Source organism: Bubalus bubalis, chromosome 12, assembly GCF_019923935.1.
Source record: "Bubalus bubalis isolate 160015118507 breed Murrah chromosome 12, NDDB_SH_1, whole genome shotgun sequence".
Lineage (NCBI taxonomy): Eukaryota > Metazoa > Chordata > Mammalia > Artiodactyla > Bovidae > Bubalus > Bubalus bubalis.
In genome coordinates this window covers 13,702,772-13,846,950 of record NC_059168.1, presented here as the reverse complement: position 1 = coordinate 13,846,950, position 144,179 = coordinate 13,702,772, and the positions used below count along the sequence as shown (strand labels likewise).

The 144,179-nt window shown below is 45.3% G+C and overlaps 1 protein-coding gene across 3 annotated transcripts; it reads right to left on the bottom strand.

Annotated features, from left to right (window-relative positions):
• Positions 1–26,042: 26,042 nt before the first annotated feature.
• Positions 26,043–141,666, bottom strand: TGFA (transforming growth factor alpha). 3 transcript variants are annotated; one of them, XM_006049244.4, is made up of 6 exons: positions 141,482–141,666; positions 106,021–106,074; positions 46,940–47,060; positions 33,586–33,735; positions 32,332–32,441; positions 26,043–30,200 (listed from the first exon to the last, which is right to left on the bottom strand). In XM_006049244.4, the coding sequence occupies exons 1-6, from the start codon at positions 141,519–141,521 to the stop codon at positions 30,193–30,195; spliced, it is 483 nt and encodes a 160-aa protein (XP_006049306.1). In that variant the 5' UTR covers positions 141,522–141,666; the 3' UTR covers positions 26,043–30,192. The 3 variants fall into 3 exon arrangements, with proteins under 3 accessions (XP_006049306.1, XP_025116628.1, XP_044781729.1); XM_025260843.3 differs by having other exon boundaries at positions 46,940–47,057; XM_044925794.2 differs by lacking the exon at positions 106,021–106,074 and having other exon boundaries at positions 46,940–47,057.
• Between the last annotated feature and the right edge of the window lie 2,513 nt (positions 141,667–144,179).

The following is a 144,179-nucleotide window of genomic DNA, read 5'->3' as shown; positions in this document are numbered from 1 at the left end:
TGGTTTCCTCCTGTCACACCACTGATTCATTCGTTCACTCATCTGCCATTCTGTGAGAACTGACTGGTCTTTGTGCTATGCACATTCAATAAATGCCACAAAACTGAGTTATTAATTACAAAGAAGACATGGAGGCAATCAACCCTCTTAGTTTAAAAGAGCTGGGGTGCTTTGTGAGGTGGGGTTCGAGAGGCAGATGAACTTGAGGTGGGCCTTGAGGTATGAGTAGGTAGAAAATGCCATGAGTTGTTCATCCAGCAGTCATTCCTCATTCTTTCTTGCCACAGTGTTTCATAGTTTCATGTGCTCGGGCAAGCTACTTCTGACTCCAGCCACAGAAGGGAAATCTTGATTGGTTTATACAAGTCACGGTGATTCCCCTTTCAGCCATTAGCTCAGGCCATTAGGACCTGAGGGGAAGATGTCTGGGAAGGCTTCTGGTAAAGGTTTCCTTCCCTCATGAGAACAAATGCATGGGAAGAAAAGCTCCTCTTCCTCACAGTGGTCACCATACACGTGTGTGATTCCTGAAACCACAGCAGCCAGCTTGCAACTGTGAGGAGAGATATTGTCAACATGCTGAGGTTGGTGGAAAGGTGGAAAGCATTTGGATTCTTTAAGGTCACAAGCATGTGAATTAACTAACTCTGGAAACTACCCACCCCAAACTCCCATGTTTATTTACGTTTCCTTTAGTTGGATCCTCAGTTACTTGCAGCCCAAAGTATTATTCAGGTAAGACACAGTCCGATGGGATGACTGTTTCCTGGTTTGGGTCCTGGGGTTACCGTGGGCACTGTTCATTTTCCTGATTTCCCCAAGGTCAGGCTTGCAGACTGCAGGATATATTATTGAATACTGACTCTGTAGCCTGGCCTGATGGAGACGTGCGGGAGCAGGGGCTAGAACAGGGGTCAGAGAGACCCTCGTCTTTTTATTCTTAATATTTAAGCATTATTTATTTATTCAGCAAACATTCCTAAGCACCTAGTACCTGTCTGGCACTATTCTAGGTGCTGTGGTGACCAGAGAAAAAGGCACAGTCTTTGTTTGCAAGGAGGTGAACCCAGTACAGAGGTGACCATGTACTGATGTAATACAGGAACATCGTGATATGCTATCCAGAAGCATAAAGAAATGGCCACTGAGTGAACTATGCACACATTAGAATTTATAAGGCTTTAGTTTCTTTTTCTTGGTGTGTGTTCCTCCATTCTTTTTTAAATTGAAGTTTAGTTGGTTTACAATGTTGTGTTAATTTATGCTGTACAGCAAACTGATTCAGTTTTATATATAAATAAATATATATATTATTTTTTTAATGTATTGTTTCCTGCTATGGCTTATCATAGAATATTGAATATAATTCTCTGTGCTATACAGTAGGACCTTATTGTTTATCCATTCTGGATATAAAAGCTCGGGCTTCCCAGGTGGCACAGTGGTAAAAAATCCACCTGCCAAGCAGGAGATGCAGGTTTGATCCCTGGGTCAGGAAGATTCCCAGAAGAGGAAATGGCAACCCACTCCAGTATTCTTGCTGGGGAAATCCCATGGACAGAGGAGCCTGGTAGGCTACAGTCCATGGGGTAGCAAAGAGTCGGATATGACAGAGCACTCACGCATGCATATAAAAGCTCACAACTGCTAACCCCAACCTCTGCTCCATTCCTCTCCCAACCGCCTCCCTCTCGGCATCACCAGTCTGTTAGAGAGGCTCTCTTATACTCTTATCTTATGCCAGTGCCCAGCACACCCAGAAACCATAGTCTGGAAAGGCATCTTGGCTATCATCTGGGTCAGAGGGCAGGCAGGTGATTTAAATGAATGCACAGGCTGGTGTTTGCTTATTAAACATGTAGAAATAGCCTTTATTTCATGAAGAAAGATGCCCTCTTTAATTTTTCTTAGTGCAGATGGATCTTTTGGTTTACCTTTCATTTTTTTTATGGGAATGGAAAAATGAAGACTTGTTCTATTGAAAAGTAAACTCAGCCTCCAGGTTGGTGGGGAGACATAGTCTGGGGAAATACAGTGGACTGGAAAGAGTGCCCATCTAAAGGTGAAATGTGTGGGTGGCATCAGGTGATGGTTGCCACATGAAAATCCTGGAGCAATATGATAGGTCTGCTGACCTCTCAAGAGAAAGCTGAAATCTTCTTTAAAAATGTGTGTGTTGCGGGGGGATATATCCTGTTGTGTGGTGAGCACGTGCATTCTAGGCAGAAACATCTTGAAGCAGAACCTAGGGACAGAGGCATTTGGGGTTAAGAGTGAAAAGTTGGTGGGAGAGATAGAGACAGGAGCTTGGGCTTTTGAGGGAGAGATGCTGAATTCTTGTCTAGGTGGTAAACATGAAAATGAGCTTAAAAAGCACACTATAGGAAAGAAAAGCCTGAAGAAGAAAACCACTCACAACTCTGCTATATAAAGAAACACTACTTTTTAATCTTTTCTTTTATGGTTTTTTTTTTTCTTTTTCTCTTGCAGTCTTCTTTCCTGACTTTAGATTGTGAGCATCATTAAAGCTTTTGGCACACTTACTTTTGAATGGCAATAATTTAAATCTATTAAATGTACAATTTAAATCTATAAATAATTTAAATCTATGAATGGCAATAACTTAAATCTATGAAAAGTTATAACCAACCTAGACAGGATAATACAGAGTAGAGACATTACTTTGCTGACAAAGGTCCATCTAGTCAAAGGTATGGTTTTTCCAGTAATCATGTATGAATGTGAGAGTTGGACCATAAAGAAAGCTGAATGCCAAAGAATTGATGCTTTTGAACTGTGGTGTTGGAGAACATTTTTGTGAGTCCCTCGGACTGCGAAGAATTCAAACCAGTCAATCCTAAAGGAAATCAGTCCTGAATATTCATTGGAAGGACTGATGCTGAAGCTGAAACTCCAGTACTTTGGCCACCTGATGCAAAGAACTGACTCATTGGAAAAGACCCTCATGCTGGGAAAGATTGAAGGCAGGAGGAGAAAGGGATGACAGAGGATGACATGGTTGGATGGCATCACTGACTCGATGGACATGAGTTTCAGCAAGCTCTGGGAGTTGGTGATGGACAGGGAAGCCTGGCATGCTTCAGTCCATAGGGTCACAAAGAATTGGGCTGAACTAAACTGAATTTAAATCTAATACTAAGGCCATGTCTCATGTAACCCCAAATATTCTAATTCTGTCAGAAAAACAAAAAAAAAACTTCTTGAATCTTGGCTGGTTGCTGTGTTCACTACACGTGTCACTGGCCACGCTACTGCTGTAGGATGCCCACCTCCCACGCTTGGGAGCAAAGAAGGGGGTGATAGGAAAAAATAAAATCTGGCAGACAGAGAAATCTAAGGAGAGGACCAAGACTAAGCCAGTCACTGGAGATCTTTAAGTGGAATTTAAATGCCAAAGTGGGATTCCCTCTATGAAAGTTTAACTAAAATAAACATCCTGGTGTAAATTGCACGGGCTTCTGGGCTCCTTAGGGGCTCTGGGAGTGGGTGGGAAGTGTGTACATATTCATTCGGCTAATGTTACTCTCAGATCGCCAGGTTAAGAGTGGAAGAAAGGGTACCAGCAAATCCATTCCTGGTCAACTCAAAGTACTCACTCGCAGATGGCCAACAGGCACATGAAAAGATGCTCAATATCGTTAATGATTAGAGAAATGCAAACCAAGACTACAATGAGATAGCAACTCATACCAGTCAGAATGGCCAACATTAAAATGTCTGCAAATAATGAATGCTGGACAGGGTGTTTTCTCCACACCCTCTGCACTGTGGGTGGGAATGTAAATTGGTGCAGTCACTATGGAGAAAAATATGGAGGTTTCTTAAAAAGATAAAAGCAGAATTACCATATGATCCATAAATCCCACTCCTGGGCATATATTCAGAGAAAACTCTAATTTGAAAAGATATATGTACCCTAGTATCCCATAGTGTTCACACGACTCAGCGACTTCACTTTCACTTTTCACTTTGATGCATTGGAGAAGGAAATGGCAACCCACTCCAGTGTTCTTGCCTGGAGAATCCCAGGGACCGGGGAGCCTGGTGGGCTGCCGTCTATGGGGTCGCACAGAGTTGGACACGACTGAAGTGACTTAGCAGTAGCAGCAGTAGCAAGGCATAGAAGCAACCTAAATGTCCATCAACAGATGAATGGACAAAGAAAATATGGTACATATATACAATGGGATATTAACTCAGCCATAAAAAGAATGAAATAATGCTATTTGCAGCAATACGAATGGACCTAGAGATTATCATACTTAGTGAAATAAGTCAGAGAAAGACAAATATCACTTATAAGTGGAATCTAAAAAAATGCAGATAGATGTATTTACAAAACAGAAATAGATTCACAGACACAGAAAACAAACTTATGGATACTAAAGGGGATAGTGTGGGTAAGGACAGGGAGAGATAAATTAGAAGTCTGGGATTAACATATACACAGTACTATATAGAAAATAGATAAACAACAAGGACTTACTGTATAGCACAAGAAACTATGTTCAATATCTTCTAAAAACCTATAATGGAAAAGAATCTGGGAAAAATATATATATATAACTGAGTCACTTTGCTGTACACTTGAAACTAACACAGCATTGTGAATTAACTATACTGCAATTTTAAAAAATGGTTTAAAAAGTACTTGCTGAGCAGCAATTTCCCACAGTTAGTCAGCGAGTGAGGTCCTCTAGCTGTCCCCTCCCAGGCAGGTGCCCTGGGGCAGGCTGGAAGGGGTGTGAGCAAGGAGGGCCTACAGGAGCCCCTGAGGAATCAGGTGATTACACGGCCTCTGAGTCTCGTCTTTGTGTCTGTCACCCCTCACTGCCCTCTGGTTCAGGGGTGGGGGGCCCTGGCAGACACACTATACCTGTTTGTTATTCTGTGAGTCTCCCCGAGGGTATGTTCCTGTGCCTTGTGCAATGATGGCTGAGTGGCTGGGCACAGGTCTGCATGCATTTCCCAGGCAGCTGGCGTGATGAAACCTGGCTGGCCCAGTTCCCCAGTGAACACTTGGCTCCCCTCGTCTCTACCATGTTCCCTTGACAGACACCTGACTTGGTAGAGGGAACCAGCTTCAAAGATCCTTCACAACACACCTACACTGAGATCTTGCTTTGTGTGCATGTAACACGATTCCCAGGGATCAATGAGGGTGAAACCAACCAAACAAACTGATGTGCAGTGCAGATTGTACTGCTAATAATAATGAATACAATAGTTATTTATCGAGCATTTGCTATGTGCCAGTCTTTGGGCTAAGGCCTTTTATGTATTAACTCATTTAAGCTTCATGAAACTGCTCTGAGTTTTAATAATGAGGAAACAGAGGGCCATGAGAGTATATAACAAACAACCAAAACAAAACACTTCCAGCAGGCCAGGAGGGTTGAAGGAGAGCTTCCCAAGGAAAGGACACAAGCTGAGAGCTGAAACGTTACCAGTTTTTGTAAAGCTTATATTTGATCAACAAACTGAATTCTTTAAATTAATTGCAATAGAGTTTTTAGCTGCTTTGCTATGGTTTGCTAACGGTACAGTTTAACCACTTGTAATATTTCTTCTTTAAAAAATATTTATATTTCTAATTAAGGACAAGAAGCAACAGTTAGAACTGAACATGAAACAATGGACTGATTCAAAATTGGGAAAGGAGTGTATCAAAGCTGTATATTGTCACCCTGCTTATTTAACTTATATTTTGTACATTATGCATAATGGGGGGCTGGGTGACTCAGAAGTCATGTCCAACTCTTTTGTGATCTCATGGACTGTAGCCTTCCAGGCTCCTCTGCCCATGGGATTTCCAGGAAAGAATAATGGAGTGGGTTGTCATTTCCTTCCCCAGGAGATTTTCCCACCCCAGGGATCGAACCTGTGTCTCCTGCATTGGCACGTGTATTCTTTACTGCTGAGTCACCAGGGAAGCCCCATAGTGTGTTTCTAGCTGTCCCTTATCCTTGTAGTACTGGGATATGCTCCTTCGGGGAGGAAGACATTTTCCTCTACTCTTCCAGGTTCTGCTGACTGGTCTAAGAATTAAATTGACATGAGACAGGAGAACAAGGGAAAATCACACAAGATTTAATAGCATGTATACATGGGTGTGCTCAGTCGTGTTCAACTCTTTGTGACCCCATGGACTATAGCCCGCCAGGCTCCTATGTCCATGGAATTTTCCAGACAAAGAGTACTGGAGTGGGTTGCCGTTTCCTTGTCCAGGGGATCTTCTCAACCCAGGGTTCACACCCACATTTCTTATGTTTTCTGTATTGACAGGTGGGTTATACATGGGAGAGATCTGGAAAACTAAGCAACTCACTGAAATAGCTGAAGCTCTCACCGTCTTCAGCTAAAGACAAATGATCGTACCATCTTCAGCTAAAGACAAAGGAGGCGGTGGTCTGGGGCTTCAAAAGCAAAGGCCATTCACATGGAGATGAAAAAGCAAGTGTTTGGTAAGTAAATGGTTGATGGACCATGCAGAGACAATGGGACACAGAATTTTAATTAATAGACTTTGCTAGGTTCCTCCCTGCCTACACACCTGGTTCAAACTATAGTTTTCTATGGTGATGGCTTCCTTCCTAGAAAGCTCCTCTATCTATTTCAGGCAGTTAGAGGGAAGATCAAAGTTTCTTCTTGAGTTTTTTTGGCCTTGATTGTCTTCAGCTTGAAATAATCTGCATGACAAAGAGACATTTTGGGGTGGCAAATTTTGCTGCCCTACAACCCTATTGGTTGTGGTATTTTTTCTTTAAATGGACTTCAAGTTAAAAAATCTAAAATTTTATTTAGAATTTTTCAGTGTTCATCTATAAATGAGACTGAGCTATAGTTCTCTGTTTCTCTTTCCCTAAGTTGTTTGAACATCTTGTTATTTTTGCTTTGAATTTGAAATGAACAGTTCTCTAAGCTCTGGAATGATTCTAATTTATTGGAGAAAAGGAAGACTTTCCTAAGCAAGACAAGAAACCCAGAAGCAATTAAGGAAAAAATAGACAAAATTGACTACATACATAATATTTTTAATGCAGTATGCGTGCGTGCTCATTTGCTTTGTATCTGACTCTTTGCAACCTGTGGCCCACCAGGTTCCTCTGTCCATGGGATTCTCTAGGCAAAAATACTGGAGTGGGTTGACATGCCCTTCTCCAGGGGATCTTCTCGATCCCGTGATCAAACCTGCATCTCCTGTATTGCAGGTGGATTCTTTACCCACTGAACCACCTGGGAAACCCTACCACAGCACAATACACCATGAAGTCAAGAGATAAACATGTTGGGAAAACATTTATAATACAAATGACAGAAAAATAGTTACTATCACACAAAAAGTTTCAAATTATAAGGAAAAGAAAAACAGTTGATTAAAAATGAATAAAGAATTTGAATAATAATTCAAAGAAGAGAAAATCTAAATAGCCAATTATCATATAACAAGATGTCCAATGTCATTAATTGTCAGAAAATGTAAGTTAAAACATCACTGATACACTTTTTCACATATTATGAGGCAGGAAATAGATGGGCCCCAGGGTGAGCAGCTGGAATTCGTTCCCAGTAGACAGAAACTCCAAAATAGAAGGAGCAAGAGAGGAGGCTGGACCCTCCCCAGGTAAAAGAGAAGAGATCACATATTTCTCATTCTCAAATTCAAAGAAACCTTCCCTATGATAAAGCTCCTTGGAGGTCCAAAGTGGAGTGATGTCAAGCTAGCCATAGGTCTCTTGACTGGAATCCAGCTTGGCTAAGAGATGGGAGAGCACACACATGGGAGGTTCCTGAGATATACCAACTACAGACTCAGGACCAGGCAAAGCAAGATGATTGGCCAAAGGGACTCAAAACTCCATAAAAGCTATTCAAATTACCACAAGGCTGTGGCTCTCTCTCTGAGCCTGCCTGTGTCTATCCACATGTACTCTTTTCCCTCCTAGTAAACACTTGTTTCACTACTTTCCATTTCTTTGTGGATATTCATTTTCTGCAAAACTGTATAGGCCAAGGCCTTGTCACTGGCCACTTCTAGTGTCCAGAACTCAGCAGTCTCTCGGCTGTGGCCTGACTTCTATCCCTGGCCAGGAACTGAAATCCTGCTTCAAGCCACTGCAGGCCAAGGCCAACTTAGATCAATTAGATCAGTTAAAATGGGAAAGGCTTTTTTTTTAAAACAATATATAGAGGTTGTAAAAAATAGGCACTCAATCTAAAGATAGATATGTGAATTATTATAATTTATTTAGAACCAATCCTAGCACGTGTGCTGTATGTACCGCTAAGTTACTTCAGTTCTGTCTGACTCTGCGTGACCCTGTGGACTGTGGTCTGCCAAGTTCCTTTGGCCACCCGATGCGAAGAACTGATTCATTGGAAAAGACCCTGATGCTGGGAAAGATTGAACACAGGAGGAAAAGGGAATGACAGAGGATGAGATGGTTGGATGGCATCACCGACTCGACGGACATGAGCTTGAGCAAGCTCTGGGAGTTGGTGATGGCGTGCTGCAGTCCATGGGGTCGCAAAGAGTTGGACACGACTGAGCGACTGAACTGAACTGATGGCAGACACTGTTAGTTGCGTATCCAGCATCCACAGCTTTTTTCATGGAATGCTTTATCCTGTTTCCTCCATCCGGAATTTCCCTGAAGGCTCACTCTAGGTGGGCGACTACAGTGGGTTGCAACTTAAACCTTTGTATAACTGGATAATGAGTAACACTCTATTCTTTTTGTTCACACTAAGGATATCAGCAGAAAAACATATAAGAGCTTGGGTTTCTCAAGCAATACCTAATGTTACTTACCTCCAGACCCTTGTTATAGGAGGAAAAACAAATCCTTATTTGTTTAAGCCTTTGTTAGTAGGATTTCTGTTACTGGTAGCTAAATATACTTCTAAGCAGACACATGCAAAATTTTGACCTAGCCATTGCCATGTGAGAGTCCATCCTAAAGAAATTAGCATACCAGTATATAGAAATTTATGCATAATATTGATTTTTGGAAGCAAAGTACTGAGAACAAATGGAATGTCTATCAAAAGCCATACAGCTCAATAAAATGTATTTAGTATATTCATACAATAAAATGTTGTATAACTATTAGAATGATTTGAACTGATGTCTATTCACCTTGAGGGGTGTTCATAATGTATATTCTGTGAAAAAGAGCAAATTGAATAGTTAATACTTATAGTATAACCTATTATTTGTGAAAAAAACTGTACAAGTGTATAAATGTTTGTATATGTCTAAACAGCACAGGAAAGAGGGATAAAAATGCCTACAGGAGTGAGGGAAGTAACACAATTGAGTGAAAAAACCCAGTAGAAAAAATAATCTGCCTTAAGTTATCAAACTTTATTTTTATTGAACTGTGAAGAAAAACATCTAATGTGATATAAATATACATGAACAAATTAACAAATTTCAGATCATCACTTTTATTACTAGAAAGCTGATTTTTGTGTAGGAAAGTGAGCCATTATTTCTTTTTTTTCAAAGTTATTTCTTGTCGAATAAATTTCCCAAAGACACACTTTGTCTAGAATGAAAAAATCAAATCACACATTTGAGGAACTACAGTACTTGTGAATGCCCTTCAAAGTCGTTTTGGAGATATTATCTTGACAAAGGAAAATGCCAAGACTTAATCCAATTTTAATTAGTGAGCAGAGGTAGACACCTTCCTTCAGATGATGTGAGCAGTGCAAGTTTTCCCCCCTCACAGTTAAAAACATTCCATTCATGTTAAGACACTAGTTAGTTACATAACTTCTGTGTAGTGCTGCAGCCCGCCATATTGTGCTGCCAATTCATTGTATTGAAACGTCTGGATTAAGCCCGAGTGGGAATCTAGTATACAGAGTTAATTACTGTAGTCATCAGTAATTCTCTTTTTAATGTTTTCGCAACAAAGAGATTCCTGGTGAATGACACAATGAACTTAAATTCTCTTTCCATAGTGAATGAGGCCTCCATCAAATTGCTTCCTACAAAATGCCAGCTTAACAGCAACATCGCAACAGCACTGTTTGGAGTTATGCTGACTAATTTTGACATCTGCACATCAAACTTTTCAAGAATGTTCTCAATGCAAAATAATTTATTTCTCAATGTTGTGCTAATATGGTCATATGTCCAAAAACTCTTTGCTCATGCTAACTGCCCCCGCTCCCACCTAAAGACCAAAGCAAACGATACCTTTGGATTCCATGAATAGGTTCACTTAAATGTATGATATTAATTATATTTATGCTCTTATCAGTTACAAGAAAAAAAACCCACAAATTATCTAATTGTTTTCACCCACTTGTCCTGAATGTTTTAAACCCTATCTTCATCATGCTGAGCAATAGTATTTTCAGTAAATGTGTATTTATGTATAGTTGAGACAAAAACAGTGGAAATAGTGCATTTCTTCAGTTCGGTGATTTTTTTCATCTGTTTTTCCTTTTCTACACAATGGGGTTTTTAGTTGTCTTTTTTGTTTAGTAATAGCTTTATTGAGATGTGTTTGCTGTACCATGAATTTCCCCCCATTCTAAGTATACCATTAGCAGTTTTTAGTATACTCACAAAATCGTGCCAATGTACCTTCACTGTTGCTTTAGTGCATATCTACCTTCCTCCACAAAGAAGCCCTGTACCGGTGAGCAGACACTTTCCTCTCCCCTCCTCGGATCCTGATCACCACTAATCTACAGTTGTCTATTTTACATATTAAGCATTTTATGTATATAGAATCATACCAGCGTGGGTCTACTGTGACTGGCCTCTTAGTATTGTGTTTTTAGGATTTATTTATGTTGTAGAATATATCAGTCCTCTATTCCTTTTATGGTGGCTCAGGTGGTAAAACATCTGCCTGCAGTACAGGAGGCCCTGGGGTTGATCCCTTGGTCAGGAAATTCCCCTGGAAAAGGAAATGGCAACCCACTCCAGTATTCTTGCCTGGAGAATTCCATGCTCAGAATTCCATGAGCAGCCTGGAGGGCTACAGTCCACAGGGTTGCAAACAGTCGGACACGACTGGGCAACTGACTAATACTTTCACTTTCAGTATGAATATATCACTTTAAAAAAATCTATTCATTCGTTGATTGACATTGGGTTTTTCTACTTTTTAGCTGTTATGTATAATGCTTCTATGAATATTCATGCACATGTTTTTATGCTGACATATATTTTCAGTTCTCTGTGTTTATACTTAGGAGCCAAATTTCTGAGCCATTTAGTAATTCCATGGTTAATCATTTCAGGAATTGCTAAACTGTTTCCAGAGTGGTTGTGTCGTTGTACATTTCCACCAGCTATGTATGTAGGTTTTAATTCTTCCACATCCTCATCAACCCTTGTTATTATCTGACTTCTTATAATAAAGTTTTGATTTGCATTTCTTTTTTAATTTTTATTTTTTTAATTACAAAAGTATGATAACACATTTACAAGAGACTTGAAAAATACAGAGCAAGATTACATATAGTTCCACTATATATTACATTTTTTTAAAGTAGATAAATTAAGACTTTAGTCGGAATTTCAATATCAAACTCTTGAAAATTAATAGAATGAATATACAGAGAAGTAAAAGGATATAATAGACCTGAAAAGCTCTGTGAACCAATTCAACATAATTAAGATTTATACAATTTTCACACAACAGTAGGATACAAATTCTAATGATGAATGATGCTGAGCATATTTTCATGTGTGTTGGCCATTTGTATATCTTTGGAGTGATGTCTATGCAAATCCTTTGCCTATTTTAAAATTGGGCTATTTTTTTGTTGAGTTGTAAGTTCTTCATATGTTACAGTATATTTGAAAATTCTTTCATTCTGTGGACTGTCCTTTCACTCTCTGGATGGTGTCCTTTTAAACACAAAGATTTTAATTATGATAAAATCCAATTTATCTAATTTTTCCTGTATTGCTTGTGCTTTTGATGTCTTGTCTAAGAACTTTGCCTAGCCCAAGGTCAAAGATTTACTCCTATGTTTTCTTCTAAGAGTTTTATAGTTTTAGTTCTTATATTAGGGTCAAGAGGCAACAGTTAGAACCAGACATGGAACAACAGATTGGTTCCAAATTGGGAAAGGAGTATATTAATGCTGTATATTGTCATCCTGCTTATTTAACTTCTATACAGAGTACATAATGTAAAATGCTGGGCTGGATGAATCACAAACTGGAATCAAGATTGCCAGGAGAAATATCAACAACATTAGATATCCAGATAATACCACTCTAATGGCAGAAAGTGAAGAGGAACTAAAGAGCCTCTTTGTGAGGGTGAAAGAGGAGGGTGAAAAAGTTGGCTTACAACTCAAAATTTAAAAAAAAACTAAGATCAAGACACCCACTCCCATCACTTCATGTGAAATAGAAGGGGAAAAAAATGGAAAGAGTAACAAATTTTATTTTCTTGGGCCCCAAATCACTGTGGCTGGTGACTGCAGCTATAAAATTAAAAGATGCTTGCTCCGTTGAAGAAAAGCTATGACCAACCTAGACAACATATTAAAAAGCAGAGACATCATTTTTCTAACAAAGTCTGTATAGCCAAAGCTGTAGTTTTTCCAGTAGTCATGTATGGATGTGAGAGTTGGACTATAAAGAAGGCTGAGTGCTGAAGAATTGGTACTTTTGAACTGTTGTGCTGGAGAAGACTCTTGAGAGTCCCTTGGACTGTAAGGAGATCAAACCAGTCAATCCTAAAGGAAATCAATCCTGAATATTCATTGGGAGAACTGATGCTGAAGCTGAAGCTTCAATACTTTGGCCACCTGATGTGAAAAGTCAACTTATTGGAAAAGACCCTGATGCAGGGAAAGACCGAAGGCAAAAGAACAAGGGGGTGGCAGAGGATGAGATGGTTGGATAGCATCATCAACTCAATGGACATGAATTTGAGCAAACTCTGGGAGATACCGAAGGACAGGGAAGCCTAGCGTGTTGCAGTCCATGGGGTCACAAAGAGTCAGACATGGCTTAATGGCTGAACAACAACAACAAGCCATTGTTTTGAGTTAGTTGTCATATATGGTGTGAGATAGGGTCCAATTTCATTTTTTTGCTGGTGGACATCCATTTGTCCTAGCACCATTCGTCAAAAAGACTGTTCTTTCTTCATTGAATTGTCTTGGCACCCTTGTCAAAAATCAGTTAGCCATAGATGTATGGTTTTATTTATGGACTTTCAATTATAGTCCATTAATCTATTTTTAGGTCAATTTTGTTCACCCTTGTGCCTATGCCACACTGCCTTGATTACCATTGCTTTGTTGTAAGTTTTGAAATCAGGAACGATGAGTTCTTTTTGTTCTCCTTTGTTTTAGCTATTCTAGATCACTTGCAATTTCATATGAATTTTATTTTTTAAATTTTGGCTGTGCTGGGGGATACATTAAATACATTTCTCAGAATTTTCCCTAAATAGAGTGATCTGCCTATTTAAATTTTCTGCTGGTGACTTACGTTTTTAGCAAGAAATTGATCAATTTATGGAGGTTTAAAAGTCATTAGCATAATGATTAGCTTTCTTTGAAAATAAAATTATTCACTATCTATTATTATAATGCTTTATTACTTTGAATTTTGGAGTTATCTACCACTTTTTTCTTGTTTGAACTTGCTTGAGGTTTGTTCCAAGAAAACAGTCTTGAATTTATTCATTGAACTGAATGCTTTTTTCACTGTTGATTTATGTATTCCTGGTTTTATCTTTATTTTCTTCCATTTTATTCAGGCATTTCATCGACTCTTTTGTAAATTATTGAGGTGAGCATTTATTTTGTTTGTTCTTTGGTTAACTTAATAGAGATTATTTTACTTCTGAATCAATTAACTACAGCTTATACATTTTGATATGTAATGTTTTTCTGTTATTTTGTAGTTGGTTTTCAATTTTATATTTATCCATCTGTCTCCTGGCCAAAATTATTTGAGGTTTTTTTTTTTTTTTCTTTTTCTTTTATCTTTTGACTGCACTGCACAGCTTTGATCTTAGTTTTGACCAGGGATCAAACCTGTGCTCCCTGCATTGAAAGTGTGGAGTCTTAACAACTGGACTGCTGGGGAAGACCTTATTTGAGTCTTTTCTTAATGAAAAGAGTAAGTTGTTATTATTCTTGTAGATGTTCAAATTATATGATTAATTTATAATTTTAGCATATTGTCTTTAGAGAATGTGAATCATACACTTTCTGGGTCAATCTTAAAGTTTGCTCTAATTCAAAGTGCATGGCTTTATGAAAAAAAGATTGTTTCCAACTTGCTTTATATATGCCCTTTACCCTATGTCAGTATTTCAAATACTCAAGTAAGCACCCCAGTCACAGATTGAATGCTTTTGAGAGTGTTTATGACTTCTCAAAGTTCAACTTAAAAACCATACCATTGGCACTGGGTTCTCAGTACACTTTTACTAGAGTTACATCATCTGTACTTTCTTTTCCAGAATGAAAATAACATAGTGTTCACCTCTATAGAGTACTCATTAGTATGACTTATAGTGTGAAGCTGTTGTTACTGAATTATCTCACCTTTTGTTTGACTGCAAAACTATTTTGTCCTAATTGAAGATATTTTTAGTGGATATAGGATTTATGTGCAAATGTCCTTAAGATCAGTGAATAGACCCCTGCAATATAACAAAATAATAACTCACTATCTAGTTAATTTATCCATTCAATTTATCTGGGAATTTAGCCATCATCCACCTATTCATTCATCCTTTCAATTAATTTAGATAACTGCTATATGTCATATTAATAAGTCTGATGTTAAATATTTAGTGGTAAAGAAAACAGACATAATTCCTGGAGCTATTATCTAGTGGAGGAGACAGACATTAATCTAGTCAAAAAATACATATATAATTAAAAACCGTGATGAGTACAACTATTTTCCTAGTGAACATAATTCAATGATGAAGAATAATTGTAGTGAGAGGGCTAGCCAAGATAGATTGAGTGGAAAGTAAGGGCCTCTTTGTTGGGATGGCATTTAACTGAGAATAAGGGATGAGAAGGAGCTGGCTACAGAAGAGTTGGAATGAGAAAGCTTTCTAGGAAAGCAAGGATGGTTCAATTTTGAGAACTATTAATATAACTTATTATCTTACAAATAAAAGGAGAAAAACCGAGATAACAACCTCAAGAGATGCTAAAGAGGCATTTGATCTAGTCCAGGGTCTTTTGATTTTAGGAGATAAAAGTGTATTCAAACTGGCTCAAGTGAAAAGAGAATTATTGTAAAAGTTCAGGGGCTCAATACAGCAGAAACTGCTGTATAGCCAGGTACCATCGGAGACTAAATTAGATAGTGCTTAGGAATGGGAATGACTGTATCTCCCTCCATTAGATGTGGCATGCTTTTTTTTCTCTTCTATGAATTATTTTTGCAACCTTTTCCTCAGTTTTGTTATCAGTTTGCTCAAAACCCATCATAGATGGCCCCATTTCCCCAACCCCATTTTACCCACCATGGTCTTTCTCCTTCCTGGTAATTCATGGACTAAACAGCAACTTATCATAATTATTTGGCTTCTCAGGGTACTCAGGGCTGTCACAGTCTGGGGCAATAAGATGAGCTATCTTATAAGAAGGGATGCTCTCTGACAGGCATCTTGAAATGTGTTAGAGGCATAATAGAGTACACATTTGGCTGAATGCTAAATGGCTGTTTTTAGACTCAGTAGTGTACTAAACTGGAATATCTTCAAAAGGCAAAATGGGAACTTCTGGTTACAAGAAAAAAATCCAAATTTCATGAAAAAACTTGATTATTATTACCTCTATTAATTAAAAATATTTAATTAATTATAGCACACGCCTTTTTTTTGGTCACAGCATATGCTGTTGGACCCTGTAGTTTCAGCTGTAGCTTTGGAAGATTGTTCTGCTGTTAGCATTACACAGGTCGCTAAGATTTGTGTGTGTGTGTCTGTGTCCAGGTGGTGGAGGGTAGAAATTAATGATCCTATGGCAACTTCCAACCAGAGGATGATGGGAGTTGATAGATAAGGGCCCCAGATCTTCAGAGGCTCAATTCAGAGGTGACATTATATTGTTCCTCAGTGGTGACATTATGTGGTTCTTCAGTGGGAGCCCAGTAAGACTGAATGCCAATTTCACACAGTGGTAACTAGCTCAAGGTACCTATCATTGGCTTTTTCTCATTCTTTTCCTCACTCTTTTTGGTCCTTCACTCCTGCTTCCTGGGATTACCTCCAAAATAAATTATTTATCTTCAAGTTTTCATCTCAGACCTTGCTTTTGGGGGAATCCACATTTTAAAGTGGACAAATTTTAAAGTTTGGCATTATGGAAGGGAGATATAATTTTTTAGTGGTCAGTTGCTAGATTGCTCCTGTACTTGCTCTCCTGCCTATTTCCAACATATAAAAAATGTTTCAATTGGAATAAGAGTATAATTCACATCATTGCCTGTTTTGATTTGAGGTCTCCCTAGGAATATATAGGAATCCATAGAAATTATTACTGAATGCAAGTCTACATGCCCTACGCACAGTGAAGCAAATAATACCCAAGCATCAGAGTTTGGAGCAGAGAAAGGTTTATTGCAGGGCTCATGCCTTAAAATCCCTGAACTCCCTCAAAAACTTTCAGCAAAGCACTTTTATAGGAAAGGTTTGGGGGCGGGGCATGGTTAGTTGTTGCAAACCTCTTTGTGTCAGATCCTTTATTCTTGAGTTCAGGTCATGCTGAGGTTACAGTGGTCCTGTAAACCTCACCAAAACAAATGTTATTCTGTGTTCTGACAAAAACAGGCAAGGTTCCAAGACTCGACTTTCACCCTCTGAGGTCCATGTCTTGGCTAAGAGGAGGGGGTCCCTGCACAGGCTGGTTACCTTGCCCAAGAACATTCACCCAGCACCCAGTCTGGGTCTTCCTGCCAGTGCTGAGGCCTGGCTGAGGAGGCAGATCTCAAGGCCAGTTTCCCCAGATCCCCCCCAGCAATCTTCACTGAGGGAGCCAGGAGCCCAGGACTCTGCTGGCCCTCAGGCTCCTCAGGCAACCCAAACAGGGGCTGGGTCCTGCAAACTGCCACTCCTGGATACTATCACCACCATCAGGTCGAAGTGGTGGGGATAAGGGAGAGATTCAGCTGCTTTGAGGTCTGGGCCCAGCCAATGGACAGCCATGGCCAGGGCTCTGGAGCTCTGCTGGACACAGCCCTCAGCCTGTCCCCGGGGCCCCCAGCTCACTCACTGGCCCGAGGCCGTGCAGCCTGGAGGGCCCTGGGGAGAAGGTTGAAACCCATCTCTCACTGAACCTTCTGTCAGGACCATGGTGAGGCTGACAATTGACTGAGTGGCTAAGTGTCTCATACCATTCATTGCATGCTGCAAGCCTGCTCCATCCCTATTACAGACAAACTCAAGAATGACTAAAGCCCTAGGATAAAACCCCTCCCATCATTCTCCTCTCTATACATATCTTCTCATTTCCAGTCAGAAGATGCTCACAGGGCTCCGGGCCTAGTAGTTAATTTACTAGACTAAAGGAAGTTTACTGGATACAGACTATCAGTGAGAAAATAAATGGAGCCATGGAGAGAGTGAACATTCTCCAAAGGCTCTACTCTTTTGTATGGGACTAACCTAGAGAGTAGAATGGTACAGGATTAAAAAATTCCTGTCACATTAACTAGACACATAGACCAATGGAACAGAATTTAGAGCTCAGAACTAAAGTCTGCCTATACAGTCAACTAATATTTCACAAGGGAACCACAAATACTCAATGGAGAAAGGATAGTTTCTTCAACAAATATTTTTTAGAAAACTGGATAAAAACATGTAGAAGAAGGAAATTGGACCCCTATCTTATTACACTCACAAAAATTAACTTGAAATGGATTAACAGCTTAAATGTAAGATCTGAGACTGTAAAACTTTCAGAAGAAACCATAGGGAGAAAGGTCTTTGAATTGCTTTTGGCAATAATTTTTTGGATATGACCCGAAAGCAAAGCAACAAAACCAAAAATAAATAAGTGGGAGTATATTAAACTAAAAAGCTTCCACACAGTAAAAGAAGAATAAAATGAAAAGGCAATCCATGCAACAGGAGAAAATATCTGCAGACCATCTATCTAATAAGGGGTAGATTCCCAAAACACATAAGGAACTCATGCCACACAATGCGATCAGATTCAAAAATGGGCAGGGGATTTGAATAGATATTTTTTCCAAAGAAGACATGCAAACAGCCAATAGGTACCTGAAAAAACACTCGACATCCCTAATCATCAGGGAAATGCAAATTAAAAAAATTTTTTTTCTAAAAAAATTAAAAGCAGAACACCCATTTATTTTAGCAATCCCACTTCTTGGTCTATAACTAAAGAAAATGAAGTCTGGTTCTCTTTCTTGTGCATTGCAGCATTATTCACAATAGCCAAGCTATGGAGACAACCCAAGTGTCCACCAATGAACGAATGAATGAATAAAGAGGTACCCTTACACACAATGGAATATTGTTCAGCCATGAGAAAGAAGGGAGCCCTGCCATTTGTGACAAGATGGATAAGCCTCGAGAGCATTATGCTAAGTGAAATAAGTCAGAGAAAGACAAAGACTGTATGCTCTCACTTCTATGTGGAATCTAAAAAAGTTAAATTCAGAGAAACAGAGCAGAGTAGGGCTGCCCAGGGCTTGGGGTGGAGTAGGGGGAGAAGGGGGAGAAGTTTGTCAAAGGATACAAACTCACAGTTGTAAGATGAATGAGTTCTGGGGATACAATGTACACAGCATTGTGACTATAGTTAAAAATACTGTATTATATACTTGAAACTTGCTAAGAGATTAGATATTGAATGTCTTCACTGCACACACACAAAAATGGTATCCATGTGAGGGAGTGGAAGTGTTAATTTCTCTACTGTGGTAATCATTTTGCAATAGATACGTGTATCAAATCATTGCATGGTGTACCTTAAACTTATACAATGTCATACCTCATTTCTATCTCTATAAACCTGGGGGGAAAATATTTCTGTCAAATTCACCTGGATTGTGACAAAATTCATGGTAAGATACTGGTCAGAAAATGTATTTTTGCCTAGAATCAAAGCTCTTATGATAGATAGGAAACCAGGGAGAATCCCAAAGACCTATCTGACCTGTGAGGTGTCTAATGGTAGCATAGCATCCAGGTCTGGATAACCTAGCCCCACAGGACCCAGTGAGCCCACATGACATTGGTCTCCTGCCTCCAGAGACAGACATTGGTCCAACTAAAGCCCTGTATAGCTGAGGATCTTTCTTAACAAAAAGTTATTGCATCACCTTGCTTCAGCCATCAAGCTAAATGCTCAGGCTACAAAGATGTATAGGAAAGAGGTTGTTGACCTTGAGAATCTCATGACCTGGGACACAAGATGATCCTGGGCACAGGACTTGTGGAGAATTTGCTAACAAACAGTGGCAGCAAAGTGAGATGACTGTCTTAACATGAATATTAACATGTACAAAGTATTCTGGGTGCCTAGGGAAGGAGCTGCATGGGGGCTTCAAGAAGGATCCAGAGAGAAAGTGAGGTATGAGCTTGTTCTTGAAGGACCACAAGTTTGCTCAGGCCAAGAAGCAGAAAAAGCCGTTTCTAGCAAAGAGAACCGCGAATGAAGAGAGGTGCGAAGGGGCCTGGCAGACAAGCGAACAGCTTGAGAGTGAAGGCTGCAAACGGATGGTGACCCGCAGACAGATTTCGCTGGGGCCCCAGGGTGGTTTATGAATTTGAGCCATATTTAGAAATGGAAATATTTCATGAAAAAAACAGATTTTCTGCTTCTTTTGAAAAAAAAAAAAATAGAAAATCAGACCACCTTGCTGGATACTCATTATGGGCTGGAACTGCGACATGATCACCCCCTTCAGAAGAGGCCTGTGCACCCCAGTTTATCCCAATGTCCACCTCCCACACCAAGTTCAATCTACTCATGGGCATTTATGCTGCCACCTAGCAGTTGCCCTAATTTAGATTAACAGTGTCACTCCTGGTGGCATTTGAAGTTTTAACCTCTCGTTAAGCACTCTTAGAAATTACAGAGCAAGGTGGAGGTTGAGGAGACCAAGATTGGCAGAATTAAAACTAGCAACTGTGGGGAGCCATTACCACTCAAAGCCGAAGGGACAAGGGGAGGAAGTTGTGTAAATGAAGTGTGATGAGAGCTGGGAGGAGGAAGGACCCTGGAAGCCCAGGGCTTGGGGTGTAATTATTGGAAACACAGCCTTGGAACTGGAAGGGTGGTGGCTTAGACACTCATGTCCGACTCTTTGTGACCCCGTGGACTGTAGTCCACAGGCTCCTCTGTCCATAGGATTTCCCAGGCAAGAAGACTGGAGTGCCATTTCCTTCACCAGGGGATCTTCCCAACCCAGGGATTAAAACCGAGTCTCCTGGATTACAGGCAGATTCTTTACCAATTGAGCCACCAGGAAAGCCCTGGAAGGGAGTGGGGATAAAATACCTCAGTCTCAGATAAGCAATAAGAATATATTGTATAGCACAAGGAAATATGGCCATTATATTGTAGGAATTTTTTATAAGTTTTTTTTTTAATGTGGACCTTTTAAAGGCTTTATTGAATTTGTTACAATATTGTTTCTGTTTTATGTTTCAGTTTTGGGTGTTTTTTTTTTTCTTTTTTTTGCTGTGAGGCCTGTGGGATCTTAGCTCCCTGAGCAGGGATTAAACCCATACCCCTCTGCGTTGGAAGGCGAAGTCTCAACCACTGGACCACTGAGGAGGTCCCTGATAGTCAGTTCAGTCGCTCAGTCATGTCCAACTCTTTGTGACCCCATGGACTACAGAGCACGCCAGGTTTCCCTGGCCATCCCCAACTCCCGGAGCTTGCTCAAACTCATGTTCATCAAGTCGGTGATGCCATCCAACCATGTCATCCTCTGTCGTCCCCTTCTCCTCCTGCCTTCAATCTTTCCCAGCATCAGGGTCTTTTCCAAGAGTCAGTTGTTCACATCAGGTGGCCAAAGTATTAGAGTTTCAGCTTCAGCATCAGTCCTTCCAATGAATGTTCAGGACTGATTTCCTTCAGGATGGACTGGTTGGATCTCCTTGTAGTCCAAGGGACTTTCAAGAGTCTTCTCCAACACCACAGTTCAAAAGCATCAATTCTTCGGTGCTCAGCTTTCTTCACAGTCCAACTCTCACATCCATACATGACCGCTGGAAAAACCATAGCCTTGACTAGATGGACCTTTGTTGGCCAAGTAATGTCTCTGCTTTTTAATATGCTATCTAGATTAAATGGAATATGATGTATAAAAATATTAAATCACTATGCTGTACACCTGAAACTAGTATAATGTTGTAAATCAACTATAGGCAAATTTAATAAAACAGATAAGAATTGCACCATAAAAACAAACAAATAAACTTGATCTCTCCTTCAGAGCCTCCCACAAGCTGAACCGGAAGCCAGAGGGCAAGAGAACCCTACAAAGGCTGTCCACAGCCAGGCACAGGGAGAGAGGGGTAGAGAGTGGCTTGGGAAGGCACCAGTATATCTAGGCATGTGGGGATGGAGAAGAGCCAGGAAAGGCCCTCTCCTGTGATCCCTGCATAGGGGCCCTCCTGAATATGGTTAAGCCACAGACTCTGAAGCCAGCAGGCAGAAGGGAAGAGGGCTGGACAGGGCCTGAGATGCCCCTCCATCACCAAGAAGCTCCAGGAGGCTATAAGACACACAGCAAAACAGAGGGAAGACAGAGGCTTAGGTCTGGATTCCCAAAGACTATTCTAGAAGGGTGCTGTGGGTCAAACCTGTGTCTCTTTACCACTAGCGCCACTTGGGAAACCCAATATCTTGCGGTTTTCTAAATGTCTTTGTTACTGAGTTTTAATTTAACTCCATTGTAGTCAAAGAACATGTTTTGTTATAATTTGAATCTTTTTCAGTTAACTGGGATTTGTTCTGTTACCTGATCTATATCATTGCTAGGTCTTTTTCTATGATTCATTTTTCTCCTAACAATAAGTAATATTTTTCTCCCTCACATGCCTGGTAATATTGAACTAGAGGTCAGACATTGTAAGTTTTATTTTGTTGAGAGTGTAAGCCTTGTTCTGGGATAGAGTTATGAAGAAATGTTCCCTCTTTCCAGATCTGCAGTTCATCTTTATCAGGTGAGACCAGCACAGGCAAAAGGGTCCTTCTGAGGACCAAGGCAGTACTCTTCTGAGTGCTCAAGCCGATGGCCCTGTTATCCCAATGTTTCTCAGCTCTGGTTGTGGAAAATGGAAACTGTTCTCAGCCCTCTGTGAGGCTTGGGAATTATTCCTCCTGCTCTTTCCCAGTGTTTATTTTCCTTGCCCTCGGGAATTTTCTTCACATGCCGATTGGTAATCAACTAAGCTAACAGGGAAATTGCTGCAGCCCTCACCTCTCGGATTCTCTGCCTTGCACTTTCTTCCTACCTTGACTTCCCTAAATTCTCAACTCTCTCCTCACATCTCAAGGTGACTACTGTGCTCTGTTTAGGTTTCTCCTCCCCGAACTTCTGCCTGAAGATGCAACTGTAGATTTCCTTTATCTCCTTCTCATCTATAAGAGCATCATTCTCCTGTATCGCATTGTTGTTTAGTGTCTGAAAACCACTGTCTTATTTTTTTCTATTTTTTTTTATTGGAGTATAACTGCTTTACAAAGTTGTGTTAGTTTCTGCTGTACTATGAAGGGAATCTGGAGAAGGAAATAGCAACCCACTCCAGTATTCTTGCCTGGAGAATCCCATGGACAGAGGTGCCTGGTGGGCTTACAGTCCATGGGATTCCAAGAGTCAGACATGACTTAGCGACTAAACCACCACCACCACCTGAAGTCAGCAGGTGGGAGGGAAGGGGACTGGGCAGGGCCTGAGATGCCCCTCCATCACCAAGAAGCTCCAGGAGGCTACAAGACTCACAGAAAAACAAGGGGAAAACAGAGGCTTAGGTCTGGGTTCCCAAAGACTATTCTAGAAGGGTGCTGTGGTAGGTGAAGGTTTGGAGTGCTAGGATAACACAGGAACTCTTGGGCTGGAGATGGTGGTCAGGATGCTGGAGGAAGATGGCCCCCAGAGGTCTTCTGGCTCACGTTGTAGCTCACCAAGGCACCCCCTATGTCCCTGCTGGTCACCCAGTCTCGGCTTGATCACTTAGGTGTTAGGGAGCACAATAGTCCAGGGGATGGCTCTGACCATGAGAAAGACCCGCTGCTGAGCTGAAGTCAACCTCTTTGCCTCTGGCCCAGCAACTTGAGGGCACACTGAATACCTTCCTACGTCCAAGGACAGTCTTCCTCACTCCTCTGGGTCCTTAACCACCTCTCAAGGTGCTGTCCTGGGACCACGACCCTCTGAATGTGGCCCCTTTAGCCATCGGCTCTCTGGAAATATTTCTCCTACACTCCTCCCCTATGCCTGCTTTTACCTTGAATTGAATGTCACTAGAGAATGGAGGAGGCCTCCCTTGAGATGGACAGTTTATCAATGACATTAGTTTTATTTCAAGAATCAGGCTGAGCAAGTGGGTATTTATAAGTTTTATCTCAACAGCTCCCTGTGCTAAACAGGCAGGGACTGGAGGCTCAGAAAGACTCAACACCACCCCAGGTGACACAGCCCAGAAGTGAGGCTGTAAACACGCCCAGGTCTGCAGCTCCAGGCCTCCTTCCACCACAGGGACCCAGAGCCCCTGGGCTCTGTCTGGGGAGCTTCTTGTACAAAGGCATGGGGAGACCACGCTGCAGGGCTGGGACACCACTGTTTGCTCTGTTCTGATGGGACAAGGTTTAAATGATGCCAGCTTGTCACAGCACAGTCCTTCTGCGACGTCACATCTCTAGACCTGGGGAGAGTCCTTCCCTGGAATATGCAGGGCAGTTAAGCCCAGGAGTGGAGCTCTTCTCCTGCCCAGTTCTCAACCCCACTCCCCTGCCCCTGAGAGGGGCTCCAGTGGCAGGCTTGGACTTGCCCTAGAGGACTTTATGGCAGCGGGGCTCCTCCTGTCCTGGGGCACTTTGTGCTGCTGCACCCCAGGGCCTGAAGCTTCCATTGAGTAAATGTGCCTGGAGAGAGGTTTTGTTTTTTTTTTTTCCTTCTCCCCAATCTCCTTTTTATTTTCAGGATAAATGTCACCACATTTTAATCTCACATCTGAAATCTGGCTCCTGAAAAGCCATTGTCCAGGCTTGCATGACCTCAAGTACGCTGCAGTACTCCTCAGGGGCCCCTGTTCCCACAGGTGTTCTCTCCGTTGCTTGCTTTAGATCATCTCCCTTGAAAGGACGGCCCAGCCTCCATGTTTCCCCAGGGCTAACATCTGCTGGGTATTAAGGGATTCTTAAGCAGGGACTAGGGTGGCAAGCCCTGGGAGGATATCTCAGCTCTGGGCATCAACCCTCTCTTATGCTAAAGGCTCCCTGGGGCTTGGTGTATTCCAGAAGTCAGTAGGGATAGGATTAGAATCATGGGGAGAGATTTTAAAAGATGCTCAAGCTCCACCCCAACAGATTCTAGGATTCAATTGATCTGGGGAGAGAGATGCTAGCCTAGTAGAACAGGCATTGCTAGACCCAAAGTTGTGTGACCATGGGCATGTCATTTCCTATTTCTGAGGATAAAAGGCAGAGGTTCCTTAAGGCTCAAGACCTGGGAACCTAGTCCTGAGGAGAGCAAACTGGAAGACGGAATTTCAAGAGATGGGAAAAGAGAATTGGGTAGAATTCCAGGCTGCTGCTGGACAGGGAGCTCCAAGCTAGGGAGGGCAAGGCTAGGCCACACTTCAGCACCCAAAACTGGCCAGGCAGGAGGCAGGGCACAGAGCAACCAGGCAAAGCAGGGGTCTGAAGTGTGGGCCGACAACATCCACAAAGACCAGGCCCCAACTATGCAGAGCATGGATGCGAGTGGGCATCCACACATCACCTAGATAAATGAGGGAAGGTCTGGTTGATTCCAAGTTCAAGGGAGCTTTTTCCTGGGAGAGGTCCTTCCCCACCACCCTAGATAGTCCAGCATACCAGACACCAGAAATGGAAGAGGGAGCCTTGGCAGGAAGGCTTGGAAATTAGGGAGAAGAAAGGGGCCAACTAGAAAATTCAGTGGTTTAGAAAGCGGGCCTGGAGATGTCCCCGAAGACTGATTAAGGTCATGAGGGGGACACCAAGTTCAGGTAGAGGTTTGTCTGTCCCTCCTTCTTCTCAGAGGTGGGTAAAGGCTCTGCTGAGGGACAGATACCAGACAGGACACTCAGAACAAGGAGTTGCCTGGGTGGCTGTCTTTCTGTGAGGCCAATGCTAAGACCTTTGAGGCCTGGACAATGGGCTCCGCAGGCACCTCCTTCACTTCAGAGAGCTGGATTTGCCTTGCGACCTAGCTCTTGCTTCTCACAGCGACGGTTTCACTCTCCCCTGCTTCACCTTGCACACCAGAGGCCCATGAATGGGTTAGAAGGGCAGAGGCTTGTATGGGAATTTAAGTGCAGTGAGGCTTGTAAGAACTGGGTTGACAGTTTTAGAACAAGTCCTTACAGTCAGAAACTGAGCAGAGGGGAGTGGGGGTGGGTGTGAGCAGTGGTGTGGAAGGAGATGGACAGGCCTGTTTTTTTCTTCAACTAGGCTGAGAAGATCCAAATAAATGCAAGCCTTACCTCAAGACTGTACTACCTGATGGCCGTTAACCTTGAACGCTACAGGGTAAATTGTGTTAAGTTTCACTTCCCCTGAATATCCTCTAGAAAACCTTTCCTAAAAACTCTAGGGCCACATGAATTTGCCCTTCCTGGAATCCTATAGCACCATGGTTCTCAAACTCGAGTACGTATCAGACTCATCTGGAAGGTAGAGAGTGCATGTCATCTTGAGAGTTTAATAGGTCTGGGGTGGGTCCTGAAAATGTGCCTTTCTTAGAAGCTCCCAGGTGATGCGATGGTGCTGGTCTGGGGACCACATGTGGAGAATTACAGCTATTAACACACACACTCCTCTACATTACAATTTCAGGCTTTATTTGTATTTTGTCTGGAATGAGTCTGGAATTATTTTCTGCACGTCAATTTATCTCAGGCAGATTTGGATTCCTTGGGGCAGGGATTGTCTGTTTCATCTTCCACACTAGTTAGCGTATTGTTGGACATACAGTAAATGAAATATATATTGAGAAGAACTTCAGAGAATTTGGTTTTTACAAGCATATAGGGATCAACTAAAGTTAATTTTAGGATTCCCACATTTTGCAAAAGAGCATCTATTTTTTTTTTTCGCACCATTCACATTTGCAGAGAAAAATCTTAATGTACTTCAGCCATCTCCCAACCTCATGAAAGAAAAGCTTCAGTCTTGATTTAGGGAAAAAAAAAAAAGAGTTCATTCCTTCATCCTTCCAAACAAGGTACAGTACAACTGACAACAATACACATTACTGAAAAACACAACTGCATTTTATATTGCTCACTACTCTTTAAATAAGTATAATCCAGATATTAAAGAAAAGAACTGCTAATCACATTAATGCATTACAGAAATCAAAATTAACTTACCACACAAAATAAATTAAAACATTAAATATTAACCTTTTCAGTGCAACATATACAGAAGTCAGAGTAACAAGTTCTAAAAAAAAAGCATCGGGTTTGTTATAATAAGATAGTGAAAAGTTGAACACTTCAGTATTATTACACTGGGAAGAGGCGTTGTGTTCAGTACTCTGTGTGTGTTTACCATGAGACCTTTTAGAAAGCCTGATAAAATCAGTGGCTAGAGAACAGGTCTTCTATTGGAACATTAAGAACAAACATATGTGTTCCCCTTGTTTTTGTGATGTCCTCCTTGGTCCTGGGCTTTTGAATCACCTCCCTGCCCCCTCCTCAGCTGAGCAGGTTGGGAGAAATCAAAGCCCAGATCCCACTATGGGATCAGGATCTCCCGAACAGTGTTGGAGCCTCTTTGAACTGTTCCTGTCAAGATGGCCTGGAAGACCAGCCAGCGGTCCACGTGCACTGAAGCAGCCTGGACCCGGTGGAAGAGCAGCCAGAGGTCCATGTGCACTGAAGCAGCCTGGACCCGGGAAACCTGAAGATGCAGACACATGCTCCACCTGCATAGGCCAGGCTCCCCAAAGCTCTGGAGGTGCACCTCCTCCCTCACCAATGCGGGTGGGGGTAATGTCAATTCTACCGTCTCCTTTCATGGGAAAATAGACTCTGGGGACATTCTGCCCCTCTCCTCTGCTGGCACACAAGTCTTGCTTGTTTACCACATGTGTTCAGATGTGTCTTCCCGATCAGGATTGGCTGCTGTATATCCTTCCATCTAGAAGAAGACGTTTCCTGCCAGCATGCTTAAAGAAGTCACAGCCTGTACAGCAGTGGGAAAATCCAGGCTCCACTGAAGCTCTGGAAGCAGGCTCTCCCTTCCCCTGCCCCTTTTAAATGGGGGTTTTGCATTTCTCCTGAGACAGATATTGGAAACAGCTGTGTTCCCCATCCCCTGGTGTGCAGCTGCTCACCAGGTCAGATCTTGGGAACAAGTCCCTAATCATAATGAACTTGGCTTTGTAAAAAGCAAGAAAACACAGGGAACCTACAGAGTTGGATTAGAAGATGATTTTTAACCTGAAAAGGGGGCATTTTTAAATCTAACCAAAGAAGTACCAATGCCACAAATGGCATAGGAATCCAATGCCTAGTGGCCATTCTGATTTCTAGGAGAGAAATCACTAAAGAAGCAAGGTTCTCATAACCTGGACACGGACAAAGGTCCGCCTTGATCCCAGCCTCTGCCTCCAACTCTCCCAGGGTGGCACACGTTTGGGCCTGTGCACTGCATGGTTGTATCAGCACTGGAAGCGGGGGGCACCGGCAGCTGTGACTGGAGCATTCACAGACACTAAGTATGAAGTCCCCACAGGAAATCAAGAAGGTTCTTGGTTCTCACCTCCTCACCCTTCTGCAAAGGCCCTTAGGTGCCTACAGACTGGACACTGATCCTTCCTCAGTAGGTGAAGAAAACCCCACAAGACATTCCCAATATCAGTTCTTGCTCTTTAAAGGCAACCAGACCTCAAACAGTCTCTAAAAGACTGAGGAAAGACTGTTCTAAAGTAAATATGTGATTTCAAGTTAAAAACCAATGATGCCACTCCACTTCCATTAGTCTCTCTATACTGGAATCAGACTTTCAGGAGAGCCCGATGAAAAAAGGGGGCACAAACTGGGGTCCACAAACCAGTGTCAACTGCATCTCTGGGGGTGAAGCCCCAGCCCGCAGATCCGCTGCTATAGGACCTGTGTAAGGAATGCAAACTTAAGCGTATATTCTCTCATGACTAGACCCCAGAAGCTATGTCGCTGCTGGCGAACAGATCCCATTTCTAATCTCGGTGCTTTGGGTGCAGCGTCATTTAATACAAGTGCCAGAATTGCAACACAGGTCATATAATTTTCTCAGCTGTGAGGAACACAGAGAAAATGCATTGAAATAGACATGCTGGGCAGAAGAATTCCAGCAGGACAAAATGACCTAGTAGGAATTTCAAGCTCACTTGACATATTTTAAAAGTCCCTTTCATGAAGTGAGGAGCTAGAGGCACTGAAGGGTTAATAGGTAGAGATCTCCCATTTTTCAAATATTGGTGAATAAGAGTTCCCTCACATAAGGAGTATACAAATTATTTCATTGTTTCCCTGTTTGCAAATTTTAATAACAATTCCTAGGGATGAGCTCCACCATGAAGTTGGAGTGAACCGGGGTTTCCCACAAGCAAGCCCATTGGGTTGGAGAGTACCCAGGAGAACAACTTCTTCTCTGAGGGAAAAGCAAGACCCACGTGATGGAGGCAGCTTATTAAGAGTTTTTGTTTTAAAACAAAAAAACAAAAATCTAGCATCCTGAATGGAAAAGAAAAATACAATCACTGGAATATTTCTCCTAGTGCTTAAAAATAAATAGGAAAGTTCAATTTGTCCTTTTCAAAATAAAGCAACAAATCAACCAAGTAGCAACATGGAAAATAAGTGACTGGTCCCCTTTCATGGGTGCAACCCCAAATGCCTGTTGCTCTCTGCTAAAGCTCTATGTCTAAAGAGATTCTCGGATGGCCCACCAGAAGGTTAATAGGTTTAATAAGAGCAGTGTGGTCACTGTCGTGTTTCCTCCTTGTAGATACACACACAGACTCTCTTCCTCTTCCTCAATAAGGTGCCAGGTCTCCACTGTAAGCTCTGCTAACTTTTCAGCAGGAATGTATTGTAGGGCATTTACCAGTTTTATGTATTAAATGGCATGATCTCTGAACCGCAATCTTTGCTCCCATCAGTAACTCCTCCTCTTCTTCCATCTCCACCCATCCTGGTGCTTCCCCCACCACCGCCCCAAGTTTTAGCTGTCCCAAAGAGGCCAGGCATTTCTAATCAGTCTAGTTTTTTGGCCAGCAATACCTGGATCATTGATGTAGATGTCTGAAAGGCTTTTACGCTTTTTACACTGACTTAAGAGATTAAAATAAAATCATCATCCATCTAATAAATAAGAAATTATCTCTGAGGATGGTGACAGCTCAGGAAGGTCTTCAACGTCATGTGTCCATGGAAGACACTGGGCTGGTTGAGGGTTTCATGACAGAGGACTGGCATGGCTCCTCCTCCACTGGCGTCTTCATGTAGCAAAAAGCAGTGATGCTTTTTTTCACCATTTTCCCCAAGAAGCAGATAAGAAAAAAAACTGTAACAATTATAGGAACTCCAGCGTTGGGCACGATGGAGACTATTGTAGGGAGACAGGTCTGGTATCCGTAACTGGCAGAACACACCTACACACACCTGGATGCAGATGACGAAGCACATAGGTCATTAGGTACATAGGAGGTCCACCCCGTGCCATTCATTTCTGACCAGTCTTTAAACTGTGGTCCACTGATTTCTTCTCCAGGTCACATTGGATAACTCCAAGCAGACAGAGTTCTGGACAGAATTTTGAAGGAAGGCCCACGTAAGACAAAAAGCCTGCACAGGCGATGGCAGGCAGAGAAGGAAAGGCCTGCTGGCCCAAGCCTGGCAGCCCTTGCTGTGCCGAACTTAAGAAGTCCTTTTTCCCTCTGGCTGCTCCAGGCCACTTGGCAGAACTCCTCCTCTGGGCTCTTCAGACCACTGGAAGGAAGGAAAAACAGGTTAAGCTCTGCAGGCCACACTCCAGCCAGGCTGGGAAAACTGGCATGGGACAGAAACTTGCGGATGCACCAGCCCAAGTCACTGGGTTCTCTTGGGCAGTCAAGTCCACATTCTGCTGGTTTGACCACAGGGGCAGTAGCTCCTGAATCTGTGCTTTTAGCACCAAAGGAAAGAAGGAAACAGGGGCACACACTGTTGAAGGCCTTCATTCAACTGGAGGTGATTCAGCCCATCTGCAGCCAGTTCCCTCATCAGCAGCGGCTTAGTCCAGCTCATGAGCTAGTCAAGGGCTCTGGCAGCAGAATGGCTTCCTCTAAGGCCATGGAAGAATAGACCCCCTTATTTCTCAATGGGTGGGCCCTGAGGGTCATCCCACTCCAGTACTTTTGCCTAGAAAATCCCATGGATGGAGGAGCCTGGTAAGCTGAAGTCCATGGGGCTGCTAAGAGTCAGACATGACTGAGCGACTTCAGTTTCACTTATCACTTTCATGCATTGGAGAAGGAAATGGCAACCCACTCCAGTGTTCTTGCCTGGAGAATCCCAGGGACGGGAAGCCTGGTGGGCTGCCGTCTATGGGTCGCATGGAGTCGGACACGACTGAAGCGACTTAGCAGCAGCAGCAGCAGGGTCCTGAGGGTATCCTCTGTGCCTGTCATGGGGAAGCAGGGTGCACCCAGTCCCCAGCAGCTCCTGAGTCCAGTCCAGCCTGGACATCTTCCTGCACTGGTCTCTCCCAGGTTCCCTGGAGGTGGAGCGTACCCATCATCTTAAGAAGAGGGGCTTTAGCCTTGGCCGTCTCTGCAAGGTCAGACCCATTGCTGGGTTCAAAGCCAACATTCTCTCAAAATGTAGGTAGAGAAGAAGTGATATTAACGAGAAATTTACTCCACCCTAAATGACTCTGCCAAGGTGCACACTGAGGGTACAAAAATACTATCAATTTTCTTAAAAAGCCATACACAATTTTTTTCTATTGGTGTTAAAAGACCAAACAAAAATGTTTATCTTCATTAGCTCAATGCATGGTCCCCCGAGGTAGTGGAGGAAACGGGAGCGGGGACTTCAAAGGCCCTGGGTCTCATCCTAGCTCCCCCAGGGACTCAGACCTTCCACACAGGTCTTTGGCAGACTCAGTTTACCCACACCCTCTTCAAGACTACTGCGAGGATCAATGAATTAGCACATTCCTAAACCAAACGAACCACTCATGCACAATTACTATGGCTCTTGAAATGAAGATCAAGTAACAGCGGCCCCTTGCCTTCAGTTCCCTCCAGGTCAGACCACCAGGAGGCCTAAGGAGCGCAGTAGGCACTTCCTCCCTGCCCTCTCCACACAACCTTGAGCTGACTGTTTAGTAGACAAGCCACCCTCAGGTGGATGAGGCTGGGGTGATTGTCTCTTAACGAACCACTTCCTAAAAAGGAACGCTAAGTTTATGACAGTCTTTTTGGTCAAACAAGCATTCCAGAAACTCATTCATGTGTGACTTTTCAGAGCCTGTCTGCATTAATTTGCTATTTGACTCCAGGAGCCCGGAGCTAGGGATGCTCGGAGAAGGCTCTGGAGATGTGAGTCTGGCATCCTAGCCAGATGTCCAATCTTTTTCACGGATGTTGGAGAAAATATTCATGGAACAATGGTAAGCTGAATGAAGATCACAAGATTCTAAGAGTTCAGAGTCCTTCAAGACTTTCTAGAAGCCGCATCTCTCATTTCACTGCTGGGAAAGGGAAGATGATTTCTCAAGAGAAAGAGAAAGAACGTCTGTTGTGTGTCTCCAGTCTGTGATACACCAGGTTCTTCATCTCAGTACTTATTTAATTTGTACAACATCTTTTTAATGAGAAAACCAAGGCTCAGAGATGTTAAGTTACTTGTTAAAGGTCACACGGTCACAGATAAGGATAACAGAGCCACCTTCTGAGGAAAAGACACATTGGAATAAACTGAATCTGACTTGGTAGGATAAATGTCCTTTTCTTTTTCTCCCTTCTTTCTGCTTCACCCTCCAAGAACTTCTGCCCTGACTTGAAACAGGCAGTCCTTTTCTCTACCCAACAGTGTCTCCCGAGGGAAAAGTCCTCCCTCGAGGCAGCCTCCTTACCTGTTTCTGAGTGGCAGCAAGCAGTCCTTCCCTTCAGGAGGGCGCTGGACTTCTCATGCCGGCAGATGAGCGCCCGGCACCACTCACAGTGTTTTCGGACCTCGCAGCAGCTGCAAAGGTGCAGAGAACATGGGCTGGGTAGGAGCCTGGCAGGAGCGCCCAGCTGGGGCAGTGGCTGCCAGAGGGGCCTGCCGGGCAGCTCCGGGCTCTACCTATCCTTCCCCTGGAGCTTCCAGAGGGACAATCACAGCACAGGGCTGAGGGCTTTGCAAGGAGGTGGCCTTTGGGGCCACTTGCGGAAGGATCTGTTGGCCACCCCAAAAGACCAGCTATATGTGGCCGCTCCTCTCTGGGTTGGCCAAATAGGCTCCAGTTGACAGAGGGGACCAGTCACTCCGCACCCCCAATCCCCAGCCTGGTGGCCCAGCTGTTTGCTCCATAAAGCAGCAGTTGGGTCACTTAGAACCACTGTCAGGACTGGGCCAAAACAGCCACTTCAGGCTGGCAGGGCTGTGTGGGCTCAGGACGGGGTCATCCATCAGGAGCAGCCAGCAAGCAGTAAAGCAGGGACTGTAGGTAGACTGTATGGACCCACGGAAGGAATGAAAGAATAAGCCAAGCAACTCCATGGCTTCAGATCTTTTTCTGAAGACTAACACTCTCTGGTCATGGCAAATTCATCCTCTCAGAGCACCTGCTACCCATATTTCCAGGGAATATTGGGCCAGTATTCTGGCCCAATACTGGAAATACAACCCTCAGGTCTGTCCTTTTGCAGAGCAATCCAATTGGGAGATATAGGCAAGCAAATGAGGCTAAGAACACCCGGAAAGGGGCTCAGGAAGGCTTCCTAGAAGATGCCAGGCAGTGACTGAGGTCTGGAGGATGAGCAGAGGGAGTAACAGCAACAGTGGCTTTAGGATTTGCAGAGAGGAAGTGTGGCTGTTAACTGCACACAGGAGGCTTGGAGCCTTTTCCAGTTCCCTCTGGAACCCCTGCACACCCCCATCACAATGGTGAAGGCTCCAAGCCTTTGGCTCTGCTTCCAGTCAAGGCCCACTTGCTGGAGATCTCCTGGGCTGTGTGCCCTTCATACCGCTCAGCTTTCACCAAAATCCCTCTTTGCTTTGCTAACACCAATCAGACATCACAGCGGTAAACTGCCAAGGTGGCCCTACTATCTGGGAGCGCTGCAGATGGCCCTGGGAAGGCAGGCAGGTGGGGGACCCAGCCTCAGGGGCAGTGAAGACTTACTGTATCAGCACACATGTGATGATGAGGACAGCCAGGGCCACGATGGAGACCACCACCAAGGCGGTGATGGCCTGCTTCTTCTGGCTGGCAGCCACCACGGCCAGGAGGTCTGCGTGTTCACAGCGTGCACCGACGTACCCAGAGTGGCAGCTGAGGAAGACAGGGACATCAGCACGCTCTCTGGGCAGAGGTCTCATTTGCCCTACTCCCCAGGAGGACGGGACTGGAGAGAGCCAAGCCCTACAAAAAAGCCCAAAGGGGCTCCTCCAGCCCTGGCTATTGGAGGCAAAGGTGTCAGTAAAATCGCTCCGACTCCCCTGCATAGGCTTCTCTTGCTTGGAGAACGAGGTAACTCATCACTTATCATCTGCGGAGGCAAGGTGCTGCTGAAGCACTCTGTTATCATGGTTACTATGCCAGATCCTGGGGGAGTGAGGAAGGCAGAAAATGTGTCTAGGACGTGAAGCTCATTTTGGCAGTTCATAAAAAACCAGGTTATTTTTAAACTAAATGTGTGTATTCAGAATTCCCAGTGATGAGAGAAAGAAAACACGCTAAACCAGGAGGAGACAAAGACTGTGGCTTGATTTTTATCTTCTTTGTCAGGGTTAATTAGTCCTGCAAGCGTTTACCAGGCGATCCAGCGCACAGGGGCACGTACTGGAGTAGAACCAGCAGCACTGTCTCGTAATTGTAGGACCTGAAAAGCCCCAGGGGTCTTACATTTGTGATTCCCTTAAGCCTGGGCTTCCAGACCCCAGATGCCAGGAGTCACAGGATAAATACAGGGTATTTCCTGGAGGATCGCTTTTGCTCAATGTTAACAAAATCTTAATCATTTTAATGTTAAAAGAACAGGTACTGTATGGGTTTAAGATTAAGGCAAACAGGAGATGTTGCAAAAATGGCTGCTTAAGGCCACAGCCTGGGATACTGGAGCATACAGCTTCGGTCTCTAAGGCTGCTTAATGGAAAAGTTTCCCACTGGCGCTCTTTATTCCAAAGCTCAATTATTATGTACCTCATTTAAAGGAATTTTTAGTTTGAATTCAGGTACTTGCTTTAAAGATTAAAGATTAATTGACATTTGACCCATGTTTTCTCATTTAGTCTTTGCACAGAAAAGTCAAGTCATTTGCTTGTGACCACCATGCCAGGGAGGCTCAGGAATCTGCCTGCAATGTGGGAGATTCTGGTTCAATCCCTGGGTCAAAGAGATCTCCTGGAGAAGGGAATGGCCACTCACTCCAGTATTCTTGCCTGGAGAATTCCTTGGACAGAGGAACCTAGTGGGCTACATAGGGTTGCAAAGAGCCAGACTCTGCCAAGGAAGAGAGAGAAACATATTCCCAGATCTGTGGACCCCAGGGTCTGGGTTCCGACTCACTCAGCAGCTGCTGCCCCTGTATACTATCCGGGATTGGGATAAAAACACTGCAGATTAAGCTCTTGATCTTGAAACAGTAAAGGAGACTTGAGGTTCTAGAGCCAACAATGCAGGGTTCTCCGCAGACCTAAGGAGGGAGCAGGCTCTGGGGAGGAGGAAGATGAGGGAGCTCTGGCAAGCAGACTTTGCTTGAAAAAGGATCTGGACCACGGAAGTGTGAATAACAGCACAGACTCTCACAGGCTCAGGTTAGGAGGGAGATGACTGGGGGGTGGGGGTTATGAAACAGGGGCAAGTTTTTTTTTTTTTTTTTGGTTGGTTTTAATAACAGGATCACGTGAAGGCCAAAGTCAGGAAACAGCTCACCCTGTGGGCAGGGGAGAAAACAAAGGCACTGGTCCCTTCCCACCGGGAGAAAGCTAAAGTGTGGACTGAACGTGAGACTGAGAGGCGATAAACAGCAGGCACAGGTAATGCACAAATGAAGCTGTGAGTGCCTACAGAGAATCTTGCAAAGGGTGCCCCCTCCAGCCGTTCTGAGTTTTCACTCTGCACCCTGATGGCTCTCACCTGGGTTGTGGGCTTCCTCCTCCTTTCATTTAGCATCCAACACCCCATATCTGCAGGACCCTAATCTACCCCCTCTACTTTATCTTCTGTCACTTAGATTTCAGCCAACCCATCAGTCCCCCACCCCCCAGTGTCAACTAAATTAGTGCCAGTACATAGACACTGAGGACACACACCTGTTTGTGAATGAATGAGTGAATGAATGATTACCTTCCCCTTGTCCATCTCAGCTCCTGCTACCTTCTCTGCCTGCAACATTATTCCTCACTTCCTTCCTCAAACTCCATCTCAAAGACCACATTCTCCAAGAAGATATAATTTGAAGACTCATTCATTCATCCATCCATCCATTTTCCAAAGCTCTTTCCATGGATCTCTATAGCCTGTCATTCCCTAAAGGCCCTCAGGACTATGCCCACCTCTGTGACTGCCCTTCCTGCCAGCTTCACTGGAAGCCAGCATCTAGGCTCCTACAGGCAAGACCGAGCTCTACAAAATTTCTGGTGAACCACTGAACAGAAGAGGGTTGGGGAGCCTGGGCTTTGTTAGATGTCTAACCAGGAATTGTGGCCAAGTCAATGAGACTTCTCTGTAGTTGGGTGTTGGTGTTGCTTCCTCCTAGGGAGGAGAGTGTGATGACAATTTGCACAGCCATTATAAAGATCCAGGCCATAGGAGAGGCAATTTCACCCAGCTTAAACTCCTCTAATCCACAGGCTCTGGGAAAGGAGGATTCAAACATCTCCTCAACTGCCTCAACTGCTTAGTTCTGGAAACCCTGCTGCTGCTGCTGCTGCTAAGTCGCTTCAGTCGTGTCCGACTCTGTGCAACCCCATAGACGGCTGCCCACCAGGCTTCCCCGTCCCTGGGATTCGCCAGGCAAGAACACTGGAGTGGGTTGCCATTTCTTTCTCCAATGCATGAAAGTGAAAAGTGAAAGTGAAGTCACTCAGTCGTGTCTGACTCCTAGCGACCCCATGGACTGCAGCCCACCAGGCTCCTCCGTCCATGGGATTTTCCAGGCAAGAGTACTGGAGTTGGTTGCCACTGCCTTCTCCGCTGGAAACCCTATGAATTAACAAATCAATGCTGGGGACTCCAAGAAATCCTATTTAAATAAAAGAGTGGGAGCCTAGTGCTAATTACAACATTAGCTTATTGAAGGCTACGCTAAACTCCTACATGAATCATCTCTGTTAATCCCAACAATAACAACTGCATGTGAGGTCTGGGCTGCTATTTGCCTTGTTTTACAGATGGGGAAAGAGGGTGGGGAGTGGATTCTAGAGTTTAAAAACTAAGGATCTTAACTGTGAAGGAGACCTTTCTGGTGTAATGCAAATTGATTTGGAAGATACTCTGGGATATTGATTCAATGGCAAACTCACAAACCACATAGCAAAAGGGAAGATGGGCTGCTGACTGCCCTGTAAAGAGGTCTTTCTGCTGTGGGTATAGCAAATTGCAAAGATGCCCCCAAACAATGCCATCTTAACTCATCAGGAAAGACAGCCCCCAGACTGAGTCACACTTTGCTGACTTTCTTGTTCTTCCTAACATGTGAGTGCTGGGCCCTTCACAACCAGCCTTGCCTCAGAACTGCTCCAGTGGAGGTCCGAGCCCATTAGGAATGTCTTCATGCCAAAAAGAATGCCTCTTTGTCCCCTTAGGGTCACAGCTGCAAACACTCAAACCCCAGTCTCATTGAAATAGGGTGCTCAGCGTGTTTCTGAATGAAACCTTCCCTGGTAAGGCACAAGAGTTACATGAGTTGTTGCCAAACATTGGGTTGGCGAAAAAGTTCATTTGGATTTTTCTGTAAGACCTTTTGGCCAACCCAGTACATGAGACTCTAGGTCATGGCCTAGGTGAGCTCTTAGAGTAGCGAGTCTTAGCACCAAGCAGCCCAACTGCACTGGGAAGCAGAATAGCCTGTGGCCTAGATACTCGAGCTCTTCCCAGGACCTCCCAGATCAAAGCCTCTCTGAAAACGGGGCCTGGGTGTCTTAAAGAAAAGGCTGAAGGTATTCTGACGAAGCCAAAGTTGAAAGCCATCATGAAGGCTGACCAGTGAAATCAACTCTAGCTGCACACTGGAATGGCCTGGGGAGCTTGGGAAAAAAAAAAATTCTTGATGTCCAGGCCACACCCCCAGACCAACTAAGTCAGAGTCCCTGGGAGTAAGGACTGGCATCAGTATTTTTAAAGCTCCCAGATGATTCCAACGGGCAGCCCAGGTTAGACTTTCTAAGGCAATTTAGACTTGCTGGTTTGGGGATGGACAGAGGTCCTTTTTTTCCCCCACCACTCATCTGGAATATAGGCAGGCTTCTCAGTTGCTCTTTACTGGGGGAGTGGGGGCAAGAAAAGGTTTGGTGACAAACATTTTTAAAAAATTTCCTAAGCTTCTACTAATATTAGACTTAATTATGCCAATTATTGTAGCATAAATCACACAATGAGGGGAAGCATCACCTCACCTGGTCACAAATGACTCACGCTTGACTCAGCTGCTGTCTCGACCTCAGGTAGGCACCAGACCCCACCTGGCTGCACATCAGAATCACCTGGGAAGCTTTGGAAAATGCCAAGGCCATGGCCACACCCTTGGAGATGCCCCTGACCAATTGGTCTGGGCACCCAAGTGACTCTAATGTGTGGCCAGGCCTGAGAACCACTGAGGCAGAACGGTCATTTAAGCTATAGACTGGAGAGCAACACTCCAAAGTCTGCCCCTTTCCCCTCTCTCCCCTCTTCCTCTCTCTCTGGGCATTTCCCCAGGGTGGGAGCTGTACAATGGGTCTTCTCATTCAGGTGCAGGAGAAACCCGAGATGCGGCACCTCTGTTTAAGAAAGGAATCTGAATAAAATAGGAATTATTCTGTCACCACGGGGAATGGCAAATGTGTAAGCCTGAACATTTTTTTTATACCATTTGACCATTCAATTTCATCTGTTGAGAGTGGGTATTGTCAAACACAAGGAATGCTGAGTTTGTCTTCATAATTTTGAAAATGAGCCTCTGGAATCATATACAGGCTGTTTTCCCAAAATAAGAACCGAAAAGAAAGTAATACCCCAAAATAGACAGGGCAAAGTGCAGCACAGGAGGGGCAAGGATCCTGTCTGAGCTGAGAAGCCATGGTGGCTGAAGATGAGGGGCAATGTGCTCCAACCAGGGGGTCCCTGGGACCTTCACTGCTGTGTGCTGATTCAGTCTGGAGGTGGCTTTGGTGCTTTCTTAGGAGCAAACGACAATAATTAAATGATGAACAATATACCTCTCTTTCTCCTCTGCTCAGGGCTTTCAGACCTTCTGCTAAGTCGTTTCAGTTGTGTCCGACTCTATGCGACCCCATAGACGGCAGCCCACCAGGCTCCGCCATCCCTGGGATTCTCCAGGCAAGAACACTGGAGTGGGTTGCCATTTCCTTCTCCAATGCATGAAAGTGAAAAGTGAAAGTGAAGTCGCTCAGTCGTGTCCAACTCTTAGCGACCCCATGGACTGCAGCCTACCAGGCTCCTCCGTCCATGGGATTTTCCAGGCAGGAGTACTGGAGTGGGGTGCCATTTCTAGCCCTGTCCAGTTGCCCAGTTTTCCCCCCTAAGTCCCCTTTGCACCTGGTTCACAGTGCCTTTTAAAATTTTAAAGAAAAGGTGATAATGCATGTAAGCTGTGCTCTTACAATTTTTTTTCTTCTTAAGGAAAATATCCTCTAATTAGAAAAATAATGGTTCTAAGCAAATTGGAAGGTACATAAATTATAAGAGAGTGGAGAGAAAAAGAAAGTCCACATTACTGCACATCCGACCACCTCAAAGTCTAACAAGTAAGTACTTTTTCTATATAGTTTTCTTAACATAGTTAAGACTTTTTAAAATATTTTGTATCAATTTTTCATTTGACATCTCTTCACCATTTTACTATGTCATTAGAAACATGCAGGAGTTGTTTGAAATGGTTGTAAAGTAATTTATACAGAGTTTGCTTCACTGAACCCTTACCATTTAGACTGCATCCAATTTTGATTTCATAAATAATGCCAATGGCTTATCTTTGTGTACACACTTTGCTTGCGTTTGAGATTACTTCCTCAGGATAGGATCCCATAAATGGGCACAGCATGGTATATAGACTTGGAGCCAAATTGTCATGGTTTTGAATCCCATTCCCCACTTAATGCCTGTGTGACCTTGAGCAAGTTACTTAACCTCTCTGTGCCACTGATTCTGTGTCAGTAAAACACAGAGTAACAAAACTTACCTCATAGAGTTACGAGCATTAAATGAGTTAACATCTTGTAAAGTGCCTGACACAAAGGAAGGGCTGCATGAGTGCTAAAAATGTAAATAAAATAATGAGAGCATTTTAAAGGCTCTTGAGAGACACTGTCTTCATAAACAATGATGTACTCTCTGGCTGGAGGCTAGTGTTCTGAATTTCAGTCAAGGCTTTTGGCATGGACCCTAAGATAAAGTCTTTAATATGGGGGCCAAGGACAAAGTTGACCAACAGTTAAGCACTAAGGTTTTAGAAAAATATTTATACCAACTTGCCTTAACCATGGAGAAAATCCACAGGGTTGTGGTAGGAGTCGGGACACTGAGCCGCAGGACACTTGTATTGCGTTTACCCATTCTTGGCCTTGGGGTTTCCCTGGTAGCTCAGCTGGTAAAGAATCCTCTTGCAATGCAGGAGACCCTGGTTTGATTATTGGGTTGGGAAGATCCCCTGGAGAAGGGATAGGCTACCCACTCCAGTATTCATGGGCTTCCCTGGTGTCTCAGACGGTAAAGAATCCACCTGCAATGTAGGAGACCTGGGTTCCATCCCTGGGTTGGGAAGATCCCCTGGAGGAGGGCATGGCAAACCACTCCAGTGTTCTTGCCTGGAGAATCCCCATGGACAGAGATCCCCATGGACAGAGGCGGGCTACAGTCCAAGGGGTCGCAAACAGTTGGACACGACTGAGTGACTAAGCATACATTCTTGGCCTCAAGAACAAGATTTGCCATGGCCTATAGCCTCTCTGCTTGGGGCACTTGGGGAGGAGTGTCCTGGAGGGTAGGGGCTTCCTCATGGCACACGGTCTACTCGACTTTCACTGTCCCTTCAGCAGGACCTGAATCCTTCAGCTGTGGTCATGGTTAACAGTGTACTGATCACAATGGTGATGGTGCTGATGAAGGCTGCTCTTATACTCTGCTGGGAACTGGGCTTGAATGTTCTCCGATGCTCTAACAGCACCTTCTGTAGTAATTCAACAGATGAATGGATGAAGACGTGGCACATATATACAACAGAACACTACTCAGCCATAACAAAGAAGTAAATAAGTCATTTGCAGGAACATGGATGCAACTAAAGGTTATCATACTAAGTGAAGTAAGTCAGAAGGAGAAAAGGCAAATACCATACGATATCCCTTATATGTTGAATCTAAAATACGGCACAAATGAATTTATCTACAAAACAGTAACCGACTCAGAGACAGAACAGACTTGTCTGTTGCCAAGGATCAGCAGGTGGGAGAGGGATGGACTGGGAGTTTGGGGTTAGTAGAGGCAAACTATTACACAAAGAATAGACAGACAAGTCCTACTGCATAGCACAGGGAGCTCTATCCAATATCCTGGGATAAACCATAATGGAAAAGAATATAAAAAGAATACAAACATGTATATAACTGCTACTCTGCTGTATAGCAGAAATTAACACAATACTATAAGTCAACTCTACTTCAATAAACAATAAATTTAAAAATAACTTTCTGTGATGATGCAAATAGTGTCTGTATGTGTGGCATCTAATATAGTAGCCACTCGCTGCCCAGAGGTACTAAGTTCCTGAAATGTGGCTAGCAAGACTGAAAAATGAAATTTTAATTAAATAAGTTAAATAGCCTCACATGGCTAGTGGCTCCTATCTTGGACAGCAAAAACTCTACATGCGTTATGGTCACTGGGGCCTCCTTAGAATCCTGAGAAATACTCATCTCCCCATCTTATACGCAAAGAAACTGAGGCTTAATGGTGCTAAGTCACTTGGGTCTGTCTGACCTTGAAATTTATGCCTTTAACTGCTGTGTGAGCCTGCCTGGTGCGTGACCCTCAGTATCTGCTTCCGGTGAGGGTAGAGAGAAGGCGTGCACTTCCTCAAGATCTGTGGTTGGGTGATGTCCTAACTTCTCCCCCGAACCCCACCACCTGCTGGTTGTTGAGGTGATAGATCTACATGAAGTGGCTTAAGCACCAGGAGGAAAACTGCCCCCAATCCTGGTCTCTCGAGAGGCATGTTCCCGTTTCCACGGGCAGCCTGCGGGCTTACTGAAGGCAGTCACCCCTCCCCGGGTGCTGACTGTTCAGATCCCAAGGGAAGGCACTGTGGTCAGAGCCAGGTGGAATATTTTCCTTGGCCGACAGCAATGTGCTTTCACACTTCGCTGTGGGAAAGTCAGTGAGTTCAGTCACCGAGGGGCATTTTGGACTGTGAGACACTTAAGCGAATTGCCACCGGCTCCCAACACTGGAACCCTGAAAACCTGTCAGCTGGGTGGCTTCCTTCAACTGTTTTCCTTTGTTTGAAGGTTCCTGCAAGCAGCAGACCAACACTTTGCAGAATTTGCCTCAGGGGAAAAAAATGGTGCTTGAGTCCTAACCTTCCATTTCTCTGGTTTTACTAACTGCCTCTGGAAATTCTTCGCCTATTTGCTTTCTAAAGTGGTTGGTGCCTAGCAGGGATTTATTAAAGAGAGACCAAAAAATACAATCTAGGGTTCATGTGGAGCGTAAATATTTCAGGATGATGTTCACTACCTTTGGCTATTTCTGACTAGTTATTTGTTTTAACTTTTTTTCTTAATTTCATATTTTAGTGCGAGATGTCACTTTAACTCTGGAGACCCAAAGACTATTGTTCTTATGGAAAACAAAGCTTAAGAGCCAACAGTATTTTAGAAAGAACTCCCTCTTTTCAGACTATAATCTTCAGCCCCTGTGGGTTTTCCTTGTAAATCCATGACTGACATGCCCTTAACCTCAAGGTTTGCGAGTTTTACTGCTAGGATGAGTGTGTCAGTTCCCCCAGAGCTAGGGCGGTTCTTAAGAGCAAGAACAGCAGGCTTTGCTTTCTCTGCACAGACTCAGAATTTCTGATCTAGTGGCAATGAATGAATTAGAACACTCTTCTAAGTATCGAAAGTACAAAGAGGTATAAGGTATGGTCCTGCCCTCACCGAGCTTAGAGGCTCATGTGGCGACAGAAGTGATCAAAGCTGGCTGTTGTGAGCAGAAAAGAAGGGCGACAGGATGATGGACTGGCCGCAGCTTTGGTGTCAGGGAGCAGTGGGCAGAGGTAGAAACTGGGGAACTGGAGAAGGCAGGCTGTGCTCCAGAGAAGCTGGGTGTCTGCTTGGAGTTGTAAACCTGACTTCCAAAATGCAAGCAATTAATTAAAACCACCAAAGAATAATTCAGGTTCATCTACCACTACATGAAACACATCTGCGCGCTGAATACCGCCCCTAGACCGCCAAGACCCACTGGGGAAACTGAGGTACAGGCGAGGTAAAATCTTGCATGGCCATGCCTCCCAGAGATAGTCAGCTTCCCCAAACTGCAAAAGCGGATTCTACAGACTCTGCCCTTGACCCAGAGGAAGGAATCCTTGAAAGTCTGTGCTCAGGGCAACAAGGTTGGGAATGACACTGACGTTCCCCTGGAGGAAGGTTTGCCTGCAAAGGGGCAGTGCCAATACCTTTCCTGGAAACAAAAGCTTAGCTTTTTGAGGCGAACTCTGTGAGGCTAAGCAGAAAGAGTGCCCTTCGGGGCAACAAAACAGAACATGGGTTTGAGGGGCTAAAACTGATGGGACTGAACCCAGCTCCACTGTATATGGGCTCCGGGACTCCAGGCAAGTTGCCTAACTTCTCTGAGCTTAAGTCTTCTGATTTACACAATAAGGGCGAGAATCTCTACTTGAGAGGAAGGATGAGAGAGCAGCATGCGTCACTGTATGCGGAGCTGGGGCTGGCACACAGCTACAGTTTTTACCCAGAGCTCACTATTATCATTTATAGTAATAGTTACAGTGTGAGTGGGGAGAGAGGCGGCCAGCTGTCCAGAAAACCAACATTGATGGCGTGTAAATGTGATGGACAATGATCTCCTTGAGCCAAAAGCAGAGCTTGGCACCCAGACTGAGAAGAACAAGAGCGCCCCCCACGCCCCACTCTCAGAAGGCTTCCACCAGCCAATGGGGCTCAGCCACAGGTCGGGTTATCGCTCTGGGTCTCTGCTGACCCAGGCTCAAGGCTGCCAGCTCTCAACATTTAGAACAGCCCCCGATCTGGTGGAAACACTAACCTTCTGACACAATTTTGGCCAGAACTGTCCTCTCTCTCCAAAGAAGACTCTCTCATCGCATAGCCGGGGGTAGCCTGAGGTCTTGGCACTAGACGCGACTAGAAGGAAGAAGACCCTCCACCTGCTGCACTGGAGGCTTCCTGAGATCTGGGCTAAAAAGTCGCACTTCCTTCAGGGCCAGTGTTTTTCCACGATGATCAGGCAAGTAACAAAAACAATCCTATCAGTCCCCAAGGCTCCCATGTGTATTTTCATAAGAGTGGTAATCATGAATGACAGTGACTCTTGTCATCAGCGTGCTTTGTATTTATGGGGTGGGCAGGAGGGCTCTTGGCTCTGCAGATGTGACCTGGGGCCTTATCCAGTTCTCCTGGAGGAAGGTGGCCAGTGTGCCCCTCCCAGTGAGGCCCAGAGGCACCCCCAGGGGCCACTGCACAGTCTCACATAGCTGCACCTCAGGAAAAGGAGAGTCCTACCCACCACCGCTTACTGTGGCAGGCTCTCCCAGTCCCCTCGGCTACTCCTGATACCCTTCAGCATCGTGGATAAGAAAGCAGCTTTAGGAGACAGACCAGCCAGGTCTGAATGTGCACTCTCCTTTGTGATCAGGGCACAACCTCTCCATGCCCTGGGGTCATCATGAGAATTACATGAGTTAACATGTGGATCGTGCTTAGAACAGTGACTGGCATGAAGCAAAGCGCAATAAACACTGGCTTTTTATTAACATTTAGTATTATTTACCAGTACCAGTGGCTTCCCAGGCGGCGCTGGTGGTAAAGAACCCACCTGCCAATGCCAGAGATGTGTGTTTGATCCCCCAGGTTGGGAAGATCCCCTGGAGGAGGGCATGGCAACCCACTCCAGTATTCTTGCCTGGAGAATCCCCATGGACAGAGGAGCCTGGCAGGCCATGGTCCATAGGGTCACAAAGAGTTGGACATGACTAAAGTGACTTAGCACACACACACTGGTACTATTAGGTTGGATCATATGAAATTGCTGACTTCCATTTTCCACCTATAAAAATGGCATTTTCGTAGAGATGGATGATTCTTAAAGGGGGTGGAGGACAATTGTGCCTCCTCCACAAAGCCCTCCCACCCCAGGGTACATTTGGCAATGGCTGGAGACATTTTTGATTGCCACGACTGTTGGGGGAAGTGGTACTGGCACCTGGAGGGTAGAGGCCAGGGATGCTAACATCCTTCAGCCACACAGGCGTGCCCACACAACAAAGGGTTACCCAGCCCCAAATGTCCACAGTGCCAAGGCTGAGTACAGGGCCAACTTACAGTATTCCCCCATGTACAGGTTAACTTTCTTGAAACATCCCTTTCCCAAACTGATGGCTCCCACTGGCTAGAGAATAAAGGCTCACTTCCAACAGGCCCTGGCCTCCAACCCACCTGCAGGTTTGTCTCCTCCCTGCTGTGGCCGCACTGACACATAACAGTATAGTACAGCTAATAAAATAAGCTGGAAGTGCATGCAAAGGGTCGGGATGCGTGAGTGTCCAGGCCTGGAGTAACTTCTCTGCTTTCCCCGTCAGCCTAAGTCCAACACCTGCTCTAGAAGGCTTTACTTATGTGCCTTTCTTGCCCAGTCGGGCTGACCACTGCACTCACTGCTGCTGCTGCTAAGTCGCTTCAGTCGTGTCCGACTCTGTGCGACCCCATAGAAGGCAGCCCACCAGGCTCCCCCGTCCCTGGGATTCTCCAGGCAAGAACACTGGAGTGGGCTGCCATTTCCTTCTCCAATGCATGAAAGTGAAGAGTGAAAGTGAAGTCGCTCATGTCCAACCCTCAGAGACCCCATGGACTGCAGCCTTCCAGGCTCCTCCATCCATGCGATTTTCCAGGCAAGAGTACTGGAGTGGGGTGCCATTGCCTTCTCTGATTGCAATCACTGGTGGCTTTTAACTAATGTGACTCCTGGGTCCCATTCCTAGAGATTCTGATTCAGTAGATGTGGGTGGGCTCAGCTATATTTTAAGAAGCAAGCCTCCCTGCACCCTGCCCCCCACACCCCCACCCCCACCCCACCTCATGCTGGGCCCGCTATGCCCATCTTTGTTCCCAAGTTGTTCTGTCCTGTTGCCAATCAGGCACACCAACCTTTTGTGTGCCCTTCTGGCTTACTTTATTTGCTGTGCGGTAAAGATGCCAGAGGGCACAGACTTCATCTCAGAGATACTGGCCACTCAGAGGGATCCAACCCAGTGTCTTGCTCTCCAAAAATTCTAAGTAGTGAATTAAACTTGAATCCAAGATTAGGAGTTTGAGATTAACAGATATATACTACTATATATAAAATGGGCAAATAATAGGGACCTACTGTATAGCCCAGGGAACAATATTAAATATCTTATAATAACCTATCATGGAAAAGAATCTCAGGAAGAATACATGTATTATATATATAAGTATATAACTGAATTGCTTTGCTACACACCTGATACTAACATAACACTGTGAATCCACTATGCAGGTGCGTTCAGTCATATCCGACTCTTCTGCAACCCCACGGACTGTAGCCCACCAGGTTCCTTTGTCCCTGGGATTTTTCAGGTAAGAATACTAGAATGGGTTGCCATTTCCTCCTTCAGGGGATCTTCCCCACCCATAAATGGAACCCTCATCTCTGGTGTCTCCTGCATTAGCAGGCAGGTTCTTTACCACTGAGCCACCTGGGAAGCCCAAATCAACTTTACTTCAATTAAAAAAAAAAAAGGAAAAACCTCACTTGAACTCAGGAAGTTTTAGACTTTGCTGAACCCAGCAGCCACCTGAGATGCTTGTTAAAAATGCAGACACCCAGGCTCCACGTCCTAGGAATCCAGCCTCAGTGCCTCTGGGCCGGGACCAGCAGGGTTGAAGCAAGGTGTCCCTCAGCCCACTGTTCTGATTCTCCATTATGTCTGGGTCCAGGGTTCTCAGGCGGCTCTGGCATGGCTTGTGGAGGTAAATGCTGTTTTAAGTGGTGGCTGGAACGCCTGCAGCCCCAGCACTGCAGACCATAGGGGACACTTACACACACGCTGGCTTCTCCTCCTGCACCAAAAACCTGCAGGTTCCATGGAAGCAGAACTGACTGTGGGAATCTGGGCAGTCATTAAAATGGGACACCACAGCTGCAGCCACGGGCGGGTCTGCTGGGGAGAGAGAAGACATTTGGCTCAGAGTCAAGGCACAGCAAGACATACCACAGGTCCCCACCCCCCTGCAGAAGGAGCCCGGATGGCTGGGGTTTCTAGTCCCTACCAGCATCTCCTCCTCAGCTCTCATGAATTATCTAACGGCCAGTCCAGAACCTGCTTGTGAGCTTTCCAGGGGGCTTTACTTACTTAGCTTTGTATGAAACAAAACAGTCTCCCCCAAAGCCTCAGTGTAATTCAGATATATCACAGCAATTTTACTATTTAAAGCCTATTCCCCAAGAACGACCTAATTTTACTTTTGCAAAATGACAGAGATCATTTTTTTAAAAGACAGCCTCCATAAAAATCTGTTTTAAAGGCAAGAAACTGAAGAAAGTTACAAAAGAGTACTATTTAACCATTAAGTTGATGCTGAGGAAGAATTATGATGCAAAAAGATGTTCATGATATATAACTGTAAGAGAAGCGGTGCATTTCCAGTGTGGTCTATATAGTATGATTCTATGCAAACACACAGAAATTTAGACCTGAAGAAGTCTGGGAAGGATTTACAGAAGCATGGTGGCAGGGTCTCTCTGGGGTGGTGGTATCAGTTGTGATCATGCCGTGAAGATGACTTAATGCATCCAAGTCCACCTGGGAGTGGCACAGGCAGGGCTGGGAAAGCCAGGGTGGCGGTAGGGAGAGGCAACAGAGTCAGGTCCACTCGGAGCTCTGTGACTCTCAGGAGCTTGGGCCATCATGAGACTTCTCAGGCTGCTCAGAAGCACTGTAAGGAACCACACGTCACCTACTGACCAGCCCAAAGGGATTTATTAGGCTCCAGTAGCCCTGTTTTGTCCAAATAACCCTTCAGACACAGTAGGTAGCTATTTCAAGATGGCATGACAGATGTTTTTGTTGCATCTTTCAAAAGGTTCTCTTATATTTGTGTTTGGGCATTTAGGGAGTAGGTCGTCCTCATATATTTTTTGGGGGGGAAATATATGTGCATGAGCTCTTGTGTTTTTCAGTGAATTAAACTCCGATTTCATATTGTAAGATTTTCAACCATCATGAAATAGTAAACTCATGTCTATTTATGATTTGCTTTTAGAAGTATCACAATTTTGGAAAACTCATAATTCTAATGGAAAAAACAGAGCCTAAAAAGCACAGCTTTGATGCTTTCAAATTATGGTGCTGAAGGAGACTCTTGAGAATCTCTTGGACTACAAGGAGAATAAACCAGTCAATCCTAAAGAAAATCAACCCTGAATATTCATTGGAAGGGCTGATGCTGAAGCTCCAATACTTTGGCCACCTGATGCGAAGAGCTGATTCAATGGAAAAGAGCCTGATGCTGGGAAAGATGGAAGGCAAAAGGAGAATGGGGAGGCAGAGGATGAGAGGTTAGATAGCGTCACCACCTCAATGGACATGAAATTGAGCAAACTCCAGGAGATAGTGAAGGACAGGTAAGCCTGGCGTGCTGCAGTCCATGGGGCCACAAAGAGTTGGACATGACTTAGCGATTGAACAACAACAAAAAAAACAGCAGAATCCTTGATGCAGAGCCCTTAGGGGTCATGACCTTGGGCTGAGGAGGCAGAAAGACATGGAATAGGGTCCTGCCTCTGCTGCCTGGATGCCCTTCTGAGCTTCCACCTCTGTGAGACGGCGGGTCCTCTGCCTCGTGGTGGCTCTGAGGTTGAGCGAGGCCAAGCGTATTAAGTACCGTGCTCACTATTAGCTCTTCTGTTATCAGCACCCACAATTCCATGATGCTAATGAGTCCCCACATGTGACCAGACCACTCTAGTATATAATCTCCTCCTCTCCCCATAAGTCACTGAAGTGCAACTAAAAGTCCAGGGGTGCCTTTCAGTCACTGAAGATAGTGACTTTCACATGTGAAGACCAGCAGAGAAGCCCCAAGCCAGGACAGTTGGCCAGCCCTGCTCCTGCCTGCAGCACGTCCCTGCCCAGCAGTCGCCTCCAGGACACGGGGGCTGATTACAGTTACCTACGAGTCCTGGGCCCAGGTGGTTCATGAGTGGCTTGGCCACTTGCCGACAGCAGACACTGGGATGATAAGTTGAGGCTGAAAGGGTCTGCTGTAGGTCACATAACCAGCATTTCTGTGCTCACTAAACTCGTCAAGGGGCAAATATGGAGAGATGAAGGGACTGGAGACCAGTGGATCTAATTTGATTAGATGTCAAAAAAGGCTTTTGATAAGCTCTATAGAAGGCCTTTTAGACAACCTCCTCCAAGTGGCTCTTTCGAGTCCCTTGTCAGGGCTCACAGCCAGGCTCCTTCACGTGTGATCTGTGGGCCGACAGCTTCACATCCCTGCAGCTTGTCAGAAAGCCAAGTTCCTGGGCCCCACCCTAGACTACAGGATTAGGATCCTTGAGGTGGGGCCTAGGAATTTGTGTGACAAGCTGCCCAGCCCAAGTGATTTTTTTTTAAAGTCAGGTTTATTGAGACAGAATTGACATACAGCACCTTTTGCCCTCCGGGTGATTCTGATGGGCACTCATCACCAGAACCAAGCTAGTATCACAGGAAACAATGGAGAGAGAGACAAGAGGCCTCTCAGAAGAGTAAAACAACAGGGCTCCTGAAAGGGACACTTGTTGGAGCCGATCATCTTCCAGCTCTCCAAGCTCCTCTGTGATACTAAAGCCTAGAATCCGCTGATGGTCTTGGTGGTGAAGTGTCAGGTCAACAGAAACATATTAAAAGGAACACCTGGAATCTGTCTGTGGGAACACTACTCCCCAGAGCTGATGGGGCAGGAGGAGACTCCGTGTGGCGATCTTGTTTAACCTGTATTTATGGATATTTTGCCTCATCTCATAAATGACTTGAGGCTTTATAAAAATAGGTACCACAGAAAGGAGATGCAAGTGGGAAAGGTGTGCGTGTGTGAGAGAGAGAAAGAGAGAGAGAGAGATGGAGAGGGAGGGAGGGGCTATTGGGTGGGTGGCGGGGAGGGAGAGAAGATACACAGAAAGGACAGAGGGAAGGAGAGACAGAGATGGAGAGAGGGGGGCGGAGGAGGGAAATGGGGGAAAGAGGAAGAAACAGAAAGAGACAGAGACAGGCAGTGAGAATGGGAAGGGCAGAGCAGACAAAGGAATACAAGGGCAGGGGTCTAAATGAACCAAGAAGTCAGGTATCAGGTTACACACGAAGACACATCAGAGTCCTGAGCACGTGCTGATGTTCCATGCCTCCAGGCCATCTAAGCAAGGATGCACACAGTCCATTAGATAGAAATGCACCCATTTTGCTGGAGAAGGCAATGGCACCCCACTCCAGTACTCTTGCCTGGAAAATCCCATGGATGGAGGAGCCTGGTAGGCTACAGTCCATGGGGTCTCGAAGAGTAGGACACGACTGAGCTACTTCACTTTCACTTTTCACTTTCATGCACTGGAGGAGGAAATGGCAACCCACTCCAGTGTTCTTGCCTGGAGAATCCCAGGGACAGAGGAGCCTGGTGGGCTGCCGTCTATGGGGTCACACAGAGTCGGACATGACTGAAGCGACTTAGCAGCAGCACCCATTTTGCATACGCAGGACAGGCTCAGCTTTGCCCAGGTCTATGGTCAGAGGGCAACTTCTACAGCTGCTTTTGAAGGGGACTTCAAGTGTTATGGTGAACAACATCTTCCAGGAAGACAGGGCAGAGACACTTGCCAATGTCACCGCCTGCTGTTCAACAGCTAAGAGCCAAAGAGCCCAGGCGATGGGGAAACTCCCTGCCTTCGTCACAGTGATGAAGGCAAACACGGCTGCTTTGTTCCCTGCAGTCAGAGAGCAGGATGAGGTGGGGAGTCTGATGCTTAGAAGGTAGCTTCCTGGTCTTCCACAACCCACTGTTCTGACTCAACCCCAGGTGCTGATGGGACCAAGGGATGCTAGGTGATGATCATGATCACTAAAATATTGTTTATCTTAAACCCCCTTTTCCTGACTACAAAAGTGATACATCACTGTGGAAATCTTTTGTAAGTGCCAATGTAAAATAAAAAACATTTTCGAGAATAAAACTCATCCTTAATCCACCACTTTGGGAGAACTGGGCTTGCCTGGTGGCATCGTTGTTAAAGAATCTGCCTGCAATGCAGGAGACCCAGGGTTGATCCCTGGGTTGGGAAGATCCCCTGAAGAAGGAAATGACAATCCGCTCCAGTATTCTTGCTTGGAGGATTCCATGGACAGAGGAGCCTGGTGGGCTACAGTCCCACATTGCCTGTGTGCCTGCACACACACACACACACACACACACAGACATACTCATGAAAACTTTTTATTTCTATTCTGTCATATGAGCTTGACCTCACGTGACATCCCAAACATTTTAAGAGTGAGCATTTAGTTCAAGGTCTGCATTGGGTGCCATCCTGGTGCTTAACCCCGAGCAGCTCAATGTGTGCAGTGAGGGTGGTTCCTGTTTCCAGTCCAGTGGTTCTGGGGGTGTGTGACCTGTGCTGGGGAAATGGATGGGGAGGACGAGACCAGATATGGCCCGAGGCTGGGCCACCTCCTGGCCCTCTGCACTTGCAGCAACCTCAGGGGGCAGCCTGGCTAAGTCTCCTGGGCTGAGAAACCTAAAAGCCCTATGCAGCATGCAAAGTTCCCTACAGGTCAGGGGGAGATTTTATTCCTGTTTTGGGGCTTTTATAGGTATTTGCCTCAGGTACCACTAGAATCTGCACTGAAAACCCCAACACCGCAGCATGGTATGCTCACAGACGAGACCGGTCCTACTGATGCTAACACAAGCTCCAGGGATGCTGTGGAGAAAAGGGGCTCTGGGCACGGCTGGGAGGGGAGAAGAGGCTTTGCTTTCTGAGTGTGCCTTACATGCTGGTTGCTGGCCTTATGGCCAGGCAGGGCGGGCGGTCACATCAGGTGGAGGATTTGCTGGTAACTTACTTAACTATGGGACTTCCCTGGTGGCTCAGACAGTAAAGCGTCTGTCTACAATGTGAGAGACCTGGGTTCGATCCCTGGGTTGGGAAGATTCCCTGGAGAAGGAAATGGCAACCCACTCTAGTACTCTTGCCTTGAAAACCCCATGGACGGAGAAGCTTGGTGCAGACTACTATCCATGGGGTCGCAAAGAGTCGGGCACGACTGAGCAACTTCACTTTCTTTCTTTCACTTACATAACTATGAGGGGCTTCCCTGATAGCTCAGTTGGTAAACAATCTGCCTGCAATGCAGGAGACCCCGGTTTGATTCCTGGGTCGGGAAGATCCACTGGAGAAGGGATAGGCTGCCCACTCCAGTATTCTTGGGCTTCCCTTGTGGCTCAGCTGGTAAAGAAACAGCCTGCAATGAGGGAGACCTGGGTTTGATCCCTGAGTTGGGAAGATCCCCTGGAGAAGGGAACGGATACCCACTCCAGTATTCTGGCCTGGAGAATTCCATGGCCCATGGGGTTGCAAAGAGTCGGACATGACTGAGCAGCTTCATTTTCACACATAACTATGAGCCATACAAGGAAACTCCCCGACTCCCAGCATCTTCCCAGAGAAGGAGTCTTTCAGCCTGCCTCTGTCCCTCTGTTTCCCTTCCCCCTCTTCTCTCGCCTTATTTTTGCTCTACCGTCCTCTACTTTCTCCCTCTTAGTTTTTCTCTCTCTTCTTTCTGGAAACTCAAGTAAATATCAAAGTGAAGGAAGGAAAGGTCTAGACACTTAAAACAGAAAACCCCACCTCACTTGGAAAAGAAAGGTGAGGCCAACAGAAACTCCAAGGAGGCCCTGGGGGTCCAGGCAGGGAGGAGTGAGTAGGCTGCCCCTCCCTTGGGCTCCAGACCCTGCCCTCCTCTCCTCCAGGCACTGGGTCTGATGCACATGTGGGCTGATTGGAAAATCAAATGCTCTGGTTTGCGGAACAGACCTCATACCAAGCCCATCTGCAGTTGGAGTTTTGAAGTCCTTCAGTTCCTGTTGCTCTGAAATTTATGAGAGGCCTCCGCAGCTTGTTAACCAAATGCGTTTCTCGCAGACACCGCTGTTCTCTCATGAAGCTATGAAAGCTTTGCCTAGAGACCACAGACCCACTAATAGGGCCTGGAACCCCCGCCCCACTCACAGGAAGAAGGTCTGGAATAGCAATCTAGGGGGTGTGGAAACCGCGGCTTCAACTCAAGCAGGGGTCTCTGCAGTCAAAAGGGTCAGAGGCAGCCATCTGAACACTGCCTTCTAACACCCCTGCTCCCCCAGGGGTGTGGGGAGGCGGCGTCCACACCGCTGAGGACAATCACCCCCTTGAAAAGCAGCCCTAACTGGATTTTCTGCGGGGCTGGTCCCTCGGAGCCGACTCCTCAACTCTCTTCTCCAGACATCAGCAGTTGCAAGCACGTTTGCCTGTTGTGAAGCTTACATCATTTATAGCCATTTCATTACTTCCTCAGATATGGCTAACTTTCTGACAGTCTAAGACTGACACCTGTTTTTTTAGTAGGAACTTTCAGACAGGTTTTTCACCTGGGGCTGAGTATTTTCTCTTCAGACACTAAAGTGTCTAAAGCCAAGTAATGCTTCTGGAATGTCTAGGAGAAAAGGCAATAGATGAATTTTATGAAGATGGGAGCTAGTCAGCAGCCCCTGTAAAGTTAGGGGAGCGGATGGAGCTGAGTGCATCTGAGATCAGCTTGCTGGTGCTCCCAGGGCCAAGGCCAGTGGCACAAACTCCTCTGGGGCTCAGTTCTGGGGTGGAGAAGGCTTGCTTTAGGCTCCCAGTGAGCCCATTTTACAGGGATGGAACTCCAGGCTTACATGAGCCAACGCATGAACCTGCAGAATTAGCCGGTGTGTGAGGGGAAGGCTGGTACAGAGGCTTACACCTGGGCGGCAGAAGTGCTAAGCCAGGGCTTAGAGAAAGGGGTGGTGTAGGGCACAGGCACCTCCCCAGATAGAGACTGGTGAGCAGGGACCCTGGTTCCCCTGGGCATTAGGGGAGTGAGAAAAAGAACTATCACAAATTTTAGAAGTGATCCTGACAAGGAAGAGCACTGTCAGCACCGAGCGTGCTAATGCTTCTGACCTTTACCACAGAGAGGAAGACAACAAATGAGGGCATTTCCTGTGCCAGCGTGAGGGGCAGCTGAACAGGGCGTGGTTTCAAGCAAACAGTGGGCGTCAGCAGAGTACAGGAGAGTAGTCTCAGTTACATTCACAGGAGTAGGAAGATACATCTCATTCCTAAGGGCTACTAGTCATCGCTTCATGGGAAATAGATGGGGAAACAGTGGAAACAGTGGAAACAGTGTCAGACTTTATTTGGGGGGGCTCCAAAATCACTGCAGATGGTGATTGCAGCCATGAAATTAAAAGACGCTTACTCCTTGGAAGGAAAGTTATGACCAACCTAGATAGCATATTCAAAAGCAGAGACATTACTTTGCCAACAAAGGTCCATCTAGTCAAGGCTATGGTTTTTCCAGTGGTCGGTCATGTATGGATGTGAGAGTTGGACTGTGAAGAAAGCTGAGTGCCGAAGAATTGATGCTTTTGAACTGTGGTGTTGGAGAAGACTCTTGAGAGTCCCTTGGACTGCAAGGAGATCCAACCAGTCCATTCTGAGGGAGATCAGCCCTGGGTGTTCTTTGGAAGGAATGATGCTAAAGCTGAAACTCCAGTACTTTGGCCACCTCATGCAAAGAGTTGACTCATTGGAAAAGACTCTGATGCTGGGAGGGATTGGGGGCAGGAGGAGAAGGGGACGACAGAGGATGAGATGGCTGGATGGCATCACCGACTCAATGGACGTGAGTCTGAGTGAACTCTGGGAGTTGGTGATGGACAGGGAGGCCTGGTGTGCTGCGATTCATGGGATCTCAAAGAGTCGGACAAGACTGAGCGACTGAACTGAACTGAACTAGTCAATCGAGGGGAGCTCAATTCTGCTGAATTTGGGATGTGTGTGGTGGTGGTATGATATAATCACTCAACTCATTCACAAACCAAGGGCAGCGAACACTTTAAAAAGGACAGATATAAAGCAATCTGAAAGTAGTCTGGCTTCACAGGACCATCATTTAAGGGGCAATGATCCTTTGTTACAGTTAAGCGATGACAGAAAAGTAACTGAGAAGCTCTGCCATCCCCTGCCATCCCGCTGATGTCACTGAGGCACCATTTTTGTCACTACCACCCCTACCCTAAGACTCGCAATTTTCTGAGAGCAAATCTTATACATCAAAGATAATATACTTTTCCTCGAATACAGATTTACTCCATTTTAAGCAATTTTTTTCCAACACTGGCTAATTTTGACCCTAGTTGATCTTTACCTTCCCCTGGTCTTCATCTGACTTTTAGACCCTGCCCACTGCTCCACCCCCATTTAAGAGCATGGAGACCATGTTATCTCCTTAGACCTCAAACCACCTGTGGGGTCAACATCACTATTCTCTATTTTTCAGATGAGGAAACAGAACTAAAGCTTAGGTAAACTTGCCAATGCAGCTAGAAAGTACTGGAACTAGGCTTTTATCTCAGTTCTCTTTGATTTTAAGAGAGTAAAGGGCTATAGAAGATTAGAACACTATTCAGTCCAGGAGACAGATGCTGAGAAGGCACATAATCAAACTCAATCAGACTCTGCAAGTCACGTGGCTGTGAGGAAGGGGAATACTTAGCTTCTTAGGCAGTTAGGAAACTAGATGACTTTCTAGTAATCAGAAAGGGGCACTTTTACGAGAAGCAAGAGGAAGTATTTATCTGGGGGAGGAGTCGGGGACGGTACATGTGAAACTTATTATTCCCATGAGGGAGCAGTGACTGCAAAACATAGATGAAAAAGAGATTTCTGTCCACAGATGATGGTTAATTGAGGAGTAGTTGCAAAGAGGGTGGGGACTGGCCCACAGGATACTACCAAGGGTCTCACAAAGCCTGCCCTCCCCAGAGCCCAACCTCTGGGCTACGTGATGCTCATGTCCAAGAAATCGGGAGCTTCTGGCTCAGAGCAGGGCTATACTGGACTCTGAATTGCTTTTGCAGCTTTAAACAAGATGCTGGGTGGGGGTGGGAAGGGAACCTAAGGGAGCGTCTGAGCTCATTTAATCCCCTCTGAGCATTTCTCTCTTTAGGATAAGACTCAAGGGGAATCAGATGTGATGGAACCAAATTTAAAGAAAGGTATCAGTGAAGAAACAGACAACATATTTCCTACAAAGATATTGGCTTTAAATAACACAACACCTGTGTGTATGTGAAAGAGACAGAGAGAGAGGGAGGGGAGAGGAAAGACAGAAAAGAAAACAGATACATATTCAGAGAAAAAAATCACTCATTGGTGGTATTTGACACCAATGGGGTTCATTCTGCTTGCGGTTATTTCTAAGGCAAAGGCAGAACTTGCATTACTTTCGGTACCTTTTTCTAATGCAACAGAAGAGAATCAGATAACATGAATATAAAAACAATTTGACTGCTTCATGTCCCATCTAAGGCAGGGCTCCCCAGCCTCCAGCATCTAACCTCAGCTCATCTAATGAGCTGGTATAATAATAATAGAGATAAATGAAACAATAAATGTAATACCTTGAATCATCCCCAAACCACCACCCCCACTCACCACCCCCCCAACCAATCCTGGTCCATGGAAAAGCTGTCTTCCACAAAACTGGTCCCTGGTGCCAAAAAGATTGGGGACTACTGATCTAAAGTACCTGGGTTTATGATGTAAAATGATTCCGAAAAAGGGACATGTAGATAAAAAAGATTTTTGACCATTGTCCTTATGTAAAATATAAAGAGATGAGGTCCAGTGTATATGAGGTTGGTTTCCTTAGAATAGAAGCTCAGATAATGTATTTATAAGAGTCAAGAGGAAGGTAGCATATAATTGAATGGGTGTTGGCAAATTGGTAGATAGAGTTGTAGGAGTCTGGAGGAGTTCTCTTCTGATGGCTTAAATTTTCTGAGTGAAATAGGAAACAAGTTCATCTAAAGTTTCCCAGTAAGTTTGGTGTTTGCAGCAATTTTTTTTTTTACCAATACTCTCCTTGAAATTAAAGCACCATTCTATTCCTAAAAAACAAAGTACCTGGACTTAAATTTTTTAACCCAATATGGGTTTTCTGAAGTTGGACTGTGGTGATGCTAATAATAATGATTACTGTTATTATTAATAGTAGTTATAGTAGTAGTTGTCCCTCGGACAGCAAAGAAATCAAACTAGTCCATCCTAAAGAAAATCACCCTGAATATTCATTGGAAGGACTGATGCTGAAGCTGAAGCTCCAACACTTTGGCCACCTGATGTGATGAGCCAACTCACTGGAAAAGACCCTGATGCTGGGAAAGATTGAAGGCAGGAGAAGGAGACGACAGAGGACGAGATGGTCGGATGGCATCACCGACTCAACGGACATGAGTTTGCGCAAACTCTGGGAGATGGTGAAGGACAGGGAAGCCTGGTGTGCTGCAGTCCGTGGGGTTGCAGAATCGGACACGACTGAGTGACTGAACAACAATACCAGTAATACACTGTCTACTAAATGCAAGCACAATACCCAGCATTTTATACAGAGAATCCTATTTAATCCCCACCAAAGTCCTGTGAGGTGCTCATTACTACCCCAGTCTACAGATGAGGAAAGTAAAGCCAAGGGAGGTTAAGGATGTTCAATGTTGCTAAGTTAGCAAATGGTAGAGCTAAAACCAGAACTCATGGGTTGGCAGAATCTAAAGCTCCTGAGGGTGTGTCACTTTCGAGAGGGTGTGTGTGTGAGAGAGAGAGAGAAAGGGAGAAAAAAGAGGGAGACAGAGAGACGGGGTTGGGGAGAGGGAGAAAGAGCCAAAGAGTGAGGTGAGGGTTAAACCCTCATGGGCACCTTCTGCAGTTAAGACAACGCTTTCATTTGAAGAGTAAACTAATCAGGAATTACCATGAAATTCTCAAGGCTATTTTAGAATTAAAAGAGCTAAAAGTCCCAAGGCAAAATGGTTTTAATTAGCAAAGAGGCTTTAGGAATCTAAAATACAATTTCATTGACATCATGTGAAGTGTGGGCTACTCATCTAAAGATGCACAGCATTATGAATTTCAACTTGGCCTCTTACGTGTGTCCAGCTTCCACCAGTAATACCACCTCCTCCCCTAAAGTTCATGGGGAAGGGAGCGAGAGGCATGCGTGAGATGCCCCCAAGTAGCCCCCAAACTGCATTTTAAGTACATGAGTTGGAAAAAGAAGGGAAATACACAGGACACGGAAGATCACCCATCCCCAATCAGCTCTTCTTTCTCCTGCAGACCCCGTTCTCCAGCCCCCTGATTGCTTCTTCTCTACCTTGGCCTTTATGATTTAAAGCAAAAAACCAAACTAAGAAAATTGCCAGTCATGACTCCGCTTTGAAGACTGAAAGTCAAACCTCCCACCTCTGTTACAATTTAATAATTTGATTTCAAAGAGATAGATCATTTCTTTATTCTACATCTTCAAACCAGAAAGCCCCTTGTTCTAATTACATCCTCTTGGGTGTCAACCAGAATTTTGAAAAGATTTCATTTCAAACTTCCGTTTACAAAGTAAACAAGGATGTCTACCTTTGGCTCTCATCAGCCAGCTCTGAATCCAGATGTGAACGGCTCTGGGAACCACAGCTGAGCCCTGCTAGATGGGGAATTCTCTTTTGACTTTGTTGAAGGAGCAGCCCCGTTGGAGCCTGGGGCTACCTGGGTTTGCAGTCTCTGTGTGTTTCTGTTCTCTTTATTAATATCAAAATTGTTAGGTGAAGAGGTTGGCAGGAAACCCTCAATTCCCCCTCAGGAAAAAATGCTTCCGCTTGTTGAGTCTTTGAACCATAATCCCTTCAAACCCCCACATTGAGTATATGTAAGCGCTATTGGGATGACTGTTTTTCTAGAACATTCTATGCCCTCAGAACTTTTGACAGATGCCTTTTTCTTTTACAGTCTGCAGATGCAGTCTGGGTAGATGAAGGACACTCCTCATTGTAAAGTGAGGAAACAGAGGTATCCAGAGATAAATTTAAGGCAAAGCTCAACAGCTTTAAAAACTCAGATGTGACTTTTGTGACTGGGACTTTGTCCCATGACAAATACATTACTTGTCCTTTTCAACCTGGGTGTTATATTGATGGTTTTTGGCTGCCCTTAGATAAGAGTCCTTTAATCAAGATTATATTCCAGAAGGAAAACCATGAGATGTTGAGAGAGTGGTGGGATTATGGGCAATCATTTTTTTTTAATAATTTTTCAAATTTTATGAAGTGAACATTTAGAGTTTGAAAATAAACATTATTTAACATTAAAATTGCACAGTATTAAAAAGGTAAAGTTTAAACAATTTTTATATAGAAGACCAGCCTTTAGAAATTTAGATTTGAATCTGCATGGCATGTTACTGCCTTGTGTTTTATCATTCTAAAGGGCGAGGAGGAGGGAGACACAAAACAAATGTTTGGAGAAGACAGATGATGCTCAGATGAAAGACGTTTAATAAAAGCTGACCTCAGGCTTGGCCTCTTAGGCACGGAAACCTCACACGCTTCCACTATCTACTCCACTTCCAACTCCTACACTCATGTCTTTTTTTTTTAACTGAAAGAGGACAGTAAGGAAACCATTCTGTGAAGGAGGCAGGGAATGAGAAGGAAAAAATCTGTGGCAGAAACGCCCATGAGTTCCTCTAAACCTGTGTTATTTTCTTTCCTAGACACACAGACTACACTTCTCAGACTCCCTTGCAGGTAAATGTGACCAGGTTATGGCCAATGGATGTGAGCAGAAGTTACATGCACCACTTTGGTCCATAGAAGCCTCTGCGGGGGGATCTCCCTTTTTCTTTTTCCAGCTGCTGGCTAGATGTCCTTCCAGGGGCACTGAGCCTGGGCCTTTGGATAACTACAAGGGAAGAAGTCTGAAGGGCCAGGAACACCTGCACAGACTTTGAAATACGCAGGAAGTAAACAGCTTGGAGAATCCCAAGGACGGAGGAACCTGGTAGGCTGCTGTCTACGGGGTCGCACAGAGTCAGACACAACTGAAGAGACTTAGCAGCAGCAGCAGCAAACAGCATTCAGGGTTTGTCTGTTGCAGCAGGGAGTGTAACTCCAGTGCTAAGTCTGAAGTATGGACAGTGTTTGGGGGTTAGTGAATTTCTGATGAGGGAAAAATCCTCTTAATAAATCACTTCCCTTTTCTCCTTTTTTCCCATAGTCCTTTCTGGGAACCTCATCCAAATACAAACATATCTTACACTTAGAATCTCAAGTCCATCTGACTCTTATTGGAAGCCTCCAGTTTGAACCCTTTGCTCCTCACCTTAAGGTATGTTCTGTCCCGTCTCCAACCTACAAGGGTCAGATCAATGCTCACACCCCTTTGCAGGGTTGGTGATAGTCTTTTGGGGGCCAGGAAGGACCTGTCTTTGCAGAATGTTTATGAGACCAGCATTTGTAACTGAGCAAAGGCTACTCCTTCAAGTGGAAGTCTGAGAACACGACAAAATATAAAGACCTGCTGCCACAACTTTACAGCAGCCAAGGTCCAGCTGTTTTGACCAAAATGACACAAATGATATGTGTCGATACCAGGTTATCAAATCTCTCTGGACAAAATATCACCAAGGCAGGATAGCACCGTGTCTACCATATCTTCAGTCCTCCTGATACAGAAGGTGGTGCCCTACAATTTCTCCAAATTGCTACCTCTTGTATCTCACCAGTCATAAAATCTTAAATCACCAGAAAAAAAATACATGACCATCTACATCAAAGGATCTCAATAATATCAATATCAATGGGGGCTTTCCATGCAGCCTTTAGTTTTACTGGTAGTGTGTTATTATAAAACAACTTTCATAACAGTGCCAGAAAGAGCTTTATAATTTGTTATTTAAAAAGTAACACATGTTCATTGTAGAAATTTTAGAAAATCTAAAAGTGCTAAGAAAATTAATTGCCATTGCTGAGAAATAACCACTACTTTCTAAAATATTTTACAAATGCTTATTTTTTCTAGTAGTTTTCTTTTTTCTGCTGTTGCTGTCCTTTTCAGAGAAGGCAATGGCACCCCACTCCAGTACTCTCGCCTGGAAAATCCCATGGATGGAGGAGCCTGGTAGGCTGCAGTCCATGGGGTCGCTATGAGTCGGTCACAACTGAGTGACTTCACTTTCACGCACTGGAGAAGGAAATGGCAACCCACTCCAGTATAGTTGCCTGGAGAATCCCAGGGACGGGGGAGCCTGGTGGGCTGCCGTCTATGGGGTCGCACAGAGTCGGACACGACTGAAGCGACTTAGCAGCAGCAGCTATCCTTTTGCATCAGGAACTATGTTTCTTTGACTTTTCTCTTTTAACGATCTAGAATATACATATTCTCTTTTAATCTACTGGTGTCATCTTTAAATTTAAAATATTTATTTCTCCTAATTATCAAAGTTAAGAATGAAACTAGACATTCTTTTAGATAAGAAATGTAGTGTCCTTCTACTTCCCCCTTTCTCTTGTCCCCAGTTACCAGTTACTACAGTCCCTGGTGGCTCAGAGGTTAAAGCATCTGCCTGCAATGTGGGAGACCTGGGTCCGATCCCTGGGTCGGGAAGATCCCCTGGAGAAAGAAATGGCAACCCACTCCAGTATTCTTGCCTGGAGAATTCCATGGACGGAGGAGCCTGGTGGGCTACAGTCCACGGGGTTGCAAAGAGTCGGACATGACTGAGTGACCTCACTTCACTTCACAGTCTGATTTCATGTCCCTTTTAATTATTTCCATATGTAACTTTAAGAATTAATTTTGACATCTGTAGTAGGGTAACTAAATCAACAACCGTTACTTGGACACACATCATCACTACTTTTTCTATACCACATTGTCCCCATTTGGGGGCTTTTAATCCTGATACACATGCTATCTAGCTGTAGAGGATATTTGAACATTTTTCAGGAAGAGCCTGTGAGGGTATGTCTACATCGTGAAATATTATGTGTCAGAGAACATCCTTCTGTTTACTAACCCATGTTTATGGCTTTGTACGTGAATAACACTTGGGTCACAATCTGTAGCCCCTGTAAGGCCACCTACCACTGACTTGTGGCTTGTAGTTGATGAGGGGCCTGGAAGCTGGTTTCATTGTAGTATTCTTTCTAAGAAACCTGTTTTTTGTTTTCACCTGGATGCTTATGAGATTTTTTCCTTTGTAACGAAAATTTGTCAAGTTACATTGAAAGTTAATGCTTTCATTCTTAAGGACACATCTTTTTCAGCTTGAGTGAGTGAAAGTTGCTCAGTCGTGTCCGACTCTCTGCGCCCCATGGACTATACAGTCCATGCAATTCTCCAGGCCAGAACACTGGAGTGGATAGCCATTCCCTTCTCCAGAGGATCTTCCCAACCCAGGTCTCCTGCGTTGTAGGCAGATTCTTTACCAGCTGAGCCACAAGAGAAGCCCAAGAATACTGGAGTGGGTAGCCTATCCCTTCTCCAGTGGATCTTCCCGACCCAGGAATCAAACCGGGGTCTCCTGAGTTATAGGCGGATTCTTTACCAACTGAGCTATCAGGGGAAAAGTTCTCTTTAATTAATTCATCCATGACTGTGTCAACCTTAGTTTGCTCTTTTCTTTCTTCATTTGGAAATATTATTATCTGTATATTGGATCACTTAGTTCTGTTTTTCACATTTTTCTCCTCAGTAATTTTATCTTTGTGTCCCTGAGCTCCTGGTGCTATTTCTCAGGTTACTAAACAAAAAAAACCAGTGATTTGATTTACAGTCATATCCAACCTGTTGCTCATTGGCCCATTGTGGATTCAAAATTGGTTGCCATGTTTTTTCATCTCCTTGCAGTTGTGTGTGTGTGTGTGTGTTTACTAATAGCTCCCTGCTGTGGTTTCATAGATGCAATGTCAGCTGCAGTCTCAAAGACACAAATTAGAGGTAATTCAACATCTTCTCCATGATAAAGAATCTCCTGCAGCTTCGATCCCTGGGTTGGGAAGATCCCCTGGAAAAGGGAATGGCAACCCACTCCAGTATTCCTGCCTGGAGAATCCCATGGACAGAGGAGCCTGGCAGGCTACAGTCCACAGGGTCACAGAGAGTCAGACATGACTGAAGTGACTTAGCATAGCCCTAGCATAGAGACACTTACTGAAATTCCTCAAGAATATTCTTCTCATATAATAAATCTTTTCATGCGGCCAGTAAAGTCTTGCGTCATCATCTTTACAGACAAAGACCTACCTTGTAGAGTATGATGGAGAGTTAAGATAGGTTCCATTAGAGACTGTGTGGCCGTGTTCAACACTTTGGGCCCAGATAAAGATAGAAAAGGCCAAGTTTAAGTACTGGTGTTAAATATCTGAGGAATCTGTTCAGTAGGAGGCAGAGCAAGTACAGCAGAGGGTTTTATCTTTGTGCCAGTTTTTTCTTCTCTTGGTTGCTAGGTACCCATGCCATGGCAAGAGTAAGAGCTGACCAAGCTCATCACTCAGACAGGCCCTGACTAGTGTCCTTTCTTGAGGTTTAGAGAGGATCCAGACAGACGGACCTCCCCTCACCCCACTGCACATGGCCAGCTCTCACGCACATACCCCGGTCTTCCAAGGTGTTGATTCTGCTTCTGATAATCCCCTCACCTCCTGGAGTGGGGGTGGGGGGGTGCTGCTCTGGGGCAGGATGGATCCCATCTGTACATTCACTGACAGAAATTCTTCAGAGCTTCTAGTACTGCTGAAAGTTTGGAAATAATTTCATGTTCCATTGATCACTCATTTCAATGAGCGTCCAAGGGCAGATGGGAGGAAGAAGGAATGAAAGTGGTATGCTCAAGTCTCCCTTCCTGTAGGAAATGTCATTTCCTACATTATATGCACACAGGGTGACCAGTGTAACACTGCCTCACCACCCCCATAAACTACTTAAGTTTTTCCAGGAAGCTATTTTTACCATGAGTGCATTCTCAGTTCTCCCTACAGAATCCCCAGTGAAGTGTCAGCGAGTACTTTCCGCAGGCTCAGAGTGGATTGGTTTCCCCCTGGTAGATGTCTGAACCAGCCAGTATCCCCAGAACTGTATCCTCACCCCTCTCTCCAAGGTCTGCTGGGATTCCCAAAGAGAAAAACTCAGTCCTGCCCCTTCCAAGATCTAAAGCCTTTGTCTCATAAAAAATTGAGAATTCCTGGTTTAAACCCCACAGTTCAGTCGCTCAGCTGTGTCTGACTCTTTGCAATCCCATGGACTGCAGCACGCCAGGCTTCCCTGTCCATCACCAACTCCTGGAGCTTGCTCAAACTCATGCCCATCAGGCTGGTGATGCCATCCAACCATCTCATCCTCTGTCTTCCCCTTCTCCTCCTGCCTTCAATCTTTCCCAGCATCAGGGTCTTTTCCAATGAGTCAAGTCTTCACATCAGGTGGCCAAAGTATTGGAGCTTCAGCTTCAGCATCAGTCCTTCCAATGAATATTCAGGACTCATTTCCTTTAGGATTGACTGGCTTGATCTCCTTGCAGTCCAACAGACTCTCAAGAGTCTTCTCAACACCACAGACTAAGTGTAAACCAACCACATCAGAACTCTGTTCTTAAAAGGAGAAATGTTAGGGGATTCTAGAAACACCAAGGTCATTTTACCTGTTAATAGTTTTTCTAAGCCACACTGGTTCAGAAACAAAGATCTTAATTTTGATGAAACAGTTCTTTTCCACCAAAAGCAAAATAATAGAAATAAGGCTGTAAAGGGTCCCATGTCCCCAGATTCTCCCCTAATCCAGAAATGAAATATTACAGAGATGGAGGTGCTCATATCTAAATTTATGGCTAGCCCAGAGCCCATCCCTCCATATGGCGTCCCTGAGGGGGGCATCCAGCTGCGTTTGACTCTTCTTATACACGTCACTACCCTCTAAGGCAACTCCTTCTACTTGGGTCAGCTTATTGCAATGAGGTTCTGCCTCAAACCAAGTTGACTTATGCCTCCCTGAAAACTCTCTGATTATCAGTTTGACTCTGTCCTCGGAAGCCACACAAAATGTCTCCCTCTTCCAGAAAACAGTCCTTTCAGTTATTTGCAGTCAGCTTCCAAATGTCTGAGACTCTGTGGTGATAACTCTCAGCAAAGCTGGCCTTCAAGATGGGTCCCAGTGATCCCCAGCTCCAGGTATCCATGGCCTTGTGAATTTGCCTCCCATACTATGTCAGGGGTGACCAATAGAATATGGATGGTATGTGACTTCAGAGGCTAGGTCACAAAAGGCACCATAACTTCTGCCTTGCTTTCTCTCTGATCATTTATCCTGGGGGAAGCTAGTTGCCAAGTCATCAGGACATTCAATGGAGAGGTCCACATGGCAAGAAACTGAAGTCTTCACCCAAGAGTTACGTGAAGGAGCCATTTCTCAGCCCCCAGTCAAGCCACGAAATGACAGTTCAGCCCCAGTTGACATCTTGAAAACAACCTCTATAAGAGACCCTGAGCCAAAATCCCTCAGCTAAGCTGCTTCATAATTCCTGAGTCTCAGAATCTGTGTGGGATAAATGTTTACTGATTAAGCTGCTAAACTTTGGGGTAATTTGTTACACAGCAATACATAACTGCTGCTGCTGCTGCTGCTAAGTCACTTCAGTCATGTCTGACTCTGTGCGACCCCATGGACGGCAGCCCACCAGGCTCCCCGCTCCCTGGGATTCTCCAGGCAAGAACACTGGAGTGGGTTGCCATTTCCCTCTCCAATGCATGAAAGTGAAAAGTGAAAGTGAAGTGTCTCAGACGTGTCCAACTCTTAGCGACCCCATGGACTACAGCCCACCAGGCCCCTCCGTCCATGGGATTTTCCAGGCAAGAGTACTGGAAAGAAAGGGAAGTCGCTCAGTCGTGTCTGACTCTGTGCGACCCCATGGACGGCAGCCCACCAGGCTCCCCCCTCCCTGGGATTCTCCAGGCAAGGACACTGGAGTGGGTTGCCATTTCCTTCCCCAATGCATGAAAGTGAAAAGTGAAGGAGCCCACCAGGCTCCTCCATCCATGGGACTTTCCAGGCAAGAGTACTGGAGTGGGGTGCAATTGCATAACTAATCACTCCAATTCCTATAAATGTTCTTTAAGTGGGAAAGTCTGTAAACTTTTTACCTCAGGACAGATCCTGACTTTTTTTAGTGCCCTTCTTAAAATAGTCCTGCATGATAACAACAAAAACAACTATTACAAAAACTACTTTACCAAATACTTTAGGTTTCTATGCATCATCTGAGTTAATTCTTACAAAAGCCCTGGGACATAGTTCTATGACTCTAACCATTTAAACTCAGCAGAGGCCACAGGCCTGAAAAGGTCAGTTTTCATTCCAATCCCAAAGAAAGGCAATGCCAAAGAATGTTCAAACTACTATACTATTGCACTCATTTCACATGCTAGCAAGGTTATTCTCAAAATCCTTCAAGTTAGGCTTCAACAGTACATGAAATGAGAACTTCCAGAAGTACAAACTGGATTTAGAAAAGATAGAGGAACCAGAGATCAAATTTCCAACAGCCATTGGATCGGAGAGAAACCAAGGGAATTCCAGAAAAACTTCCTCATTGACTACACTAAAGCCCCTGACTGTGTGGATCACAACAAACTGCAAAATTTTTCAAGAGATGAGAATACCCAGACCACCTTACCCTGCCTCCTGTGAAACTTGTATGCAGGCCAAGAAGCAACAATTAGAACTGGACATGGAACAACAGACTGGTTTAAAATTGGCAAAGGAGTATGTCAAGGCTGTATATTGTCACCTGCTTATTTAACTTATATGCAGAGTACATCATGCAAAATGCTGGGCTGGATGAATTATAAGCTGGAATCAAGATTTCCAGAAAAAAAAATATCAATAACCTCATATATGCAGACGATACCACCCTAAAGGCAGAAAGCAAAGAGGAACTAAGGAGCCTTTTGATGAAAGTGAAAGAGAAAAGTGAAAAAGCTGGCTTAAAACTCAACATTCAAAAAACTAAGATCATGGCATCCAGTCCCACCACTTAATGACAAACAGATGGGGGAAAAATGGAAACAGTGGCAGATTTTATTTTCTTGGGCTCCAAAATCACTGTGAATGGTGACTGCAGCCATGAAATGAAACGATGCTTGCTCCTTGGAAGAAAAGCTATGACAAACCTAGACAGCATATTAAAAAGCAGATACATTGCTTTGCCAACAAATGTCCGTATAGTGAAAGCTATGGTTTGACTATAGCCATGTATGAATGTGAGAGTCGGACCATAAAGAAGGCTGAGTGCCAAAAAATTGATGTTTTTGAACTGTGGTGCTGAAGAAGACTCTTGAGAGTCCCTTGGATAGCGAGGAGATCAAACCAGTCAGTCCTAAAGGAAATCAACACTGAATACTCACAGGAAGGACTGATGCTAAAGCTCCAATATTTTGGCCTCCTGATGCCAAGAGTGGACTCATTGGAAAAGACTCTGATGCTGGAAAAGATTGAGGGTAAGAGGAGACGGGGGAGACAGAAAATGAGATGGTTGGATAGTATCACTAAATCAGTAGATATGAGTCTGAGCAAAATCCGGGAGATAGTGGAGGACAGGGAAGCCTGGTGTGCTGCAGTCCATGGGGTCACAAAGAGCTGGACATGACTTAGTGACTGAACAACAACAGTAACTACTTCTTAAAAGTCTACTACTTAAAAATCCCCAACAGGGATGGAATGATTTTTCTACAAGTTTCCTTAGTACACTGAGATGTAATTCACTTGTAACCCTGACCATAAAGTCATTTACGGCACTAGGTGGTCTTTTACTAGGATCCTCTCTAGACTATTTCTTATTTGCGAAGTTTGTTTTATCTTCTCTAGTTTGAAGAGCTCTCTCCTTGACAGAAAAGAGGAAAACAAAATTACAGTGAGTAGTAGTTTTTTCTTGGTTCTGCACTAACCTCATTCCATCTGCCCCAAGGAATGGATATATGCCTTCCTTTTTCACCTGTGTGCTCCCAAATAGAGCTTTAAAATCCCTTTTTTCATGTGGCCAACAGCCATGTGCTGCTGCTGCTAAGTCACTTCAGTCATGTCCGACTCTGTGTGACCCCATAGACGGCAGCCCACCAGGCTCCCTTGTCCCTGGGATTCTCCAGGCAAGAACACTGGAGTGGGTTGCCATTTCCTTCTCCAATGCATGAAAGTGAAAAGTGAACGTGAAGTCGCTCAAGTCGTATCCGACCCTCAGCGACCCCATGGACTGTAGCCTACCAGGCTCCTCCGTCCATGGGATTTTCCAGGCAGGTGGGCAGGCCTCTATTTCTCACATCTTTCAGTTTTCCTGACATTCTTGTAGTCACCTGCCAGCACCCAGGGTAACACCTGCCACCCAGGAGGCACCAATGTGCTCATTCACTCAACAAAGTGCCATTCAGTACTGTTCTTTGTCATATCCCTTGGGACATGTCTTTCTTTTTATCTTCTCTGCACAACTTATTACAGAGCTCACCCTCGGCAGATACACTCAGGTCTTCTTTAAATGTTTATTCCTTGTCTTTCTCATGTACCCTCTGACTATGAACTCAGAATTATCACAAGCCTTCCAACCTCCCCAGGCCACATTCCCTTTTAGAATCCTAGTCATTGGATCACTTTTGGTTTTTCTCTGAATTTTTGGAGACTCTGCTTTTCTGAAGCTGCACTATACCTAGTGTTTCCTTCTTTCCTGTTGGAAACTTTGAACTGACACAGAGACATGCTAGCCTGTTATGCTTTCTGGTCAAGGTTGCATTCAAAGAAGCAGGTGTTTCTGTCTTCTCCAGCTTCTGAGTAATCCAACAGGTATGCAAAGAATCTTTCGGGTGTTCCATTTGTGGCATACTAAGATTTCCAGAAAATGTACCAATCTGACATTTGCCGTCAAACCACATTCTATCCCTATGATTACTTTGTAATCAGGATCCATGCAGTATTAATTATTTGGATAAACCATCTATCTGTAGAATTGATCCATGATGATATTACTCTTGATATTCCTTTAAAAAAAACACACATGAATCAAACATCCACACCTCTGTTAAGCTTATGGTCAACAAATTTAGGGCTGACTGACAAATATTTCTCCACTTTCAAGCAGCACCCAGATTTTCTTTTCCATGATGGGCTTATACAGGTTTATGGAAACAGCCAGGCACCTACCCTCCCTTATGGAATTTGCATCTTGAGAAGACACAGAGATAATGCATGTAGAGTTCATGTAACACAACTGCAGTGTGTTGAACACAGTTCTGTCCTGAGATGCCTGGCTTCCTGGAGGCATCTATTTCCAAGTATGATTCTCTAGCTTTCTTGCTGTTTTGTGGGCTTAACAGCTTTCCAACAAGGTTGCATTTGTTTACAGTAGCCAGAACTGATCGCTGCAACCATAAAAACCCTAGTTGATACACTCTAGGACAAGGCATATTCTCCAATGACTTATTCCAATGATGTTCTTTCTACCCAGTCTCTAATGCCCACAGCATCTTGGAATCACCCATTCAATTCACTGGACTCATCCATCTATTTGTGTTTCAGAAACATTTCCCTACTGAGCCCGAATGACATAAACTGGATTAAAATGTGAAGTTTAATTTATTCATTGCCCCCAAAGCAAACTCTAAGACTATAGTTACCCAAGATTTTAGGTATTGTATTTATATAGTGCTGTGTTCTGCATTATTCCTGTCCTTTGTTAAGCTTTCCCTTTCTAAACTGATAGATATAACTTCATAGTCTCCTTTAATGTGTTGAGAAATTTTAAAATAAATACAATATTATAACTGAGAACTGAGAATCAACTCAAAGGGGCTTAGTGCAGCTTAACTTTCAAACTATACCTGCCACCCCCTCCATAGCATCTGGCTTTATATTTTTATTTGAATCTTCATCTTTCTTACCCCAAAATTTCTGTTTAAGGACATACTGATTAGCTGGGGGCCTCTTTTGCCAAACACTTGCTTATTTCCTTGCTTATACATGCTACAGTCCATCTCTTGACAAATCTTTATAGGCTATGGTCATATAGATATATAAAGTCTATACAGGCAACGATCTCATTTTGCTGGTTGTGTTGGCCCTTCTTTATCGTGTCTCAGATGGATGGTCAAGAAAGACCAGATACCTACCAATTAGCTACACAAGGGTCAACTACACGAGGGTCAGCTACACTGCACTCTTCAACAGGAAGTAACATTTCACATCTGTACTGCCTCTCCTGGAATTGAGGACTCTCAGGGTCTTCTACTCTTCCAGGTGTCGAGGTGATGGTTGGTGTTCGAAAGACAAAAGCTCACATAAGTCTCCATTAACCTGTCCTGAGTATATTTTTCCTCACCTTCCAAGTCAAGAAGTCATTGCTTTCTACTACCCGCTGGAGTGCAGGTGTCCTGCATGCAGCCACTTGCAAGACACTTTTTGTGAATGGGAAAGGTCTATGCTTGCCTCTGGCAATGCAGCAGAAATGCCTTCTGTAGACCTAGATGGTGAAACTGCGAACATTCTGATCTATTCCACAGCGGCCCTTATGGGAAGGAGGGCCTGGGAAACAAGGGCAGTACATTTTACGTCCCCTGATCCTGGTTTGGGCAGCTCTAGGGAGTACTCCTCCCAGTGCACTAGAGGCCACTTACATGGTCTCTCAAAGACAGCTGAGCAAAGCTCACCCAGATTCTTACAACTCTACCTCCTGCCCTTCTTTTTTCCTTTGTTGTGATAACTTTTGAAATTTCCAAAAGCAACATATGTTCAAGGCAGAAAACTTGAGAGAATATAAAAAGCACAAAGAAAGGAAAAAAACCAAGTCACCTTTAAGCCCATCATTCATAAATAACCATCACTAGCCCATCACTCAGGGATAACCCGTATCAGCACTTTGGAGGATATCCTTTGTCTTCGTTCTGTCCCCAACAGGAATAAAACAATGCTCTCATGAACATTTCTCCAACCCAGTAATATTTTATTTCAATCTTTAAACTTTTTATTTTGTATTGGGGTATAGCCAATTAACAATGTTGTGGTAGTTTCAGCTGAACAGTGAAGGGACTCAGCCATAATATATCCATTATCCACTATCCCTGAAACCCTCCTCTCATCCAGGCTGGCACATAATATTGAGTAGAGTTTCATGTGCTATTCAATTGGTTCTTGTTGGTTATCCATTTTGAACATAGCAGTCCAACCCAGTTATATTATTGTACAGGGTAATCTTTAATGGCTGAATTCTTTGACTGACACATTTTCTTTAACCAATCTCCTCTTGTTGGACATTCTGATAGCTTCCTAGTAACTCACTCTTGTAAATAATATAGAACTGAATATCCTTCTACATAGATCTTTGTTTATGCACACTTATGATTATTTTCCTGGGAGCAAAATTAGCATGACAAAGGAGTTCTCATTTCTAAGACTTGAGACATTCTGTCAAGCTGCATTCCAGGACATTTGTAACAACTTAGGCTTCTTAAGAAGCCATTGGAGAAGGCAATGGCACCCCACTCCAGTACTCTTGCTGGAAAATCCCATGGATGGAGGAGCCTGGTAGGCTGTAGTCCATGGAGTCGCAAAGAGTCGGACACGACTGAGTGACTTCACTTTCACTTTTCACTTTCATGCACTGGAGAAGGAAATGGCAACCCACTCCAGTGTTCTTGCCTGGAGAATTCCAGGGATGGGGTAGCCTGGTGGGCTGCCATCTATGGGGTCTCACAGAGTCAGATACGACTGAAGCAACTTAGCAGTAGCAGCAGCAGCAGGCTTCTTAAGAAGGAGATGAATATTTCTATTCCTTCCCAACATTGAATATTATCTTCCCTTTCCCTCTTTGTCAATTTCATGGAGGCATATTGGAATCTCTTATAAAAATATGCATTTTCTTGATTACTTAGGATGCTGAATGTTTTTCTCATATGATTAGTATCATTCGTATTTCAACTTTGGTGAATAAGCTGCTTTTATCTTTCATCCATTTTTGTGCTGATATGTTCTTTCATGTTTATTTGTAAAAGTTACTTAAAATAATAGGAATAATAACTCAGCATCCTTAATATATAATAATATTAACTTGATATATAATATTAAGTTAATTTAATAATATTAACTTAATATATAATAATAACTCATATCCTCAATATGTTATATACACATATTGCCAATAACCTGTGTTTTGTGTCTTCATTTTGTTAAAGCAGAAACAACCTCAGCATTGTGATTAGATGCCTTCCCTTTCTTAAGATTACAAAAATATTTACCTAAATTTCTTTCTACTCTTTCATTGTATACATTTAATTCTAAACAATCTATCATTTATTTTATAGTGTGTACTTAATTATTTTCTAAACAATTTTCCCAATGCCATTTATTGAATAGTTCATAATTTCCCTATTGATCTGAAATGTAACCTTTATCATAACTATACTTATTTTTTGGTCTATTTAGTTCCACTGAGATTCCATTTCCATATCAGTACCAAATCACTTTACTTATTGTAACGGTGTAATATGGTTTAATATGTGACAATACAAATTTACCACTCTCTCTTGCCCCCATCACTCATGTTTAAAAAACAGATATTTTCAGATGTTTATTTATTCCAGTTGAACTTTAGAATCATTGACAAGTTCCCTTCCTAAAATATCTAAATCTTTTAGAGACTGACATTAGAAATTAGAGATAACTGGCCCATTTAAATATGAAAATTTCCTAGTCACAAACATGCTGTGATTTTCCATTTATTCAAATCTCCTTCGTGCATCCTGCAATCAAGTTCCAAGGAACTCTGCACTCAACAACCATCGCTGTTGTGTAATGCCCTTGGCTTGGTGTGAACCATCCCTGATACGATCTGCAAAGGCCTCCAGCCTCACTGGCCTGCAGCAGCGCTATGCACAAGAGGCTGGAGGGGTGGCAACATAAAACACTGAGTTGGCAGCCTGGGTCCCAGTGGTGACTAGAACACTCACTCGACTTTGGCCAAGTCACTCCCTTCCCTGGGTCTCAGTTTGTGGTTTGTGTGTGCATGCTAAGTCACTTCAGTTGTGTCCAACTCTGTGCACCCCTATGGACTGTAGCCTGTCAGGCTCCTCTGTCCATGGGATTCTCCAGGAAAGAATACTGGAGTGGGCTGCCATGCCCTCCTCCAGGGGATCTTTCTGACCAAGGATTGAAACCACATCTCTTGCATCTCCTGCATTGGCAGACAGGTTCTTTACCACTAGCACCACTTGGGAGGCCCACAGGTCTCAGTTTACTACTCTGTAAAATTGATTTCCAAGGTTCCTTTCATATTAAAATTCTGATTCTATCAAAAGTGAGATGGTGGATGAGGGAGCCCTTTAAGGATCATGGACTCTCATAGAAATGTCTATTATTAATGGTAAGCTTAGGTGCTGAAGTGGAGAAGGCAATGGCACCCCACTCCAGTACTCTTGCCTGGAAAATCCCATGGACGGAGGAGCCTGGTAGGCTACAGTCCATGGGGTCGCTAGGACTCGGACACTACTGAGCGACTTCACTTTCACTTTTCACTTTCATGCATTGGAGAAGGAAATGGCAACCCACTCCAGTGTTCTTGCCTGGAGAATCCCAGGGATGGGGGAGCCTGGTGGGCTGCAGTCCATGGGGTCGCTAAGAGTCAGACATGACTGAAGCGCCTTAGCAGCAGCAGCAGCAGCAGTAGGTGCTGAAGGAGTAACAAATAAAGGATGATTATCTTAAAATGCAGCTAGTTTAATCTGAGAAAGCTTTCTGGAGAAAAGTGAGCTTGAACACGGGATCTCCATAAGGGCACAGCAAATATGTGCAATCAGTCCCCCAGTGTGGAGCAGATGTGCAAACGTGCAGAGGCAAGAGGTCGGGGAAGCGGGCGGGGGAGGCAGAGTTGACTTGATCTGATGTGACCATCACTTCATGGGAAATAGATGGGGAAACAGTGGAAACAGTGGCTGACTTTATTTTTCTGGGCTCCAAAAGCACTGCAGATGGTGACTGCAGCGGTGAAATTAAAAGACGCTTGCTCCTTGGAAGGAAAGTTATGACCAACCTAGACAGAATATTAAAAGGCAGAGACATTACTTTGCCAGCAAAGGTCCATCTAGTCAAGGCTATGGTTTTTCCAGTAGTCATGTATGGATGTGAGAGTTGGACTATAAAGAAAGCTGAGTGCAGAAGAATTGATGCTTTTGAACTGTGGTGTTGGAGAAGACTCTTGAGAGTCCCTTGGACTGTGAGGAGATCCAACCAGTCCATCCTAAAGGAAATCAGTCCTGGGTGTTCACTGGAAGGACTGATGTCGAAGCTGAAACTCCAATACTTTGGCCACCTCATGTGAAGAGTTGACTCATTGGAAAAGACCTTGATGCTTGGAGGGATTGGGGGCAGGAGGAGAAGGGGATGACAGAGGATGAGATGGTTGGATGGCATCACTGATACAATGGACATAGGTTTGGGTGGACTCCGGGAGTTGGTGATGGGCAGGGAGGCCTGGCGTGCTGCAGTTCATGGGGTTGCAAAGAGTTGGACATGACTGAGCAACTGAACTGAACTGAATTGATGTGACCAGAGAGTGGGAACCACAGTGGACTGAGTTTTCATATGTCTGTTACTTTTAGCTCAGTCTTGAGCAGTGTTCTACAGAACTTACCCACTCTACAGAGAAAGCCTACTCCAGAAATTCCAGTCCATTCCTAAGATTTCCTTGGTCCAAAGATGGCCAAAACATCCAGGTAAATTAATTTAGGGGTCTTGGCCTTGAATCAGACCTTTCTAGGCACTGAAAGGGCATGGGGAACACAGAACACAATGACCTTTCATAGGAGACAGGACGGGGCCTGGGGACCGTTGGTGGGGTCCCCAGCATGGGAGGCCAGGGCAGGAACTGCCCCTCTAGCTGAGCCCCAGAGTGAAGCACAGACAGGCCATCCCACAGAGCTCAGCCGGGGCCCCGCACCATGCCGCTTCACACTGCCTGCCTCCCCCGGCAGATGAGCGTCTTCTCCCACCAGCTGCTGGGGAGGTGGGCGTTGGAATGCTGCTCTGAGGCACCCCGGCCTCACTCAACCTGGCGTTTCACACACCCATCTCTTAGCCTCATTCTCAGCCCATTTCATTCCTCTTCCCACACAGTGTTTACCAAGATCTCTCCTCCCCACAGATGGAGCACGAGACTAGGGTTCCCGGGGCTGCATAGGGAATGTTCCCACAGCCAGGCGAGCCGCCAGAGTGCAGACACAGGTCGCCACCCTGTCGACAGAGGCCCTCGGCCACCCACTCAGGGGAGATGGACCCCAATCTCCACCTTGGAGTGACTCATGTTCTCACGGACACACCGTCAAGCGAGGTCTGAGAAAGAAGGGCTTTTCCTTTGGGGTTTGCAAACAATAATTTAAAAACCTCAGAGGAAAAGGAAGATGAATTCTGGTAGCTTTGTTGTTTGTTTACATGGCAGGGGACAGCAGTCGGGGGAGCAGCGAGAGCCTGGGCAGCACGTCATCATGACTGCGTCCGGCATCTAGCTGTAGGGTCTCTTCTGTAGTCTGGGACCTCACTGTTCAGTGTGGTCCGTAGACCAGCAGCATTGGCACTGCCCAGGAGCTTGTTAGAATGCAGACTGTCGGTCCCATCTGGAGCTGCTGAAACAGAACCTGCATTTTAACCAGACTCTCCACCCCCTACATCCCCCACGGAGGGAGCGTTGTATACACACTGCAGTTTGCTAAGTGCTGCTCTGGACCAGCACTTCTCAATCTTGGCCACACACTGGAATCACCTTGCAAAAGTACCTATGCCTGGGTCCACCCCCAGAGATGACCATTTAATTGTTCTTGGGTGCTGCTGGGACCATGGGATTTTTTTTAAGACTCTCCTAGTGATTTTAATATGCAGCAAAGATTTAGAACCACTGGTCTCATATATATAAGTAATTTAAAAAAAAAAATTAAGGAATTCCTTTTGGAATTCCTGGACTATAAACAGAACCATAGAAATCTTTGCAAACAACTAAACAAAATTCACTGAAAAGAAATTGGACATATAGCCACTGATGTGATGTGCCTTGCTATATGGTGCCATCAGTGATGTCCTTAAGCAGAGAAAAATAAAAACAAAGTTGAGTCCTACTCTTTGCCTCTCTCTCATCTCCTAGTAAAATCAAACCTTCTTCATATAACAATTTTCAAACCATGGGAAGTGGGACTATTTTTGTGCTCTAGTCTTATTAAAACAATTTTACTTCTGTGTCACAAATTTAGGGTCTGATAACGTGCTCTGCACTTCGGTCCCATAAGCACAGTGGAAGTTCTTGTGTTCACTTGCAGAATACAGAGTTTCCTTTTACTCACATACTCCTTTAATGTAGTTGGACATCAATCTTTCTAGCCTAGAAAGGAGGTTTTATTTCATTGCCAGGGAACAGAACTTCCAAAAAACACAAATGTCTTTCAGCATCATGTTGGGTAAATAATCAAGGGGGGATGAATTGGTCTCTCTCTGACTTCCTGCCTTATTTTGCTTTAAACTCATAGGTGAGCTATGAAAAGACATCTGCCCTTGCGTTCCAGCCACCTAGGCAGGACATCAGCCTCAAAGCCAAGTCTCAGCTTACAGGGCTTCCTGCACTTCACACGTTTACCTGGCCCGGGAGCCAACACAACACGGTGCAGACATATCTGTGTACCAGTGAGTGCCTTTCCCTTCAATTCAAGCCATTCATAAAAGTGACTCAGGAAAATAAAAAGTGACTCCTGGCTCGGGTTTCTCCAACCATGGCAGGTTTGACATATGACATGACCATATTCAGTGGGAACCGACAGTGGAAAAAACGGCCAGTATTCAGTATGTCAAGCCCAGGGGCCACACAGAGTTCACCACCTACCCACCCACCTTTAATTTAACTCCTAAAGAAGGTACTGTTAGCTCCCACGCCCCGTCAGAAGCCCAGCATGTTCTCTGAGAGCTGGGCTGAGGACAAGGGCCGGAGCTGCTGGATGGTGCTTCTCCTGGGCTGTTCAGCCCCAGGTGTGCAGCATCAGCACTGGAGCTGCAATGGGGACCCCAGGACACACCCATGTTGAGGCAGGGAACAATGAGGTGTCGGCAGGTTGGTCAGGAGCACTGGCTTACAGTATGTCGGGGAGCCAACAACCTTCCAGGCCAAATCAGACCTTCCATCGTGGCACAGTCCAGAAGGCACGCCACCATGCAGAGGAACACTGCTCTACTCAAGAGGGCCCACTTACACTTCCGTGAGTCTCCCTGGCCTGCGGAATGACCTATAAGACAGCTGGTTTTTAAAGACATTCATTTCCTTCATCGTCTTGAGAATTCATAAGGAACATGTGTATACTGTGAGATGTCTCCCTTTCACCAGGCCCCAACCAGCCAGGCCTCCTTCCTGGAGACAGTGGCCTAACAGCGTTTTATGCACAGGACTGTTCCTTCCCAGAAGGGCTCTCCTCTGACAAGTGATAGGCTTTCTTTGCTCCCCTCTTGTCCCCTGAGTTGGACCATAAAGAAGGCTGAGTGCTGAAGAATTGATGCTCTTGAACTGTGGTGCTGGAGAAGACTCTTGAGAGTCCCTTGGACTGCAAAGAGATCAAACCAGTCCATCCTAAAGGAAATCAGTTCTGAATATTCATTGGAAGGACTGATGCTGAAGCTGAAGCTCTAATACTTTGGGCACCCGATGCGAAGAACTGACTCACTGGAAAAGACCCTGATGCTGGGAAAGATTGAGGGCAGAGGAGAAGGGGACAACAGAGGATGAGATGGTTGGATGGCATCACCAACTCAGTAAACATGAATCTGAGCAAACTCTGTGAGATAGTGGAGGACAGGGAAGCCTGTTGTGCTGCAGTCCATGGGATCACAAAGAGTTGGACATGACTGAGCGACTGAACAACAACAACAATGTCCCCTGAGAAAAGGCTCATATTTAGCTTCCTTGCCATGTGGAAGATACCATGACTCTGTCTGTATCTGACCCTTAGGGACTCCTGGGGCACCAATCCACATAACCTGGACTAAGAGTTTACACAGCCCAGGAAATCAGTTGCACAAAGGTATATCTCCAGTGTCCTGGAGGTAACACCTCCAAATCTACAATTTTTTTAAAGAAACAAATATTAACTGAGCTATTTATCTGTGCAGAAAACTCACTACAGAAGAGAAAAACCTGGCCTACTTTCAAGGATCTTATGCTCGGGTGAGGTTACCACCCTCACTCCCAATTTGTGCTGATACAAAGGAAACAAAAACAAAGGTATCTAGAGGGCTGAGAGGAAAGGAGGAAAGCCTACAGAAAAAATCTGGGCCTCAACTCAGTAAGGGACAGAAGAAAGGCAAGAAGAGCACCAGAGGTTCTCTCATACTGAGGGAGCCTTCCACAGCCACCTTGGGCCTTGACGGGTACTCAAATGTGGCACGTCCTTCTCCACAGCTGGCCAAGGTAGGGCTAAGGGGAGAGGACTCTAGAGCAGAAATTAATGAGCTCCATCTTGGATTGCGGTCAGTTGAGCATGGCTCTGGCATCTTCTTAGCTGAACTGTACATCTGCTGAGGTCAGGCACAAATAAGGTGAGTGGGTGCATGTGTAAGCCATCATCCCTATTTCTCACTCCCCACCAGACAAGCAGGTATTTTTCCCCATTTAACAGACAAGGAAACAGAGCCAAGAGGTTAAGTGACTCGCCCAAGGTTGCTCTGCTGGTTGGCCCCAGAGCCATGACTGGTTAATCAAGCCCTGAATTTTTTCTTCCTTTCTCACTATGCAAGGGTGTTTTGTTCACCTCGGTGTTCGTTGATATCCCTTTTGATTCTCGAACTGACTCTGTGTAAAGTAGGGGTTTTCCATATCCCTAAGTTCAACTTCAAAACCTCAGCTCCATTTCACAATGTTTCCAACGTTGGGATAACAAGTTGTAACGACGACCCCCTGGCATGCCTCTCAATCACCAATTGTGCTTCCAATGTGCTCTGAAAAACAAGGGTGTCTTTCATGTCATTCCCAGATAAACACGACTTTACTTTTGGTGTGAATGTGCCCAATGGCGATAAGATGAATTCATTCCCATTTTAAAATGTAGCACTAATTTCTTATAGGCACAAACTTCAATCTGAAAGCTGCTGCTGCTGCTGCTAAGTCGCTTCAGTCGTGTCCGACTCTGTGCGACCCCATAGACGGCAGCCTACCAGGCTCCTCCGTCCGTGGGATTTTTTCAGGCAAGAGTACTGGAGTGGGGTGCCATTGCCTTCCAATTTGAAAACTACATGTATATATATTTATCTTTAACACAGTCAAACTTACATATAAATAGATATTGATTGTGGTTCTTGTGCTTATATGCAGAGGAAATAATGTATGTGATAAAACCCCAAAATACCCATGTGGAGGTGGTAGTGGTGTTAGCCGCTCAGTCATGTCTGCCTGTGAGCCCATGGACTGTAGCCTGTCAAGCTCCTCTGTCCTTGAAATTCTCCAGGCAAGAATAGTGAAGTAGGTAGCCTTTCCCTTCTCCAGGGCATATTCCTGACCCAGGGATCAAACCCAGGTCTCCTGCATTGCAGGCAGATTCTTTACCATCTGAGCCACCAGGGAAGCCCCAAAGGCCCATGTACCACATTATTAAACATGCATACACTCTATGGTATCAAGTGACAACTCTCACTGCTAAGGTTTTGAACTGTTTTCTTCAGCAACATTTACTGTGCACCTTCTGGGAGCCAGAATGCAGACCCACTCTCCCTCCTGGGCAGGTCCCATGGGTCTGCTGGACAAGTAACTATGGACACTTGGGCTGCTCTGTGGCAGGACTTTGATGTGACATTATAATCTCAAACTCCTCATTCTGTATGTGCAAAACTTTGCAGCAATTTGGAATAGGGGGGTCTGAGCAGGAGAGATACAGAAAATCCTTCTAGAAAGATCTCAGATCACCATAGAAGAGTCCATCAGGCCTCCATGCCCAATCTTTGACATTTTGCAATCCGTTTGTTGTAGTTCTAATGGCCTCTGACCCACTTGACTCTCAGCACTCACTGTGATATTCCAAGCTCTGCATATGAGGACGCACCACACACCCAGGCACACACCCCAAAAAGCACAATGCTAACAACAGTGTAACCAGCTTCCAAAACAAATCAACTGAAATCTACTCACTAGCCTCACCCAACTTACCAGTGTCAACACATTTGTTACCTAATGACAGTAAACAAATGCTGAAGGAGGACCAGAACTTTAGAGCAAGAAGTGAACCTTAAGGATGAAGAACCAGAGACCTAGAGAGGTGACTTCCCAAGTTCATGACCAGAATCTACATCTCTGAACTCACCCATAGCATAACTAATGTATAACGTAGTAAAGCTAATGTATAACTACGGCTCAAGTAAAAGTTTGATATTTCCTCCTTTTCTAAATGTATTTTTTTCTACTGCTGCTATGCCAAATTACCACAAACCACATGGCTCTTAAAACAACACAAATTTATCATTTTATTGTTTTGTGGGTCAGAAGTCTGCAATTAGTCTTACGGAGCTACGATCCAGGTGTCACCAGGACTGGTTCCTTCTAAAGACTCTAAGGAGATCCGTTTCCTTGCCTTTCCCAGCTTCTAGAGTCAGCCAGAGGAGAAGGCAATGGCAACCCACTCCAGCACTTTTGCCTGGAAAATCCCATGGACAGAGGAGCCTGGTAGGCTGCAGTCCATGGGGTCGCGAAGAGTCGGACATGACTGAGTGACTTCCCTTTCACTTTTCACTTTCCTGCATTAGAGGAGGAAATGGCAACTCACTCCAGTGTTCTTGCCTGGAGAATCCCAGGGACGGGGGAGCCTGGTGGGCTGCCGTCTACGGGGTCGCACAGAGTCGGACACGACTGAAGTGACTTAGCAGCAGCAGCAGAGTCAGCTAGAACCAGTCTTTGACTGGAGACAGCATCACTTCAACGTCTGCTTCCTCCATCTCCTCTCTTGCTCTAACTTGGGGCTCATACCTTCCTCTTATAGGGGCTCTTTGGATGACACTGGGTTTACCCAGGTAGTCCAAGATAATCTCCCCATTTCAAGGCCCTTAATTTAGTTAATCTGCAAAGTCCCTTTTACCATGCAAGGTCGAATATTCACAAGTTCTGGGGTTCAGGATGTGGACATCCTTGGGGGACCATTATTCAGCCTACCACACCTAACAAAAGAATTCTATCTTCCCAGTAATCTATTGTCTGCAGAAAAATATTTGCAAGTTTGATGGGCTTCGCTGGTAGCTCAGCGGTTAAAGCATCTGCCTGCAATGCTGGAGACCCGGGTTCGATCCCTGGGTTGGGAAGATCCCCTGGAGAAGGAAATGGCAATCCACTCCAGTATTCTTGCCTGGAGAATCCTGCGGACGGAGGAGCCTGGTGGACTACAGTCCACGAGGTCGCAAAGAGTCCGAAACGACTGAGTGACTTCACTTTAAAATGTAAAAATGGGTAGAGCAGGAGGAAAGGGAAACCTATACTTTTTGTTTTTACAATCATAATCTGAGAGCCAACATAGTTAGAAATTCAATCAAATGACTATGTTCACATGTACTGAACTAATGTAAGCAAGTGTTCAACAGCTCAAAACCGTAAATGAGAAATTTGGACCCTAATTCATAGTAACCTGAAAGATACAAGCCTGAAAAACTTTCATCAAAACAGAAAAATAAAACTCTAAACATAGGCCATCAAATGTATCACTGCATTACCTGTATGCTTCGTTGGCCCCTCAGATGGTGACCTAAGCACTAACTGTTCCGTATGGCCCAGCAATACAGACATAGGCTCTGCCCATCCATTTCAAACAACCTGAAACCTTCCCCAGTACCTCTTACCATCTCGACATTTGGAGTTCTCCTGATAAATATCTTGCTGCAGTGAATCTCATCATAGCTAGGTCACAGAAATCAACTCATGTTTATTTCCTTAGGATAAATTTTTAGAAGTGGTATTTCTGGATCAATGGGTAAGCAGGCCATTTTAAAATTTTATGATAAGTATTTCCAAAGTATTTTTGTGCAGGTGAGAGAACTTACACACCCAACAGTACAAGTCTCCAACCTTATCTACTTTGTACACAATACTTATTTTTATCTTAGCTAATTTGACCAATGAAAATGCTATCTTGAGTTAATCTGCATTTCTTTGATTACTAGCAAGGCTGGATATCTTTTCTATGTTTATTGGCCATAGGTACTGATTATTTTGTGACTTCTCTATTCATATAATTTGCTTGTGTTCTTACTGGCATATTAAAATTTCTGTTAATTTTGTAAGAGTGCTTTATGTATTAAAGACATGAATTCTTTTTAGGATTCAAATATTGGTAAATATCTATGACTTTTCTTTATAATGTTCTTTCTATGATATTCAGAAAATTATAGTTTTTATATATCTATTTTACTTTTTGGTCTCAGTCCTCAATGTTCTGATTAGTTTTCCTTTTATATAAATTATATATTCACCTTTATTAATATTTTTTAGATAAACTCTGTTTCCGTTTAAAAATATTCCAATCAGCTAGAACTTACTTTAGAATATCATTAAGTTTTCATATCCAGCTTTGTTTCTTTTTCAGTGTTTAGCCTAAGATCCCAGAATCATTTGTGACATCATCCTCTCTTTCCTTAGGGCTATGAAATGCCACTTTGCATCACATCAACCTGTTACATGTAATTGGCTCTCTTCTGGAGCTTTCCAGGCTGGCTCATGAATGTATCTATTCTTGTGCCAGGATCATAACATTTTAATTAGTGCAGCTTTATATTAAATGTTAACTTTTGATGGTACAAATCCCTCCACCTTTTAAATCAACATTTTCTCATGCTTTATTCTTAAAGCTAAACTTTAGAATCATTTACTCAAATTCCCCGTTCCCCATTCTGATCCTGTGTAAAGACTAACTAGGGCCTTCCCCTGGTGGCCCAGAGGACAGGAATCTGCCAGTGCAGGGGACACAGGTTCGATCCCTGCTCCAGGAAACAGCCACATGCCTTTAGGCAACTAAGCCCATGTGCCACAACTACTGAGCCCACACACTCCAGAGCCCTTGCTCTGCAACAAGAGAAGCCACAGCAATGAGAAACCCATGCGCCATGACTAGAGTAGCTCCCGCTTGCCGCAACTAGAGAAAGCCTATGAGCAGCAATGAAAACCCAGAACAGCCAAAAAAAAAAATAGTGACTACCTAGGGCTGCTTGGGTTTATAAAGTAATAATGAGCAGAACTTACAGTTCATATCATCGTGCTTTGCTATGGAGACACGGTTCTCTTTAGTCAAATCAATTACCTCAAAATGAAAGCTTTGCAGTATTCTTCAGACTGAGCACAGCTTTTAGAGTTTACTCCTACATAGTCTATAGTTTATGTTTTGGAACTATTTTGAAAGTGGCCTTCCTCAGTACACTTTTAATTGGATATTAGGAAACCACTTGTTATTTCCTTGCAGAGCTGTGTGCTGTGCTCAGTCACTTTAGTCATGTCCAATTATTTGCTACCCTATGGACTGTAGCCCTCCAGGCTCCTCTGGAGGGATTCAGTCCATGGGATTCTCCAGACAAGAATACTGGAGTGGGTTCCCATGCCCTCCTCAGATGGATCTTCCTAATCCAGGAATCGAACCCGAGTCTCCTGCGTCTCCTGTGTCTCCTGTATTGCAACCAGATTCTTGACCACTGAGCAACCAGGGAAACCTCTGATTATTTTCTTATTTCTAAAAACTAGCCTTTAAGATGTGCGTTACATCTCAAAAAAGACTCACCCATAATCCTCAGGCTCAGGCAAATGTCTGTAACTCCCTCCAAAATATGCTTCTGCTGCAACACTTCCTGGTTGCCACCAGGTTCTTTTGCACAAAATGATGGGAAATGATCTATTTCAAGGACCATGGACAAGAAGTTTTGAGCCACAGGAATAAACAAAATACTTCCTATTCATAAACCCATGAAGGAAGAGAATAAGGCAAAAAATTAAACCATAACGTCAGCAGGCAGGCAAACTGAGATCAAATCTCAGCTCTTTGTTACTAATTTTGACCTTAAGCAAGTCCCAAAAACACTCTGGGGACTCTGGGCCTGAGGTTTCCCGTGCATCAATAATGAGTGTTATAAAGATGCAGTGGTGATGTAAAGGGCAGATTCATTCATTTCTTCATTCGCTCACTCATATAAATATCAAGTGCCTTTTATGTGCCTAGCAGGTTTCTCTGGTGGATCTGTTATAAAGAATCAACCTGCCAATGCAGGAGACGCAAGAGATGCGGGTTCCAACCCTGGGTTGGGAAGATCCCCTGGAGAAGGGTATGGCTAACCACTCCACTGTTCTTGCCTGAAAAATGCCATGGACATAGGAGCCTGGCAGGCCACAGTCCATGGAGTCGCAAAAGAGTCAGACACAGCCTGGTGACTAAACAACAACGAATGTGCCAAGCGTCATGCTGGGCACAGGGAACCATTACTGAACTAGCCAGACAAGATCCCTGCCCTCAGGGAACTTAGGGAGACTGGGGGAGGCAGGCAAAGGACAAGCAAATGAAAACATGAAATCATTACAGGCAGCGGTGAGTGCTATGAAGAAAAGGAACAGAGGTGTGATGGACAGCTGCCGTTGGAGGTCACCGTCCAGGGAAGAGCGCGTGGAGAAGGGGAAGAAGATTTGAGACCCAAAGGACAGAGATAATAGTTATGGGAAAACTGTGGAAAGAGCACTGCAGGCAAAAGGAAGAGCAAGTGCAAAAGCCTAGCAATGAAGAAGGGTCCGACACATCCAAGAAAATGAAGGAGGCCAGAGACTGAAGCACAGGGGTTAAGGAGGAAAGGGGTATGATCTGCAGCTGGGGAGGGAGGTGGGGGACTGCCCCCCTGGATTTGTGCAGCAGGGCCTCGCAGGGCAGGAGTGTTCTGTGCTGCTCCTGTGGCTGCTGTTCTTGCAGCTGATGGTGACACGGGAGACGCTGCATTGGGTTGCAGTTCAAACCAGAGCTCAAATAGTTATTCAACTATCTTCGTTTGCAAGAAAGCATACCAAGGAGATCTGACTGAAGGAGGCTCATCTTCAGTTTGCTAAGCGTTTCTGTTTAATTCAGCGAATCTCTGAGTGACTTCACTTTCACTTTTCACTTTCATGCATTGGAGAAGGAAATGGCAACGCACTCCAGCGTTCTTGCCTGGAGAATCCCAGGGATGGAGGAGCCTGGTGGGCTGCCGTCTATGGGGTCGCACAGAGTTGGACACGACTGAAGCGATGCAGCAGCAGCAGCTGATGTCTGTAGGAGACCTAACACCATGCACATATCAAGGGAAAATACCAACTGCACCTACCACGTGGGAGATGCTGGAAATAAGGAAAAGCTGCATGCACAGTCCCTGCCGACAAGGAGATGAGTCCTGGAGCTCTTTCCCTGTGGGCACGTCTCACTCCAGCCTGGCTGACCTCAGAAAGAACTAAGGTGAAGAGAACGTTCTGGCAGATAAGCAGGACAGAAGTGGGCTCCAACTTTTGGGAAGGTTGGGGTGGCCTACAATCTGATGCCTGACATAAAACCTCCATTGCCAAGTTCCTCAGCTGTATTTGCTGGACCAGTAAGAATAATTTCAAAGGATCTGTTCACAGCTGTCTAGGCTGATGGATGCTTTCAATCCTTATACAAAGTCAACAATTCATATAAAAGCACAGATCTATATTTTCATACGTAGTATGGCATTTATTTCCTGCAAGGTACTCCGAAGAATTGATGCTTTCAAACTGTGGTGCTGGAGAAGACTCTTGAGAGTCCCTTGGACAGCAAGGAGATCAAACCAGTCAATTATAAAAGAAATCAATCCTGAATATTCATTGGAAGGACTGATGCTGAAGCTGAAGCTCCAGTACTTTGGCCACCTGATGCAAAGAGTGGACTCACTGGAAAAGAGCCTGATGCTGGGAAAGACTGAGGGCAGAAGGGGAAGAGGGCAAGAAAGGATGAGATGGCTGGATGGCATCACCGATTCAATGGACATGAACTTGGGCAAACTCCAGGAGATGGTGAGGGACAAGGAAGGCTGGTGTGCTGCAGTCCATGAGGTTGCAAAGAGTCGGACACGACTTGGCAACTGAACAACAACCAAAGGTACTCTTGGCATTGTTCTGCTTTGGAAGTTGTTAGACATGAGAGGAAAAATAATTAAAAACAGCTTATTCCAGCCTAAACACTCAACTCTGTCAGTGGAAGAAAGCCAATGTGGTACTTTTGAAACTGAAGAAAACTGACTTTGGAGGCCAATCCCAGGTTACAGAACAGTAGCATTACAAGAGGTTGTTTGCAAACTCAGGATCTAACATGAAACAAAATATTAAACCACAGGAAACAAGATATTCTAAAGAGTGGGTGAGAGTGCTAGACCTGTTGGCCTAACCAATAGCACATCTCATCTCTCAGAGTGCGGCTGAGTCAGCCAGTCCTAACGATACGGCTATGGGACAATGCCTTGACTTTGAATATTCTGAGAGTATAATTGTCTAATGCTGCTCAACTCATCAGAAAGCAGGGAAGGGGCCTCCCCAGAGCCAGGGTGCTTGCTGCATGCCCTGGCATGGGACTGGGGTGTCAGAGGGAAGAGCTTTAGGGAGAGGTTGGAGATAGGGTTGTAGGAGATTAGAGGCATAAGGTACAGAGTGAAGGGTCAGTGAAAGGAGGGGCCTGGGAAAGGCGAAGGCACAATTCGCCTAGGCTAAGGGTTCTGGAACAGAGAGGGAGAGGAAAATAGAAGTGAGGAAGCATTTTTCCCCTCCTTTCTCTTCATTTTATCATGAAGATAAGCAGAAGGGACCTTGCCGCCCCCAGGTTAGTGACTGAAAAGTTGGCAGAGGCAAAGGTGTGGAGGATGCTTTCCTTCCCCTCCTGGCTTTGGGGGTGCCAGGGGCAGGGGATGAGGAGGGACAGAAACCACGTGTACATGTAGGAATGTGCACGACTCCAGCTTATAAAAAGTCCACACCTGCCAGTGAATAAATATAGCTGATATTTGTTCAATACTGCAGCTGACAAATACTTTCACATTTGTTTGATCTTGACTGCTGCCGACAGGTATGCAAACCAAGGTTCAGTCTGCGCTAGAGTCAGGATCCAAAGGCCCTTGCTCTTTTCCCTGCACCTGTGGTTTTCTACTCTGGCCCCATAGGAGAATCCCCCGGGAAAACTAAATAAATACTAACGCTTGGACCTCTCCCCCAAAGCCTCTGCGAATTAGGATCTCCGAGGGTAGGGCCAGGGCACTGGTGTTTTTGAAACTCCCCAGGTAATTTCAATGTGCAGCCAAAGTTGAAAAGTTCTGTCCTACCCAATGGCCTCCTAATGTTAGTGTGAATACAGACCAGCAAGGAGCTAAAAATGTGGATTACCTGGCACACACACAGGCTTGGTCTCCCCACACCCTTGTATAAGGTGCAGCCATATGAATTACTTCAGGCAATGAAATGGGAGCACTGAAAATTGACCCATATGTGGTGAGAACATTCAACTGGAGGGAACAGACCTCACATCCCACTGGAGGTTTAACCTGAACCACCCAGGAAAGTCATCCAAGGGCCCACAGTGGACTTCAAATTCATGAGAGAATTTTTCTATGAAGGTAATGAAATTTTGTTTCTGCAGCATGATGTAACTTCTCCTGACTGAACCTGCTAGTTAAGAGTGAAGCCTGGGAATATTAAATTTTTATAAGCATCTGGTTGATTCTTATGTTAGCAGCCTGTAGCCTCTACTTTTAGAAGTGAACACAATGCTATGCTAATTTTCTGTGTTTCATGTCTTTATAGGGACACTGGTGTTCTAGAGCTAGTGTTCGTTACTCATTCAATCTCTACTGTGCCCCCACTGTGTCAGGCATGGAATAAAGCGTTCCTCTTATACAGAGATGAGCAAGACACAGTCCCTTAACTCTGCTCAATGTTCTGTGGCAGCCTGGATGGGAGGGGAGCTTGGGGGAGAATGGATACACGTATGACTGAGTCCCTTCTCTGTTCACCTGAAACTACTGTAAATTCTTAATTGGCTATACTCTGATATAAAATAAGAAGTTTAAAAAAAAAAATACACAGCCCCTTGTCCTCAAGGAACTACCAGAAGAGAGGAGGCAGCAGGGGGGGGAAATATTTCCCCCCAAACCCCAAATATTTCAAAATAAAGGAATGGGACAGAGGAAGGACAAATTAATTTTCTTCAAAGATGGTAGGGGAGCTCTAAAGGAAGAGATGTAAGACCTAGAGCTTAAAGGACAAGTCACCATTCTCTAAGCAGATCACTGTCACAGGTTGAGGTACATGAGAAAGCACTAGACATGTGGGCTGGAGCAAGATCTTGGGATGAGGTTGACGAGAGATGTTCTAAGGGGCTGGCTTTTAGGCGAAGATCCAGGATGGGAAGGAAGTGATGTGAGCAGGAACAAATGTGCTGTAAGGCCCTGGGGGTGTGCTGTCCAGTAGCAAGTATGGTGAGCCAATGAGGTGATTTGGTATTTTCTAAAAAAAAAAAAAAAACAAAAAACAAAAAACTTCATTGCCACTTCATGGCAAATGGATGGACAAACAATGGAAACAGTGACAGACTTTACTTTGGGGGGCTCCAAAATCACTGCAGATGGTGACTGCAGCCATGAAATTAAAAGACACTTGCTCCTTGGAAGAAAACCTATGACCAACCTAGACAGCATGTTAAAAAGCAGAGAGACATTACTTTGCCAACAAAGGTCCATCTAGTCAAGGCTATGTTTTCTCCAGTAGTCATGTATAGATGTGAGAATTGGACTATAAAGGAAGCTGAGCACCGAATAATTGATGCTTTTGAACTGTGGTGTTGGAGAAGACTCTTGAGAGTCCCTTGAACTGCAAGGAGATCCAACCAGTCCATCCTAAAGGAAATCAATCCTGAATATTCATTGGAAGGACTGATGCTGAAGCTGAAACTCCAATACTTTGGCCACCTGATGCAAAGAACTGACTCATTGGAAAAGACCCTGATGCTGGGAAAGGGTGAAGGCAGGAGGAGAAGAGGACCACAGAAGATGAGATGGCTGGATGGGATCACCAACTCGATGGACATGAGTTTGAGTAAACTCCAGGAGTTGGTGATGGACAGGGAGGCCTGGTGTGCTGCAGTCCATGGGATTGCAAAGAGTCGGACACGACTGAGTGACTGAACTGATAAAAAAAAAACAAACCACCTTTTGGAAAAAAAAAAGTGAAATTGATTTGAATATTTTATTTTACCCAATATAATCAAAATAGTGTCATTTCAATAAATGACAAGTATTAACATGCAGTTATAAGATAGTACATAAAAAGAATAAGAGGTCTTCAAAATCTGGTGTTTACTGTATATTTTAACACACCTCAATTTGGTTCCCAGAGAAGGCAGTGGCACCCCACTCCAGTACTCTTGCCTGGAAAATCCCATGGCCAGAGGAGCCTGGTGGGCTGCAGTCCATGGGTCGCTAAAAGTTGGATACGACTGAGAGACTTCACTTTCACTTTTTACTTTCATGCACTGGAGAAGGAAATGGCAACCCACTCCAGTGTTCTTGCCTGGAGAATCCCAGGGACGGAAGAGCCTGGTGGGCTGCTGTCTATGCGGTCGCACAGAGTCAGACATGACTGAAGTGACTTAGCAGCAAGTGCAATTTGGTTCCATAGCCACTGGTGGCTGTTGCATTGGACAGTGAAGTTCTCAAAAACTGCCAGAGGCTTCTAAAGACACCCTCTCTTCAAGGGGGATATACTGAGCATTAATCACTCATCCACTTAAAGGCAAACTATGAACTGAGCATGCTCCATAAGCCAGAGTTTTGATTACATAAGCCTTTGAAGACCAATACAAATACACTGATGTTTAAAAATACTGACATTGTCAAAGCCTCTCCCCAAACAACATCCTGGCTCAGGGGATTATATTTACTCACAAAGTTATGCTACTTAAGCCAATTTTAAGAAAAAAGTCAACTTTCTGCAGCATTAGTGGTAAAAACATACCTTTGAAGAATTCCTTTGACTTAATTAGCCAATGTGAGTTTTTACCAGAGTGACGATTTGGATAGCTCTGTAGTACCAACACTCTTTGGGCTTCTCTGATGGCTCTGTGGGTAAAAAAAAAGCTGCCTGCAATGCAAGAGAAACGGGTTTGATCCCTGGGTTGGAAGATCCTCTGGAGGAGGGCATGGCAACCCATTCCAGCATTCCTGCCTGAAAAATCCCATGGACAGAGAAGCCTGGTGGTCTACAGTCCAGAGGGTCGCAAAGAATTGGACATCACTAAGCACACAGCACATCAACACTCTTTACCAAGGTTGATCATTTTAATTAGAAATTAACCAGAAGGAAACAAGGCCAGCTCAGCTGACCTCCTGCCTCATGCATAGTGAAGACAGCCTGTGTATGACTCCTCCACTGTGCTAATCGAAGGTGCCCCTCACCTTTCTAAAGGAGCCAACGGCGGGCATGACCAGCACAAGGCGCACCATGGTGCACTCGGGGAACAGAAGGCCTAGACTGCACCTTACTTCAGAACTCCTAACAAATAATACATTGCATTTGCTGAAAAATGGTCTGGAGGCCGTATCCTTTTCCATGGTTCACAGACAAGAGATTCTGGACTGGGAACCTCTCAGGATCCTCCAGACACACCTTTTCAAGCCTCCTGTTGTAACTGAAGCTGATTCCAAGCTGAGAAGGCTGTCCATGGAATTTACTCCACTAAGGCACCTTCTTCAGTGCCTTAGGCAGAGGACACTCTGCACCTGGCCCTTCCTGACACGGGTTTATTTATAATTCTGGTGGGCAAAGTCATTTAACTCAAAGAAGATTTGAAGCTTTACTCCTCACTTCTCCCAGTTAAAGGACTCGGAGGGCAGGGACTATCCCTTGCCCATCTCTGATGCTCAGCACTACTGTCTGTAGTAAACCCTCACAGTCAATCATAAGAATCTTTTCTAAAAAAATTAATAACAGGGGGCTTCCCTCATGGCTCAGTGGTGAAGAATCCACCTGCCAGTGCAGGAGACATTGGTTCGACCCCTGGTCCAGGAAGATCCCACATGCCGTGGCGCAACTAAGCCTGTGGCTACAACTATTGAGCCTGTGCTCTAATGCCTGGGAGAAGAGCCTGCAACTATTGAAGCCTGAGTGCCTAGAGCCTGCACTCCACAACAAGAGAAGCCATTGCAACTCGAGAGTGGCCCCCACTCACCACAACTAGAGAAAACCTCGTGCAGCAACAAAGACCCAGAACAGCCAAAAACAATAAGTAATGAAATCAAGAATTTTAAAAAACTAATAAAAGAAATAAAGTCAACTCAAATTGGGCTAAAGATCCTATCTGTATCATATCCTCTTTCTCAAGGGTACCAAAGAACATTTTTTTAATTTTGAAATATTATTTTCTTCCATGTTGTTACCTGGATGGTTAATCCTAAAAGTCATTTAATCCCAGTAGCTCTTGTTCCTTAATTAGGTATGCTCTCTGTTTAACCATCTAATTATTTCTCCATCTTTATACATTTCTAACCTGGGCTTCCGGAGAAGGCAATGGCACCCCATTCCAGTACTCTTCCCTGGAAAATCTCATGGACGGAGGAGCCTGGTAGGCTGCAGTCCATGGGGTCGCTAAGAGTCAGACACGACTGAGCGACTTCCCTTTCACTTTTCACTTTCATGCATTGGAGAAGGAAATGGCAACCCACTCCAGTGTTCTTGCCTGGAGAATCCCAGGGATGGGGGAGCCTGGTGGGCTGCCCTCTCTGGGGTCACACTGAGTCAGACACAACTGAAGCAACTTAGCAGCAGCAGCTTCTCTTAAAATTACTACAAATAGCCCCCACGTGGGATCACCAGCCTCTCCCTGAGGCCTTCACAACAAGGGAGGGCAGCCCATTCTCACTTGATTTTAAACAACAGTGTCAAAGGCTGTCCATGTGAATCCCTCAAGCATGTGACTGAGCATTTCCACCTCTGTGCTCCTGGGGTCTGTGCCAGGCACCCCAAACAGGGAGCTGAGAATTTCACCTCACTTTTCAGCCCACTTGTGCCTCAACTTCTTGTGGTGGTTCAGTTTCTTGAGCTTTACTCTTACTACTACTACTACTGCGTCCCTCCTAAATCTCATGGCTCAGGATAGAGCACAACATCCCACGCCTGCCATCACTGCCACTGAAGGGTCAGGCTGTGTTTCCTCTGCGTTGGGTACCACAATTCTAAAAGGAGAACTTCACGGTGGGGCATCCTCGAGTGGCAGGTTCTATAGTACCACTTCCCAACAAGCCAAGGGGGGGCTTCCTCTGACCTGTCCTCTGAGTTTCAAGGGCAAGCCCCTGGGCGTGGAATTATGTGGCTCACCCCCAGCGTGGTCCTTTACAACTTTAAACTCAACCCACATCCTGGCTGCTGCTGCTGCTGCTGCTAAATCACTTCAGTCATGTCTGACTCTGTGTGGCCCCATAGACAGCAGCCCACCAGGCTCCCCCGTTCCTGGGATTCTCCAGGCAAGAACACTGGAGTGGGTTGCCATTTCCTTCTCCAACGCATGAAAGTGAAAAGTGAAAGTGAAGTCGCTCAGTCGTGTCCAACTGTTAGCAACCCCATGCACTGCAGCCTACCAGGCTCCTCCATCCATGGGATTTTCCAGGCAAGAGTACTGGAGTGGGGTGCCATTGCCTTCTCCGCACATCCTGGCTACCAACTGGCTAAGGGCATCTTGGTATTTCAGGTATCATTTCTCACATGTGTATCACTGCTTTCTCAATGTTTTTGAAAAGATCTATGTGACTAATACATGGGCCTTACTATGCACTGTTTGAACATGTTACATGCCAACTCTTTAATCCTCACAATGACCTTATGAAGGACACTCTGCTGTTACCTCTACTTTACAGTTGGGGAAACTGAGGCACAGAGCAATTAAGTAACTTGCCTAAGGTCAGAGTTCCCAAGGGGCACAGTTCAGTCTTGAACCCAGGCTGACTCTAGAGACTACCGTAATTACTGTGTTATCAGCCTTATGGTCTTTATTTTTAGGCACCTTTGCATCAAGCCACACTTAAACAGGTGAAAAGGCATAATTTCTCACCTGCAAATGAGAAGCTGAAATCAAGTAAAACTGAAGCTCCAAGAATAACTGAGAATGTCTAGCCTAGAAACCACCCCCACTGCATATACACCCAAGGCAGCCAGCAGACAGGGCCACCTCTTGTGCTAAAGCTGAAGGGTGGGAGGGCTGTGTTATTATCCCCATGGACTTTGTGGCCTTGGAGCCCTAAAGATTTAATCCTTTGTGTTGCAAAAGCCTACTGACAGCCATCTTAGGTAAATCCATGAAAAGCTTCCTTTAGGAAGCACCTCTCTGTGATTAGATCCAGGCGAATCACTGACAGTGCTAATAATCTATACACCCAGAACAAAGTCCACGTGCGGTTTTGCTCAACTAGCTACCACTTTCTCCCAGCCTCACCTCCACACACCTGCAAGCACGTCCTCACCCCAAAGTCTGCCTGCCTAACTCCATCTCTTCCTTCAAAACTCAGTTCAAAAATCACTTCTTGTGAGAAGCCTTCCCTGATGCCTCCCAAAGAGCATGCTGGGGTTCCCTCTACCCCTCCTTTCCTGGATTCAAAGCTCAGCCCTGCCACTTTCTGTGTGACCTTGGGTAAGTTACTTCTCTCTACCTCAGTTTTGCTAACTGTAAAATGGGACTAATAGTAGTACCTTTTTCCTAGAGTTGTAGGTATTAAATGAGGCTAGGCAGAACAGTATCCAGCATATGGTGAGAATTCTGAAAGTGCTAGGTCAGGTCATGTTACTACGTGAATTCTATCGTGATCAATAAAATACAAATTTAAAGAGTTCCTGAGCTCTCATAGCAACTTTTATATATGAATTTAATATTAAAGGAAGAACTACTGTCTGTGGTGCATCACATATTTTTGACGTTCAAATTGGATCTTTATTCTGAAAAAGGTTGTGAAACGCTGACCTAGGGTTAAATCCTTAGGAAACTGCCTATAACGACAATGATGAAGTGGTTATCTTTTGGTTAGATGTACATCTAGATTTCCAGAGCCTCTTACTGCGCTGGGCTGTGGTTATTTAAGGGAATATTAGGTGGACAGCCTGCTACATCCGGATTGTTATAGAGGCTCCTGTTGACGGTTATGTGATTCATGATTATACTTCCATTTGTCATGCCCCAGAGCACCTGAGAGACTCATTAGTGGCAGATTTCTGAATAAGATCTAACATTTTTCACTTTCAAGATTCCAAAAGTGCCTTTCTAGGTCTACTGTATACGGCAGAGAGAGATGTTTATTATATCCCAAGCCCCCAGTGCGTGCTTAGTCACTCAGTCGTGTCCGACTCTTTGCAACCCCAGGGACTGCAACACATCAGGCTCCTCTGTCCATGGGGACTCTTCAGGCAAGGATACTGGAGTGAACTGTCTCCTCCAGGGGCTCTTCCCAACCCAGGGATTGAACCCAAGTCTCCCGCAGGGCAGGGGGATTCTTTACCGTCTGAATGACCAGGGAAGTCCAAGAATACTGGAGTGGGTAGCCTATCCCTTCTCTAGGAGATCTTTCTGACTCAGGAATCAACCTGGGGTTTCCTGCATTGCAGGTGGATTCTTTACCAGTTGAGCTCCCAGGGAAGCCCCAAGCCCCCAATAGTTGGGACAAAAAAGGCCTAGAAAGAGAGCTTCCCAGCCAGGCTGCTAAATGACAACTGGGAAAAAAAGCATCCCCCTTTGAACCCCAGCTCTATGGCATCAGTGTGAGTGAAACTGAGCCCCCCATTCTCTTTTGTTTATCCATTTTCCCCCTTGATTTGTACTAGCACGTTTTGGTATTTAAGAAACACTTTAGTCAATGCAGCCTAACAATACAATGGTCAGACATGTGAAATCATCTTCTGTTATTCTTAGAGAGAAAAGAGATTCAGAACGGTTACTGCACTGCTAAGGAGGACATCTGAACCTGGCTCCATCAAAACAGCTAAAAAAAAAGCGAAGTCGTGAAGTCGTGTCTGACTCTTTGCGACCCTGTGGACTGCAGCCCGCCAGGCTCCTCTGTCCATGGGATTCTCCAGGCAAGAATACTGGAGTGGGTTGCCATTTCCTTCTCCAGGGGATCTTCCCAACCCAGGATTGAATCCGGGTCTCCTGCATTGCAGGCAGATGCTTTATCCTCTGAGCCACCAGGGAAGGCCACCAGGGAAACCCACCAGGGAGAGAGGTTGAGTCCTGCATAAATGAATCCTACATGATGGGAAAGGTGGAGAAAGGGGTGTGAAACAGCTAAAGGTCCTCCACCAGTAAATAACCAGACACTCAAGGCTGTTAGTTAGTGACTATGTTAGCAATACATGACCCAAACTCAGAAGCAGGCAGTTTGGGTCAGGCTCTCAGAAAACAAAGCTGAAGCCTTACCCCACAGCCACTGTGTTCATCATTTCATCACAGCAAGGATAAAGAGAAAGGGGATGCTTTGAGGTGATAGCCCAAGTTCTGAGGTGTTGGATTGTCTTTACCAAGCTTCTGGGTGGATGCTAGAAAGTCAGTCCTGGAACACAAACATTTCACAGACTCCCATAAACCGGCTCTGTCCAGCAAAGCGGAGTAAGAATTTCAGGGATGGGATGAGGTTGCTGCCTTAAGGAGAAAGCCTCTCAGCCTACAAGGGCATGTATCTACCACTCAGCTTCTTTCCCTTGGGCCTTAACCACATTTTGCTGAGAATCAGAAGTGCCGATTTCTGGGCCACAGGCTGATGAGGGTCCAGGAATCTGCATTTTAACAATCAGCAGGATGACTCTTCCGCTCTTTGGAACATGAGAACCACTGCCTGACAACCAGACTGCCGGTGATAAAAGCACTATGAAGACACAGACGTGCATCAGGATCCATGCATCACCAATGATACAGTAAGAGGAGCCGCAGCACAGCACCCAAGTGTGTGTGCACACAGCTGCAGGTGTTTAATGTGTCATCTCTTAATCCTCACAACAACCCTAAGAGCAGGTCCCTTCATTATTCCTCTTTCATAGATAAGGAAGCTGAGGTACACAGAGGTTAGGCAATTTGCTTAAGGTCTCACAGCTAGTAAGGGGCAGGGGGAGAGTCTCTGTCCAATTCCACAGTGCTCACATTCTATCTGGAGACTGACTCTAGGGCCGGGGGCCCAGAAAAGCCCAACCTCTCCACTGAAACCCAGAGATAAAAGTGAATGGAACTGCAAGAGCAGCACTGACATATATAAACTATCATGTGTAAAACACAGAACTAGTGGGAAGCTGCTGTTTAGCACAGGGAACTCAGCTCAGGGCTCTGTGATGACCTAGAGGGGTGGGGTTGTGGGGGGCATGAGACGGAGGCTCAAGAGGGAGGGGATATATGTATACTTAGAGCTGATTCACATTGTTGTACAGTAGAAACCAACACAACATTGTAAAGCAATTATACTTCAATTAAAGATAAAAAAGTAAAAATAAATAAAATGAACAGCTAAAAAAAAAAAAGAATGGATCAGCATTTAGGAGCCAAAGGGCCACCAAAGGAGAGTTTGGATGAGTATCCCCAGAACTTGGAGGTGAACTGCCAAGTATTCTGTTGGGGTCAACCTCCGCAGACAGCGAGGTCCCTGGAGGTGGGCGCCACGCATGCAGGCCAGAGTGGCAGGCCCCTCTGCTCCACAAACAGCGGCACTGCCTGCGCCTCGTGACAGCCTGCAGTCAGCTCACACGGGCGAACAGACCTGCAGGGCAGGACGTCAGCCACGGCCTTTTCTGTCTTTTTAAAAAGGTAGCTCCTTTTATTTCTGACTATAGTATTAAAAATGCTCACTGTAGACAGGATAGGAAAAAACAGGAAAGTACAGAGGAAATTACAATCAGCTATATTCCCATTCAGTTCAGTTCAGCTGCTCAGTCGTACTGACTCTGCGACCCCATGGACTGCAGCATGTCAGGCTTCTCTTTATATCACCAACTCCCGGAGCTTGCTCAAACTCATATTCATCGAGTCAGTGATGCCACCCAACCATCTCATCCTCTGTTGTCCCCTCCTCCTACCCTCAATTTTTCCCAGCATCCAGGGTCTTTTCCAATGAATTAGTTCTTGCCTGGAGAATCCCAGGGACGGGGGAGCCTGGTGGGCTGCCGTCTATGGGGTCGCACAGAGTCAGACACAACTGAAGCAACTTAGTAGTAGTAGTAGTAGTTCTTCGCATCAAGTGGCCAAAGTATTGGAGTTTCAGCTTCAGCATCAGTCCTTCCAATGAACACCCAGGACTGGCCTCCTTTAGGATGGACTGGTTGGATCTCCTTGCAGTCCAAGGGACTCTCAAGAGTCTTCTCCAACACCACAGATCAAAAGCAGCAATTCTTTGGTGCTCAGCTTTATTTATACTCCAACTCTCACATCCATACATGGATACTGGAAAAAACATAGCTTTGACTAGATGGACCTTTGTTGGCAAAGTAATATCTCTGCTTTTTAATATGCTGTCTAGGTTGGTCATAGCTTTTCTTCCAAGGAGCAAGAGTCTTTTAATTTCATGGCTGCAGTCACCATCTGCAGTGATTTTGGAGCCCAAGAAAATAAAGTCTGTCACTGTTTCCATTGCTTCCCCATCTATTTGTCATGAAGTGATGGGACCAGATGCCATGATCTTCATTTTCTGAATGTTGAGTTTTAAGCCAGCTTTTTCACTCTCCTCTTTCACTTTCATCAAGAGGCATCAGAGATAATTAATGTTAATACTATATGATGCTTGCCTTTTATTTTTGCATCTGTGTACAGTGTATAAAATTGAGATGTTCTATTCAATTTTATATACACCTTTTTCTATTTATTTACATGAGATATTATATTCAATTTTATATAGAACTTTTTCTCCCATATCATTAAATATTCTTCATCAGCATGATTTTAAAGGGCTTTTATTTAAAATCTAATCACCTGTCCCATAACTATTTCCCTCTTGCTGACATTTGAACTGGCTGTATTTTACTACAGTGGATAATAACCTAACATCCTTGGTTATTTCTGTAAAACAGATGGCTATAAGTGTAATTTTTGGATCACACGGCATGGACAATTATAAGGTTCTTACAAATACTAAGGAATCAAGTTCCCAATGAATCTTAAACTCTTTCCTAGAAAGGCAACAGGCATACCCATAAGCAATATACATAGCTGTCTCACCTCACACACACCAGCACTCAGAGTTGCCATGCTCAAAAATATGCCAATTTGGTAGATTAAAATATAACAGTATGTCTATCTTTCCCAGTAGAGTATAAGGTCTTGAGAAGAGAGATTTTGTTCTCATCAAGGTCTGGCACATAGTAAGTGCTCAATAAATTTTTGCTGATTGAATGAATGATTCAAAGAATCAGTGTGGACCAGGAACGCTGGTCTTTGCCCCCTCCGGGTCCCCTGAGGGACTCTGCCCTGTACAAGGCCTACCCTGCTCTTTGGCATCTTGTTACCTGCAGCCTTCCCCCCACCCCCACCCCCAGCCCTGCCACAGCTGCTGGGCGACCACTCGGACCCAAGAGGACACACGGGTGCAATTCTCTCTTAGACTCTGAGCTAAGAGGTACAGAGATGGAACGAGCTGGCGTTAGGATAATCTTCACTGCAGGTACAGAGCACATGGCCACAGACCACGGGGCCCGACTCCTACTGTTTGCCACTGTGGTCCTGCAGGCTGACTCTTTTGGCTGATGTGTGGGTAGATTCTGCTCCTGCTGTATAAGGCGCCTGCCAGAAGATGCCCTTTATGCCAGCTTCATAGATGACAACCATAGCCCAGAAGAGTCATCAATCAGATGGAAAACCAGCTCGGCATCACAAGCCAAACTCAGCAAGAAGCAATTTATTCAAGACAAGAAAAAGTACACAGTTTGGCACTTGGATTAAAACTGGGAAGTCTGAATATAGTAGAGGCGGGTGTTTTCTTCAAAGAAATCCATATGGTGGATCACCTGCTCTGTGTTCATGATTTTCTTTGAGATGTAAAAATCATCAGCATCACTGGCCTGACTCTATGCCCTCTGATGGCAGGGCTCATATTGACTTCTCATGTGTATCTCCAGGGCCTAGCACAATGTCTGGTAGAAGGTAGTACTTAATAAGTGGGTGCTAAGTAAAAGTCAAGGACTAAAAAGTAGGAGAACAGTAAGCTTCTACAGGCCTTGATTTTTAGAAATCCAGGAGTTGTGTCACTCACTTTGGTTTTTCAAAGCTGGTAGATGTTCACTTATCTGAGCTCAACTTAAACCATGGCCTTGATTACCCCATCCATCCTCTCCATTCCTTTGTTAAAACATCTACACCAGTGTCCTCAGCACACAAAAGCTCAATCAGTCGGCTACACTAGTTTACCACCCATTTCTGTTTTTAACAGTGAAGATATTTATTTACCAAGACAACACATGTGTTTGTTCCCAAACCTGCTCATGTCAATCACACTCATTACTGTATTTACATAACTACATATTACATATACTAATGAAATATCTATGCATAAGGAAAGAGTTGTTTTTATTTCAAGTGCAGTGTTATGGAAACACTTGGTAAAGGTGAAAAGTATTGCTGTCCATTTAGGGGTGAACAAGATAGCTATGAAAGACTAGGTGTGGAGGGGAATGTACAGGTCTGCAAAGTTTTAAGGCACTTACTCTGCAAGTATCTGAATTCTTACACTGAAGAAACCAAATATGGAAATGATAAAGGATGCAATATGGGTGCGGCTTACACGAGTAAACAAATGCAGAATGCCAATATATAAATCCATGAGTAACCAAGAGTATCATGACACATTATCCGACTTTCCTTCATGTAATGCACTCTGAAATTCTCTCGTCTAATTTCTTCAATCGCATTTTTAAAAAATGTTGGTTGTGACCCACTAGAGCGATTTTGTGACTCATGGTTTGAAAAGACACTGCCTTAATCCAAGCCCTTAACTTTATCCAGGGGGGACTACAAATGTCACCCAGCTACTGAGTCAGAATTATGATCCTGGACTCCACATTCTGTGGTGTGTCTACTACTCTGAGCAACCTGCCTTCTGACCCAGCAGTTTCCTCTGCAAAAAGTAGAAGGTAAAATGAGGAATTGTGTGACAAGCAGAAATCCTAGAAAGGAAAGGAGAAACACGCCCTCTTTCTCTCTGAGGCTCCACGCTCCTCTAAGCGTCCTCCACAGCAAGCTAGTCCCCACACCGGCTGTCTGTGTTTTTAGCCCCTAACGAAATCATACCAAGTCTCTTGTGCTACAGACACATATTTGGAACCGTGAACCTTGTACCTGGGCAGAACACGTGAGCTTTCTAATTTTAGAATGACTTCAGCCCCACGTGGGAAAACTCCAGACAATGGAACGGGGAAGCAGGTTGCAGTTCTGAAAAGCTTTTGTTAGGCGAGGTGAGCAATAACCAGATCCCTGGCTTGCTGGCTGACCTGTGTTCTACCTGTTTTCCAAACAAAGTACTGTCTTCAAAGACCTCTCCCTATAATCTGATTTGCCCTCCCTCCATACCCCCAGCCCAAACTTGCCCTTAACAGTTAAACCCAAAGCCCCCACCAAATCCGACCACCGTCTCCCCGTGCAAGCTGATAAGAGGGACCATCCCTCTGAATGACGCCACCATGAATGTTCCATGGTCTTTCATCATCACCTTTGAAAAGTCTCCCAGATGCTAAATTAAATAAGGTTTCCAACATTTCCTGGTTCCAAGTGGGTGTCAATAGACACAGGCTAGAGGAAGGAGCAGAAATTCAGAGGCTTAGAGAACCACCCTGAATCACCCAGGAATTAGGCAAAGAACAGAAGGAGCTTGGCTCCCAGGTGTCTGAGCAAGGCCCTCACCACACCCCTGGATCATTAGAATGAGTCTCATGAAAATATGAGAACCAGATGGGCAGCCTGGGAACGAGGCAACATGGCGCAGGGTTAAGCAAGCAGCCACCCAACAACTTAACCAGGGTGCATTCTGTCCCCAGTCAGGAGCATGAAAAGGTGCCTTTGAAGACAGGCCGTGACTCTTTCCTCACAAAGGTGTGAGGTTCTAAGCTGCAGGTGCTGGCATCCTCACCTCGCCCCCAGTTAATGTTCCTCTGCAAGCTTTACAAACTGACAACCAACCAGATACAAATTTTCTGTCCTGGCCCGCAGACCACCGACTTCTTAGAGCAACGATTTTCTAAATCACACACTAAGCAGTCAGCTGTGGTTGCCGTCTGTTACTGTGAGGCTCTCATTGTGGGGTCACCTTTGTGGTGGAGACAAGGACAGAGAAGTTGTCCAGCAACTACAATGTAGCCTATGTGTGTGTGTATGCATGCGTGCACACACACTCAGTTATTCAGTCACATCTGACTCTTTGCAACCCCACAGACTGAGGCTCACCAGACTCCTCTGTCTGTGGAATTTTCCAGGTGAGAGTACTGGAGTAGGTTGCCATTTCCTACTCCAGAGGATCTTCCCAATCCAGGGACTGAACACAAGTTTCTTGCATCTCCTGCATTGGCAGGTGGATTTTTTTAACCACTGCACCACCTGAAAAGCCCATAATGTTAGAACCTGAATGTAAAATAGCATCTGGCTCCGAGAGAACGAGACACAGGGCAGTCACACCACCACTAGCGTATCTGAGGGTCATGGCAAGTTTGACCACCGCCATACATTCTGAACATTACTTTGCCAACAAAGGTCCATCTAGTCAAGGCTATGGTTTTTCCAGTGGTCATGTATGGATGTGAGAGTTGGACTATAAAGAAAGCAGAGCACCAAAGAATTGATGCTTTTGAACTGTGGTGTTGGAGAAGACTTTTGAGAGTCCCTCGGACTGCAAGGAGAGCCAACCAGTCCATCCTAAAGGAAATCAATCCTGAATATTCATTGGAAGGACTGATGCCAAAGCTGAAACTCCAATACTTTGGCCACCTGATGTGAAGAACTGACTCATTGGAAAAGACCCTGATGCTGGGAAAGACTGAAGGCAGGAGGAGAAGGGGACAACAGAGGATGAGATGGCTGGATAGGATCACCAACTTGATGGACATGAGTTTGAGTAAGCTCCAAGAGTTGGTGATGGACAGGGAAGCCTTGTGTGCTGCAGCCCATGAGGTCACAAAGAACCGGACACGACTGAGCGACTGAACTGAACTGATACTTTGAAGGCTGCCTTCGAAATCCTCATCAAAGCTTTCTAAGCAGTCTCCATCAATCCATCACAGTGGTCATGTGAAAAACTTCACAGGTTATTCCTAAGTCAAGGCCAACATCCAAACAGGAACCAGATGAATAACTTGCCTGAGGACACGGCAGAACTGAGACCAGATGGGTCTAACACGCAGGGCTCCCACCTCCAGCCTGAGGCATGTATTCCTCCAATGTCCCACCCAAAGCAAATGTCTGAGAAGCATTTCTGATGATAATAATGCCAGTTTCCATGCCTCTGGCATCATCTACCCTCCACATTTGGGGGGTTATAAAAAGGAGGATTGAAAGAAACCAATGAAACCTCAAACAAGAAAGCCAAGAGCAACTATGAAGTCATGAGGTCACGGGACCTTTTTGGGGGGAAAGCACAAGAATGCCACATGGGATCAGCCCCTGTTCCTTCAAGTTCATATTCCACTTTTGACTAGCATGTGGAGTTTGAAATTTTCTGTCTATGCTGCTCCATCAAAATGTTAGAGCTTAATTCTGAGTAAGTCTGCAATCCTTTGTTCCAGCACCATCAATCAGGAATGAACAAAAACCTTCTTGTGTTCATTACTATTTCTCATTGCAATTAACTCTCAGAGTGAAGAGATCTGCATGTGGTGAAGCTCTCGTAGCTTCTATCCTAAAATTACCCATCTTCACACCTAGATAGTTTCAGTAAATGAGCCCACCAACCTCCAGAGCATAAGGGTTAGGAGGGACTCCTTTCACTCCTAGATGTGAAAGTCAGTCACCCAGTATACAAATGAGCACATTTTATAAAAGCAGTGTTGACCTGAAAGGAAATATAACTAGAAAGCAAAATATGAAAACATCAAAGGCAATGTGAATTAAATAAAATGCCACAAATTTGAGTTCAGCATCATCTACCCTCCATATTTAAGAATCTAATAAAAAAGAATTACTATTGCTTTTGTTGGTGTAACTGAACTATGGTTCCATTTTAAAAGTTCTTATCTGTTAGACACAAGTAATAGTCACAAGAGAAATGGATTATGTTTTAAACTATACCAACAAAGAGCACACTCAAAAAGGTGAGAAAATAGATGAAGGAACAATGGCAGAGAGATGCTAGTTGTTGAAGTTGGGTGATGGGTACATGGGGATTGACGTTGCTATTATTTCTCCTTTTCTATGTCTGAAGATTTCTGTTATAAACATTAACATATAGTTTTGCTTGCTGAATTATCCAAGAGGTAAACACACATATATTTCAATGCTAGTGTGGTGGGTGTGGCTGGTGGGGTCTCCAGTTTGAGCTGTACCCATAACAAGATTTCAGCCATGTCCGGAGAGGACAGAGTTCAGGTGGGGTGGGCAAGGCCTACAAGGGCCTGGGGAGTCTTCCAGGAAATGGGAAGGTCACCCTAAAGGGAAAGAAAGTTGAGCAAACAAGCCTGATTTAGTCACAAAGCCCTAGCTCCTGGACAAGTGGCTCTGACATGGCCATCACCATTTGGACTTGTCTACTAACTAACCCAGCTCTCTCTGGATTCATATCTTGGTCCAGCAGGGCAGGGCAGAGAGCAAGCAAACATGGAAAGAACTATTCCATTAACCTCTCTGGGGCACAAGTACCACACGTAAGTGACCCATCAGAGAGCAGTGCAAGAGGCCAGACTGGCGGGCCCCCTGCCCGCTCCCACATGTCACCAACCAATACCAAGATCTCAATGACCCCTGCACACTAGAAGGTGTGGCCCTACCCCAGCTCTCACCCACCACATTGGGCCACAGAGCAGCACTCAGCCAGTTACAGGGTCGTGTGCAAAAGGGCAGGCCCACCTACTGTTTTCTGAACCTAAGTCGTCAGGGGGAGAGTATGTCCGATATCAACCTGAGACCGTCTCACAGAAGCAAGGCCAGAAAAGAAACATGGAGCAGAGGTCAGTCATGACCGCAACAAGCATTTTCTGGATAAATATCATTTTCTGGATAAATATCACAGGTTTCCCACGTCTCCCCAGAAGAGCCTAGGGAATCCTAAGGGGCCTCAGCAGGAGCCATGGCAGGCCCCTAAGGGGACTGGCTCAGGTACAACATCCCCTAGCTTTCCTGTGTGATGGATGGAATGGGTGTAGGGGGTGAGATAACCGTCTCCCTGGGGGTAGCATCGGCCTCTGCATCACCACAAACTGTCACCTACAAGTGACTCAGAGGGGAACCCGGATGTTGGCCCACCAGGTCCTACAGTGAGGACCACGATGGGCTGGGGGTGCACCAGGAGGGTAAATGCATCCCAGGATGAGGGCTGGGTCAATTGTGAAACTAGCAAGGGTCACAAAGCTATCCCCTCCCCCCTGCATTTGCACATCTGAGCCCTTTGTGATGGGGGAAGTAGTTAAAAAGGGAAAGAACTACTTCATGGAAACTCAAGTAGACCCTGGACTGCCAAAGCACTGCTTTGGAATGGACGGGCGATTCCACCTCCAGTCCCAATGAAGTATAACACACAGGGCGAGAGGCAGTTTCTTCTGTGGCATCAGGGGTCACCAAGTACCTCAGACACCTTAAAGGTTCAAGTGCATCAAGGATAACAGCTCCGGGTGGAGACTGTGGGGTTGCAGAAGCGCTGGTATCCAGTGGGAGCAGCAGTGGCATCTATTATGTTTGGATGGAAAGCTTTGGAGAAGAGCTAAGTACCAGGAACACTGTGTGGTGGTTTGAGGATGTATGAATACAGAGCACCACCTCCTGCCCTGGCACCTCCCTGAAATAGCTAGGGAGACGCAGCTTGGGCCACTGAAGTAACAGATGGGAACATTATGTCAACGAGTGAACAGAGAAACTGGCAGACTGGTACACTGCTGACATAAAAACCGGCTCAATTCCTTTGGAAAGCTACTTAGCAATTTGTTACAAGAATCGTAAATATATACTCTTGCTCCTAGAGCTATATCCCAAGGAAAGAATCCAAAAGAAGGAAATAGTTTCTAGGCATCAAGAAGGAGCATTATAATTTAAACTGAAGACAACAAAAATATCCCATGGGAAAAGCCTAACTGTAACACGTGTCCACTTGAATGAAACATTATAACATTTTAAAAGGATACATTTCAAGACATTCTAGCCACATGGAAAAAAGCACAACTCCAAACCCTGAATTTAAAAAGCAGGCACCCAAATCACTTCCTCACCACGACTAATTGTATAAAAATATTAGTGCACATGAACGAATGCTAAGAGCTGTGAGCAAATGTCGCAGGGGACGCTTTTGTCAGCCTCTGCCCACGAGTAGTTTGCCGCCAACGTTTCCCAACTTTCCAATCTGTTGACCCAGGATCTCAAAATGCAAAAAAGGAAATGCGACTACAAATGTCCAAGGAGAAACTGGAAAGTATTAATAACTAAACAAAGATTCCCAGGCAGAAGGAGACAAGAGGGTTTAGGAATCTGGGTTCTTCTTTAGATGGATTTTGAGGCTCAGCTTGCCAGCACCCTTGCCCACAGGGACTGTGCTGGGATCAGAGCTGGGAGAGGGCACACCCTCGGTGAGCAGGGAACGGTCGCTGTGGGTCGGCGGTTAAGACCTCCCAGGAGCACTCCCCAGGCCCTGGGACAACGTGCAGGAGGCAGATGCATGGGAGCTCAGCAGGCAGGAGGCCGGGGGGAAGCTTGTAGCAGAGGCTCCACAAAGCAGCCAGGGGCTGCTCCCATCCGTTCTCCATACACCACCCCACGTGGAGGGGATGGGATGGGACTCACCACTCAGGGCGGATGTGCTGTTCTCCAGGGCCTGGCACACGGCCAAGAAAATACCTGTGAAGAGGAAGAAAAGAAGACAGGTGAGAGTCTGGCCAGCAGCCAACTTCTCAGCCTTCAAGGATGGGTCCTTCTCAAGGGAAAGAGTTGATATTTTACAAAGTGGCCAACAGGCAGTCGTAGCAACATAATACAGAGTGGTGGTGGTTTAGTCACTAAATTGTGTCCAGCTCTTTGCAACCCCATGGATTGTAGACCGCCAGGCTCCTCTGTCCATGAGGATTCTCCAGGCAAGTGGGTTGCCATTCCCTTCTCCGGGGGATCTTCCTAACCCCTGGTCTACCACATTGCAGGCAGATTCTTCACCATCTTGAGCCACCAGGGAAGCTCAGTACAAAATGAATAAGTGGGACCCTTTGTGCAAAAAGCAGGAAAAAAGTGCCTATTAGCATTACTAAAATCTCAAGCTTTTTCTTTCCTGGTCTCTCTCTCTCCACTTGTCATGATGTTTCTTGTTTTAAAACACCTTATAGATATGTTTTATTGTGATAAAATATACATAGAAGTTACTATCTTAACTCTTTTTAAGCGCACAGTTCGGTGGCTTTAAGTATGTACATGATGTTGAGCATGTCATGATACTTGTTACGTGCTCTTTCTGGTCTTGCTCTCTCTGGGGTGTGAGGAGACTTGCAGGGTGAGCCCAGCTCCCCAGAGGCACCCTGGGCCCCAGCAACAGTACCCAGGCGTGCACGGGATCCCAGACAGCTGGGTCCGCCAACAGGGGGATGGATGTGCGGATGTAAGCGACCCAGCTGGGGGCAGGGAAGCCAATCAGAGGTTTCTTCTTCCCAGAAACCAGTTGCCCCAACCCACCGTGGGCAGGTGACCTAGAGGGTGTCGCAACATCTACCCGGGGGTACGTGGATTAGGGGAGAGGAGAGGCTCGCCCATGTCCGTCTTCCACAGAGACGCAGCTGGGCGACCAGCCTCGATGGGGCAGCTGCCACCATGCCCTACCCAGGAGGGGCACACACCTCATTCCAGCCTTTCTGGTGTCCAGGTCCCAGGTGGCAGGGGTGAGAACCCACCCAGGGGAGGCAGGGAGGTGGCAGTAGGTGGGATCACAGGAGCCAAGGCCCCAGGGCCCTGCACACACCCCACTGTCCCATTGAACTTCATTTTCCTTTCACATTTATAATGTGAAAGGAAAACCATTAAGTATGTCCAGACTGTGACTGTGTGGGCATGAGCCCCCAAGCCCAGGGCCCACTTGAGCAGGAGGCTCTGGGACCACAAGGGTCGCATATTTCCAAAGCCACCCCGGCCAGCAGATGACCTTCTGCGCCCGCATGTTACAGCCCCAGAGGAAGCAGAGCAGCACAATTCTGTCGAAGAAGGAACCTCTAGGAGTTATGCAATCAGCATGAACTAAGAATGATTCCCTAAAACTGAACTGCAAAAACATGCTGTGGTGGTCACGCAATGAGGCCGGGCCGCCTGCAGGCTAGCCCAGAGGCAGCACAGAAAGAGGCAAACCTCTGTGCTGTGACCCCACCCCAAGGCTCAGGAACAGTACACCCCTTGCCACGCAGGCTGTGAGAGCTCCTTTCCCCCATCTCTCAGGGTGTAGACATGCCAGCCCTTGACTCTCAAGGGAGAAACATGCTTGGAACAGATATGGCAATCTGCTCAGGACTTCCCTTTAAGCCTTTGACCTGAGAAATATCTAAAAGCTTCAGGCTGCTCTCACTGCCAGCCTGGCATGAATTTCCCAAATACTCCTACAGAGTCCCGAACCTGACACTTGGTGCTGGAGTTGGGTGGGGGGAGACCAGGAGGCAGTGGCAGAAGGGGACGAGGAGAGAAAGTGAAATCACATGTTGGCCTGTGTAATTCCTTCTTGCTGCTCAATAGACACTACCTTTGGAAGCAAGGTCTCAGGGCCCCCCTGGGCATTATCTAAAAGGCCGAGTGTGTAGTCGACACACCAAGCACTAAACTGAGGGTTTCCTACGAAAGCAAGGAAAAGTCTCAGAGGTTTCACCCAGTCAGCTGGGGACCTGTCACAAGCTGATTTTACTGGCATCACCACAAACCACTCGGGGCCAAAGGTGGCCAGTGACCTGTGGAACCGAAAGGAAAGACTCACAGATGCTCTGTAAACAAACCTCTTGAGAGGAAGCACCACTGGCCTGTCACAAACAGTGTATGAACAAATGCATCTCCTTCCCCTTTCCGTCCCAGCCCCGTATCCATCCGTCTGTCCATCAGTCAGTACGGTTCCTGGCTGCACGCTGACCTCTGCTTAAGCAAAACCTGGACTAGACAGCACACACTGTCCAACCTCAGCCAGGAGGGAGCGGAGGTGCTCCCCAGCATCCGGGGCGTGTGGAGGGGCGCTGCCTCAGCCTTGGCGCGAGTCCATTTGCCATCCCACCCCCTGGGTTCCTTACCTGGGAGCTCTCAGCTGCTGAACTTGCAAAGATGTTTCGGGAACTAATTAGGGGTTACAAAACCACCATGTTCCACAGAGGAAGGACACTGGGTTTTTAATCATAAGTTGAGCAGTACAAGAACAGTTCCTTTCCGGTATCCCCCACAGTCCCACGGAAAAACTCTTCGGTGCCCCGGGGCTCTCTCTGCAATTTCTGTGTAGACACAACTGCAGCAGGGGCCCTGTGATGGGAGATGAGCCCTTTGCTTCTCCTTCACCATGTGGTGGGCTCCCTAGGAGGGTCCCAGACCCAAAAGACAGGGTCTGACTTCCGTCACGTCTCACAGGGGCACAGGTGCCACTTACTGGGCAGGTGGCAGTCCCAGGCCCACCACTTGGCTTTTACATGCTTTATCTTCTTTAGTCCTCACCATACCCATGACACTTATTACTTATTGGAGAAGGCATTGGCACCCCACTCCAGTACTCTTGCCTGGAAAATCCCATGGACCGAGGAGCCTGGTAGGCTGCACTCCATGGGGTCGCTAGGAGTCGGACACGACTGAGCGACTTCACTTTCACTTTTCACTTTCATGCGTTGGAGAAGCAAATGGCAACCCACTCCAGTGTTCTTTCCTGGAGAATCCCAGGGACAGGGGAGCCTGGTGGGCTGCCATCTCCAGGGCCGCACAGAGTCGGACACAACTGAAGCGACTTAGCAGCAGCATACCCATGACACAGGGCTCCTCCCGGCCTCCCTGCCTTCTGGTCCAGTCTATGGAAACACCCCCATTTTACAGATGAGGAAACTGAGGCTTAGACAGGTTGAGAAATCTGCCCAAGTTCCTGCAGCCCAATTCAGACTCAAGTCTATCCAACTCCTATGCCTGAGACAGTGTTTAATGACCACCCCACACACCAGTCCTTCTGTCATGGGTTGTCATGACACACTGGAAGGTACCAGCTATGACCACCAAAGAGTCCAGACAACAGATTCAGGGGGCCTCGGCACCAGGTTGATCCATCTCTTCCAGAGGCTCCATCTGTTGCCTCTTGTGATATTTCCACCGCCTCCAATCCCCCCACTATGAGCAAGGTCTACCGAGAAGGAGCAAGGGTGTGAACGTCCAGACTCCCCACAGCATAACCTCCATAAGCCCAACTGCCCAGACTTCCAGCCCCCTGGGCTTTGCTTGGAACAGCTAGACCATGTGAAGGCCAGAAACACATGGCCTTGGCAGGCTCCGAGACTCATCAGAGGCACAGGAATCCTCCCTGGAGCACCTGCTTGGGTTCAGACGTAGGCATGGCCGCCGCCAGTGGCCCTGGGGAGACAACGCACAGTTCAGATGGAGAATCAGAGGCTACAGGTGCCTCTCACCTGAGGTTCAAAGCCGGGCCTTGCCTGCCCCAAGGCCATCCAGCCAGCCTCCCTCCAGGCAGGAATCCCTCTGGGTTGCTCCTGCCAGCATCCCACTTTGTCTAAATAGCTCCAACGAGGGGAATCTCAGGATTGTGAACTCAGTAAAGCGGGGTGGTGGCGAGGGGAAAATCTACACGTAATGGAAGAAAGACCTTGTGAAAGACGGACCCCAGCCTCAAGGTAGCCTAGGTTCCCTAGGCGGCCCTCCAGGAAGGACAAGGGCCGCAGAGCTTTCGCTTCAGCTTTTGGGATGCAGATGGCTGCTTCCAACAGGAAGAATGGCCAGAGAGAGGACAGCCTACTTACCTGGGAGCTCACAGGTCAGGGCCAAGGGGAAATGTTGCCGATGGATGCTGGACACCCATCTCCCCCGACCACAGAGCAGGATGCCCCGTCCGTGCAGCCCCACGTGCATGCACAGGGTTGGGACCTGGCTGTACCTTGAGCACAGGACACCCTCCATCCTCTTCTACCTGTCAGCCTGGTGACCGCTTCACCTCCTCTGCAGACACTCAGCTCTAAGGCCCTGACCTGGAAGAGGCATTGTCAGGCCCCCGGCCACCCTGGCAGAGGTGACCATGCCCTGCTCTCACCTCCACTACAGCTGGTATTTGCTTCCAGGCTCCCACCTACTCTACTGTGTAGATCAGCTGCTTGCCCGAGAAAATCAAGGCTCCACAGCTCATCCACTTTCAAATCCCCTAAGCCAGGCTTCCTGAGCAAAGGAGTGAGGGTGAGGTTTTGGCGTCAGGGAGATGTGGGGAGGGGGGAGAGAGGTTGCAGCAGGTCCTTTTGGATGAAAGATGTCTTAGCTTTAGTGGAGCTGGTGAGGAAAGGCCCGCAGGGAATGACCTAATGCAGGCGGAGGGGCAGGAACCAGTGGAGAGACAGGCAGAAGCGAGCGTGGCCGTGTGGAGGGCAGCCAGGATCTCACTTCCTCTCCTGCCATGCTTGGGGCTGCGGGGCCATGAGGCTCAGAGCAGAAGCTCAGGAAGTGAGGATGGTACCTACAGGTCGAGGTCTTCAGGTGACACCCATGAACAGCCATGTAGGGGACAAAAATATGTGGAAATGGGTCACAGGGAACCCAGGGTCTGCTGGTACTAAGGTAACTTCTGGTACCAGGTTCTAGGGTATCTTCTCTTATGAATTATATTCCAACACCTGAAATTTATCTACAAATATGGCAGGATTTTTAACTGCAAAACCTGCAATATTGTGTGACTTAGTATTTTTCAACACAAGAGGTTTGATAGCCAGGTACAGATGCTAGCTTCAGGGTCAGAAGTGATTAGGAAGAAAAAGGGAACACACAGCAGGCAGGGGCAAGGAGGGAAGCTGGCAGGACCAGTAAGACCAGGAGACCCGTGCCTGACCCTCCTGCGAGAACAGCCATAAATGTCGCATCGAAAGCAGCCACGCGGCATCCTCAATCACCCCAGTGCAGAGTTTCTCCCCAAGGAAGAGGTGACAGTTCACAAGTGCCCCTGCTTACAGAGACACCGGTGACACTGGCTTGAGAGGACGACAGGCAAAGCAGCAGAGGAATGTGTGGAGTAACTGGCCGGACAGGATCAGGAGAGCTCAGGGGAAGGCGAGGAGGGTTTAGAAATACGTGACACAGAATGAATCACTTTGGGCCGAACAGCTCACGGGACAGAGGGCTCTTTCTCTCCCCATCCCAGCATCTGGAACTCTGCCTTCAAAACACAGACTAAACTTTGCTACCCCAGGAGAGTCTTATCGAGAAATTACTTGAAATGGTTAGTGCTGGGTTTCAGGTGGTAACTCTGCAGGGAAGTGGGTAGCTCTTGTGACAAACTCATCCAAGTGAGGTTCTGACCCTGCACCCAAACAGCTCCACAGACACGTGAACCTGTATATGAACCAGTACACACCTGTACGCAGCAGTGGGCGGGAAGACCACGGGCGCCTGACTCATCTCCCGAGCTCCCTCCTTGCATCATTCAGCCATAAGTATTATTGTGGCCGAGAGCGTTATTAACAGTAATAGCAGCAACATTTCTGCACTTACGACATGCCCTGCATCGTCTCATTCAGTACGCAAAGCCAGTCCTAGGAAGCAGGTACTGTTCAAGCTCCCAGTTTGGAGAGGAGAAAGTCCAGATATAGGAGATTAAGTCACTTGCCCAAGGTCACCCAGCTTGTAAGTGACAGACATGGCAGCTCATGTTACAGGGCCCAGCCAGCCACCCTCTGCTTCCCCCTATCCTGTGGAGCGCAGCCAAAGGACACAAACACTCTAGAAAAGTCTTCTTCTCCTGGACCTAAGCCAGATGTGCTGTGATACGGAGGTAAGTCCAGAGGCTAGGGCCATCCGTGAGCGGTGTCACCTTTAGCAAGTCCCTTCACGGCTCTCAATCTCAGGTTCTTTATGTTTAAATGACAGAGTTGCGTCAGCCCTGTCCCTAACTTCTGGGATGATATGGGGCTGGCATCGTTCTAAACCATCTGTCTGGGGAAGAGGGGTATGGACATACTTGGCCTCATTCTGATGCTCTGTGTGCAGGTGGATCCCTTGCCTTGAACCAGGATCAGGCAAAAGGCTGCGTGTGCTTGCCTCAGTGAGTGTGCGCAGTTTGTTATAATTTTGTCTTTCGATTTAGCATGTCCATGGAATATCAGAAGATGGGAGAGATCCGAAACTAGAACCTAAAAGGGCACGTTCCATTTCTACATTTTCAATGCAGTCTTGACGTGGGCTTGAAGATATATTCGAAGCTTACAGCCCAGGAGCTTGGGACCCTCAGCTGCCCTTCCTAATGACTCGTGGGTGGCCAGAAGCAGCAAAGTCTAACTACATGAGTCTAAGGCAATACTTTATGACTACGACCTCCTAGAAAATAAGCCAGTGTTACTTGAATGCTCATGGTATTTTCCATGTCTGTTTGTATATCTGTGGGTGGGAAAACCCAAAGTGTTCAGGTTGAACCTTCAGGATCAGGGAGGTAGAAGAGACAGGCAGATGGGTGTCTGCACTGAAACCCTGTACCACTTTCTAATCCCAGCTCAGGGTCTATTATGGCAGAGAAAAAAGGAGCCCTGCTGTAAGGACTGGGTTCGAACCCTAGCTCTGCCGCTCCTTAACTGTGAGACCTTAGCTGTGTTATCTAACCTCACTTTGCCTCTGTGTCCTCATCCATAAACAAGGACAACACTTCCTCACATGACTATTGCAAGGATTAAATAAAATGAAATAAAGTATGCAAAGTCAGAGGAAAATGGACTCTCTCATACTACATGGAAGGCAGATGAGTATGGGCTGCTAAAGCCAGCCCACAATCCCACATTCCCATCGACACTGTCCCACTGCCAGGCCCCAAGCACTGTTTCCAACCCTGACCTTCTCCAAAGGCTTGGACCTCAGACCTCGTGTCTCCTGCCCTTCTCCACTCCTCCTCCCGGGTTCTAGGTGGGGCTGAAGACCAGATACCATCATTGGCCCCTCCCTCTCCTTTGCCCCATCACCAAGCCACAAAACCTCCCACAAGTCTTGCCTCCACCTCACCCATCTTATCCATCCCTCTACATCCCTACTGCCATTGCCAAAACTCAGGCCCCATCATCTCTTCTGGGTCTTCACAACAGTTGCCCGACTGGTTTTTCTGACCAAAGCATTTTCACCTCTGCTCCTGCTGCCAGTGAGCTTCTAGAGCACTTGGACCACCAGACCCCTTCCCTCTAAACTCTGCTCACAGAGGCCCAACTGAAGTCCTGCCCAGAGACTTCAGGCTCATAACCTGGTCCTAAACCCCATTTCTACTTGGCTCCGCCCACCCATTCCTGGCAGGCACCAGCCACCTTCCCTGCACACAACCTGTCCACACTCAGCTCAGTGTCTCGGACTCACGCCACTAGGGTCCTAACTTGAGTCCTTGCAGTTATGCAACCTTGGCCTGTTGCCAGCATCTCGGTCTCCTTCACTATGAAAGAGAGAGAAAGGTATCCATCTCCCACACGGGATTATTGTAAAGACTGACTGCAGGGACTCAGGATAAACAGGTAGTACATGGGGTGGCTCTTGAGGAGGGTGAAAGAGGAGAGTGAAAAAGCTGGCTTAAAACTCCACATTCAGAAAACTAAGATCATGACATCCAGTCCCATCACTTCATGGCAGATAGATGGGGAAGCAGGGGAGACAGTGGCTGGCTTTATTTTCTTAGGCTCCAGAATCACAGTAGACTGTCACTGCGGCCATGAAATTAAAAGACGCTTGCTCCTTGGAAGAAAAGCTATGACAAACCTAGACAGTGTAATAAAAAGCAGAGACATCACTTTGCTGACAAAGGTCCATCTAGTCAAAGCTATGGTTTTTCCAGTAATTGCGTACGGATGTGAGCGTTGGACCATAAAGAAGGCTGAGCACTGAAGAATTAAGGCTTTCGAACTGTGGTGCTGGAGAGGACTCTTGAGAGTCCCTTGGACTGCAAGGAGATCAAACCAGTCCATCCTAAAGGAAATCAACCCTGAATATTCATTAGAAGGACTGAAGCTGAAGCTCCCATACTCTGGCCACCTGATGCAAAGAACTGACTCATTAGAAAAGACCTTGCTGCTGGGAAAGATTGAAGGCAGGAGGAGAAGGGGATGACACAGGATGAGATGGTTGGAAGCCATCACCGACTCGATGGACATGAGTCTGAGCAAGCTCCAGGAGATGGTGATGGACAGGGAAGCCTGAGGTGCTGCAGTCCATGGGGTCACAAAGAGGCAGACACCACTGAGTGACTGAACTGAACTGAGATGGGTGGGATGGGCTAGGAGGTGGCAAGGACACTCAAGATGGAGGGGACATATACCTATGGCTGATTCATGTTGATGTACAGCATAAATCAACACAATATTATAATTATCCTTCAATTAAAGATAAATAAATTAAAAAGAAAAAGAAATGACTGAACGAGAAAGCCGCAGAGACCACGGCAGGACCAGGTGGGTGCTGCATTGTTGAGAAACCTTTGTTTCTTAAGGCCTGGTAGGTGTGATGCAATGCCTCACACTGCTACACACACATCTTCCTCTCTGCTCCTCACAACCCCCCCCCAGGTCAAAGCCTTACAGCACAGGGCTACCTGCTAATATGGTGGTCTGAGAGGACCCCCACCCCCACACCCCGCAAAGCAGACAGCACACAGGAGCAAAATATCTCTGTAAAACAGTTAACCAGGATGCACCAAGCATCTCCTCTGGGTGAAACAGGCCCTGTGCCCACTCCCATCCATGCCCCACTCTTTCTTGTTAGGAGGAAGCAGAGTGGAAGGTTCATCAATGATCCTGGACCAGGGCTGGGGACTGAGGCAAACTTCCTCTTGCACAGGCCCTGTTCCAGTCCTGGCAGGCCGAGGGCCTCGACGGGGACTGCAGAGCAGCTGGGCTAGTATGACTGAGCTTTCCTGGAGTTTCCTGGCTGCTGAATCACCAACTCACTCTCCCAGTGCTGAGCTCTGAGGCTGCAGGAAGCTGTGACAAGCTGAGGTGCTCACACCCTGTTCCAGCCGACTGACCCTCATGTGAGGCATCAAGGTGTTAGTGCAGAGGGCCATGCTCGACTTTCCCAGAGTCCCTGAGGAAAGAAGGGGTGGGAGAGTGGACCAGACATAGGGCTGGGATCCAGTGGGAGGCGCAGTGACACTCCCTGCAGGGCCAGGGTCCCACAGCTGCCAGCAAATTCAGGAATCAAACACCAAGCCCCGCCCACTCCACGGAAGCCCACTGGCCCTGTCCCAGCTTCCCCTGGCCTTGTGGTGGCGCCCAAATGGCCATCCTCCGGGCCCAGGGTCAGCAGAGGCTCTGCCCGTGCAGACCTCAGCCCAGCAGAGGTAGTCTGTTGGCAGCCCCAACAAAGGCGGACCCATCCCTCAGCTCTGTCAAGGCCATGAGTGCACACCACTCACCACCAGTGGCTTAGAAGTAGGCTACGAGAGGGGAGGAGGTGAAAACATAAGCAATCCTTGAACTCTGCCCTATTTCCTCCACGCGATGATGACAAACTCATCCTTCCCACCACTCGGCTCGAACACCCTCAGAACCACCCTGCAGGAGGCACGGCGAGGCTGGGGTTTGAGCCAAGATAAACACCAGTGGGACTTGGCCACATTTCAGATCAATGTAGCGTTGGCCTTGGGGGCTGGGGGAGGGCTGGACAGAGGGGACAGCCCTGCACCAATGCTCATTGCCACCATCAGGCCTCTGTCATCTTCTGGGTTCTCGGGGCTGACTCCAGAACACCCCTTAGGAGAACTCACCGGACTGCATAAAGACCGCTGATTGAGAAGCAGAGCTCAAATGAGGACACAAATCCCCAGAAGATGCATTTTCAAGAATTAAAGGGGAAACACCCTGAAGTTCTTGGAGCCCTGCATCACAAAGCAGGCTGGGGAGAGGTCTAAGTCCTCCTCCCCTGAAAGTGAGGGGGAGGAGGAGGAAGAGAAGAGAGGAGATGAAGAAGGGCACGGAGGAGAAGAGCAGGTGCCAGCTGTGAGAAGGGCCCAGATGAGAAGTGGGTAAGAGGCACTCAGAGAATCCTCTTTCACTAGGAGAGCCTGACCAGCCCACCCCTAGCCCAGGGCTTCTGCCCACTGGCAGTGCGTCCTGGGGGCAGTTGGTAATTGGTGGGGTAGGTTTTGACTGTCAACAATGACATGGGGGCTCTCCTGGTATCTAATTAGTGGTTAAGAGCAGGGATGGTAAATTGCTGCGATGCACAGGAATTTGTCCTCCTTAAGAGGCTAACAGTGCACCCTGTTGAGAAATTATGGACCCAGGCATGGAAAGTCTCTCAACTATAGGTCATTCAGCCTCCAACTGCATGTGGGCAGAAGCACCCAAAACTCAAGGGAGACAGAATAAGCTGGCGGTACGTGAACGGACAGGGCGGCTCAGGAAAGCCTTGCCAGCGGCCTGGGGGAGCTCGCAGCGGACTGCAGGATCAGCCTGCCTTCAGGTAACTGGGCTGCTTCCTTCCCTGACATTCGGTAATTCCCTCCTTTCTGTGTTCATCTGTATGCTTCTCTATAATAACCCAGAGCATCTGGGTTGCACAATAGGAAGCCAGGCTATAAAGTAACAAGACCAACGAGCTGCCAACAAGCGTGCACCCAGTGATTTATAGTCTCAGGGCTCCAGACTGACTCCTGGGGGCCTAGAGAGGGAAGGAGAGGAGGCGTGGCAAGGAGGGCAACTGTCTCTCGGTCCACTGCCTGACTTCAGAGCCCCTGAAGTATTTCTCTCTGGCCCCTGTTCGGTGAATGCCCCCAGTGCACTTAGTCATATAGGAAGAGTTTCTTTTGCTGATTGGAGACACATCAGTGAGGAACAAGGCACGCCTGACCCCACAGTTTCGGGGTGAAGAGCATCATGTACCTCTCAGTGGTGTCAACGTAAATCATTTTAAAGAAAAAAAACACCCTGGGGAAGCATGGTAGTGTTCCCCTACCAAGCCTGCTCCTGCCCGTCCCCATCTACCTGGTTAACTTTGGGGTAGGGGGACAGTAGAGATGTGAAGTCTCAGAAGAAAAGAGGGAGGGAAGAGGAAGTTTTCTGCTCAGATGGTTTAGCTCTAGCAAGAAGAGGAAAATGACAGGAAGAAGAACGTGGACAGCATCCCTGGAATATTCTGCGTGTTTCCGAAGCACTGCCCAGAAAAATCACTTGTCCAAGTGAAAGTCGGGCAGGAACCAGAACCAGCTGATAGAACGGTATAGCCACTCTGGAGGACAGCTTAGTGGTTTCTTGCAAAACCAGACATAGTCTTACCATATGGTTTGGCAATCAAGCTCCTTGGTATTTACCCAAATGATTGAAAATTTATGTGTACACACACATACACACACACACAGAAAGCTGCACACACAAATATTGATAGCAGTTTTATTCACAATTACTCAATCATGGAAGTAACCAAAATATCCTTCAGCAGGCAAATGGATAAACTATGGTATATTCAGACAATGGAGTATTATGCAACAATAAAAAATGAACTCTCAAACTGGAAAAAGACATGAAGTAACCTTAAATGCATGTTCCTAAGTGAAATGAGCCAATCGGAAAGGACTATGTACTGTGATTGTGTGATTCCAACTACATGACATTCCGGAAAAGACCTAACTATGGAGACAGTGGAAAACGATCACTCACTGCCAGGGGTTTGGGATGAGAGAGAGAGAGGAAGGGAGGAACAGGGGGAGCACAGAGCACCTGAGGGCAGTGAAACTGTTGTGTGTGATACAATGGTGGATACGTAGCATCACACATTTGTCACCATTCATAGAATGCATAACACAAAGAATACACCCTATTGTAAATGAGGGACTTTAGTCTGTACTCTAGTTAAAAAAACATTAACTTTCATTAAAAATAACGTTCCAATATCAGCTCATTGATTATAACCAATGTGCCACACTCAAGCAAGATGTTAGTGACAGGGGAAGTAGACGAGAACTCTTTGTACTTTATGCTCAACTTTTCTGCAAGCCTGAAACTGCTCTAAAAAACACAGTCTAGGGACTTCTCTGGTGGTCCAATGGCTAAGACTCCATGCTCCCAAGGCAGGGGGCCCGGGTTCGATCCCTGGTTAGGAAACTATATCCCATGCGCCACAGTGAAGGTCAGAGACCCTGTATGCTGCAACATAACTAAGACTCAGCACAGCCAATACGCCTGTTAGACAACTGTGCATTGATAGTGGCTGCCAGGGAGCAGCTTTGCTCAGCGGCTGATCTGACTAGGCTGAGCCACCTGGACCCTGCGCCTCACTCTCACACTGGGGGCATGTCAGGATGGGAGGAAGAGGGGGAAACCCTCTGGAAATAGGCCATGGATAAGGCAGATAGGAACCTGGAGGGGAGGAAAGGGAGGAACAATGGGTGAAAGAGTCTTCCAGAGAAGTCTTTCAGTAGAGAGGCTGACAGGCACTGCCAGGAATCTGAGCAGCTTTTGAAACAACCAAGGAAATCCAGTGCCCCAGCTTCAAGCAGCCAGCCTTGCTTCTGCGGTTTCTGACATAAACCAGATGCATTCTAGATGTTCCCTCAGATGAGGACAAGTGACGAATACAGCTTTCAACCTGTTGCCAGCCAGCAGTCAGCTCCGAGATGGAGGGGGCAGAATTCAAGAGTTGTTGAAGGATGGTTGAATTCTGCTTCTGGACCCTCCAGCTACATCCAAGAGGGGGGGTTCCCATGCAGGTACCAAGCGCAGCCTTTGTCATAACAAAATGCAGCTACCACCACAGAGAGCTGGTCCATCCTCCCCTTCCTCATACTTCCTTTCTCACACTTCAGGCAGGAAAGGAATAAGAGAAATGGAGGCATTTCCACAGCCTGAAAGCATCCTTCTGTGACGATGACCTGCAAGGTAACGGAGCTCCCCACCCATCCCCTCCGCTGCCACAGCCTGACATCTTCCTGCAGGCTTGTTTGCCTATTTTCTGTCTTCTTGGCACCAAGCGGGGGTGGGCGAGAGATGATTTTTTTGGTTCACTGTATTTCCAATGCCTAGAACAGTGCCTGACATATAGACGGCTCTGAACCTCCAGAATGAACTCAGGTCTTTTTTAAGCCAAACCTGGGAGACAGTGCAATAGGGATGTCTGGCAATCATGAACCAAAGGAGGTGAGACTTGAACTCCTATTTGAGCAGAAGCACTTTTGAAGGACTTTGTGGAATCTAGGTTGTTTCATTTCAGAATAAGAAGACACCATCAGAACTTGGCTGTGATGACAGGTCTCCAAGAAATGATGCAGACACCGGGGCATTGTCTTCATCACGGTGTGTGCATAGAAGGATAAAGTCACAGATGTCCTTTCTGAACAGGTGACGTCTAACAAAGACCTGAATTAAGCGAGGGAAGCAGTCCTGCAAGTATGTGGAAGAAGAGCAGTCAAAGTGAAGGACGGCAAGTGCACAGGTCCTGAGGCGGGACTGAACTTCGTATGTTCAAGAAACGGCAAGAAGGCTGGTGCGGCTAAAAGAAGACAGGGGTGGGAAACAAGGCTGGAGGGATGCTGTCTCTCAGGGGAGCGCAGCAACCTGAATTTTACTCCGAGCTGGGCAGCCACCGCAAGGTTTTGAGAAAAGGAGCCACAGCGTCTGATTAGAGACATCACGCGGGGTGCTGAGAACGGAAGAACTTACAGAGGCAAGGCTGGAAGCTGGCGGAGTGGGGACAAGGCTACCGCAGAGTCCTGATGGGAGAGGGCGTGAGGAGTGGTAGGTGGAGAGCAGAAGCAGCCAGCAGGACTTGGGAATGCAGGAAGGCCGAGTGTGGGACCTCCTCTCCCCACCCCATCCCTGCCTCCACTATTTCCCTTCCTTCTTTACCTTCAAGGCCAGCTCAAACATCAGTGTTTTCACAAACCTTTCCTGACCACCTCAGAGGGAGTATCCCACCTCCAACCCCACCCCACCCCCTGCCCCAAAATTAAAATACCAAGTCAATGAGTCAACAAGGACAGAGGTCTGAAGAAACCCATTAGCAAGCTCAGTGCTCACAAGCACCAAAGCCACACAAGTCAGTCTCATTTTGGTTGTGATGTTCTCGCATTTCTCTAAAGAGTGTTCATTAACGGTTCCTGTCTGGGGTCTGCCCACTACCCCCAAGACCCTCTAGGATGCTACAGGCTGGCATGAAGGTTCTGGCCCTACTCATCCCCAGACAGGGCCTGGGAATCCCAGTCCATGGCTTTCCTGTGAGATTCACATTCAACATCCAGGATAAGTTAGCATGCAGACAACAACAGTGTGCGCTAGGTAGGCTTTCTAGAGGCTCACACAGCATCTAATCCTGCTCACCACACACCCCTCTGATGCCACCATGGGCTGGCCTATAGCATCCCAGACTCAGGAGTGAAGGACACACAAGGAGCAAAGTGAACAGACCAGGGCATGTCCAGCTGCAAAGTTACAGACCCAGAGACTGTTGTCTGCTTCTCTGCCTACACACCCTGCCTCTGTCGCAACGTCTATGCCCAGTGTGAACACAGCCCTTCTCTCTACTTTCCTTCTTATCTGTGGGGGACAACTGAACAGGGATGGCTGTCCCCACTGATGTGGGTCTAAGGATACAGATGGCTGCTGGGCGGGAGTGTCACAACATGCTACACACACACACACACACACACACACATATATATCTTCTAGGGAAAGGAGTCCTTTGTTCCAGGAAAGCGAGATGTCAGTGTTCCCTTCTTACTAGCAGGCAGCCAGAACATTCCTGCTAATAACCCAACAAGCCAAGATGGGCAGATGTGAACATCAACACAGAGCTTTGCTGTTCAGCGATACCTTTGGTTTTCTGCTTCTTATTCTGAAAGAAGGCAAATAACCCCATGTTCTGGAGGATGTACCAGCCCACATGCCCATAGGCTCTCTGCCTTGCTGGATGCTAATTCTGCCTAACAGGACTCAGTAGTACTTTTGCATGGTTTTGATATGAGGTTTATGGAACACCTTTTAAAACTTGGAGCACTGTATTTTTTAAAAGGCAGGAAAGGGACTCCACTAGTGGTCTAATGGTTAAGAATCCGCCTGCCAATGCAGGAGTCATGGGTTCGATCCCTGGTGCAGGAAGCTCCCACATGTTGTGGGGCCACTTAGCCCGTGCGCCACAACTTCTGAGCCTGCGTTCTAGAGCCCACAGTTGCAGCTGCTTAGTCCCAACACCTAGAGCCCATGCTCTGAAATGAGAGAAGCCACTGCAATGAGAAGCCCACGCACCACTAAGAAGCATAGCCTCTGCTCACTGCAACTAGAGAAAGAAAGCCCGCTCACAGCAACAAAGACCACAATGCAGCCAAAAATAAATAATTACTTAAAAGGCAGGAAATATAAGCAACAGAAGTGAGAACATCTTCAAGTAATTCCTTAGAGATGCATGTCTTTTTATCATTCTTAAGAAAAAATGACCCACCATCTCAAGCAGGAATGGAAATACCTGCATATGTCAGACCACCTCCAGCCTGGACCCAGAGCAGACATTACTAATTGATCACAGCACTATTTCCAACTGTACTCAGATGCAACCTCCAAATCCCTAGAAACAAACACTTTCAAATGATCATGGTTAGCCCAGAAGATGGAACTACTTCCCACTTCAGCTCAAAAAAAACCTGCTGCTTTGTCAATGATGTTTTGAAAGTGACAGATGGAGAGGGGAAGGGAGGAAGAGAAAAGAGAAATGAAGAGAGACTCTGGGCATAGATTATTTGTCATCAATAAAAACGTAAGGATCAACCATTAAATGTTAGGATTACGTGAGGCACTGCAGAAGCTGAGGATAGGGGCAAGAGGAAAGCTGAAAAAAAAGCTCAAGAAGTAGGAAATGAAACCTCTAGATGAAACACATGCACACATTCTCAAACCCCTGCACACAATTATTATCAATGGAGTTGGTATAAGGGGACAGCACCTGAGAACATCAGTAACTATTCATACCAATTTATCCACCTTCTCAAAGGAAAACGTTTTAATATAAATCAAAGCCCTTTGTTGTTGTTCAGTCACTCAGTTGTGTCCAACTCTTTGCAACCCCATGGACTGCAGCATGCCAGGCTTCCTTGTCCTTCACTATCTCCTAGAGTTTGCTCAAACTCATGTTCACTGAGTTGATGATGTCATCCAACCAGCTCATCCTCTGTTGCCCCCTTCTCTTCACGCTTTCAGTCTTTCCCAGCATCAGGGTCTTTTCCAAAGAGTCAGCTCTTTGCATCAGGTGACCAAAGTACTGGAACGTCAGCTTCCACATCAGTCCTCCAATAAATATTCAGGCTTGATTTTCTTTAGGATTGACTGGTTTGATCTCCTTGCTGTCCAAGGGATACTCAAGAATCTTCTCCACCACAACAGTAAGAAAGTATCAATTCTTCAGCGCTCAGCCTTCTTTATGGTCCAACTCTCACATTCATACATGACTGCTGGAAAAACCACTGCTTTGACTATACATACCTTTGTAGATTTTCAGAAAATTTCTGCCTGTGAAGCCTCTGAAAATAGCTCAGGTGATAAACATCCCAGGTGAAAACAATGACTGAACCATTCATAAAAGAGGTTAAGGTGGAGACAACCAAGAAAAGCACAGAGCTAGGTAGTTAGAACAATGCAGATCTAACACTTCCTAATTCACTTCCTGGGAACCAAAACATGCTTATTCATAAAAGCTGACTACTTTATCTTGAAGGCCAAACAGTGAGACCATTTGCCCATTTTTGCTCTGCTTGTAGTAGAGTCAGATGACATCACAGCCCCCAGAGGAGACTGAGGTTGAACCAAGACTAACCTCTGGGGTTACAACATGTTCAGGAATGAGACCTGGTTGGCGGGGGGTGGTCTCTCCTTAAGCCTGACCCTCTCCGCTATTCAGCAGGGCAGCCAATACTTGCCTCGTTTAAGGAAGCATGTGTTTTGCAAGGAAAGCTGCATATCATAGCCTCTTTTCTGGGATTAAAAACATGCCTCCCCACACAGTCCAGTGGTTCACTTCTCAAGCCTGGGAGCTCAGATAAACTCCATCCACAGGGCGGGCTTGCGGGGGCTCCCAGCAGTGGGGGCTGCTTCTCCATCCTCGGCCCATGAATAGCCACCCGCTGGAGCAGAACCCTCTCCCTGCTTCAGGCCACAAAGTGTTGCTCCCTGATTAGTCAGCGAAGCACATGTGTAAATGGTGAAGCAGATTTATTTTCTTCCTGCTAGAAAACAGTTAGGCTTATTTCACCAAAGTCTTTGCCTTGTTATCACACACCAGCCCTGTGCAGTTTTGGTTCCTTGGATTCTGAACTGCAAGCTGAAAAGATGAAGGCATTTTGTGCCTGAAGGATTGCTCTGTTCCAAAAATGTTAAATCTTTTTTCTTTCCTATTGAATGTCACAACTAAAGAGCAGCAACCAGAGGAAGAAATGTTAGATGACGGGTCACTAAGAGATTAGATGACACAAACAAAGATCAAAAAAGTCTGTAGCTGAGTGTGGAGACCTATGGAAAATTTAAGCAGGGCTTCTGCTCTGAGAACAGCAGGAGTTTTATAAGGAGTGACTATCCGTGCAGGTAACTCTCAGGAGAGAGTTTAGTTCCCTGACTCAGTTAAAAAATCAGCTTTTTCTCCCCCGTGACCAGCTTGGATGGGCTTTTACAAAATTCCCAAGTAGACAATGTTGTTTTGAGGGGTGCCACCATAGCAGAAGCAACCTACTTAGAACACTTTGGATTTACAAACCAATTAAGAAGAGATGGTTCTAGAAAAAGAGTACCAAATAAGGTCCTTCAAACAAGATACAGATATATATACATATTTTTCCCCAGAAGCTCACTCACTGCAAAAGTGGTGTGTCTCACTGGCTGCTTTGTGTCTTAGTAATACACTGATTGCAAATGCATCTGACTGCATTACTTTTACCTAACGGGGAAAAAAAATCACCTTTAATCAACCTTTGTAGACTATCCACACCTGAGCATCTGATACTCAACCACCTATTCAGAGGTATAAAGGCCATCGAAAATGCTGCCAGCTGAATGAAGTGAAGTGAAGTGAACTGGCTCAGTTGTGTCCGACTCTTTGTGACCCCATGGACAGTAGCCTGCGCCAAGTCCCTCCGTCCATGAGAATTTCTAGGTAAGAGTACTAGAGTGGGTTGCCGTTTCCTTCTCCAGGGAATCTTCCCGACCCAGGGATCGAACCCAGGTCTCCCTCATTGTAGACAGACACTTTACTGTCTGAGCCACCAGGGAAGTCCAGCTGAAATGAAGGAAGTTCCTATACACAACTGAAACAGTAAATGCTCTTTGTGCTCTGATCTGAGATTCTATCAGGTCCATGGAGATGCCTGTCTTGTCTGTGGGCACATGTCATCACTGCAGCTGGGGGGAAGAGTCTGAAAGTGGAGCCAGCTATTAGCAAACCTGCTAACACAGATTCTATCTTTGGTTGGACTGAGAGGAACTAAAAATGTAGAGTAAAAGTGTTAAAGACTCTTCCACCTTCTGTTCTTTCTTTGAGAGAAATGTCAACTGGGGAGGCATGAAAGGAGGGTGAGGAGGGTAAAGCCAGCCCCTCCAGCAGAGGCCTTCAGGCTGCAGTGCCCAGGCACTGCGACTTCAGGCACACCAGCCATTGGAGACAGGCTGCCTGCAGAAACAAGAGAGATCACCCTTTAAAACAAACACCTTTTAAAAAATGTATGGCAGAAATGCAAACAGGCCTCTATTAGCGAATTTATTATTAGAGGCTCCGTGGTCGCAACAAAATGTGTCACACACACCTCCTGTGATTATCTGTCTTCTGAACAACTGAACTTTTGATTAAAGAAGGGGAGAACAACTACCACACTTGTTTCTTTCTATTTCATGCTTTTGGAAGTAGAATGTTTCTTTTTGGCCTTCATGGCAATGATTGTCAACACAGTAAACATTTAGAGGAGCAGCTGTCTGAAAGCCTGATTACATCTAATGTCTGCTACAAAATGACGCCCTCACAGGAGTGAAGCCAGGCCCGTCAGGAGCCACAGCCTTCCATGGATGACACGGAAAAGCAGAACACGGAGATGGCCAGGATAACAGGCAAGGGTCCTGGGTTCAAATCCTTGTTCTGCCCTTTGCTGGCTATAGGAGCCTCAGCAATTCACTTAACATTTTTGTGTATCAGTTTTCTCATCTATAAAATGGAGATAATCACAATATCTCATAGGATTGCTAGATGGGTTAAAGGAATTTGTATAATAATAGGCACTTAAAGAAATTACCCATCACTGTTCTAAGTGACGGCCATTAGCTTCTTGAAGACTGCCATGCCCTGTCATACAAAGAACTTTCTTTTGGTGGGGGGCGGGGGTAGGGGCGTGGGAGGTAGGCAGGGATTGCACTGCACAGCGTGTGGGATTTTAGTTCCCTGACGATTGAATACAGGCCCTCGGCAATGAGAGTGCAGAGACCTAACCACTGGTCAGCCAGGGAATTCCTTCAAGAGCCCAAGGTGTTCACTGAGTATCTCATGTCATATTATGAAAACCTGTGTTTGCTTCTGCTGCACTCTACAAAGAATTCAGGGGCTGGGGGCAAGGCTAGTCATGGCTTTCTTCTGAATTAATATCACCGAACTCAGCACAAGGTTTGATACACAGTTAAATGTTTGCTGAAGTGAACAATCCAAGTATAATATAACCTAACCAAACACACAGCATCCCTCACTTTGAGCTATCAGATCTTATTTTTGTTACTCATCCTTTGGCTTTGTAAGTGAATAAAGTAGCTTCCTTGGGTGAATTAAGAATAAATGTTATGTCAGGCCCAGTTCACAAAAATCACAACTCTTTGATCACTTGGATGTATTACATGAGATGACAGATGAGATACTCCAACTGCTCCTGTTATCACTGTTAAAAGGAAAGTGTTCTGCCTTTTATCTGAAATCCAAAAAAAAAAATCCAATTGAGTCAGAAGAGCTTTTATTTTCCCCTTTATTCCACAGTAACGGAAAGGGGCATTTCACAAGAGCATAAGCTCATATTACATAGTGAGATGATGCTACTTTCCTACATATAAATTTCTAACTCTCAAAGGATGTCTCAAAGGGACATAAACAATTCACTGAAACTTTCTACATCCTACATTCAAAATAAGAACTGATTTGAAAGGATGCCCTCAATCAAAGAAGGTCCCACTATCTTGATCCTAACAGAGCCTTAGTTCAGGAATTTGGAGCGATGCCTTTTATGTTTTTTTCTCCCCACAAGGAAAGTTAAAATTGAGATCAGCTTATCTAAGCCAGGAATAAAACTTTCCTCATTTCACAGGTAGTAATGAAAGAAAACTTTCCTCATTTCACAGGTAGTAATGCAAGTTTTGTACCATAGGCACCATGTGGGAAGAAAGAGTTTACTAGTGAAGATCTTTAGCTGCTGGGAGATCCTGAATCATTAAAAAAGCATTAATGAATGATGAAGTTATGTAAAAATATAGAACCTGTATGCACCTACCAATAAAATGCCAAAATACATGAGGCAAAAATGAACAGAACTGAATCCACTATTATAGCTGGAGGTTTCAACACCCTTCTTTCAGAAATGGACAAATCCAGCAGGCAGAAAATAAGCAAGGACATAATTGCACTCAACACCACCATCAACCAGCTGGATATAATGACACCGATGAGCTACTTCATTCAACAACAGCAGAATACACACATTCTTCTCAAGTTCACATGAACATTCACCAAGACAGATGACATTCTGGGCTGTAAAACATACTTGGACACATTGAAGGGCTTCCTAGATGGCTCAGTGATCAAGAATCCACCTGCTAATGCAGGAGAGGGAGGGTTCAGTCCCTGGGTCAGGAAGATCCCCTGGAGGAGGTAATGGTAACCCACTCCAGTATTCTTGGCTGGAGAATCTAATGGACAGACGAGCCTGGAGGGCTACAGCCCATGGGGTCATAAAGAGTCAGACACGACTGAGCGCGCATTGAAAAGAACAGAAATCATACCATGTCTGCTCCCAGACAATAAAGAAGGTAAACTAGGTAACAGAAATATAGCCAGAAAATCCCCACACACTGCAGATTAAACAACATTTCTAAATAAAACATGGGCCAAGAAGAAATCTCGAGAGAAGTCAAAAGTATCTTGAAGTAAAAAAAACTGAAACACAACCAACTCATCAGAATTTGTGGGATGAGGTGAAAGCAGAGTCTACAGGGAAATTTTTAGCATCGAATGACTATGTTGGGAAAGAAGAAAGATCTAAAATCAATAATTAAGTTTTTACCTTAGGAAACCTTAGAAAAACAAAGGGAAATTATATCCAACAGAAGCCTAAGAATGGTGAAGTCATTCATTTTAGTTACTATTCTGCCCTACTCTAAGTATCTGAAAATCAGTCATCCACTTGGGACAGTACTTCTCAAATTTCTCCATTAAAACCCCCAAAATGGCAAAGAGAAGGAACTCATATCTGTTCCTCTAGAGTATGGGGGCACAGCTTGAAACAATCAAAATTTAAAAATCACAATTTATTTGAAGACTCATACCTGGATAACTAATTTTGATATTTCAATCTTGCATTCTATTCACTAATATATTTAATTTGTTTTAATATAGAAAACAAATGCATGTCTAGTGAAGCTCTTTTCTGATTCTTTAATTATTTCTTTTACTATATCCTAGGAGATGTGCCAGGTTTGTCTGTGGCTCTAGGTATGCCATGGCAGGCTCCCTGGTACTCTTGTTTGAGAAGTGGAACCTGAAAATATATGGTTTTTATTAACCTGAATGTCACATGGAAGACCACAGGCCTGCCTCGTGACCCCAAATTCCTGCAAAGCACAAAGTTCCAGAAAGAATAGGAGGGCAGAGGCAAGTTCACCACACCTTTCAGGATAGTGAGACCCAAGGTCCACCTGATGCCTGCCTACTTCTCATGATTTTTCTGCCCCAGCTTCCTAGGGCAATGACACGTTCCCAGCCCCAATGAATGGTTCTTACAGGACAAGTCTCAGATTAATGGAACTGAACAGAAACTCTAAAAACAGATTCAAGTACTCCTAAGAAAGTCTCAAGTGGCAAAAATTTGAAATCTGTGAGTAGAGAATAAATTATTCAACAAATGGTGTTTGTGGAACCAGATCATTTTGACAAAAAGGCAAGTTAGATTCCTATCTCACATCTGAAACCAAAATGCACTCCCAAAGAAGTGAAATTTAAATCCCCAAAGCAACAACATGAAAGTATACAGGAAATGAGAGATCAGAGAGTTATAGAAAATCTCTTCCTACTCCAAGACAAAAGTAGAAGTCACAGAGAAATAATGAAATAATTTTAAGTCCTTAAAAATAAAAAACAAAAACAGAACCATACTTCTGTAAACCCAAAGACACACACATGTAAATTTAAATAGCAAAATGACAAAACAAGGAAAATATTTCATATATCTTTTTTAAAAAACTGCTTATGAATCAATGAGAAAATAACTCACCTACCCAAAACATGACCTAAGGACAGAAATGGGTAAGTCTCAAGAAAATAAATTCAAATACTCAACATGAAAAAGCATGCAACTGTAGCAAACTTTGGTTTTAGCCAAAGAAGTACAAATTAAAATGAGATATCATTTAATCAACATGATTCCAAAGTCTTGAAAATCATAATGTTCATCAAAGGCAAGTTTGCTGATAAATAGGCACTCATACCCAGGATAGAAGTATGAATTTGTCAGCTTTTTCTCAAAGGCAGATTGTCAAAACATATGAAGAGGTGGAAAAGTGTGTACCTTTTGACCTAGTAATCCATTTCTGGGGATCTGATCATAGTAAATAATTCAAAGATGCTGGTAATAATTTATCTGTAAACATTTTAATTTCAGGTTTGAGTATTTAAAAGGTTGAAACACCATACATCTCTATCAAAACAGGTGAACAAATAACAATGCCAGAGCTGTTCAATGGAATATGTTACTCATTAAGAATAGATGGATGCACATATCTGTATCTTTGCCACAAAAACATTTTCCCTATATACTGTAAGTGAAAAGCAGATTTTAAAATACCCAATGCCATTTTTGAAGGAAAAAGAGTGAATATACAAATAAATCTGTAACCACACACAGAAAGAGATACGGTAAGAGCCCTGACAGTTAAGCCTCGAAAAAGAATGTCTCTGGTGAATTGAATGTGAGGGTGTTTTCCAGACTCTTGTTTGTAGATTCTGATTTTCTATTTCACTGTGGAAAAAGAATGAGTAGGATTTAGCAAGGTTGACAGAGAAGGAGGGTGTCCTGAGTGGCCCACATGGGGAGGTAGCAACCAGAGGGTGTACGTGTTCCGGTAACAATAACTGGTCAGCTCGGGTCAGCACAAAAGGTGTGTTTGTTTGGGGGTTTTGTTTGTGGGGGGGACACAGGAGTGGTTGATGAGGTTTAGGGAGTGTCCAGATCCAGAAGGATTCCCCACCTACATGATCTGTGAGTTTACCTCATCTCCCTAAAAGAAATGTTCAGGTCCAGGGCTTGCTTTCATTCTAGTTCAGGGACCTGTGAGTCATCACCCAAAACCTTAATTATAACACCCAAGGTCTGCTATGTGCAAAAACCCACCTGTCATTGTTCAAATGTGCTGGCAGGGAGTGTGTACAGCATGCAAACCAGCCTGTTGAGGTGCTCCTTCAACGCAGCAGTGGTAACCCAGAAACCCGCCCAAGATGACAGGTTCCTGAGCCCAGAGCTTCAGGCTGGGCTCAGTGACCAAGTGACCAGGTGACGTTCCTCCACAGCTCCCAGGCCAATTCCTCAGAGCCACGGCCTCGGTGAAAGTTACAGGTCTTACGTGGCTTCTTTCAACCAAGGAAAGTATCCGAAGTTTGTCTTTTCCCTGTTGCCAAGGCCTGGCAGAGGGAAGCAGAGTGTGTAATTGCAAACCTCTCGTTTATCAGCTTCAGCCGCCTTTGTGCCACCACATTATGTGTACCATTTGGCCAGTTAATCTCCCAGACCTCTTGGAAATATAATAATTACACAGAGAGGGCCTCAGCCCTGGAGAGAGATGACGAAAGAGCCGTCAAGGTATACCTAGTCTCCAAGTACCCAGGAGAATTGTTTACTAACCTCGTTCAAACTCAGATTAAAGACCTAAAATCCAAGATGAAGACATGGTCTCTTTGTAAGAACACAACATTTTTCAACTAGAAGTACTGATCTTAAAAGCAAATCAATCAATCAATCAATAAACAAAAAGCAAATGAGGAAGCAATAGAAATCTCCTATCTTGTTCCAAACACTACAATAGCATCTAATGAACACAACAGTGGTTTTGGAGATTTTAAAACTTTTTAAAACTTTTAAAAACATAGTCAAAGCTATGGTTTTTCCAGTACACAGGTATGGATGTGACAGTTGGACCACAAAGAAGGCTGAACACCAAAGAATTTATGCTTTTGAACTGTGGTGTTGAAGAAGACTCTTGAGAGTTCCTTGGACTGCAAGGAGATCAAACCAGTCAATCCTAAAGGAAATCAATCCTGAATATTCATTGGAAGGACTGATGTTGAAGCTGAAGCTCCAATACTTTGGCCACCTGGTGCAAAGAGTTGACTCATTAGAAAAGACCTTGATGCTGGGAAAGACTGAAGGCAGGAGAAGAAGGGAATGACAAAGGATGAGATGGTTGGATGGCATCACCGACTCAATGCACATGAGTTTGAGCAAGCTCCAGGAGATGGTGAAGGACAAGGAAGCCTGGCGTGCTGCAGTCCGTGGGGTCGCAACGAGTCGGACATAACTGAGACACTGAACAACAACAACAAAAATTTTTAAAGCTTAAGATACCATCAGGAAGCTAGTTAGCAGCCTCTGCTAGAAATTACAGTGCCATGCATCATCCAAATCAGAAATGACATTATTATAACAACACTGGACATGCCTTTATGCAAATAAACTATCAGATATGAAACTTTGACTTGAACTTGGTTAATGACTAAAATGAAGTTTTTATAATTATTAAGAAAAACAAATTAACAATGTATGTTGGGGGCCAAAGTGCTTATTTTTGTTTCATATTTGGTAAAGCCATATTAACTGAGGTTGCAGGTACAAAAAAATTTTTTTAATTAAAAGGAGATCATTTATTAATCTATGCTAAAGCTTCAGAAATCTGAATTGAATGGACTGTGAGGAAAATAAATAATTACCAAAAATGATTCAAGAAGTAGAAAACTTGAAGTGACCACTAAAAACAGACCAGACTCAGAAGTTTCATAAGCAATTTCTTTCAAACCTTCACAGCAACATTTGATTTCCATGATAATTCATCTACTCCAGAGAATAAAACAGATGGAACAATTTAGTATTTATTTTACAAAGCTGACATACACTGATATCAAAACCTAAAAAAAGAAAAAAAGGGTTCAAATAGATCAAATCTAGCAGTAGATACAGAGAATAATACACATGGCCAAGAAGGGTTCATTCCAAGAATTTAAAAGAATGGCTTTAATTTAATTGAGTCAAATATCCTCAAAACATTTCAGGAAAACAAAAAAAGCCAACATATTATCTCCCCTGCTTTAAAAAACAAATCAAAATACTAAATGTTTTAGTAACTTATGAAGAGAAGTATATTTTATTAACATGAAAGTTTATATGTATGTATACACATAGAAAAATGTACATAATATACATGTGTATATTATATATAAATTACTGAAAAATCAGTGTATTATTTGTTAAAAGCTACAAACATTACAGTATGTCAGGAAAAATACAAGGATAGCCACTGCTTAAAAAAAAAGTGTTGTTCTTAAAAGTTTTAGCCAGCATGATAAGAAAAAGTAATGAGATGAAAGGGCTTCTCAGGTGGCTCAGTGGTAAAGAAACCACCTGTCAATGCAGGAGCCATGGATTCGATCTCTGAATTGAGAAGATCCCCTGGAGGAGGAAATGGCAACGCATTCTAGTATCCTTGCCAGGATAATCCCATGGACAGAGGAGCCTGGCAGGCTACAGTACATGGGGTTTCAAAGAGTCGGATGGACTGAGCACTCACATGTGCAGTGAGATGAAAATATAAAAGGAAAGAGGCAAAGTTATAGCTATTGAAGATAGCATGATGCAAGGAACCTCATAGAATCAGCTGAAGGACTATTAAAATTAACAAAGCCTATTACAAATTACATTTGATCATTGAATAATACACCTTTGAACTGTGTGGGTCCATTTACATGTGTGAATTCTTTTTGACAGTAAATACCAAAGAACTTGGAGAAGGCAATGGCACCCCACTCCAGTACTCTTGCCTGGAAATTCCCATGGATGGAGGAGCCTGGTGGGCTACAGTCCATGGGGTCGCTAAGAGTAACTACATGATCAGCGCTGATTGAGTCTGCCAGTGGGGAACCCTGGATATAGAGAAACCTGTGATGTGAGGGCCAACCGTGAATTAAAGGTGGATTTTTGGAGTGTTGGCCCCCTAACCTTTGTGTTGTTCAGGGATCAACTGTAAATATAATTTACAGATATCTAAAAAGCTTTTAGATATCATCAATAACCAAAGCAGGGGAAAAAGTCTCACCCACTAGATCCATGAAAACAGGAATCATTCTTGGCCGATTTCCTAGTACCTAGAAGCAGTTACAGCGCAGAATAGGTACTCAATGAAAATTTGTAGACTACCTGAATGAGCAAGTTCAGAATAATGACAAAAATATAAACTAAAGGAACCAAACTGAAATTCCACAAATTCAAGTACTTAGAAGGATTTAGCATATGATAAAAAATGGAATTTCAAACCACAGTAGGAAGGAATAGATTATTCCACAAATGACAATTGAGAATATTAATTGGTTGACTGTTTTAAAAAAGTAAAACATGAGTTGACCTCACACTACACATTAGAACAAATTATAGGTAGAATAGTTCAACATAATAAGACCACAAAAGAATTAGAAGATAGGGAAGGTTTTCCTAATTATATAAGCAAAGGTAGAAAGCTTAAGGGGAAAGATTTATAGTTTCTGCTACATGAAAACAAAAACAATAGGCATGTCAAAAATACCATAAACAAAACAGTAAAAGACTATAAATGGGGACTACTTGCCAAGTATTAATAACCTTTTTTATATAAAGTGTGTTATAAAGCTCTAAGAAAAGGATGATCCATCAATAGGAAAAATTTTGAAAAGATGAAGATGCAAATAACAAGATGACGTACAAACTTACTCTAACAAATATTAAAGATGAAATTGGGCTGAGATATTTTCCCCCAGTCAAGTTGGCAAATGTTAGAACTAATGTCTGCTTATAGAAGGGCCCAAAAAGTGAGCATTCACACACTGCTAGTGGGAAAGAAGAGTAATTTCTAGAAACTTACCCTTAAACAATCAAAGATGAGCCAAACATCTATGTACAAGAATTTCTGTTGTATCATTTATGTTCCTCGACTTTAGCCTTACAAATTGAATATATAATGTTATAAAAAATTACTCAATTCAAACTGTAGCCCTATACTATACATCTAGTTCTAGAACCTGCCTTTTTGAATTTAAAATTTTGAAGAAAACTTTATTTTTTGAAAATAGTTACATAGGCAGAAAGTGAAGAAGAACTAAAGAGCCTCTTGATGAAAGTGAAAGAGGAGAGTAAAAAAGTTGGCTTAAAGATCAACATTCAGAAAACTAAGATCATGGCATCCGGTTCTATCACTTCATGGCAGATAGATGGGGAAACAGTGGAAACAGTGGCTGACTTTATTTTTGGGGGCTCCAAAATCACTGTGGATGGTGATCGCAGCCATGAAATTAAAAGAGGCTTACTCCTTGGAAGGAAAGTTATGACCAACCTAGATAGCATATTAAAAAGCAGCAATATTACTTTGTCAACAAAGGTCTGTCTAGTCAAGGCTACGGTTTTTCCAGTGGTCATGTATGGATGTGAGAGTTGGACTATAAAAGCTGAGTGCAGAAGAATTGATGCTTTTGAATTGTGGTGTTGGAGAAGACTCTTGAGAGTCCCTTGGACTGCAAAGAGATCCAACCAGTCCATCCTAAAGCAGATCAGTCCTGGGTGTTCATTGGAAGGACTGATGTTGAAGCTCCAACTCCAATACTTTGGCCACCTGATGCAAAAAGCTGACTCATTTGAAAAGACCCTGATGCTGGGAAAGATTGAGGGCGGGAGGAGAAAGGGATGACAGAGGACGAAATGGTTGGATGGCATCACTGACTCAATGGACATGAATTTGGGTAAACTCCAGGAGTTGGTGATGGACAGGGAGGCCTGGTGTGCTGCGGTTTATGGGGTCGCAAAGAGTCAGACACGACTGAGAGACTGAACTGAACTGAACATAGGAAATCACTGTATTCACATATAAAAATACCTATGTAAGGAATCTCCTTAAAAAAAATAACTGTGGTACTGCCAACTTGTCACTGTTATAAACAAGTCAACAACCACCATCGTTTACATTTTTCTCTGCACTTTCAGGTAAGTATTTATATCAGATCAGATCAGTCACTCAGTCGTGTCCGACTCTTTGCGACCCCATGAATTGCAGCACACCAGGCCTCCCTGTCCATCACCAACTCCCGGAGTTCACTCAGACTCATGTCCATCGAGTCAGTGATGCCATCCAGCCATCTCATCCTCTGTCGTCCCCTTCTCCTCTTGCCCCCAATCCCTCCCAGCATCAGAGTCTTTTCCAATGAGTCAATGACCCAAATTATACCCACTTAAAATTGATAGCAATTGCCACGCTGACTTCCAAGAAAAGTTGTAACAATTTATATTCCCAATAACAGTGTGTGGATTATTCATAACAGTGAGAAATAAGAATCTATATGGTCAAAGGATTTCAAAATTATAGTAAACACAATCAAGGGATTATTTTCCCCAGCTACTATGGATGATGTTATGGAAGAATATTTAATGACATAAAAGCTTTATGAAAGTTTTTATGAAAGATTTTTAAGTTAAAAGGCAAATAAATTAAACAGTGTGAGTCCCTCAGAATTCATACGAGCTTTTACAGAATATTTATTGATCTATACATTCATCTGAAGACTTCTCAGGTGGCCCAGTGGTAAAAATCTCCCGGCCAATGCAAGGAGACACAGGAGATGCCAGTTCGATCCCTGGGTAGGGAAGATCTCCTAGAGGAAGAAATGGCAACCCACTACAGTATTCTTGCCTGGAAAATCCCATGGACAGAGGAGCCTGGTGGGCTACAGTCCATGGGGTTGCAGAGTTAGACACGACTAAGCGTGCGTGCACACAGGCATGCCTTCATCCATCAGACTGTGCAACAGAATGTTAATCATAGTTATCTTCGGGTGGTGGAATTACAGGCCATTAAAATACGTTTTCTTTTACGCTTTCCTAAATTTTCTATGTTCTAGAGAAAAAAATTTGCCTTTGGAGTCTAAAACAAATCATCATCCACTGCTGCTGCTAAGTTGCTTCAGTCGTGTCCGATTCTGCACGACCCCATAGACGGAAGCCCACCAGGCTCCCCCGTCCCTGGGATTCTCCAGGCAAGAACACTGGAGTGGGTTGCCATTTCCTCCTCCAGTGCATGAAAGTGAAAAGTGAAAGGGAAGTCACTCAGTCGTGTCCGACTCAGCGACCCCATGGACTACAGCCTACCAGGCTCCTCCATCCATGGGATTTTCCAGGCAAGAGTACTGGAGTGGGGTGCCATTGCCTTCTCCACATCATCTACTAAAAAACAATAAAACACTATCTGAAAACAAGTTGCGTACAAGCATTTATATACAACCCAACCTTGATGATCATAATAAAGAGCTTTTCAGGATGAATGTTACCTGCCCAGCCAAGTGTTTGCCAACTGAGTCTACACTTGGAGTATTCAGCCCAGGGCATCCCAAGGAATCATCAAGTGCTCACTGGTCTCCCCGGAAGGTCAGCCTGTGCTCTGGGTGCCAAGGGCAAAGATGAAGACCAAAGGGTTCTGCCTTCCAGAAGCCCTCAAACCAGCAGGGAAGAGGGGGCAAGCACCAACCCACATGAGTTCAAGACAGGACGTAGAGGTGTATCAAGTTTCCCTGCCAGAAAAGTCAACACGGTCAAAAATTAAAACCAAAAGAGGAGAGGCAATAGCAGGTTTGAGTTCCACAAAGTTATACAAGCTTGTTACACAAAGGCGTTATGTGTCAAATCCCTCCTTGAGGAAGCCCTAACTAGCTACAAGTACTTCAGAAATGTAAGTGGGGAGAACGGAAAGATTTTCAAGGTAAGAGGACAGCAAACTATTAAAGGCAAAAGCACTGGGCATATAATACAGCAGGCTAGTGTGTGTTAGTTGCTCAGTCGTATCTGACTCTTTTCAACCCCAGGGACTGTAGCCTGCCAGGCTCCTCCATCCATGAGATTTCCCAGGCAAGAATACTGGAATGGATTGCCATTTCCATCTCCTGGGGATCTTCCTGACCCAGGGACTGAACCCAGGTCTCCCATCTTGCAGGCAGACTCTTTACTGTCTGAGCCATCAGGGAATCCAGTGAAGAAAAAGTTTGTTTCCTCTGACTTAAGACAAAGAAAGTACTAGCAAATGCATACAATTCGATTTCAATGAACTTCCAACTCTTTCTAAGCCCAGATAACAACTATTTAAGTCATATTTATCCCAACTAATTCATAATGCTTCAAAAGACTTTACCCACATTTTTAGAATTGGTCTGAAGGGAAACATACATTTATGCTTGAAATGAAGAGTTCCTAAGAAATGGTTCTAGTAGCCTAGATTTCTGGCTCATTTCCTGATTCTACAAAAGGATTTTTATATTTAACATTTCACAGATGAAAAAAAAAAGCAAAACAAAAGTCACCATAAAAGTGCCCCAATCCTCTATCTAGAGGCAATCTGAAACATACTAGCTTTAGCATAGAATTAAGTTTATACTTTAAATGAGATGATGAAAAACATTTGAAATGGCAGGAAAACAGTGGTCAATTTTTGGTGATCAACCAAAAAAAAAGCATGGCATGATTAGCATTGGTCTGCTGGAGTTTAATATTGAGTTGATCATTACATTTTCCATAGGTAAAGTACAAGAACAGGTAGGACAGTTAAGAGTTATCAGCATGACTTCTAACTCTGCTCTGGTCAACAGGACAGGCAGAAGTGCCTTCAATAACGCTTATAAACGCACAGCAGCATTTCTAACACCAAACGTACTTCAGACAAAACATAACTGGTGAAGTGAGAGGTTTCCCTAACCACACTGATTGCACAGCTATGGGTCTCAAAGGGTCCTTTTCCTCTCTTCCCCACCAGCAGCAGTCACAAGCCACACAGGGGAACTCTCATTAGACGGGCACACTTGCCCACCTCCTACCCAGCCAACGGGGTACCGAGTCCTCCAAGTGGTTGTGATTTGAGGGCACTGCTGTGGAAGAGACTACAGAGGTTTTGAGGGAGAAGCAGGCACAAGACACCCAGTTCGTTAGGCCAGTTCCATTCTGGCTGACCCACTCTCCACTTCCCATTGCCTGTCCCTGTTAGCCCGCAGCCCAAAGAGCAGGACCCTGTTCAAAGTATACTTTCAAAAGGTCTTTAGAGATAGGTCTAATGGAAAAACCATCTATTTTTCATATGTTACCACGGAACATGAAGCATCATTTACTCCTATAAGAAAGGTCCTCTTTGCAGGGGACACTGAGTATTTACAGAAAGATTTTCACTTTATCCTAGGAAACCAAATTTTGGAAAAGTAAATACAGGAAACTCAGCCTCTAAGTCTTCCATATACACCTTTACAGCCCTTGTTCAAAGTGAACTTTCCCTAATTATGACTGTCCAATAAGGAAAACATGTGTCCTGGGCAAAGCTCCACTGTTCACTCTGAAAGACATCATTTCTATGTAATGGAGAAGAGAACCAGCTTACTTCATGCCCCCTGCTGGTCCCTCTGCCCCAAATCCACTGGGAAGCTGACTCGCTTCCTCTCTCCCCATCCTTCATGGCATTTTGTGTCCGGGAACATGCTTCTTTAGTCTACATCTAGTCTTACTTCTGGGAGCTGCCATAAGAGTAATGTTTATTTCTGGATTATAAGATATATTACAAAATCAATGTCATTTTGTGTGTAGCCCTTTATTTTTAAAGTTTATAAGTAGCTTCCATATTTACCATCTCATTTGATTCTCATAACAACCCACTGTGTAGAGGTGTGTAGAGTTTCAACTTTATAGATAAGGAAACTAGAACTTAGTGCTAACTTCAATAAACAACTGACCACTGAACAGTAAGGAGGAAATACAAATGTTTTGCATCAAAAACTAAAGAATTCACTAGGTTCAAGAGAACTCCCAAACTTTCTTGAATTTGTCATCTGCCAAAAGAGATTTGCTAAAATCTCTAAGATTTTTAGTTTAGGTAGTATTTTCTGTCTTAGGAAGGGTGAGGAACTGGGAGATAAGTAAGACAAACTCTGAGTTATGGAATGGACATATCTGGAATTCTATGAAGTTCAAAGTGACAACGATAATGATTGATTAAACGCTTACTATGTGCCAGGCACCATTCGAGGTTCATTAATTATATTCAATGATCCTATTAATATCACTATTCTTTAGATGAGGAAAACAAGGTACAAGCTAAGTAACTTGCCCAAAATTACACATCTTGCTCCCTTAAGGATGACCTGGGATTGGAGGAGCCAAGACCCTAAGTAGTTTGCCCAGCTAATGAGGGGAGCCTGACATGAGAGGGTAGCCACCACAGGAACCCAGATCAAGCTCCCAATGTGGCACTGAATTAAGTCTCCACACTCTCACCACCAAAACACCAATCAAGTAATCAGAAAAATCAACAGGGAATCCTAACAGTTCCTTCTTAGACTGTCCCCACTGACATGGGGGAAGAAGGGGAAAGACCTCATTTTTCTAGGTCTTGATTACTGACAGAACACTGGCTGATTCGCCTAGAACTGCCTTCAACTAATTTAAGAAAAATTAGAGAGGAAAGCAACTCTGGAGGAAATGTGCAGAATAAAGATGCATGTGGCATTGATGGGTATTCAGCAATCTAGTGGAAAGTGAGGTGGGAGGCAGAAATTGTGGTCAATGCACAGAACTAATAGCTAATATATATATATATATGAAGGAATCCTTACTGGTGTAAATTACTCTCGCCTTCTTTCTCCTCTACTTTTTTCATTTGCTCATTGCTTGGAACTGTATAGGCCAGTTGATTAATTTTTGTTAAGTTTATACACTCTTTTGTTAAGGAAAGAAATATTAAGTTGAACTCGGGCAAAGAGAAAAATTCCATGATGAATGAATGCAGTCTTCATGGGCAAGTCCTATGCTGAAGGGCAGGAGCAGCTTTACAAAGCTTCCTTGAATTTGCTTACTTTCATTGTTTCTTGTTTCATTGTTCACTGAATAACCTGAGACTGCCCTGAGATCCTGTGAATCCAAAAGAAAACCCTGTTTAAAGCAAGTTCCAGGGTATTCATCCATCTCTACTGGAGAAAAAGTCCCAAATCCAGGAGATGGGACTACAGTGACCACAGTAAGTTGACTTTTAATATCAACATTCCTTCTACACTCATAATTCTGACCCAGCTACCTACTAACTGAGGGCCTATATGCTTCACTTCCCCCTTCCATAAACTGGGGATGGTAATACCGTCTTCATCATCAGGTTGGTGTGAAAATTAAATGAGCTGATACATATACAGTACTCTGAACAGTGCCTGGCACAGAGTAGGTGCTCAAATAGTGTTAGGTTATTATTATTACTTTCAGCATTTGCAAACAACATCATAACAGGGACCCGAATACAGGAGACTTCTACTGTATTGGTAATGTAACTGCTTTTAAAAAAAATCTAAAATTAGAACTATTAATACAAAAATATAAAAAGGCTTGGGAAAAGGAAAAAAAAAAAAAAAAAAGCCACTCAGAGTCATGCCACCTGTTGGTGAGTTTCAGGTGAGGGTACACCTCGGAGCTGCTGTGGAATCCGGTTCCACGGCTGCCCCGTATTTCCCTTAGATGATGCCTCCACTTCTTAATCAGCGTTTCATGGGCAGGATTACGGGCGGGTCTGTGAACCCCCTGAAACTGTACACGGAACTGGGTGGGGCTGAGGCTCTGGGCATTTAGAGGGGGAGGGGAAGGGTTCCATAGCTTTTCTTAAGCTCTAATAAATCATCCTGTAGCAAGCAACTTGCTTTACAGAGGAGACAGTGACTGAACAATTCACTTCACGGAAGCTAGGCAATGACCAGGACACCTGGGCTGTTAATCTGTTCTCTCAACACCAGAGAGACCCGGCGCCGCAAGGGGCAAGAGCTGGCCGGGCAGTGACCTTCACCTTTGAAAAACTCACCGGCTCCCCAGACCCGGCCCAGGTTTGCCGGGCTTAACTTCCCCTCCCTTCCCCCATCCCTCGTTCTCTTCCAAGAACAAACTCAAAAGAAACTGGCAGCACTCCGTCTAGGGTTTCACTCCTGCCCTCGGCTGACCCTTAAACCACTTCTCCCGGAGAAGTTAATCAAAAGAACAATTAATCCGCACAAAAATCCAAAACCCACCCCAAAGCTTCAGAACTCGCTAAGTTAGAAGATCGAGACGCCGCTGCTGCTGATGAATATCTGCGGGTCGCTGGGGCTCAGGCGTAGGCAGAGAGTACGAAAAGAAAGCAGCCAAGGTCTGGCCGGAGGGTCGGACCCCGGCCACCCTCTCCGAATCTACGCGCTCCATACGCTGGTGAAGACTGGCTTGGAAGCAGCCAGGTAAGCAGGTAGGTGTTGGCAAGTCTACGAGCCGCGGCAGATTAAAGTTCAAGCGCGTTCACACACCGCTCCCCCTTCCCTGGCGGGCGTTCTCACGCACGGCCCGCCGGCCACTTCCCGGGGAACGGCTGAGCGCTCGACCGTCCCCCTCTTTGGAACAGGCTCCCCAAATCCCTAGTAGGCACAAGTGATTCCCCTTGCCTCCTCGCTTGCAAGCCTCGAAAAGCATTCGCCTCCCTCTCCTCTCCTACGCGAGCGCAGAACACCCCCGAGACAGAGAATGGAGGGGACGAGGGGAAAGCAGGGTGTCCCGGAGGGCAGGTGGCGCCGGGCGCGCCACAGGCAGCGTACGTACCCAGCGCGAAGAGGGCGAGCTGTCCAGCCGAGGTGACCATTTTACGGGCGGCGGGCGGCAGGCGCTCCAGCCTCCTGCCCTACCTGCGGTGCCCGAGTGGCGAAGCGGCGCCGCGGTGCGGGGGAAAAAGGCGCCGGCGAGGCAGGGCCAGCCCCCGGCGCGGGCGGGCGGAGGGAGGACCGCGCGCCTCTGCTGGCACTAGCCGCGCCGCGCCGCCGGCCGGGCGGAAATGGGAAGGCGGTTACCGTCACCTCCGCCACTCGGCGACCGGGCGCGGCGGACCACCCTCCCGCCCCGGTGGGGGTGCCCCCCTGAGGGCACGGGGTGGGGTGGGGCTGGGGCGGGGACGCGGCACGCACCGTGCGGGGCGCGGGCGGCGGGGCGGGGCGGCGCGGGAATCTCGGAGCCCGCCGAGGCAGCTGGGCATCCAGGCCGAAGGAAAGGCAGGAAGAGACGGATTTCAGACACCACCCTCAGACTAGCCGCTCAGATCCGAGCCCGAGCGGCCGGGCGCAGCGGCCGCTTCCAGGATCTCCGCGCAGGAGAAGAGCCGCCCCGGCGTCTGTCATTTGTGCCGACGGCCTCTGCCGAGGGCTCTCCCTGGCAAGAACTGGGACGCGGCCCGGAAGGGGACCTGCGAGCTTCGCCTGCCCTTGCCAAAACGTGCCTCAGGGAAAGTGCGCCCCACAATCGAACAAATTCAACCCGATTCCCCACCTGCGCCCCCATCCGAGAGAACACTGGCTTCTCCGGATGCCTCCCGCCTGGAGCGCGGCCACCCCAAGTTCTCAGGCCGACACGTTGTGAAGATCAGTAGACCTTCGTACACCTGGTCTAGTGCTGATGATGAAGATGGGTCACCTGGTATTCCATCACCACCAGTACCCCAGACCACCCCACCCCATCCTGCCACAGTCAGCTGAGACCAAGAGCAAGGTAGCATGCAGCCCCGTGTCTGAGAGAGGGGTGAATGGGCTGGAGCTACCTGGATGGTTTTTTCAAGGATTTGTGGCCTTTAGCTGGCCCCAGGTGCTGGAATTTGGAGAAGTTAAAGAGGCAGAGGAAGACTTTCTGGGTAGAGAAAGGAAGACTCATAGGTTCCCTGGGGACCATGAATAGGCGACAGTGTGCTCCAGAGAGGCAGTGATCAGTGTATTCTCCAGAGGCCCCCAGGTCAGGGATTAGTTCAGTTCAGCCGCTCAGTCGTGTCTGACTCTGGGATTCCATGGACTGCAGCACGCCAGGCCTTCCTGTCCATCACCAACTCCCAGAGTTTACTCAAACTCATGTCCATCGAGTCAGTGATGCCATCCAACCATGTCATCCTCTGTTGTCCCCTTCTCCTCCTGCCCTCAATCTTTCCCAGCATCAGGGTCTTTTCACATGAGTCAGCTCTTCACATCAGGTGGCCAAAGTACTGGAGTTGCAGCTTCAACATCAGTCCTTCTGATGAACACCCAGGACTGATCTCCTTTAGGATGGACAGGTTGGATCTCCTTGCAGTCCAAGGGACTCTCAAGTATCTTCTCCAACACCACAGTTCAAAAACATCAATTCTTTGGTGCTCAACTTTCTTTATAGTCCAACTCTCACATCTATACATCACTACTGGAAAAAACATAGCCTTGACTAGATGGACCTTTGTTGGCAAAGTAATGTCTCTGCTTTTTAATGTGCTGTCTAGGTTGGTCATAACTTTCCTTCCAAGGAGTAAGCATCTTTTAATTTCATGGCTGCAGTCACAATCTGCAGTGATTTTGGAGCCCCCAAAAATAAAGTCTGCCACTGTTTCCACTGTTTTCCCATCTATTTGCCATGAAGTGATGGGACTGGATGCCATGATCTTAGTTTTCTGAACGTTGATCTTTAAGCCAACTTTTTTACTCTCCTCTTTCACTTTCATCAAGAGGCTCTTTAGTTCTTCTTCGCTTTCTGCCATAAGGGTGGTGTTATCTGCATATCCAATCCCTCTACCCTACCTCCTCAGGGTAGACCCACTCTCCTTGAAGGGGAAGAGGGCAAAATCACTTGCTGTTCCCTTGGCCCAAGGCTCAGATTCTCAGAGTTGATGTTTAAGTTTATTTCATAGGAGATAGGAGAAGGCAATGGCAACCCACTCTAGTACTCTTGCCTGGAAAATCCCGTGGATGGAGGAGCCTGGTAGGCTGCAGTCCGTGGGGTCAAGAGTAGGACACAACTGAGTGACTTCACTTTCACTTTTCACTTTCATGCTTTGGAGAAGGAAATGGCAACCCACTCCAGTGTTCTTGCCTGGAGAATCCCAGGGACAGGGGAGCCTGGTGGGCTGCCGTCTATGGGGTCGCACAGAGTTGGACACGACTGAAGCGACTTAGCAGCAGCAGCAGCATAGGAGATAAGGGGCCTAGTTTCAGATAGGAAGCATCAGGCCACTGGCCTTGATGTTTGAGCAGAAAATACCAGTGTAGAAAAGGATTTGGGGAAACAATGTAAATTTAATTTGCGAAACCATTCCTTGTAATACATTTGTCAAAGGCTGCTTTGCTGCTTTTTCAACTCAGTGACCGGTGGTGAGGGTTTAAGTCCTGGGGTACATCTTTTCCTAAGTGCACATCTCTGCATGCACAGGGCACACACTCTGCCTTTGGTGAGCAGTCCCTGACTCCCTTCAGCATCTGTGTCTTCCCCTTTCAGACTGTTCTTACCTGTGCCTGTGGCT

Coding starts and splice junctions, on each gene's coding strand:
- TGFA (XM_006049244.4), bottom strand. CDS start 141,521: ATGGTCACCTCGGCTGGACAGCTCGCCCTCTTCGCGCTGG. Junction 106,075..141,481: donor GCTCGCCCTCTTCGCGCTGG/GTACGTACGCTG, acceptor TCCTCTTCACAG/GTATTTTCTTGGCCGTGTGC. Junction 47,061..106,020: donor CAGCACATCCGCCCTGAGTG/GTGAGTCCCATC, acceptor CTCTCTCCCCAG/CAGACCCGCCCGTGGCTGCA.